Genomic DNA, 113,328 nt, shown 5'->3' with positions numbered 1-113,328 from the left:
TGACTTGGTGGTTGCTGAGCGAGAATATACTCATTGGATAAAATTAAAGTCATAAACTTACTGATTTGGAAGTTATTGAGTGAGAATATACTTGTGGGTGAAGCCAAAATTAGAGAGTTCACTGACTTGACAATAGCATGGGCGAGACAAGTCTCTTTAAGTGACTTTTGGGAGAATTTAAGTCTGTGAGTTTTAGTGATAATTTTCTCTAGACGAACTATTTGGTCATTAGGCGAATGGGCCTTTACGCACTACTTGCTGAGAGAGTAGATGTTTTCGCTAAGGGAAATTAACATAGTCTGATACCATTTTATATTTACTCTTATGGTATGTTTAATGTAGGATTTTGAGATGTTAAAATGATGCTTGATTTAAGATGCTTTTTTGATAATGATTGATACTGATCCAAGGAGGATTAGTTGTGGTTTAGTTAGTAGTGTGAATTGATGTAAAGAGTTAGTACTTAGGTTTATCCTAGAACTCTAATACCCTTTTAAGACTAAAGTATAGTAGAATGACTTATTTGGTGAGAGGGACAGAAAGTTCTATCATTAAGAATAGCTTTAGGGTTCATATGATAGCTAAAGGGACTAACCTTGTGTGTGGTAGTTTGGGTGAACGAGTTGTTCCACTACCACAAGTGCAAAAACTACCAAAAATCAAACATCAATGTTTAGATCCAGATAATGGAGTTTAGTATGAATGTTTATATGTGATATGATTGTTTTTATGAAAAAGTAATGTATGATAATATTTCTATGTTTGTTTTATGAACATTAATTTATCTTGTTTTTCCTTTTAATGTTTCTTATGTGTTTGTTTGTTTTGTTTTTTGCGATGATTACCTTATTGATATTTGAGAATACGATAAATATATGTGGAATATCTCTAGTGGAAAATGATGATGTTGTAGAGTACTCTTATTGTTTAGTATTTTTTTCTTAGTTGCTTTATACACATTTTATTATCACAATTATTTTGTTTTATAATTATTAATACCATATATTCATAAAGACAATCTACTTTATTTATCCATCTTATAATATTTTATTTTATTATTTGTAAACTGTTAAAATTAAAAAAATTTATATATAACATACAACCATTTTACTATTTTCTTTATATAGTGTAAGCGGTACTTTAATAAAAAAAATGTTATATATTAACTTGTAATCACTCTTCTTAAAATACTCGTTAATAAAAATCATTTTAAAATAATCTCACATAATATGTTTGTTTAAAGATGTTGAAACATAATATTTTTGAACAAATTTTACAATTCAAATAAAGGATGTAGCGTTATCTATACAAGCACCCTTATTCATTTAAACACAAGTAATTTGCTTAATGAAAAAAAACAAACAAACTCTTAACTAATATAAATATAGCTTTTTTATGTAAAGAAAATCTATACTTTTTTTAAGTTGTATTGACAAGTGTCATTAATATTTTGTAAAAACTTAATTAATTACTTAAGAGTTGAAAGTAGATTAACTAAGGTCATGTATGAATATTTTATTATTTAAAAACAAAAACTTATAAATAGAAAAATATATTAAAGTTTCGTTTTATAGTAACCATCATATTTTAAATTACTTTTTAGATTTATGAAAGATTTGTTCAATTTTATACATTATAATTTACTTTAAAGAATTCTAATAAGAATTTATTTTAGAATAAGTCATTATTTATCTTGAGTGTATATTAGGAAGTTTTGCATGTACCGTGATGAGAGATCTTACATATGGTATAAGATAAATATAATTTAGGATCATAAAGATGTATTCAAATTATTAATTAAATCAGAGTATTCTATAGATGAGTTTAGTTTCCCTAAATCAGATGGAAGCTTTCATTTTAGAGTAAATAATAGCTTCATTATAGAAAAATTATTTATAATTTTTATAGTACCTTATTTTAGATTACATGAACGTGAAAACAATATACTTACTATATATTTCTCTATCTATTAAAACTTAAAACTATGATATTTTAATTTCGAAGCTTGAATCCAATATTTTTTTATATCTTTGATGAAAAGCAGATCTTAGAAGTCTTATCCAAATCTTATAAGGATAATCACATTAAATTATCATTAGATTTGCTTTTCTTTATTATTATAAAGCATTTAACACTACCACATAGACAAGAACATGAAAAAAAATTGATATATAAAACAAAGATGGTCTCCCTTTAACAAACTTAACTCTTTCTTTTCTTAAACTTTTAGAATTAAAAAGAAAATTATCTTTATAGTCATAAGTGTGCATCGTCATTACTTTTATCAATACATTTTTTATTCTTATACTTCTAGTTAATACACAAATTATACAATCTAAGCTTGGTAAGACACGACAAACTCACAACCATCAAGTCATCCCGAACTAAGCTTTGATACTATTAATTTAACATCTCATTCTAATAGTATACAACTACTAAAAGAGACATCATACATAAAAGAATGAAGGAAGAAATAACTTAAAGAAAATATATACATAAAACTATAACAATTATCTTTAACATAATTATAACATTAAAATATATATATATATATATATATATATATATATATATATATATATATAATCCTATACTTTGATTTTAGAAGACTAATATAGACGAAAAACCAAATTGTTTATTTCTAAGTTTCGACACCATTTTCATCTTGTACTAGATCTATCAGAACATTTATAATGCTTACATCATTAAAATATCATCGAAAAAGAAAATAAATACCTATTGTTAAAATATTATGATATATGGTGTTTATAAACAAATATTAAAATACTTATTATTTATTATAATAAATACCTAACTAGTATAAATATTGTGTACCTATTATGATACACCAAAAATAACAAACTATTTATTATAAATTTGATTTATAGATACACTAAAACATCAATATTTCTTACATAAAGCCTAGTTCCATTAATTAGAAAGAAAGTCTTCCCAGCACTTAAAAACAGAAAACAATAATTAATTAACGTCTTCCTAAAATTGGTAGTTGCTGTGCATGCTGTGACATTTGGCAAAAAGGACTCAGAGACCGACACGTAGGTACTCAGATATTAATTTTGCATGAGGTTGTAGTTGAAATTGAAGAGGGTTGCAAAAAGGCTCATATTCACATGCACACCACCACTTCATTGACACTTGTACCAACACACTCCACATTGCTGCATCAAAAACAAAAACAAAAACACTTGTGTCACTCTTTTTAATGTTAGATATTTTTTATCACTCTCAAAGTTCGGTGAGACATTAAACAACATTATTATTTTTTCTCTCTGGTTTGGGAATTGCAATTCATTAAAGCCATATTTATTATTTTCTTCATTTCTTTTTCTTATATAATATTTTCAATTTAAAATTCTACTTTTATTCTTTAACTCTTATAATTTTTCTTTTTAATTTTTTAAAATGTTTAACACTTGTTAAAAGTACTTTCCGGAAACTTCTTAAAACTCTTTCATTTCTCTTCCTTTATCAATAACCAAGTTAGATTAAATTTAAATAAATAATCTTATTAAAATTTTAGATTCAAAGAGAGAAAAAATATGACCCTTTTAAATTCATATTTGCATCAGCTCAAAGGTCAATTTCATCAAACAATCTGCTATTAGATTGTAATTTGCATCCTCTCACTTTCATTTTGGAATAGTGTTTTGTGTGTGAATAATACCAACTTCCATGATTTAAATATTGCATCCATCAGGATTATTTTTTATTTTATTTTGAAGGTTGCTCTTCTTATATCTTTAAGAACAGTTAACTTTAAAAAAAATAATAAGAAAGTGTCTTCAACACACTAATTAGCTTTCGTTTAAAATTTATATATGATTTTTATTATTATGTAGCAGTAAAACAAAATATCTATTATTATTTGAATTGTCTAAATATTTAAAATATGAATGTTTTAATTTAGTGTCTAAATTTAAACTTTAAATTAGAAATATTTGATAATGATTTAATATAGTTTATTATCAAAACTTTCATAAACCAAACATACAAATCAAACACAGTTTGATTTGACTTAGTCTTAAATTAATACAAAATAAATTAGATTAGTTTTGTCCTAGACAATTAGATGACAATAAAACAATTTGAAAATGTAACATGTATATTTCACTTTATATCTTTTTTTTTTGTATTTTAAAATTATATATAATACAATAAAAAATCAAATTTAACCTATAAACAAGCAATGAAACAAAAAAAAAAAAATCACTACTATAACTCTACTATAATCTTATGAATCAATTTTATAAAATTATTTTGGTATACATACACACACATTATTTAAAAGCCAGAGACTAATATTAGTTTATACACTCTTTTGTTCTTCAAAATTTAATATATTTTCAATGATAGAATCATAATAAAATTTTAAATTCTTAAGACAAATATTTCAAATACAATACTTGTGATGATATTATCTCAAGAAATAAAAAAATAACCATAAAATCTTACATATGATAAAATATAAACCTTTAAACTATATAAAATAATATTACACTTTTGAAATCAAATAATATATAATTACTAAATTTCTAAGATGGAAGTTAGAATTTTTTTTTTCAAACAGTGGTGGATGTGCTGTGAACTTATAACATGAAAGAAGAATGAATGCATTAAGTCAAAATTACTATTAAAAATCAACTAAATATTAATAAGAGTAGAACATACTTTTAACAATGAAAAAAGTTTATTTTTGATAAATTATAAACTATAAATTGATGTTGATGTCCACCTAAGAATAAAAACAATGAAAGGATTATGGTGAGGAGTGCATTCATGCTCACCAAAAGCACCAACATATGTTATTGGAGTGTGACTCAATGGTCAAAGTATTGTCCTTAGAAGGTCTTGCCGATCACTACTAAATCAGTCATAAATGAAAGTATCATATTAATAAATTTTAAAATGCTTAATGTAACATCCCAAAATATATAGCAATGTATATATGTAGAATACATCGATTATAATAATAGAAAGCAGTTAAGAGTACACAATAGATAGGATTAAGGAGTACAGTTATCCAAGTCTGGCTGGGAAGTTTTAAAACTTAAGTACAAGTTCATAATTCTCCAAAATACATGATTGAATAAAGATTCAATGAGACCTAAAGAGTGTTTCCAAAATACAGATCATGATAAAATGAAGTCTAGAAGTCTTTCAAAATGAAGAGCTATTTAACATAAGAGCTAGTAGAAATCCTAAGCACTAGGTGCTGGGTCTTCCTCAACTTCCAAAGCTTGCTCCAAAGGTACATCCTCACCTACTGCTCACATCCAAAGGATTGGATGATCATCGCAAGAGGGAAAGCAAACACATGCAACACGCACAAATGCAAGGGTGAGCTAGGTCTCAAACAATCATACAATTCATTTTCAATCAATCTAGCATTTCCCAGAATATCCATACACACATAAACACCTTAGTCATCATAAACATAAGCATTTATTTCATAAAAGTCATCAAGACAAGCATCCTATCATGTTAAGACTCTAGACACGTCCGGACATAGAATGTATGTAGAGCTGGGGCGGGTTGTGCACTTGTGATGGCCTCTACTGCTTTGCAAAGCCATTGCCGAGGGGTTCCACCCGACCATACACAAGGCTAGTCCGTTACCGCGGAATAGACCTCCAGTGATAGCGTCTACCCTAGGACCTCCCACTACTCCCACCACACGCATCAATCCTCTCTAAGTGAGAATGAAAGACCGTTGGAGTGTTAGGGATAACCCCCCATATGGAAGCCTCTCACATTCATTCAATACACTAACTGATCCCACCGAGAGATCTTAATTTCATATTCAATCCGACCACTTTAAATCACATGATATTCCTCTTGGATCAATAATGTACCTCATAAACCACTTTGATTCAATCAACATAAAATTTCATAGTCATTCAAGTGCATTCTTACTATATTGTCTCATACCAAACCCATACACCCTCATACAACATTAACCATGTCATAAAACAACTCATACATTACATACTTTCACAAAACCATCACTTATCAACACAAAATTCTTTAGGACTTTTAATTACCAATACTTAAGTAATTCAAACAGCTTGGAGACCCTCACCAATGGCTCCGGAAGGGTCAAAAACCCCCAGAACGAACTAAAGAACGTCCAAAACGGACATCCGGAACTCCCAAAACATCAAAAACAGCAAAAACACTCAACCTGCGACACATAATTCGCTCAGCGCACCCCCCTTGTGCGCTGTGCGAATTTTCCCAGACAAAAGGACCACTAAAATTCGCATAGCGCACCTATTTCGCATGGCGAATTAATTCGCAGCGTACATCACTTCAAACCTCTCGCTATGCACCCCACTCGCTCTTCGAATTAAATAGACAGTGATCCTAAATCACCACCAGTCGCATAGCGACAAGATTCGCCATGGCGAGTCCAAAAACAGTGAGCATCACCCTCTGGAAATTCGCACAGCGCACTAACTCGCACAGCGAATTTCCAAAACAGTGAGCACCCCTTTTCAGGGTCTCGCTATGCGAGAGAACTCGCATAGCGACACTGCATAATCTGCAGTACGTGAATTCTGCATAATCGCTCACTTACACTAACCCTTACCATTTCTAGGACTCTTGGTTAATTTCTAAGACCTCTTATTCGATTATTACTGGTAATTCTTCTTGTCTAGATGATCCAAATCCTCCCTAGTACTAATGTAAAGGGATTAAATTCAGTTTTTCCATCTAAAGCATCAATCCTTGCAACTTATGAACACATTCTTATCTCAACCATTATCTCAGGACTTACTCAGTTCTCTGACCCCTCACCAGTTCTATTAACTCAACTAAACTATCCCAACTGCCCAATTGGTCACCGGAGAAGAATCAGATGTCTGAACGCATCAGTCTCACCTTCGCCGCCAACACATATGACTAGTCACAACGTACTGGACCAGGCCAGGGCTGCTCTATGATCAGGGATGTGCCAACTCAGGTTTTTTAAGATTCTTCTATCCTACCAACACAGTGCTCTCAACAAGTCCTAATTGCCTTATAGTACTCTAGACCCCATTCACCCAATTTTTGTACTCCACTTCCCTCACAGTAACCTAAAGCAATACATGTATCCACTCACCATCCATTTTAATTATTTCCCAGAGATCTGTCTCAAATCCAGAAACCTAGTACAGCCAATATAATGCTCATCCAAGTCAAACAATGTTCAGCACACTATGGTTACACAACTCCCACACATCCAGCAGATACAAATCAACATGCTCATCACAAAACATAACTAAACAGTACATAACAGTTCAAATCAACACACCGATTCAGAACTTAACATGCATATATCTCAAATTAATTTCAAACAAAAGACTAGCTCCCCTTACCTTGAAGTTGAGCAGTACAACCAGTTATAGTGCCCTAACAGTGGCTTCACAGTGAAGACCCAAACAGTGCCCTACAACCACCCGTTCAAATGGAAATTTAATCGGATAGAAGGGAAGCTCTCAACTCCGTGAGCGAAAGGACACTACCTATTTGAAATTTCAACGGTGGAAAGTGGTGGAAAGGTAGAGAGAAGTCAGAGCAAGAAGAAGAAGGAAATGGAGATGAGTCTAGAGAGAGAAAGGGAAAGGCAGAAATGGATTTACTCTAGCTTTTGGGGAATGACCCTGGCTAAGGTAAGGTTCCCTTAGTCTGGGCCTGACTACCTCCAACTAGGGCCCAATGGCCTTATAATTTTCCAAGTCCTCACACTTAAATATGTTTTAATAAATATAAAAAAATTTAAAATATAATATAGGTTAGAATTATGATCATATATATATATATATATATATATATATATATATATATATATATCAAAAAATGGTATTTAGAAAAAAAATGTTATGAAATTCATTGTAATATGAACAACCAACATAGTATTGAAGAAATCAAATTTCTTATTATTACATCTACAAGAAAAACTTATGAGGTTTAGGTATCATCACCTAACACATGAGAAATAAGAATTTAAGAAAATAAATATTTATGAATCAGACTGCACAAAAGATTAAGATTGCAAAAGAGAAGGAGAAGAAATATCTAAGAAAAATAAATGATAAATGGTTGAGGACATTGATGATAAGTGTAAGAGAAATTTAGGAGACTCAACTTGAAAGGGGGAAAAGGTAAGAAAAATATACAGCACAAGATTGTAATGAAAAAATGTTGTGCCCTAATATAAAATTTATAATTTGTAATTGATGTAAAAAAAGTATATACAACACCTATTCCATAAGAAAACATACAATTTCTAACCTATTTGATATGTACAAGAAATTTTCTATCAATATAAAATATAAAAATTAAATTAGTTACTTAAATAAAAAAATGTAGCATTTTCTTTTACATTATTAATATAAAATTTATTTGAAAAATATATACAAATATAATATTAATCTCAAGTTTTTTTATTAGTGAATGTAATTAAAATGTACATTTCTCTGTATATTATTATTCCTTCACAAATTTTAATAAATATTTTATAAAAAAATTCATTTATTTATCCTTTATATTCATTTAATACATTAAAAATAAGAGTAATTAAATAAAAAAAATCTATTTAAGTTTAAAGACAATTAATGGATCTTCCATGTTTTAAAAAAAAACATAATTATATTTATATTAATTAATAAAAATAAATGTAAATATGTTTTTTTTTTCATAATTAAATTTTCTTATTAATTTATAAAAATATAATTTAAAATTTGATTTAGAAAATATATTTTCAAATATTTTAATAATATATTTCTATCTTTCCTTTTTATAAAATAATTATTTTTTAAAATACATTACCTTTGATAGTATATTTTAAGAAATAAATTGAAATATTGTTAATTCTTAAAGAGTGTTGACTAAAAATTATACCAGTAAATAAATGTATTTATCTTTGAGTTTTATAAATTTTCCAATTACACACCCATATCAACCATCAAATACTACATCTATCAATCTCATTAACCTAATAAGATAAAAATCATTCAATTAAAATGAAGTGAATCTAGATTTTAACACTCCCAACACAATAATTTCTAGAAGGCTAGTTGTAAACAACCCTAATTCTAATCTTGCAGAAGAAATGTCACATATTAAAGCTTAGTGATTCTTTTTAAATTCTTATACTTAGGAATTTAGAATTTCTAAGTAAGTATATTCCTTAAAAAAGTATTACTTTGTAACATCATAGGTTTTGCATCACTCCATTACTAATACATTCATGAGGTAAGCGCACTTAATTCGAAACCCATAAAGGAACAAACATTTTAAAAGACAAGTAAAAACCTAAAACATCACTGTCTCATAGTAAAAAGGAAATGATTTGGGATTAGTTTGAAATATCTACACTAACATCTAATAATAATAATCTATTAGTGAAAAAAAAAATTCAACAAATTTTATCCAACAATTAAGAACAACAAAAACACAAAAGAATTAAAAGAATGATACAATATAAATTACTCATGGTTGATAAATGGTTATAAGATTCATTGATTCCACTAATGCAATAATTTAGTTTAATTTAACATGTTATTTTATAATAGTTTGTTTGTTAATATTATAAGTTTATTAATAATATTTTTGTAATTAACATTACAAATATTACTATAATCATTTCTTTTTAACTTAATATATATATATAATACACTTGTATGAAATACTTTTGTTTTCCTGATTTTTTTTTTCTGTTTTTCTTTGGTCGTTTTTCATGATTGTCTTATTCTACCGTTACTGTGTAACCTCTTCAAAAGATTCAGGGTGACAGTGTAATATGCATTGTGTTTTTTGGTTATATAATTATTATATATAACCTTTTTTTTTAAGAATACATTTAATTTAAAAAAATATTTTATATCTTCCTCTTTTAGTGTATTGAATTTGTGTCATTTTTACAGTGTTTTCATTAGGTTATGTTTATTAAAATCATCACTATAAGAATTTAGCTGGTGGTTGAAACACTTTTCAATAGTATTTTTTAGTTTTGTTTTAGCTATCTTCTTTGTCTAAGATTGATAATTTCTTATACTTAATCATTATATTATATTGTTTATAATAAGATAAAATGATGAAATCAATTTTATTGAATATACTAACAAAAACCATTTTATTTGATTTTAATAAATTAAATATAAATAATAAAAACTGTATATCATCTAGGCAGACGAAGGCTCTAACCTGAGAGTACTCCCTTCCTCAGTTGAACACTGTCCAGTCACATCCAAATACTCGATCGATCGGGAAAATAAAAATAAAAATCCAGTAAAATATATAAATATAATTATAAAAATAATATACCTTTTTATTAATTATAATAATCATATAAGAAAAAACACTTTCAGTATTTCTTTTATTATAGACAATTTATTGAGTGATATTCAACCGTGTAAAAATATAATTATAAATGGCCAAATTAAAGTATATCCATTTTCAAAATTTGATTTTATAGAACTTGCATTTAAATATTGAATGCAGATGAAATTGTATAAGATAGTTTTTAATAGAATATGTATTTATTAGATTTCTCAATTTCTAGGCGATTTATAAGGTAGTGGTCCTATGATTCAGCGCAATAAATTTCAGCACAAAAATTTATAAAGTACATAAATAATGTTTTAAAACAATAAATAAATATTTTTTTTAATGCAAATCAACTTAAATGTTTTTTCTTTTATTTTTTTTTTGGATAAATTGAAGTGCATTTGTGTATCTTCATTTGTTATATATAACTTAAATAATATTTTTTATCCAATATCTTTATTTTTCTGAAATATGATTTTAAAAAAGAGAGTCATATTTATCCATTTTTCTCACTTTCACTATAACATTAAATATTTATTTCGAATTTTACCTTTATTTTCCTCTTAACTTTTAGTTAATTTACACATTTTGATAAAAATAAAAATAATTAATATATAATTTTTTATAGAATATGATAAAAAAGAAATAGATAAAGAAAAGAAAAAAATTCAAAACTATTTTATAAAATAAAAAAAATATTTTCTTTATTTTACTTAGAAAAACAATGACAGAACTTTTAAAACAAGTATGCATAACTCACCACTTAAACAAACAAGTTTCGTCTCAAAATTTCTTTGATTATCTAAAATTTGCTTGAAAAGTATAATGTAACTCGAAATCAAATTACTTATAGTTTTATTGCTTGTACATTATTTAATAAATTAGATAAATAAATGGTAAAAACTTTTAATGTATTTTTTCATGTAAGAGCTGAGTTTAATTATTGAGTTTTCTGAGGTTAAATATAATTTACATAAATTAAAATTTGTTTAAAATGTGAACTACATAAACATGTTTTGCAAGAATGAGTGAAAAATTAAATAAACAAATTAGTTCCTATATACATATACATACACATATATATACATATACATATATATATATATATATATATATATATATATATATATATATATATATATATATATATATATATATATATATATGTATGGATCAAAAGTGTTGAAGAATCATTAAGGTTAGGTGAAATTTTGACATGGGACTTGATGCCCTCAAATAGCTTGAAGAATAAAGTGTTAAAGAACATTGAAATGCATTGTCATTGTTAGAGTTTAAAGAATTTTCATCTAATTCTCTCAACCATTAGCATTGACATGAGATAATAAGAGTGTGATTCTGATGCTATGTTGAATCTAATGTTATTTCAATCTACAATTAAAATCAAATTCACTTGCTTTCAGAAATGCCACAATTAGATATCAATAATATTAGCATTTACTTCATTTAAAGAATTCAATCTATAATATATATATATATATATATATATATATATATATATATATATATATATTCTCTATAAAATTCTATTAAGTATTATTTATAAGTTTTGAGATCTCAGTTATGCTGATATCTTAAGATTTATTAATTATTTATTATCATGTAAAAATTTATTAAATAGAATATGAAAACAAAGAATAAGTATATTATCTTAATAAAGTTATAATTACGAGTAAGTAGATATTAACATTATTCATATCTAATTGTGGCATCTTTGGATTTGATGTTATACTTTAGATTCAACATATCATCATAATACTTTATAAATGAATATCTATACATATTACAATTTTGAAGTTTACTTTTTTTAATTAGAATATCTGAGTTTAGTATTTTAATATATAGGTATACTGAGATTGAAAAAATAGCTTATATTATAGAATTTAATTTTGAAACACGAGCGAAGATGGTTAAGTTTATGTGTTTTGGTTATTGTATAATATACTTGTTTTTTACACACTTGAAATTGTGTAGGACAATTAAGATTTGTTGTATTTTGATTGATAATTGAATATAATTGCATTGGATATTGGTTTTTAATGGTCGTTTCTAGATTGGCATGCTTAGAACATTAAACTTGTGCAATCCATGATTGTATTCGTGTATGAATTTGTTAAGAATATTTAAACTAATCAAATAAACTTGTAATGACTTTTTTCACTCGAACAAAAAGAAGATAGAGTGACTTTGTCCATTCTCTAATAATTTTTGCTAAAGCAAGATATTATCATTAAAGAAAAATAAAATAGAGAGATTTAATTTTTGTTTCTTTCGTTTAATCTTGCTCATACTAGAAATTATGATAAAAGTCAAATATTTTCTGTTATTTAATTTTCCCCAAATGAGATTTGCATTGCTCAACAAATTTATATGATAAAATTTAAAACAATTATGTATATATATGCATACAAGAAAATGAAAACATTTAAAGATGTTGATTAGTGATGTAAACATGTATATATGGATTTAAGATGATATATTTGCTTGATTTTATGTGTGATCTTTTGAATTAGATCGATTGAGTCACGTATATATGGAAAATATAAGTTGACCTTCATTATATTAGTATGTACTAATTAGTAAATGAACTTATATACAATTTAAATATTTCTTCTTTTATATTTTTGTTGTTGTTTATATTTAAGTGTTGATATATAAGTAATGAAATGAATCATATTTTGGATTGTAAAAGAAGATATTAATGTGAAAGAAACTTACATATAAAATAAATATTGTTGAAAGTATGGATGAAATAAAAGTCTTAAATTAAATAAAAATAATCCATACAAACAATACAGGAAAAGAAAAACAGGTAAACTTATTTTTCGAGAATAATATGACATTATCTAATGTTACATTATATTTGATTTAAGATGTTATAATTACCATTTTCGTAGTTCTAATGAAAATTAAATCACTTTTTTTTTCATCATTATATTCTTATTCTTATTTTATCGATTAAAGTTATGTGAGACCCTGGATAATTAGCAAAGATAATTCTGACACCTCACCACTTATGCTCGCCACATCATTTCTCAGCCATTAAAACCCACTCTCTAATCTGATCCCATCCCTCTCTGACATACACGGAAAGTCGCGCCCATCATTTCTCTGAAACATTAAAAACGCACTAAACACTGCATGCACACACGCCCCTGTCGCGGGAGAAGCTTCCCATTTCAGTGTTTGGTGTGCAGGTGTCAGCTTGGGAGACGTTCGTTCATACGAACGTGAGTTTAACAAAACCAGGATTTTCGAAAACTTCCTCTCTCTCACCTGCACCATTCATCTTCTACCTCTGAACCCAAACCTGCATTTTCTCCATCTTCTCTCTAAAACTTCCAACTTCTCTCTGCGATAAATCTCACGTTTCTTCTCCAATCACATTTTCAGAACCATAGAAACGCTTCCAGAGACGTGGGCGTTATTTTGGACCGAATAGAAGTAGGATCTAAGCTGGTAAGTCCTCTCCTCCTGTCATTCGTCCTTTAGGTTTCATGCGAACCAATTTCTGGGTTCATGCATGAGTAAGATCTGAGTTATTTTGATTTTTGTGTATAGATTAAGTGGAGTTAGTAAGTGAACTTGGAGTAGAAAGCTATTAGAGGAAGCACCATAACCTTGCATTAGGGCGAACACTGCTATCCAGGTAAGGGAAGCTTAGTAATTTAATTTATACTTGTATGTGGTATGTAAACATGATATGAACTGAATGTATGAGATGTATGTCGGTTGAGTATGCATGGTCGAACGTTGCTGTACTGAATGAATATGATATATGTTGGTTGAAATGTATGATATGGGTGATACGTATGAATACGAAATATACATGCTTAGAAACGAGAGAATGTAAGTGAAATTTGAATATCAACTTCCCTATGATAACGTATGTCCGACATTAAATGGTTCTCGACCGTTTGGTGTTCTAGTAAACTTCTTTGAATTGGAATACTTTCATTTGGGAAGGATTCTGGTCGAGCATGAGCTAGGTAGGTCTTTTACTTAGAGTTCATAATGAGCAGGGTCGAGCATCCTTGGTAATACAGATCATCCATCTGTGTCGACCGACAGTGTCGAGTACCGTGTTAATACATATCCTTCATTTGTGTCGATCAACAGTGTCGAGCACCCTTGTAATGCAGATCATCCATCTGTGTCGACCGACAGTGTCGAGTACCGTGTTAATACATATCCTTCATTTGTGTCGATCAACAATGTCGAGCACCCTTGTAATGCAGATCATCCATCTGTGTCGACCGACAGTGTCGAGTACCGTGTTAATACATATTCTTCATTTGTGTCGACCAACAGTGTCGAGCACCCTTGTAATGCAGATCATCCATCTGTGTCGACCGACAGTGTCGAGTACCGTGTTAATACATATTCTTCAATTGTGTCGACCAACAGTGTCGAGTACCCTTGTAATGCAGATCATCCATCTGTGTCGACCGACAGTGTCGAGTACCGTGTTAATACAGGTTGTTCATCTATCTGGTAGTCGGTATTAATTTATTTTGGAGTGACGAACATTATATGAGATGAATAAACGTTTATGAATTTTGTACGAGCGTTCCAGGGAGGGACGACTCACATATGTTGAATATGGAATTTGGTAAAGTATGAACATGGATAAGCTACGCCAGGCTTGGTCCATCCTGATATTCCGTGATACTCATCTTCACGTAGAAGGGGGTAGTCATGTGTGGGAATGGCAGGAGGTTCTTCGTTCATCGCTTAGTATGGGCGACGGACTAACCTCGAGTGGCAGCTGTTTAGGTATATCCCGGCTACTACACCACTCGGGTGCAAGGACGCCTGTAACTACATGGTTCATACAGTCCGGACGGTCTGTCTTATATACATATTTCTATGTTAAATTATATGATAAAGTTACATGTTGTAGGTGTGAATTGAAGTATTAAATGTATGTGTTAAATTGTATAAATTAAATACTATAAGCTTACCCTTTCGTTTTCCATTGTGTTGTCTCCTGTCTATGTACGTTCGTCTTGTCTTGCAATGATCATCCGTGTGGATGTGAGCAGATGGTGGTGCATCTCTTGAAGAAATGCTGGAAGAAGAAATTTTAGAAGATGCAAATCTGGTCGAAGTTGAGGTTAAGGTCGAGCCCTAGAGTGCTCGACATGTGGTAGTCTTTAGTTTTTCTATTTATCTTTTGAAAGTTCAGTGGCGGGTTGTGTAACCGTTAGTATTAGAACCTTGGGATACTGCTGGCGATCTTAAATTTTGTACTTTAAGCCGTTCGACAATTTTGAACCTCGCATCTTTATGTAAAGACTGCACTGTTTTACTATTAAATGTAATCAATTCTATTATATGGTGTCTACTGTATTTTTGGGATGTTACAAGTTACGTTCTTCTTACTGCATCAATAACTTGTGAGAAACCCCTTTTTTCTTAAAAAAATAATCTCAAAACTAATACATGAACTAGACATTAAACAAACCAACATTTCTAACTTCAATTTTTAAAAAAACTGAAAATTTATCTTTCCTAGATGGAATAGTAGAAGTAACACATTAAGTTATATATGACTAACTCACTGGTATAAAAAATAAAATAATGATAATATGATACATTTTTATATTCATTTAATACATAGTATAAAAATAAAATGATTATAAAAAGATAAATTTTTATATTTAAAAAAAATAAAAAAAATTATGTTTTAAAATATCAATTTTTTTTTAGAAAAGATGGAGAATATGACACAGCAGGTACAACATATATAACTTGGAAGAAATCAATTATCTATCCCCAATTAGATGTCTGTCATTAATATGAGAATAATGAAAAAAAAAAGACAAAATTTTTAGTCTATTAAATAAAACAAAAAAGCATTCCTTTAAAGTTAAAATCTATTAAAAAAAAGGCTTAATATCCTATTTTGTCCCCAGTTTCGCTCGAAAATGTCAAATTAGTCCATCCTTTAACGTCGTTTGTACAAATTTAACGAAAGGGATTTCATTGATGCAAATTTTATTAAGTAAGGACGTAATTGACGCATTTTTTAAAAGATGGACTAATTTGACATTTTCGAACGAAACTATGAACAAAATAGGATATTAAGCAAAAAAGGAAACTCTAGTTTGTAGGTAGTAATGAACTGTATGCTGTGTTATTAACAAAGCTTGATTGAACATAAAGAAACAGCACTCTGGAATCTACAATGAATCTTTGACGAAAGAATTTGTCGTTTTAAGCTGTGACATTAATTGAAACCATAATCTAAATCGTGATTCATGGGACAATGTCTTGACTCACTCAAAAACAACAAGAAGTTGTGGAATGATTATGCAAAAGTGATGGAAGAATTTGACCTGGTAGCAAAACAAAAAACAAGTGGATTCACGATAGTGCCATCTTTCATACGGTGCAATTAAAGTGTGGGAAAAATGGTTGTTGCGAAATTGTAGAGTCCAAAAGGGTTACGACTTAGGAACGAGGATGTAATGGTCACGATGTTGTTTTTTCTTGGTGGGTTTCTCATTTTCCATAACGTATTTAGTGATGTCTCTCATGTTTTAGAATTCAGAAGAGGACTGTGACACTTTAGAGTACAATTCAAGTTTAATTTGCCTTGAAAAAATTGAACTCGTATTTTATTTATATATATAATTATCAGCAAATTGGTTTTTTAATATCAATTCCAATACATATTATTATGAGTACGTTTTGACAGTGTGCAGCTTCAAGGTGGTAACAGTTTTAGATATTTTTTTTTTAATTTTGGTTTTAAATTATTCTAGGTTTCTAGTTATAAAGTTCTCTTGAGATTGTACATTTCACAAGTCACAAGTTATAAGTTAAAATCGTATCTCACATTACTGAATTTTAAAGATATTTCAAATTAGACATGAAATAGAATTAGGTTTTTAATATTAGTTTGAGTATTTTAAGCCTTATTAATTAGTATGGGGTGTATTTAGTAAAAGTGGGGTGCAGAAGTAATAGGAAAAAGTAGGATGCAGATTAAGTCGACCTGGTCCAATTTTTAAAGAGCCCAACATCAAGCTCAATTTTGAAAGCCCAACCCATTTATTCACGCTCGCAGTTACCCGCAGGGTCCCTGGAGTCTGAGTTGGGCATGGAAGGAGAACACAAATCGCAGAAACTTTCGTCGTTTTACGAATCTGGTATATACTCCTTCGATGATTCAAACGCCGTTTTCGTGGACTCCGTCCGCGTTCTCAACCGTTTTTACCACCGCTTCAGCGTTTCTTCTTCAGTCTACTATTCTCGTTTCTTCAAAACCCAAACAACCCCGAACGCCGTCTCCTCCACCGTCACTCCCTCTCTCAGGAAACGGAAACGGAAACGGAGAGAATCTCGACCGTTGAACGAGAGAGAGCTAATCGCTCTACAGCGTCACCAGGTAGCAACGGAGTATATTGTTATTATCATTAGAATTACTATTATTTGTGACTTTTATTAATTAATTAATTGCGTTGGCACGTGTGGGTTTTGTGCAGGAAGCGAGGCCACTGTTGTTGGCGGCGCACAAGTGTTTGCTGAAATCAACTGAAGTGTTGAATGCTTTGAAAACTCTGAAGAGTGAATCGAGTTGCTCAACGAAGGAGTGTGACGGTGGTCAACGCTCTTTCGTTGACCTGGGACACGTGGCGCCTCAGCTTGAGGTAACGCTAAGTTTACGTGTCAGTGACAATGACACTGACCCTCACCCGCTCCCAAAGGATTTAGATGGTGAGTGTTCTAGGTGTTTGTCTGTGGTGGCTATGCCTAAGTATCAGATTGAGTTAGTTCTGTCATTGGCATAATGTTTGAGTCTTTGTTAGTTGGATTGTGTGGAGTTAGCTGTTGAACAAAAGCTTATTGCGTAAATGTAATTCTTTGATTTCTCAGACCTTCCCAGTGGGCAATGCTGTGTAGAGAAGGTTCTCCGTGCTTTTAATAATTTGGTTGCTAATGACACCCAGGATGATGCAGTGGCTCAAATTTTGAGCAATTCCTATATAATGCCTCGGGAAAGTTGCTTTTACATGGTATGTTAGAACCTGCATGGCTGTAGTTGGAATGTGTTTACTTTTCAAAGTTTGTATCTACTGGGGTTTCTTCTTTGGTTCATTTTATTTGTTGAGGTTTCTTAGTTTTTTAGTTGATTAAACTTTTGAATCTTGATCCAATTCTGTTGTATCTTACATTTATAATATTTATTTGTTTTCATATGTGGAAGTCTGATCTGGGACAGATTCGCAATCTAATTCCTGGTAATGGTTGCATATGAAACTCAATTTTATATTTCTTGTTACATGCCTTGGTATCACTTAGCAACTGTCTGGTTCATGATACCACAATGTCAGCGTTTACTTTTATGCCACAATCACCTTCATGAAAAAAGGGAACCCTTTCTAACAACGTGTCATTCTCTTTCTTTCTCGTGTCTTTGAATTAATGTTCAAAACTTCCGTGACATGGTAATGGAGTTATCTTGAATTTAATCCAATTATGCTAGATGGATGGAAGGTATTTCCGGTCTTCCTGTATGATCTTATAAATAAAATTATTTTTGCTGAAATTCTTTATGTGGCCTTTTTAAGGGTACCTTTTGTGTTAAGGTGGTCAAGTAGTGAGGGTATAATATGCAATTGCATGACCTTAACAGCCACAAACCAGTTTGTATCTTTTGTGTTAAGGTGGTCAAGTAATGAGGGTGTAATATTTAATTGCACTTTTGTTTGATTAAATTTGTGCAGCTCATGCTGATTCTGGCTTCAACCTCATAATGGTGGATCCACCTTGGGAAAATGCTAGTGCCCACCAAAAATCAAGGTATGTTAAAAGTCATACTATGTTTCATTGATGTAAACTTTTCGAATTTCCTTTATCATATGATGTCTCATTGAAGTAACTCATCCCTGCATCGACTAAGGATATACCATGCTTCTATTTGATCTTTATTGTTCAGATACATTTCTCTCTAATGAATCGACGAAGAGGGTTCTTTCTAGGAATTTGGGGGAGGGTCCATCATTGAATAATATATATATAATATAATATAAACAGAGATAGCTTTGTGACTCATTGTTGAACTCAATAACTGTCACTCATTTTAAATTGCTTCATAAAATGCAGCTTATTTAAGCGAACTTGATCGCAATGTCATTACTGTAGGTACCAAACCTTGCCCAACAGATATTTTTTATCCCTTCCTATAAAGCAACTCACTCACACTGAAGGAGCACTTGTAGCCTTATGGGTGACCAACAGAGAAAAGCTACGATGTTTCATTGAGGCAGAGCTTTTTCCTACCTGGGGAGTCAGCTATGCTGCTACTTTTTATTGGTTAAAGGTGACTTCTCAACTCAATTACTGTCCCTTTCCTTGGTAATTGGCATATAAGTTTATGGAGTCATTCCAAATGTCTGTTATTATTTGTTGTCAAATGCAGGTGAAAGAAAACGGATCCTTGATTTGTGATTTAGATCTCTTCCATCATAGGCCGTATGAATGCCTGATCTTGGGATATAGTCCTGGGAAGGTCAGATTTTGCAATGTTTATTTATTAAGCCTTCTAACTATTAGACACTCCCTTCTGTTCATAGCACTCAGTTGTGCTCTTTTTGCACCTTTCTAGGTAAATAATACTGATAATCTATCAGAGTTTCAACCTGTGAAGAATGATCGGGTGATTATGAGCATTCCTGGGGATTACTCAAGGAAACCCCAAATTGCAGGTATCCTTGTCTGTCTAATGTGGTGTTTTAAATTTCTAAACAATCAGTTGCACTGAAAGTTAGACATGATTCGAATGCATATTCATCTTCCTCATAATATTGGTCAGATTTATTACTGGAGCACGTTCCTGGACTCAAACCTCCTCGATGTATAGAGCTATTTGCTAGAGAGATTTTGGCAGGATGGGTTGCTTGGGGAAATGAACCCCTCTACTTTCAAGATTCTAAACATTTTGTAAAAAAGATGGTTCAATGATTCTTAAGGAAAAAAGATTCCATCCCTGGTGATGATCTATTCATTTTTTTTATCTTCAGCATATATTTTTACCATATTTATTTTGTGTGACTTGATCTCTTCTGGCTCTAACACTTTTTTTCGCCTTCTTTTCTATGGGTACGGTTAGAAACAAAGACATACTGAAGCTCTGCTTCGACTGTGAGAGATTGGTCTTAAACAATGGTAGGGAACGGGTTCTAATTTCTAAGATAATGTAATGCTTATTGATGGGATTTTGTTTAAAGAGTCCTAATTTAAACATTTCTGCACTATCAATAAGTTGTAGTTCAATGCAATTTCAATTTATTTATGTCATATGCAGCAGCCAGTGTTTTATAGTAATTTTGTCCATTCACTAGAGTGACAAATTTTGTGAAAATGTACAAATTATTTTCTTATCATGCTAGGGTTTGAAATTATCGTGCCTGCAATATGCTGTATGATTTAGTTAGATTCATCTAAATTGAGAAGGATAATAATACTTTAATAATATTATTTTTATAATATTTTAACATTATTTATGTGTTTTATTACGTGATTGGTGCAAAATTATTTCTATCCGTTAAAACGTTGTCAAATATCATTCTGCAATTGAGAACCATGACTTCTTGGCAGCTTTGACCCACACAAAGAGAATATGGAAAAAGAAAAGTTTTCAAACACTCCCAAAAAGAAGGTAAAGAAAAAGCTTTTCGCCGTTCTTGGTCCAAATCGATGACGACATTTGAAGGGTCATCAATTTGACTAATCATAATATCTCTCTTTCCATTCAAAGAATACCACAATTTAATATTCTTTTCATCTTATATTTAATGAGTTAAAACAAAAGCAAAAAAACAAAAAATTTGATTAACTAAAATCAAGTAAGATTTGGGATTCGATCTATATTTAAATTTAAATAAATAATGTAGTAGTTAACAATGTGCAGAGTATTAATTAAATAACTTGCTAATTTTAGCAAAAATAAGGTGAAGTAATGGCCATGATGTGAATTATTAAGTAGGGCCTGGCCTAGGTAAGGTGCCTGTAGGCTCTTAAAAATATTTATAATTATTTAACAGAATAATCGGTATTAAAGAGTAAACCAATTTATTTTGCACAAAAATAAGATTTTCATCATATCTATTATGACTATCTCTCTTTTCATATGAAATCTTTTCTATTTTTTCTTTTTTGTTTTCTTTTCCTTTTGTATTATTTAGAGCTATACTTTTTTTCCCCTCTCTTTGATGGAAAAAGAAGTTACACCTTGTTATCTAGAGCTGAAAACATATTTTAAAAAATTAATATGTTGAAAAGAAACATTATATTTCAATTATAATAATTATAGTAATATGTTTTACTAATTTTAAAATGCTTGATTTTACTTTTCATTTTAAGGCTAACTAAATAATGGGTTAACCCTGAGATTAAGTATGATTTTTCTATTCGTTTATTCCTTTTTAACCATATATATATTTGAACACTATTTTATATATTATTCTATTAGAATGAATTTTTCCATAAAATAAAATAGAATTATGCATTCTAGTTTCAGAGAATTCTTATTTTACACCTATTTTTTTTATTAATTTTGTTGTTAGTTTTCTACACCTAATGCTTTATGTTGCGTTTTGTTTGAGTAGAAAAAAACACTAGAGAAAAATAGAAATATACTGAAAAATGTGTTGCTTAAATTCACAAAGAAGAAAAGAAAAATAATTTTCTCTTATTTGGAAGGGTGAAAGGAGTGAGTAAATGGAAATAAATAATATAAAGACAAACTTATTTAATTTTACTTTGCTGAAGTAACAAGCAAGTAAGAAGTGACAGTAATCTGCACTCTGCAGAGTCCGAATACTTCCACTTTATCTGAAAAAGTCACAAAACAGAAGCTATATCCATTTTTTTATGAATTTTCTTTTCAAATTTTAATCATTTCTCGTACTCTGTCCATTTTAAAACTCCTCAAGGTAATTATTGAACAAAAGAATAGTTGAAAAATATTTTTAGTCTGAAATTAATATAATTAAATGTTATTGATATACATTTACAATATCTTTAATTAATTTACGCATAGTTTTATCAGTTTTTAAAGCTAAAGTAATACAATAATAGTAGTTGGTGTTAATAGTAAGTACATGCACTTATCCTTTTAATATCAATTATTGATTTAATTTTATAATATTCTTAAATGCAATAAAACAAAACAAAAAGAGTTTGATTTGCTTTTTTTTTTTCAAGTTAAAAAATAAAGAATTGTAATAATACATTTGGATTTAAATATAATTCCTTATTTTTCTTACACAGATGAATCATTGTGTTTTGAATCATTGATGATCTTCAGTTGTGGGTCCCACTCCCATTAATAATTAGCTTATCAGAGAAAGCAGTCCACATGGAATGCAATACGTCCACGCGTCACATCGCTGATTCCGCTCGGGCCCACTTCACAACCATCGGCAACGCCGAACAATCCCAACCGTTCAATCTCTCATCAAATATTAAATCTAACAAAGCTCGCACATCGAACCCACAATCTTCACTGAGCCTTTTCCGCACTGGAACATTTTCCCCGCCTGAAATTATCTTTATCAGATTCTTCGTTCTTTCACGCATCCAGCGAAGACAATTGGAGAAAAGCGCGATCCTCGTGACTCGTGAACTCGTTACGTTACACTCCAATCGGGTTTAAATACCCTGCGACGCGCAAACGCTAGTCACCATCGCCGGCAAATGACATCCGACGGAGCTACTTCGGCTGCGGCGGCGGCGGCGGCGGCGAGTAGGAGAAAGCCGTCGTGGAGGGAGAGAGAGAATAACCGTAGGAGAGAACGAAGGCGACGAGCGATCGCGGCGAAAATATACTCTGGACTTCGAGCTCAGGGGAACTATAACTTGCCGAAGCACTGTGACAACAACGAAGTTCTCAAAGCGCTTTGTGCAGAAGCTGGTTGGTGCGTCGAAGAAGACGGAACCACATATCGCAAGGTAATAATTCAAATCGAAACCAATCACGTACATTTTACCTGTTACAGCGTTACCGGATCTTACTTTTGAATCTCAATCAAACGATCGTTTAAATTTCCGTCCATGCTGCATTGCGAATTTGTAATCAAGAAGTGGAAGCGACGAAGTACAATTACTTATCGTTCTGGTTAAACGGAGATTTCTAACTTAATTGTCGGATGTTCTGATCCTTAATACTACTGCGTAAATGCGGAAAATTTTATAAGGAGTGATAAGTCTCGGCTTGTTGATGTACTAAAACTGATCGAACTTTGATGCTCTAGTTGTGTGTAAGATGTTGGAATTAGCAGTAGCTAACTTAATTGTGAATGGAAAAAAATGAATTGTGTGTGCACAGATATTAATGTATGATTTTTTTCATCTCCTGAGATTACTGGAGTTTTGTTCACTTTAGTTTCTTATTATTTATATCTATTTTAATTTATTTGAGATGAAAAATATTCTTTGCAATCTCTGTCATGATGTTGGAAAAATAGTTGAAACTTGTAAAATGTTTCTTTTTATCTGAAGAATAACTTATTATTTTAAGATAAAAATAATTTATTTTTATAATTATGAAAACTTGTTATTTATAATAATTTTTTCAAATGTAATTCACCCCTATAAATGCTTTCCTCTTATGTAACAAGTGATAGCTCCCAGAGAAAATTAATTATCTTTAAGTTAAAATCATTTTTCGGTAATTTTAAAAAAACTTATTCTAAATATTATTGAAATAAATTTATTTCTGCTTCGATTTCATACACACCCGGTGTCAATGTGATTTTTTCATCAACAGCTTAGACTTGTAGAGTTTCTCACTTTGAACACTAAGTTGTTGGTGTTAATCTGAACAATTTGTGACAGAATGATATGAACTTATGATTTTCTCTTCACTCTGCAAACTCTTAATTGTTGGTGTTAATGAGATTGATTTGCAATGATAACGTAGTTTGTGTTTTGGGTGAACAGGGTTCCAAACCACCTCTGGCCAATGGTGCAGGGAGCTCCATGAGAAACATTCTCTTTTCTTCTTCACAGAATCCAAGTCCGTTTTCTTCGTCGCATCCCAGTCCAATTCCTTCATACCAAGTGAGTCCTTCTTCCTCCTCTTTCCCAAGCCCGTTTCGGTTAGATGTGGATAAGGACAATGTATCAAACCTCATTCCATACATTCGCAATGCCTCTCTGTCTCTTCCTCCTCTGAGGATATCAAACAGTGCCCCTGTGACGCCGCCTCTGTCATCACCTACGTCAAGAAATCCAAAACCAATTCCTACATGGGAGTCCATTGCCAAAGAATCTATGACCTCCTTCAACTACCCTCTCTTTGCAGCTTCTGCTCCTGCTAGCCCCACGCACCGTCACCTTTACACCCCTGCCACTATTCCAGAGTGTGACGAGTCTGATACTTCCACCTGTGAATCTAACCAGTGGGTGAAATTTCAAGCATTTGCTCCTTCTGCATCTGTGTTTCCAACTTCTCCAACCTTCAATCTTGTTAAACCTGTGGTTCCTCCCGGTGTGCCTGATAACTCAATCCAAGAGATGAGGACGAGTTCAGAAGAGATTGGAGTACAGGTAATGCCTTGGGTTGGTGAAAGAATTCATGAAGTGGCATTGGATGATTTGGAACTCACTCTTGGAAGCGGGAAGGTGCGGAGTTAGGCTGCTAGCAGAATTATCTCATATGGGTTAAGTGAAAATGAGATCACAGGAGTTTTTTGCTGGTTGGTTATTGCTCAACCTGGTGTTAGAGATGGAGTTAATAGCTACCTCATCCAGAGTCGTTGGTGCAAGCAGTTTATCGGGAAGAGACTGGAGTTATTATTGGGAACTGGATTTATCTGATGCTGTGGGCATTTTATGGAGAAAATGATCTCCTTCCATCCATGGCTTGGGTAAAATGTAGAAATGAGAATTTCACCTCCTCCCTTCGTGGTTAAATCAGCTATTGTTCAAAAAGGCTCATCAAGCCTATGTGCTAAGTGTTAGGTGCTGTGGGTGATTTGAAATTGAAATTTCAGGTTTTATCAAGTTTATTGTCTGTCAAAAGCTCACAAGACCTGCTTATTTGTAATGTTACATTTAAATTTTGTTGTTCTTCTTTATGTTCTTGTTGTTCTTTGTATCAAATAGTTTGTATGTTATTTTTATTTTTGCCGACAGGTTTTGTAGTTAGTGCAAAGTCAACAATTGGCTCTATCGTCCTTCTACCTTATTGACCCCTTTGATAAGTTCATGAGCTCAAAGCGGCATGAACTATGGTATTCAATATGGAATTGACACTAGTCTATGCTAATGAAGTCATGTGGTACTTTGGGGTGTTGTTCCCTGGTTAGCGGATTGTATAATATGTGATGAGTTGTGCAGGAGATGTCTTTGGAAAGAAAGGCAAAGTTCCATTAATGTGCCTTGGGTTTGCTGTAATATTCTCCTTCTGATTTTTCAATTCAGAATGTTCCTAATGTAGTCTTGGGTTATTTATTTGTTACTTTTAAGTTTTATTTTATTATCATATAATTTACGGTGATTCGGGATGTGTTGGTAGTTTGGATCTTTTTTGGTTGGGTCTTTCTTCCTTTGCAGCCTAGTTCCTAGCCCTTGAAGGTGTATAATAGCCAAATATTGGAATTGGCCTTACTTTTCTGCAACAAAGCACATTTGATGAGGAGGATACACCGGAAAATGTTGTTCAAGTTATATATGTTGAGATCATTGATCTTGAATTGGAACCTGCGAATCCTTTTTGGCTAGTATCATATGCAGAGCAGAACCTATTGGATGTCTGCAACGAAGAACAGAAGATGTAGATCCTCATGGTACCTATAAACTATGGCAACTGTCGGAATCTCTTTAAACACTCATGGGTGATGATGCAGCCTGTGCCAGTTCATCGACTGTCTTGTTAAATTTACCGTGATGATAATTGGTATGTGTTTACTTTCCTGTGTTTGCATTGACTCATCTTTTCCCGCAAGGAATTGTTTTTCTTTGTTTATCAGTGATTTAAACTTATAATATTGATTGCAACGGTAGTGTGCAACGACTCTCCCTTATATTTTTTAATAATGAAGATCCTTTGGCTCCGAGATGCATTGGTTTAAACTATTAACTCCTAATCCAAAGGTGTGCATCTTACTTGATATAATATTTTTTTGTTGTCATTTATGGAAGACTGATCTCGTACAGATTGGCAATCTCATTCCAGGAAATGGTTACATATAAAACTTAATACTCAATTTCAATTATTTTTATGTCTTGATAGGCAATCTCATTCACTTAATACTCAATCTCATTCCATGTGCGAACCTTCTCATGTATAATTTGCTAGAGAAATTGTGGCTGGATGGATTGCCTGCGCAAATGAACCAATTAGCTTTCAAGATTCTGGGTTTGTTAGGTGAGACTCAAGAGAGAGAAAAAAACTTATTTTATAAATTAAATTATTTTTTTGCTTACTTCATTTGAATGATTTTTCATTAACTTTAATCAAATTGGATTTTTAATTAAAATATATGCTAATATTAACTTCGAAGAGAAATTATTTTTTTTTTCATTTTACTTTTTAAAAGTTTTTTTAAGAAATTTCTTCGAAATAAATCCTTTGTCAGAAAGGTGCATCAATGATTCTTCAGAAAAGAGATTCCGTGCTTGGTGATCTCTTGTCATTTATGAATTTTCCAGTGTCCATTTCTCTGCCCTACTTTATTCATTTTCTTCTCTGTGCATGAGTAACTTTGGTTTCTTAGCAAGGGAAGAAACCAAAATATACTGAAGCTTGCTTCGACTGTCAGATGGTGCCTTTAAACATTGCCAGTGACTTCTAATTTCTTGGATATGTAATTATTATTATTATTAATATTATTATTATTGTTGTTGTTTTGTTGTTTTTTTTGTCAAATATCTGTTTGCAAGAATTAAACCAGAGTTTTGTTGTAGGAAACAAATTATATAGAAGAAGGAATTTCTAACAATGCATTAAATTATTGTATCTTGTGGCAAACTTCTTACATCTTTTGTGTGTATTACTTTAACTGATATTTTACGATTTGATTTTTTTTTTTGTTGCTGAAATCTCTTATGATTAGATTTCTTTTTTGTCCAAATCTTTTATGATTGAATGGTCTGAGGAATTATCATGTGTTGGAGGTTCTTTACCCATTTGTGTGTCTGTTGTTGGTTCCAGCTTAACTTAAAAATAATTTTGTATTCCCGTATTGATTTAAATTTCCAATAATGCAAAAGGAAAATCCAGCGAAAGCGATTTCCGTACTGTATCATCTTTCAGACAAATTTTGTAAAAATAGTTTGGTTCTTAAACTTACTCAGTTCGATACATTCATAACATAATTTAAATATTACATAAATTACTTATTACAATAAAATAGTTAATAATTAATTAAAAATAAAGCATAATAGCTTAGTTTTTTTTATCATGTATTTAATATATTGTTCGTTTATAACAATGTTATAATGTTTAATATGATCATTAAGTAAAAAGTAAGACTAACAAATATATATATATATATATATATATATATATATATATATATATTATATTATATGCCAAATCATTATTGGTGTTGATTTCATTAGTGTCCATTATTAAATCGGCTTAAAAATCTGTAGATATAAATATAAAAATAAACTTAAATCTATCACTAATAGTCTAATATAAGAATATAAAGTGTCATTTTTGTCGTTGATGAATATAATCAAGTTTTCCTGAGAATTAAATTCTTTTAGGAATTGTCAGAATTCTTGTAAGTGGTATAGTGATAAGAATGACAAAATTCTTCACTTACTTATAATGGATTTTTTTTATAACCCTTTTGAGTAATAATTACTTTTTGTTTATTCCTTCTCTTATAGGGTTTGTTCTTCTTAAATGGTTCAACTATCAACCTCTTGTTGTTTAAATTATGATCCATAATTTGTTAAAAAATGTAGGAAAATAAGACCAGTACACATGCTTAAAAATTGTACCAAAACTTCATTTACAATTTATTACCCTCAACGAAGTATTTTCAATATTTTTATATTTATATTTTATCCTCTATTATCACCAAGTAATTAGTTTAAGATTTGAATTTCTCAAGATTTTTTTCGCTAGTAAGAAGAAAGTTGAGAAGTACTATTTGAGTAGCAAAACAATACGTTTATTTTATGACACTTGAAATTTGACTTATCTATTTTTTAAACTCTTGAAAGCAATGGTATAAATTGAGAAAATACCCCGAATATAGTACTATTAAGAGAAATTCATTTGTTCTTAATATCATGTTTCAATTGGTAAAAATACATAATTTATTATTTGTATGGGTGATATGAAGTTAATGATATAGACTCACATATCGCTCATAAATGACAGTATTATCATGATTATACAGTAAATCATTATTGCACGAGTTCGAATAAAAGAGTTTAATATCAATCATCTCAAAATTAATATCACACTAAATGTATCATCAAGCTTAAGTATTGTATTGATTTATATTTTAATTACTCAAAAAGCTAGTCAAAGTTTTATTATCTTTGTCAAAAATATCAATTCAAATATATAATCAACTTACAAAAATGACATTATATTTATCCTATGCCCCACACGTCAACATAACATATCTTTTTTAGCTTCAATCTTTGACCCACTAAAGAGAATATGGAAAAAGAAAAAGTTCCAAACACTTCCAAAAAGAAAGAAGATAAAGGAAAACCTTTTCGCCGTTTTTAGTCCAAAACGATGACCACACTTTCAAGGGTCATCAAAATTTTACAACATAATATCTATTTTCAATCAAATAACAATATACTCACTTTCACTCTTTTACTTTTTATTCACAATGTTAAAATCTTAGCTAGACTAAATATAATATAGATTTACAGTGCATAGGTGAATATAGACCACATTTTATAAATAGATTTTATAGAATTAAGTTCAGTTTAAAATTTATTAATTAAAATGGAATTATAATTTTTTAAAATTTATCTTAATAAAAATTATTATTTAATAGATCTATTATATTATTTATTTTTAAATTACTATCAAATTATTCTTAAATCACTTATTAATATATATTCTAACTTTTAAGATGTATAGTGAAAAATATATTAAAAATTTATATCAATTAAAGATAAAATATATTTACAGTATATAAATAAGTGTACATTCAAAATATATACACTTTAACGAGAGTAGTGTCTTAAAATTTCAACTTCAACTAAACATAAAATAAATTTATATTATATAAATGAGTAAATTTCATTTTATAATAAAATTAAATAAAATATCAATTTACAAGAATTTATATAAATATTAGCTTTACAAAAGAAGTTAAAATAACTTTACTCCTTATAATAAATTAAGAGAGTTGGGTTAGGAGCTTTATTTAAACTAATAATAAAGTAATTAACATCATATGAGATATTGATAAAATAACCAGTAAATATTATACAAAATGTGACGTAAAGTAATGGTTATGATGTGAATTATTTGTTAAGCAAGGTATGTAAGGTGTTCGTTGGCTCTTAAAAAATGCTTTTACTAATTGGTAATATTTTAAAATAAATTAAGAATTGTAAGTATTTAATAAGTAAATGATATTGGGTTATAAAGTGTAACGAAATATGTCTTTTAAACCATAAAAATAACATAAAACTTCTACTTTTATCGAGCATTACTATCCTAACTTATAATATTATTTATTCTAGTAATATATATTAAATTTGTCTTTTTTTTAAACAACAAAATTTACATAAAACTTCTATCTCTATCGAAAATTATTATCCTAATTCAAAAGACATTTAGATGAAATTTCTCAAAATCAAGAATATAATAAATATGTTATCTAATAAGATGATTTAACAAATACTGACCACTACAAAACAACTTTCTTATAGTGGAGGTTATTTTCTAGTTATAAAAACCTCTGCAAATTAACATATTTTAGAAGAATTTTAGTAGATTGTCTAAATGACAATAATTGTAGGAGTGAGAAAGAAATAAAGGTCTGAGAGAGAAAAACTGAAGAAAATAGAGAAGAAAAACGCAGAAAGAATGTACTAAAAAAAGAAGAAAAGAAATATAAAATTAATTTAAAAAAAAACAAAAAAAAAAACTTACTTATATATAAACTTCTTCGTATAGTCTTTAATGTCTTTTTAATTGTGTAGTTCAATACTAATGAGATGAATGACAATACCGATTTTTAAAAATATGGAAAAAAAATGAAATATATAGAAAAAATAAAAATAACAATAAATGAAGAATTTTCTTCTTAGAAAATATATTTATTGATGGATTTTTTAAAAAATAGATACTTACAACATTCACGTCTTAAAAAAAATATTACACGTAATAGTTCGATTAATTGAAATTTAATATTTTAATTATTATTATTTTATTAATTGTAAAAGGAATGACTCTAATGTTTATTTTTTAAACACGAATTTGTTATAACTCGTCCTTATAATATAAATTATTGATTTAATTTTATAATATTCTTAAATGTAAAGAAAAAAAAAGCAGTTTCATTTGTTTTTTTTTTCAAGTTGAAAGAATAAATAATTCTACAATACCTTTGGGATTGAAATGTGATTGTTCATTTTTCTCACACAGATGAATCATTGCGTTTTGAATCATTGCGTTTTGAATCATTGATGATCTTCAGCTATGGGTCCCACTCCCATTAATAATTAGCTTATCAGAGAAAGATCTCAAACATGGAACGCGACGCGCCCACGCGTCGAATCGCTCACTCTCCGAAAGATCTCAAACGTCAATTTCTTATCTCACCCTAAATCCTGCAACGCACAGACGTCGATCTCACAGTCACAGATGCGACTCATACCACAAGAATATTCCTCCCAGTCTCTCTCCAGCAGCATTTCTGACCCTTGGATACATCTCACGGTTGAAAAATGTGTTCTCTCTTTGAAACTGGTATAAAAGGCAGAAATTATTACATACAAATATATTAAGAATATATTATAAAATAGTGTACATTAAATTTTGTTTACATGTTAAAAAGTTGTGTTAAGGATATCTAATATATTGAAATACACTTTTCTCAACAATTATACAACGAAAACAAGAAAAGTCAGAATTTAAAAGAATTAATAACAAACAACTAATTAAATTACATTTTCTTTCAACGTAAAATTCAAAACTTTTTAATTGAAATGAATCTCCCAACTCAAGAGTTAGTTTCACAGAATGTGTAAATTATAAATAAATTTGATAATGACTAAAACATACATTTTTAATTTGAATAAATAAACAGTACGTGATTAAACATGCAAAAACAAATTGTTTTCATGTTTTTTTTTCAAATTTTCTGAATAAGAGAAGACAATGTATTTTATTTGTAGAATAAACAAGAAAAAATAAGAAGGATTTAGAAGTTAATTTACTAAAAAAGCGAGCAACCTAAATTATAAATTTACAATATAAATCGGATGAGATTAATTTTAAAATCTCAATTCATAAAATTCAATATGTTATAAAACAGAGAATCTTATGTAGTAACTCTGAATTATAAATATAACTAGTACCGAAAACACATGATAAAAAAAAATTAATGTTGTTTTGGATTGAGCTATTTTGGATTGGACGAAATCTGAGTCTAAAAACTTGTGTGTGCGGAGATATCCACTGAAGTAAGGTTTTACAAGCCTATAAAAAGAGATTGGACTTTCGAGTAACTATTTTATTGGTTATTCTATGATATTTAGAGACTGAATTTTATTATTTCAAAACAAAGAATATTTTCGAACAAGAACTATCACGTTCTTTGAGGATATTGAGTTTGGAAGGAAAAATAAGATAAGAAACTTTGTCTTTGAGAATGAATCGATGACAATTCCAGACCTGATTCATATGGTTGTTTTTGAGGTAGCAAATTCAACACCTCTATGTTCTGAACCTCTACAAGAACAAACTCAAGATCCTCAAAACCATGTGCTTCATGAGTCAGTATGGTTGTGGAAATCCTCGAGAGAAAGGAGAAGTGCCATTTCAAATGATTATGTGGCATTTCTTCAAGAAAATGAGGAAAATAATAGTATGATGAAAGATGATCATGTCTCCGTCCGTCAAGCTATGCAAGATCCTAATTCAGAAAAATGGATTGAAATAATGAATGACGAGTATAAGTCCATGCAGGATAATAAGGTTTGGGAACTTGTCCCATTACCAGAAGGTGTGAAATCCATTCGTTGTAAGTGGATAGTTAATATCAAGAGGGATTCTAAAGGTAATGTGGAGAAGTATATAACTCGTCTTATAGCAAAAGGCTATACTCAAAATGAATGGATTGATTTTAAAGAGACTATCTCTCTAGTTTCATCAAAAGACTCTTTTAGAAAAATCACGACTCTTGTTGCATATTATGATTTAAAGCTTAAATAAATGGATGTTAAGACGACGTTTCTCAGTGGCAAATTGACAAGACGATTTATATGGTATAACCAGAAAATTTTGTGTCAAACGACCTAAAGAATATGGTTTGCAAATTGACAAAAGTCATTTATGGACTAAAACAGGTATCGTCAAAGGTACCACAAATTTCACCTAGTGATTGTCTCATTTGGTTTCGAGATGAATGTTGTTGATGATTGTCTATATCACAAATTCAATGGGAGCGACTATATCTTCTTGGTCTTGTATGTTGATGACATACTGCATGCTACCAACAATATAGACATGTTGTACGAAACCAAAAGATTTCTATCTAGAAATTTTGAAATGAAAGATCTTGGTGTCGCCTCTTTTGTATTAGGAATTTAGATTCGCCAAGATTGATCTCGAGGTATTCTAGGATTATCACAAAGAAATCATATCGATAAGGTGCTTAAAAGGTTTAGTGTGCAGGATTGTAAAGCAGGAGATACTTCAGTTGTTAAGGGAGAGAAGTTCAGTCTTAATCAATGCCCAAAAGGAAATGTAGAATATTTCCAATGCTTCAGTAGTAGAGTTTGATGTATGTCCAAGTATGCACGTATCCGGGTATAACATACATAGTTGGGGTTTTAAGTGATATTTAAGCAATCCAGGAATGGATTATTGGAAAGTAGCAAAAAAATTTATTTATAGAGAACAAAGGATTATATGCTTATGTACAAGAGATCAAACTAGTTAAAGGTCACTAGATATCCTAACTCAAGATTTGCAGGATGCCAAGATAGTTTGAGATCCACTTTGGTTACATTTTCATGCAGGTTGGTGGCGCGATTTCTTAGTGTAGAGATAAATGTTGGAAGTCACACATTAACTAGAGATAAAACCAATTTATAGTATATAAGTGGGTGAAAACATCACCTTACAAGTCAGTTTTGTGAGGTTGAGTTAGACTTAAAGTCTACTTTATAACATGGTATCAAAGTCATGGGTTAGAGCCTATCCTAGCAAGATTTCATGTTTGTTGGGCATATCATTTCACAAACTATCGAGTTGCGATCGGACCATCCATCAATGTCTAGTCCCACGCTCGAGACATATATACCTCGGCATGAGGGGTGTGTGTTGGAAGTCTCATATCGACTAGAGATAAAATCATTTTATTGTATATATGTGGATGCAAACCTCACATTACAAGTCGATTTTGTGGGTTTGAGTTAGGCTTAAAGTCCATATCTTAACATGGTATCAAAGGCATTGTTAAAGTCTACCCTAGGGAGATTTGTTGTTTGTTAGACATATCATTTCACCTGCTATCGGACCGCTATTAGACCACCCATTAGTGTTTAATCCCACGTTCAACATCTATATATCTCGATGTGAGGGTAGTGTGTAATAAGTCTCACATCGACTAGAGATAAAGCCAATTTAAAGTATATAAGTGGGTGCAAACCTCACTTACAAGTCGATTTTGTGGGGTTAAGTTAGACTTAAAGTATACTTTTTAACATGGTATATGAGTCATGAGTTAAAAGCCTATCCTAGTGAGAGTTGTGTTTGTTGGGCATATCATTCCATCCGCTATCGTGTCACTATAAAACCAACCATTAATGTCTAGTCTCACTCTCAATATGTATATACCTCGACGTGAGGAGGGGGTTGTTGTTGGAAGTCTCACATCGACTAGAGATACGACCAATTTATAGTATATATGCGGGTGCAAACCTCACCCTACTAACTGGTTGTATGAGGTTGAGTTAGGTATAAAGTCCACCTCTTAACACTAAACAAACCCTTACGACTTCATCCACTATGGCTGCAAAATTTGGAGCATGCTATGAGACATTAAATCAATAAATATGGTTGAAGAACTTTGTCACAAAGTTGTGTATTATGGAAGGAATCAAAAGACAACTCAAGTTATACTATGACAACAAATCAATTGTATTGTATTCTAACAACATTAGGAGTTCGTGCAAGTCAAAACACATTGCCATAAAGTTCTTAGTTGTTAAAGAAAGGGTCCAAAGTGGATAAATTTTCATTGAACACTTAGAGACAAACTGCATGATGACATATCCTCTTACTAAGGGACTTACACCCAAGGTCTTTCATGAGCATGTTGCTCATATAGGTGTTTTAATTTTTAAGAAATATTTGGTTTAGTAGAAGTTGGTCGCTTTTGTGTGTGTTTGTTCTATGTTTGTTTTAATGTATGTATACATTGTCTTTTAAACATATTTGGTTTAATAAATATATGGTTTATTATTCTGTCATTATACTCTGTATATTAAGGTTATTATATTGATTTCATTGAGATAAAGTAAGAACCAGTTATAAATAGAAGTGTACATGTCACTTTTATGTAATTTTCATGCTACAAGTTTCATGATGAATCTATGTAATTTGATTATGTCAACATTAGTGATCACTGTCAGGTTTGGTTATGATTGTTGTAATAAAAATTGTTTTGGTTCTACCTGCGAATATAATCAATGGACGAGATCTTATGCATATTCTTTAGGTATAGATTTTATGCATATGCTTTAGGTATAATATATATATATATATATATATATATATATATATATATATATATATATATATATGTCATTAAATATATTAGAATCATTATATTTTATTAGCCAATTTCATAAATTGATTTAATTAATTATTGTGTAGATACCATAAACAATATTTTAATTTGTTAAAAGATGAAATTAAAATATTAAAACTTAAAAAATAACTAACAGAAGTTACATAAAAAAAGTCATGATCGATATTTGAGCATGCTCATTATTTTGTTTTTTCTACGCATCTTTATAAAAAGAGGGTTTTACACTAAACTCTGTATATCAGTCTATTGTTTATTAATTGTTATCATTGAACAATTTAGATACATTTTCCTTTTTAATTATAAAGGATATGAGAAATTACTCTATTTATTAAAAGATTTATTGTTCATTAATTATTTTTCTGTTTATATATATATATATATATATATATATATATATAAAATTTAACATAAAATTGATAAAATAATATTTTTTTATTTAAAAATACTTAAAAAGTAAAATTGAAAAAAAATATTTACACAAAAGAGAATTTTTTTTATGTAATAGGATAGATAAACTAATTGGTAACCCTAACATATTTTTAAAATAAAATAATGAAGTTCATTCTTTATGGGATGGAGTGAGTTTAATTATTTTCAGTCACATTCAGTTGAATTAGTTTCAAATTTTGTTCTCAAATTAAAATAAATTTAATTCAATATCTTTTTCTTTTCTTTTTAAGAATTGGACTAAGTTAGTTTTAGACATTTGTTCTTCAGCACAATTATTATATGTTACACATCTGCAACACAAAAGGTACTAGTCTCCTATCATATCAATTTTTTTTTTCAATATATGAAAATAATAAATTTTTAATATATAATAATACTCATAAAATATAATTAATAGTATCCGTATATATGTATTATTACTGCTACCTTTTTCAGATTCTTCATTTCTTCCACTCATCCAGCGAAGACAATTGGAGAAAAGCGCGATCCTCGTGAATCCGTTTCGTTGCACTATCCTCGGGTTTAAATCGCCTGCAGCGCGCACACCCTAGTCTCCGTCGCCGGAAAATGGCCTCCGACGGAGCTACTTCGGCGGCGGCGGCGGCGAGTAGGAGAAAGCCGTCGTGGAGGGAGAGAGAGAATAACCGAAGGAGAGAACGGAGGAGAAGAGCGATCGCGGCGAAAATATACTCTGGACTTCGAGCTATGGGGAACTATAACTTGCCGAAGCACTGTGACAACAACGAAGTTCTCAAAGCGCTTTGTGCCGAAGCTGGTTGGTGCGTCGAAGAAGACGGCACTACCTATCGTAAGGTAATAAATTAAGTCAAATCACACTTTCAAACCGTTACAGCGTCACTGGATCTTATTTTTGATTTTGCATTTCGATCAAACCGTGCGTTTAGCTTTCCGTTTATGCTGTGCATTGCGCTCAGGAACCAGAAGCGAGACAGTGTAGGCATTGTTCTAGTTAACGTTAAACGAAGATTTCTAACTTAATTATCGGATTTTTTTTCTGATCCTTGTTTCTAATGCGTAATTAGATACGTAAATAATAGGTTGTGATAAGTAGCAATTAATCTCAGCCCTTTGATGTACCGAAAACGGAAGTGAACTTTGATATTCGAGGTGTGGGTTAACTTGATTGATTTATCTCGTAGGTGGAGTAAATAATCCAAATTGTAAATGGAAAAATGTACATTGTGTAACTACGGAGAATATTAATGGACGATTTCTTGTCAATTACTGAGATTTATCAGCGTATCACTTACTTTAGAGTCTAAATTGTTAACGCGATTATCTGTGATATATATAATATGAATTGATGGTTCTCTCATCAACTACTGAGATTATTGTAGTTGCTTACTTTAGACTCTAAATTGTTTGTGTTAATGTGATTAAATTTTTTCGTCACTCACTGGACTCTAAATTGATTGTGTTAAGGTGATTGATTTGAAATGGTAACGTAGTTTTGTGTGTTTTGGGTGAATAGGGTTGCAAGCCACCTCTGGCCAATGGTGCAGGGAACTCAATGAGAAACGTTCCCTTTTGCTCTTCTCAAAGCCCAAGTCCTTTTTCTTCGTCGTACCCCAGTCCAATTCCTTCATACCAAGTGAGTCCTTCTTCCTCCTCTTTCCCAAGCCCGTTTCGGTTAGATGTGGATAAGGATAATGTATCAAACCTCATTCCATACATTCGCAATGCGTCCCTGTCTCTTCCTCCTCTGAGGATATCAAACAGTGCCCCTGTGACGCCGCCTCTTTCATCACCTACATCAAGAAATCCAAAACCAATTCCTACATGGGAGTCTATTGCCAAAGAATCCATGGCTTCCTTTAATTACCCTCTCTTTGCAGCTTCTGCTCCTGCCAGCCCCACTCACCGTCATCTTTACACCCCGGCCACTATTCCAGAATGTGATGAGTCTGATACTTCCACCTGTGAGTCTAACCAGTGGATGAAATTCCAAGCATTTGGTCCTTCTGCATCTACGTTACCAGCTTCTCCAACTTTCAATCTTGTTAAACCTTTGGTTCCACACCGTGTGCCTGGTAACTCAATCCAAGAGATGAGGACGAGTTCAGAAGAGTTTGGGGTACAGGTAAAGCCTTGGGTTGGGGAGAAAATTCATGAAGTGGCATTGGATGATTTGGAACTAACGCTTGGAAGCGGGAAGGTGCGGAGTTAGGCTGCTGACAGAATTGCTTCATCTTGGTGATTTGAAATTGAAGTTTCAAGTTTTGTCAAGTTTCTTGTCTGTCAAAAAGCTCACAAGACCAGATTATTTGTTAATGTCGTACATTTAAATTATATTGTTCTTGTTCTTTGTATCAAATAGTTTGTATGTGATTTTTATTTTTACCAACAGGTTTGTAGTGAGCTCAAAGTGAAATAGTAGTCTCTATTGTTTTCTACCAATTGAACCCATTGATAACTTAATGAGCCCAAAGCGGCGTGAACTATAATATGGAATTATGTTACTAGTCTCTGGTCATGAAGCCATCTGGCACTGTGTATAACATGTGATGTGTTGTGCAGGAGATGGGGTTTCTTTGGAAAGAAGTATAAGATTTGATGTTGTATTTCCCTTCTGGTTTGACAATTTGGTATATTTTTTTATGTGTAATTTATCTGTTTCTAACAGCTTCAGTAATGGCTGCTTGTTTTTAAATTGTGATTTATTTTCGGCATAATTCATGGTTGGGTGAGGATGGTTTGGGTCTCATTTTTGTTCCGTTGCTTCCCTGCGATAATTCATTACAGAACCTTGAGGTTATTCCAAATATTTACTTGCCGAATATTTTCATGGCCACAATCTCCTTCAACTAAGAACATTTGACGAGGGTCACCAGAAAATGTTCAAGTGATATCTGTTGAGATCATTGATCGTGAATTGGAAATTCTGATGAATCCTCTTTGGCTAGTATCATTTCGAGAACACAGGTTATGGGATATCTGTAATGAAGAACAGAAGATGTAGATACTCGCGGTACCTACAGAACTAAGGCAACTTGTGGGAATGTCTTTAAATAGTCATTGGTGATGTTACATGAACAGCCGAAATGAAAAATGATAGAGAAACTGTTTGGAAGGAATACTCCACTTTTATTAAACGAGGAAAGCCTTTTAAATAGACTGCACAGAAAACAGAACCAACTCCTAAATATAGGAAGGCATAACAACTTAAATCAGATACTTAACTACTACTTCTGTGGAATAGGTCATGACAAAACTGAAAATATTTACAGGTGATACAGGGCTCGTGCCAGTTCGTTGATTGTCTATGGTTAAATCTGGCCTGATAACAATTGGTACGTGTTTACTTTCCGGAGTTTGTTAATGTAGATTGTCTTCTTTGGTTCATATTTTTGGGAGAGAAGTTGTTTCCTATGTTTTTAGTTGATTGAACTTCTGCTCCTGATTGCAAGGATAATGCCCCGTACAAATGACTCTCCTCCGTACCTTCATATGGTGAGGAGCTTCTGGCACCAAGGTGCATTAGTTTAAACTTTTACTTCTAATACAACGATGAATTGTACGTGTTATGATATTTATTTATTTATATATGTGGAAGTGTGATCTTCGACAGATTGGCAATCTAATTGCATATGAAAATTTTATTTATTGTTATATGTCTACATGTCTTGATACTTCTTCTCAAATATCTTGGCAGACGTTTATTTGTATACTATCACCTTATGATTAGGAATCCTTTTCACTTGACATTTCTAACTGTGTTTCATTCTCCTCCTTTCTCGTAATTATGAACAATTATTCTCTAAAGTTGAGCCACATTTTAAGGAAGTTATCTTTACTTCCATCAAATTATGTTAGTTATAAGGTATGCCAGTTCCTTTTATCAGTGGCAAACCTATTGCTGAAATTCTGTGGTATTTCTTAAGAGTACTCCTTGTGCTTAGTTAGGCAAGTAACCCGGGTTTTGTCTTTCATATTTTGCGTTTGTTTGATAAATCTATGCCTCTCTTTCTGGTTCTGGTTTCAATTTCATAATTGTGGATCGACCTTGGGATATTCTCGAAATTAGAATGGTAGTCCAAATCACATTAAATAGAAAACTTGAAGTAGCATCTTAAAATTATGAACACTGCACGTATTTTCTTTTTCATTGTGAAACTTCTTTGGAGCGCCATTTTTTTTCTAAGAAAGAAAAAAACTTTCACTTCTTGACTCTTCTTTTTACTACCTGTTTCATGATGAAATGAATTTTTGAGAGAGTATACTATTCTCATTAAGGGGCCTAATTTCTTGTTTAGGAGAATAAACCCTTTAGAATTGTTACTTCCATCAAAATAAAAGTTATAAGCGATCCTTTGAAAAAAATCACTTCTTTGTTTGGTAATGATATGTGGTCATGTCTGAATTTTCAGCGTCTATGTTTAGTCTTACCTAGTATTTTATCTTTGCATGAGTGATGTTAATTTCTTTCTGCTGCCAATACCTTATTTTTAATGAGTGACTGCATTGGCAGGGAATGGTTCCTCATTTCTGGAAATGTTATCTTTATTGTTACTGGTACTTTTGAACCTGGAAAGAGAAACTTTATGTACATTATTTAAATATTTGTTAATTTTTTTCTAATAAAACATGTCCATTAATTTAAAATATTTTAAATAGAAAATGATTAATATCATTCCACTAAAATGAAATCTCATAAAAAGTGATAATAGATATTTTTAAATAGAACATAGCAAATCATTTAATAGTAGAAAAATATAAATATTTTATTAATTATTAAACTTATAGATAGAAAAAATTAACTATTCAAATTATAAATTTTATTTTAGAAAAATTATCATCTTGCTAAAACACTATTTTGGTGGGATTCGTGAAGAATAAAGTAATCTTATTTTATTTGAATGTTTTAAAATATATTTCTTTTTATTTTATTTTTCACACATGAGAATTCAGGATTTTACATGTGGTCCTTTTAACACAAAATCCAAATTATAAGGGTATGTTTAAATCATTTATCAAAATTTCTTTTATTCATGTTTAACTTGTGAAAGCAGTGAAATTGGGAGTACAATAACAAGTAAAGAAAATTAGTTAATTTTTTATAGTAACTTAGGTTTGAAGATTTGAACATGAAAATGACATTATCATAATATTTTATTTTATTTAGGATTTGTGCATTGTTTGGATCTTGAATGTTTGGTGATATGTTGTATAGTTTTTTCAATTGAGTTTAATTGGTTTAAATTCTTTTATTTTAGAACAAAATATGATATGTTAGACATTAGAAAGGAAGAAAATTATCAATTTAAACTAACTAGACCTTTTGTTATATTTTGTAAAATTTCATAATTAGGTAAAGGTGTTGGACGAGTTATTTAAATAAAACTCCTAGTGATTTGGTGGTTTGACAAACTATAACTTTCATTGAGAAAAAATTATTTAATTAAAAAATTGGGAGTTTTGGCTACTAGGTCAATAAGTTCTCAATCAGTGAGTTGTTTTTATAAAATCTCCTAAACCTTTGTTATATTTTGTACAATTTCATAATTACGTAAAGGTGTTGGATGAGTTATTTAAATAAAACTCCTAGTGATTTGGCGGTTGGACAAACTATAACTTTCATTGAAAAAAATTCATTTAATTAAAAAATTGGGAGTTTTGGCTACTAGGTCAATAAGTTCTCAATAAGTCAATTGTTGGGTGAATACTTTAGTCATTGGTGAGCGAATTTTATGTAGAATAACTAAAATTTAATAGTCATCCTTATGCCATTGGCTGAACAACTATAATGGTGGTTGGGAGAATTGGAACATATGTTTAATTCACTAGGTGAGGGAGATCATTTTTTAAACTTTGAAAAATATTTTTTTAAATGTTTCTAAATGCTAAAATTTGTTTATCTTTCGTCAATTTTTATATTGTTGATCAATATATTGAGTTAAATATTATTAAATATGATAAATGATGAATGGATGATAACATTAGTAATTGAATTGAGATAAAACATATATGAATGAAAATGTATGATGTTACGATTTTCATATAACATATGATATTTGGAAACATAGTTATTTTTAGGGAATGAATATTATGTTGAGATGTAGGTACATATTGAAAGTATTAGGTAGTGAAAGTCAAAAAAGATTCCTATAACCTAGTCAACAATATCAAATAAAACTATGGTAGGTCATAGGGATTTACCCGACCATATAAGTGATTTGAGTTCCTATTATCTAATATTGTTGTAGTAACGACTTAGTGAAGATAGTATGATTGATGCAAATATTTAAGTCTAATTCAACTCATGAGTCTTCTGGAAGTAGAGTAAATTATATGTGGTGGTTGATGTCAGTGGATTTTGACATGATATGTAGCTAGTAAGTTGATAGTTAGATACTTGATCATAATGTTAATTAAATTAATAATTGAGGTGCCATAGGGACGAAAACTAAAATCACATGATGAGGGACTAAAAACATACTTAACCCTATATTATATATTATAGTGTTAGTTAATATTTGATTTTCATTTTTTAATTTTTCAAATTACATGGCAAGATATTTCCAAGGTGTCTTCTAAAAAGTCGAAATTAAAAAAGAAAGGCGGGATGGAATATCTATAACACCTGATTCTGTTGAGCTTCAATGTTGGTGCATGCTTGTTTCGTAGAAATCTTACTTTTTATTATTGTATGTTTGCTATCTCTATGTTTGTCATCACATTTATGAAGATAAACGTGTTGTTACATGTGTAATGAACTGGTATTTGTAATTTTTTCTAGGTGCCCACATTCAAAGGTTTTGTGAGCTTTTGGACGATTTATGCAGCAAATCTGAACTAAATAGTGATGACAGAGATGAAGCAGAATGGTTGTCACAACCTCTTTCTGATCTTAGATTACTTGTCAATGAAATAACATCTATTCGTGGAAAAAAACTTCTACATTTGGTTCCCATAGAAGTATTTGTTAGACTATTAAAAGTTCTAGATCACCAGATACAAAAAGCAGAGAGTCTATTAACTGAAGAATGTGATAATAGTGTAAATTCATGTTACACTTCTTCTGTATTACTTTGTATTGAATTTGTTTGACTTGTTTGGATTTAGTTGACATTGGATATGACTTCAAATTTTCCAAAACTTTATTAAAATCTAACTTCTATATACTATTGAGATGTAAGAAAAAGCTTTATATCAAAATAGCTATAAGTTTTTTCCAGTTCCAACAATATCACATAGAATCGAGTTTGGTAGCTGAAACTATTTGAGAGTTCATTCACTTTCAATTTTGTGATATTGTTCAATAGGAACTCTTCAGGTTCTATATTCATCTTACTTATTTTTCCTGTTTCTTCTCATTTTTTTTTCACAAATTTATTGCAAGCATAGACATACTCCTTTGTAGAGATTCATTAGTACTACAGTCTCGACGCGACGGTTGCTCGGTGTCGCATGGTTCGCCGATGGGGGCTCGTTGGTTGACGTTGTCGTGGATTTAGAAGAAATGAAGTAGGAGGGTAAAGGCAGTGCTAGCTTTGCTGATGGAGGCTTTGGGTAGTGGCACGACGGTTGGACCTGGTGTTGGCAATGACTGCGTTGAAGATGGAGAAGGAAAGAGTGTCCTCACGGAGGATGAACCCACGAAAGAAGAAGAAAGGGTTTCCAATCAGTAATAAAATTAAAATTAAAATTAAAATTGATCTTACACATGACATGCGTTAGTCACCTCATAAAAAATTAACCTGATTTGGCCATAAAGGACTAAATATAATATTTTTAAAAGGAGAGAGATGAAAATGGATCAAAGTTTCTGAAAGAAACAAAAATTAAAATCGCACGATAATTCAGAGACTAAACACATATTTAACCATTGACATACTAAAAATATGACCAGACGAGTAATCTGCTACTCCATTTTTTTAATTAAAAGTAATTTAAAATATCTTTTTTATATTATATTTTTTTAAAATATTAATATTTTTTATATTATAAATTAAATTTTAATTATTAACTAAAGTAAAATAATTTAACGTGTGAATATAATAATTATTTTAATTTATTTAATTAAAAGTATTAATTAATCAATTAAAATATTTATATAATTAAATATGATTTTAATATATATATATATATATATATATATATATATATATATATATATATAATTAAAATAAAATCGAAAAACTATTAAAAATTGAAAGAATTAAAAATAGTAGTGAACCCGCCTATCAGCCTAACAACATGTATGTAGCAAACAAATTAAAAAATTTAACCCGCTTTCTGTAATTAATCAGAACCATTCTATCATATATTCTTAGGTTTAATTATATTTATATTATAATTTATTTTTTTTAGTTTAATATCTTTATTGATATTTTTTTTTATCAAATTTCTCACTATATTTTCAAAATTGTTTATAGAAATGACTTGATATTTGACTTTCATAATAAAGTGAATACTACCTTACAAAATAGAACATGGGTGGAAGATGAGTTATACTTCCCGAATCCAAAAAATATTATTTAATTTATATGAAATTCAATATTAATTATAAATTTCATTATGTATAACATTCATTTATTAAATTTTTTTATCACTGATTAGATAGAAGAAGTAGTACTTTTAAAATCAAGATTAAACAAACGAAATTAGAAATAGTATAACTAAAAGTTATTAAACAGTTTTTTTGTTAAAATGTGTGGAATTATGAGGTTCTCCTCACCTATAGATTTCTACTTAATTCCAGCACAGCTTAAAAATAAATAATAAATATAACACTATTAAAATAAAAATAAATATTTTTTTCTTAATTACATCAATTATTTAAATATACTTACCTTCTGGCTAAAGGTGAATGAAAAATTCAAATTTTCAAATCAAATTCATATTATTTAAATAGAGATGTTTTTATTTAAAAATCTAAAGTCAAAATGCTTCTACTTCATTTAAAATTATGAAATACTATATTGAATTGAACTTAAAGTAGAATTAGATAAAATTCATGCAAAATTTGGACCGAATTGATCTAAATCAAAGTAAAGTCAAGTTAATCTAATTGAGATTAAATCAAATTAGTATGAATCTAAGTTAAATCAAATTCTATTTTAAGGTAAATCAGTCCAAATCCAAGTCAAACAAAATATACCTAAATTCAAATCGATTTAAATGATGATTTTAATTTCATTTCAATTATACGATTTTACCAAAATAGATTCTCTTAAAAGAAAAATCGATTTTTTTTTTCTTTTATTGGTTCAATTTAACGTTACTTTTTGTTACTTGTTCTGATCACAACGGAGGCACTTGAAGTTGCAGCACCGCCACCGCCACCGCCACTGCCACCACCACCGCCACCACCACCGCCACCACCTATTTCTTCCGAATCGGCGGCAACACCTTCCACAGCCCCCGAATCGATTGTCATGGATTCCGATCCCAAAACTTCCACATCACCAGCGCCAAACCCTAACCCTAGCAAGCCACCACCCTCGAAGGAACAACACCACCGAGACCTATTGAACCACGTCGAAGCCTACCTCGCGAAGCGCGACGGTGTCGACAAGCTCCTCAAGATTTCCCGTTACGCCACCAAGCTCATCCTCGCCTCTTCGCTCCTTCAATCCTCCAATAACCCCGCCCTCTACCACCGTCTCAAATCCTTCGAATCTAGCGTCGGCGTCAGCCGCAAGGCCTTCCGACTCGGCAAATTCGTCCAAGACCTAAACGCTCTCCGAGCCTCCCACCACCACTCCAACCGTCACCTCCTCTTCACCCTCCTCGCCTACGGCGGCGAAGGCTTCTACTACTTTGTCGAGCAGTTCGTCTGGCTGGCGAAATCTGGCCTCATCGATCCCAAACACGCGCGCGCGTTCCAGAAAGTGAGCGCGTGGGCGGAGCTAGTCGGGTACTTCGGGAGCGTGGCGCTCAAACTCACCGATTTAAACATTATTGCTGAGGAGGAGTCGTGTTTGGCGTCGAGCGTGGAAATCTCGCACTTGAGAGGCATTGGGTGCGTGGAAGAAGAATCTAGGTTGCGGAAGTTGAGAGAGAAGAAAACGATGAAGAGGCTTTCGGTTGTTCAGGATTTGGCCGATGCGGTTATGGCTTTGGACGATATTTTGGATGGGAATGGACCGTTTTCGAAACCGGTTTTCATGGCTTCCGCTGGGCTTTTGTCTGCGCTCATTAGCACTCACAAGAATTGGGTCTCTTGCTGAATTTCTCACAACTTCTTTTCATTCATAAAAAGTCATGTAGGTACGTATACTGTGTAGATAGAAAAATTGGTGCTTTGTTCTTTGTTAATTTCTCATGCTTATAGTTTTGGATTTGCCAATTAATATCAATTAATTGAATTAAAATGGCCATGATTCTATTTGTTTGTTCTACTTCTTTGTCTTCTTGTGGTTGTGGCAGTTCTGCTGCTTGCTGACTGAATTTGTTTCGTTTGGTGAGGTTTTGATAGAAGAAAAGAGAGAAATGTTTTTGATAGAAGAAACTGTGTTACGTAGAATTGTGTGTTAGAATCCATGGTTGAACCAGAAGAGAGAAATGGAGAAAATGTTATCAACTGGAAAAAGAAAATTGCATTAGAATGAGTATTGTGAGTGTTCACATAGGATTAGGAGGCTTGTATGACAACTAATCACTTGACTGGTTTTGTAATTGATTCAACTTATCTATACAGCAAAATTGAATGACTCCTTGTTGTTTAATGAAGTTCATTCATAATTTTGTAGCTTTCAATCAATTTTACTCGATAGAATGTTCTGTCCTGTTGGTTGGGAAGAGTGTGTTGGACAGTTTCTTGCTAGCACTTTTTTACATAACTAGTGTGGCATATAAAAGGAAAAAATAAATGGATTACGCGTATGTGATGCATGATTTGTTTTAGGAATGCATTTTCATGGTCACTTTATCCCTGTTGAGAGGCATTGGCTATATAGCACTCTAGGATCGGTCTAGTGCTGATGAATTTAGACAGTTTGCAGGAAATCTCTGGTATATGCATCATTGCCACCATTGTATACACACACAAAACTAGATGAAATTGCAATATTCGTCCCTTTTCACAAATTTTTTGAAAATGCTTCAGAATTTGGAAGGGTATTTCTCCTTCATTCTTCCTTATACTGCAAATAGGAGGAAAATTTGACTAGTTAAAAAATTTATGTGTGTAACCAAAAAATGAGATTTGCGGAATAAATTTAGAGAAACAATATGTCCATAGGTTTAATATAATGTAATAAGACTTGAAAATTAATTCTGTTATCGAAATAAAAAAAGTACATCAGAATAAAAAACAATAATAGAGTGAAATAAAGTACAAAACTATTCAATACTGACTTTAAGTTCATAAATATTGTCTTCAACTTCATCACTCTTTTGATGGACATATTTTAGACCATGGCGAAGATTCAAGTATAAAGTATTCAAACTTAATTGGAGTAAGTGCATACCTTATTGCAGTCCCTCAATTTCGTCTTATATTTCATTTACTAATATTACCATCCTCGGAAAGATGGGATTGTTGTCATTGAACTCCCACATCTTCTCTACTTCTTGGGTTTTCTTCGTTATTTGTCATGGTTACATTTGCCATGTTGTCATGCATTATTTATATTGATCACATTTAATTTGTTGAAAGATCTCTCATTTACGAAATTTGACTACCGTACAATTGTCTTACTTTCTAAACACACCGTATTCGGTATACCAAAAGAATACGAGTTATTTCAAGACTATAACGCAGAGTATGTCATTGCTTTTGGCATTTTTGCATATGTGCAATGATATGAAGTGATCAATTAATGAAATATTCTGTTTCATGACTCACATGAAGATATCATCTTGCAATACTTGTGTATAGCATGAACATGAACATAATATAATAATTTGTCCTCAAATAGTTAAATTATTTACATTCTTACAAGAAGGATGTCCATGAAGCCCCAATTTGACCATTTCAGCCAAAGTGATATGGTATCTCTGTCATCGTTAAGGTTTTGAGGAATATATATAAGATCAAACTTTTGTTCCTCCTGTTCCATGTTGGCCACATTGATCCAATTATAAGTTTGATATTGATTTTTTTTTCTTCAACATTTTTGTCACTGACCATCTGTGTCAAGAAGTTTTAAGATTTCTACATAATACTTTTATGAGATCCTCATAGTAATTATCTCTCCATGATAAAAATGTATCTAAGGACTGAAAGATCAGATGTAAATGCAAATCCAGTTATAACAAAGAAAGGAAAAACTGTTACTTTCGACTGGACAATGAGTCTGTGCTCATTATCATTATAATATTTTTTTTATCTGTTTTTCAGTTATGAAATAAGGAGCATAATGAAACAAATATGGAAGATGATGAAATGGGCGAGACAGGTTTGCACGAGGGTATAGGTTTTGAGGATGACGAAGACATTACTTATAGCCTGTGTCAAACATTGAAAAATTCACACACATACGTATACACACACATACATAATATATATATATATATCATTTAATAAATTTAAATGTAAATAAAAAATAAGAATATCATTACTTTAATTTATAATTTAATCATAAATTATCTAATTAACTTTTCTTAAAACAGTAAATGAAAATACCAAAATTGATTTTTATATAATTTTTTAAGGGTTAAATATGATTATAATTCTTAAATTTTGACATAATTTTTTTAAATTAATACATTTTTATTTTTCAATTTTGAAAAATAATCGATAGATCATTTTAGTCCAATGATTATAATTTTTTTTAAGTGTAGCACGAATTATTTACATACATTCCAATTCAATTATTACATACATTCCAATTAAAAAAGTAATAATGTTAATTTTAATTTTTTCTTAAGTTTAGAAATTACAAAAATATTCAATATATTTTTAACATGGTTTGAAATTATGAAAAAAGTGTTTTATGATCTTCTTCTTTTTTTTTTATAATTACAGGAGCTTTAACACGAACTATTTATGTGCTAATTTTCTCAAACCTTAAAAGTATAATTTAATAGCAACAGTTAATGTGTATTATTACATAGGTTTAGGGATTATGTACGCCAATCAATCTTTACATTGTGTTGAAACTTTATTTATCCTGCCTAAAGAATTAACAAATATTCTTTTTCATAATTTCTAAACTAACATGTCAAAAAGCTAGTCATATTAAAAAATTATCTTAAAACCAATTTATATATTTATCTATTAATATTTATGATACATTATAAATTAAAGATGTAATGATATTATTTTAACAATATTAAATTTAAATTAAGATATATTTGAAATTTTAAGAGATAAAGAACTCACAATAATGATGATGACTCAATTTCTCTTACAAACCTATATTAACATTACAATTACTAAAAGAGGCATTGTCTACAAATGAATGTGTTATAAATTTTTCAAAAAGAATATATACAAAAGCTTATTAAAGTTATCTCTTACATAATTATAGTAGTAATTAAAGATATTCATACATAGATTCTATACTTATAAGAATACTATTACACTAAAAAGTAATATTTATGTATAAACAAACTTTAATTAAACCTAATAGACTAATTAGTAGCATCCATAGTCTACAATAACAATATATCAACACCTAATTCATCTTCTACTCACACCTATCATGACTCATCTTTTGCTCATATCCATAGGTAATCATTGTAAAAGATAAAACAACAAACAAAAATAACAATAAAATAGGATAAGCTAGAATTTTAAAAATGACTTTCATATACATAAGCAATCATATCATATATTTACTCACCAACTATAATATTATAACAATCATATAAAACAGAAAATCAGTTGACTCTAGACTTAATTATTGGAATACATGCTTTGATATATGTATTCAATATAGACATGCATCCGTAATAGTTTATAAATGAAAGGATTATCATCCTACTACTCACAGGTTAATCTTTTATACCTAAAACAAAATTTTAGGACAAAACCTTGTGTTATTCTTTTTCCGTCCTTTTATCTTTGAGTTTAATGGTTGGTAGTACACCAGAATATCTTACTTTCGTAATTTCATATGTCAAAGCACACATTACAACACATTATCACCAATTCTTATTAGATTGATTCCAACATTATTAATTTCATATCACACATTACCAATTATAATATCATTCATAAACTAACTTATCACAACATAATTTATAAGAAAAAACATATATGAAAAGTTGTATTAAACTGTGTTACTTTAAGCTCGTCAAGCAAGATTATGCTCGCAGAGCGGATCTGCATAATTATGCATGACAACAATTATGCAAAATTATGACTTGCCGGTCTTTGCAACACAATCTAATACTCATTCTAAAGGCACAATCAATCAAAATTCTCAACTTATATACAATCAAATTATAAAATTCTATCATTTACAAAGATTCCAAAGACATATAATCCAAAGATCAATTCCAACATTTACAATCCAACTGAACAGGTCAAAAATCATTTGACAATTGCAGCATAAAATTTAATCACCATACAAGCATATAAACTTAAATTAAAATTTATTCATCAACTAAAATTAGACTAACTAACTTTCCTTACTTGTTTGATTGTCAGACCACTCTAAAAAGCTTAAAACAGTATCAAAAGCACATAATCTCTGTCGGCTCTTTATCTAAGAAACTAATTAGTCCAAATTGAAGAGCTCACCGTAATAATCAATCTTACTATCTTGGTTATTCAATTAGATGAAAAGAAGTAAAAAAACTCTAAAAAAAGGTTTATAGAGATGATATATTTTAAAATTATAAGACTCGTTTCTTAGAAAACTATTCGTATTAAAATCTTTTAATAATAAAATAATTGAGTCTCATTGTTTTAAACTATTACTTCTTTTAAAATGTAATTTTTTAGGTCTTTATAAAGACTAATTTAGAGGAAAATACAAATAAAATTTATTCAACACATTTAAAATACGAATTTATTATAGTATAATTAGTAATCAGTAATATGGTAACCAAAATATTATTTGAAACGGTTAGACAATATATTCATTGTATAATACTTTGTTTTCTATATTTGATTTACTTTCTAAAAAATTAAAACGAGATATTATACTGAGGAGATAAAGAAGATTGTTTTTCCTTTTCATGAATATCAAATTAGAAAAATATGTTTTCTATATTTGATTTACTTTCTAAAAAACTAAGTTTATCAGCGGACAAGGTTTTTAAAAAAGGTAAGGTTTTCTAATATTGATTTTCAACTAACTTCTCCACAAAAGACATTTTACTAAAAAGGGAAATTTTACTTAAATTATTTATAGTAAAAATATATTATGTTGATAAAATAAAACTTTACTTTTAAAGAACTAGAATAAATATTTTTCACCCAGCAAAGAAGATTTAGTTATTATTGGGTACGAAATATCTTTTCTGGAATTATATTTCTTATATTTAGCTTACCTTTTAAAATAAGTATTTCGTAAAATTAGTTTTTAACCAAATTTCCTGTAAAAACATTTTCGAAAGTGAGAATTAGGTCTCCCAAATTATAAAATTTATTGTTCCAACTAAATATTTATTATGACAGTAAAATGAAAATTTTGATAAAAATTACCTTTTTTATATATATTTATCAAATTTATGTAAACATTTTTAACAATATTTTTAATAAAGTATTTTCTGTTTCTGCCCTTATCTCTGTTTGATGAGATAACATGATAAATTAATAATATATTTAGAAGCCGTAGAAAATTCGAGATTCCTGAAATTGTGACAAATTTCGATCTTCTTCTTCTTCTTCTTGCTCTCGAAGGTCTTCATCTTGTTGCGGCTATTGCAGGTTCTTCTTCTCCCAAGCTTCAAAGGTTACGGAGAAAAACCCTAAGGCTCCCTCGTGGCACGTGTCTAAATTCATTCACTTAACAGAAATTCCTTTTCCCTTCAATATTTAACCACCCAGTAACCCTTTTGGTTACGTTTCAACCTTTTACGGTTAGGGTTTTTCTTCCCTCCAATTTTGAATTTCTTCAGTTCTCCTTTTCTTTTCGATTTTTTTTTTAGTTTTAATTACTACCGTGATTGATTTCTTCAATGAATGATTTGTTGGGTTTTGAGTTTAATTGTGGAATAATGTAACCCAGGTGTCTGAATTTTTGAAGGTTCGCTGAAGGTGTTTGTTTGTGTGCTTTGTTGAAAGTGGATTAGGGGTTAATGTTTTTGGAGCTATGAGATTGTGTTGTTTAGCTTGTTGTGGTGGTGGTAACCCTCTTGTTGTGTTTGGTGAACCTTGATCATTGGGTTGGTGAAGAATAAAATGCCATCTAATTACTTATCGAGGCTTGGAGCTTCAATTCAGAGATCGGTTTTGGGGAAAGAAAGGGGAATACTGGACTCCGCTGAAATTCTGATTGGGCAAGGAAAATTGTGGTTTGGTAGTTCCAAGTTTTTTCATTCTGTGCATAGTTCATATTGTGTGGAACTTAGCCTGCTCGTGCGCCCTGGCGTTGCCTTAGCTTCCAGCTCTGAATTGGTTGGAAAAAGAAGAACTTTGTCTGTGGTTGACACACTGTCTCGGACATTTTCGGTTCCCTCTGTGTCGGGGCCGTCGTTTCAGGTCTGTGGATACCACATTGGTTCAGCCCTTGCCGGCCCTGATCAGTTTTGTAGTGGTGGAACTGGATTTCGTATTAGGGCAATGGCTGCTCACTTGCCCGGGGTAGTGGTTGGTGAATCTTATGTAGACAACCCGAGTTTGAAGGGTGTTCGCCGATCAGTGTCAACCAAGAGGATTGGTAGTATATGTTTAAACACGAGTTTGAGGAATGGTGGAAAAGTGAGCATGAGTTTGAAAAAGCATCAGCAGCCAGATAACAGTGCGATTTATGGATATTTTATTTATAATGCTGCCAAGACCTTGTATAATTCTCACCCTTACATGCAGTCAGGATCTGGAGCTTTCCATAGCTTGTCAAACTCGTGTTACTCAGTTGGGCCTGCTCATGACGTACCTTTTGACACTTCTGTCCGTGAGGAACAGTCAAGCAGTTCTGCAGATTCATCTGAACAGTATGTTATTCTCTCTTATTTATTTTACTCCATATGATATTTTGGTCCAGTGATTTTGACACCATGGTGATATCACTGTACAGGAAAAAACTCGTAAATTTAATTTGTGTTTGCCTTTTGGATCAACTGACATGTATAAGCTATATAATAAAAAATTTGGAAGCTATATATGGTGGTTAAAAGTATATTTTTAACGTGCAATCTCATGGCTTATATTACATGATTCGAGATGTTGACTGCAGGAAAACTCCTTCAGGGAAGACCCTTAAGTTAATATCAGGATCATGCTACTTGCCTCATCCTGATAAAGAAGAAACTGGTGGAGAAGATGCTCACTTTATATGTTCTGAGGAACAAGCAATAGGGGTGGCAGATGGTGTTGGTGGATGGGCAGATCTTGGTGTTAATGCTGGATATTACTCTCGTGAGCTCATGTCCAAATCAGTGGATGCTATTCAGGAGGAGCCCAAAGGTTCAATTGATCCAGCTAGGGTGCTGGAAAAAGCACACTCAAGTACAAAAGCCAAGGGTTCCTCTACCGCATGCATCATTGCACTTACTGATCAGGTTAACTTCTCCTTTATGCTCTTCTGTTTGGAATATTATAGCAGCTTATGCGCCATAACTTTGACATATATTACTGTAGTACTGAATTTAACTTCCTTAGTTTTTGCTTCCTTTTTCATTGATATTTTGAGTATCTTTTTTCTACTGTCCAATGTTCTTCCGGTGATTAATTTAACCCTTTCAGCTTATTTTCTTCATTCCACAGCATTCATTTGTGGAAAACCCATATATAGTCTTAGATCTTTATGGTAAAAGCCTTTCAGCTTATTTTGTTCTGGTAACTTAATTATGTGGAGAATTTTCAAAGCAATAATCTTAGATCTTTATAGATCTTGTGACCTAGTGCATTTTAACATACGTTAGTGAATTATGATGCAAAAGTTCCAGTTTACATAGCCAAATGCTGTCTTAAATAATTTATGGTAAAAGTAGTCCTCAGTGTGCTTGTAATAGTTAAAAATCACTTTTAAAAGGCTTTTTATGTGCTTGTAAGTTGTGACAGTTAATTTTCTGAAATATAATTTTGTTAGCATTAGCATTGGATACATCTAAGCATAAGATTCCCTAATATGAAGCTCCATGGTCGAGATTGTTGAGTAATTTACTACGGTAGCATACTAGCATCAGGGGTAGACTACTTCAAATAGGGTCAAATATTATGAGTTGTTACATTTTGGAAAGAAAATAGAACTGGACATAAAAATGGTGCATTTTTGTTAAAGGGTGGAACAAGAAAGAATAAAGCAACACACACTCCACTCCATTCTATTTGCATATAAAACATTGCCTAGTAATTTCCAAACGATGTTCCTTCCTGAACCTGGACTCTTTTTTTCCTGCTTTTCTTCATTTTATATTTTACTTGAGGGCTTGTGATTTTTCTTGTTTACAAATATTCTATTCTAAATTTGTAAGTAAATAATTTTGCTATGTTATTATGCAATTATGAAAGAGTTGTTTTTGTTTCATTCTTAACATATATTCATTATTGTGTGTTTCTTGCTCAGGGCCTTAATGCTATCAATTTAGGAGACAGTGGATTTATGGTAGTCCGGGATGGGTGCACCGTATTCCGGTCCCCAGTGCAGCAACATGATTTCAATTTCACCTATCAGCTGGAATGTGGTAGGAATGGTGATTTACCTAGTTCTGGTCAGGTATTTTCCTATTTTTGGACTTCATCTTTGGGAGAATCAGATTAAATTGGTCAATGAAGAGTATATTTTCTGCACACACACTGAATAGTAGTGCGCTTATCTGATTTATGAAAAAATGTTTGCTACTGCATCTGCTACTCGTTTATATCTTCTAATATGGTCATTGTATATATAATTAATATAACAAATGTATACAAAGGTTTATGGTATTTTTTCTCTATATTTAATTTCTAATTCGTAAAAATCTAACATTCCCTTCTGTATATCTACTGTAAGATTTAAACCTTGTCTCAGAATAGTTCTTTTATATATATAAAAATATATATTATTTATGTTAATGAAGTTTATAAACACTGTTTTTTACGACTATTCAATTTAGTCCAGTGTTTTTAAATTTTTTCAATTTAGTCTTTTAATGTTACATTTGTATTCAATTAATTGTTACAGACTAGAGACTGTTCATTACTTTACATTTGATCTACAACTGAATTTGTAATCACCAAGTCAGGCTGAACCAATAATCTAATGTTAGTAGTAATCCGATTTATGCAACAGTGGATTTAGGCAACAGTGAACTTCGGTGACTGCATTAATACATATCTTAAATATTGGGACTTAGATGAAAAAAAAGAGAGAACATTGTCTAAAAACATCAAACATAGTCGATCAAGGCATTACTCATGATTTGTACTGCAAAGGAAGAAAAATTTAATCAGAATTCATCTAGATCCGATGGTGGTTATTAGAGGGACAAAACTCACATGTCTGGATAATAAATAAGCATGCATGCGAAAAAGAAAGAGTCTAGATTCTAACAGTTCCATTCAATTTATTGTTGTGGAGTCAAGCTTATTATGTATGCCAATTTTGTTTAATAGCCATTATAGGGGGTTTTATGACTCCATTTCGTAGTAGAATTTCCCAGACAAGCAAATGTGACTCGGTGCACTATTGCATCCACTATAGTTGCAGCATGCGTCCTGGATCCTCCTCCTGCGGTTTCAACTATTGTCTTCCATTATATGCCCATGATGCTGTTAGCTATATGGCATATCTAATTATTGGCTTTCTGCCATATTTTGCAATCCCCAACTGGTTGCACCAATATTCGCATTTTATTTTTCATGAATCAATATTCGGCTGCTGATATAATTGTTAGTGGCTGGCTTGTATTTGAAGTCTCAGTTCTTCTTTGTTTCTGGGAGAGACTGCTTGTTTCTTCTATAGAACTTTACTACATGATTTTCTGCCCTATTTTGTCTCGTTTATGCACTATGGTATTCTTTTTCCTGCCGATATACCTGTCTCTACATTAAGAATTCAACTTTGAACTTGTAGTCAAACTTGATTTTAGATTATTCTTGATGATGATTGGAGAATAAACTCATTCAGTTTTTTGTGAGGGTTGATTTTCTGCATCTAAGTTTTTTCTACTAGTAGGATGCTTAGATGGTTTACTTTATTTATGTTAGGTTTTTACCATTCCTGTTGCACCTGGGGATGTCATAGTTGCTGGTACAGATGGGCTGTTTGATAACTTGTACAATAATGAGATTACGGCAGTGGTGGTTCACGCCATGAGAGCGGGATTAGGTCCTCAAGTTACAGCCCAGAAGATAGCTGCATTGGCACGTCAACGAGCACTTGATAAAGACAGACAGACTCCTTTCTCAACCGCTGCTCAAGATGCTGGTTTCCGTTACTACGGTGGCAAGCTTGATGATACCACAGTTGTAGTTTCATACGTTACTGGCTCAGCAGATGCATAATCCCGTTTTGTTGTGCCCTCTGTATATAATTACTTTTGTAACGGTTGTGACATGTTTTTAAGTTAACATTTTTAGGTCACAGGCGTCCTTATTATGCTTGGTTTGTTAGTCCAGTTAGGGCAGAAATATATTTGTTCGAGGTGGAGGAGTTAAGTACCGAGTCTATTGACTTCTATGAGGTTAATTCTTGCTGTCAATGTTGTGAACATAGCAAATAATGGAGTGTTATCTCAGTTCCCTATCACGAATTAGGGTTACATTTTTGTTGATTTTGATGGTCTTGTCATTTACTATTTCTGCTATCTTATTTGTACTAAAGAAAAGAATGTGCAAGCAGAAAAATGCATATTCGATAAGCATTTCTTCAAGTTTTCAGTGATATGTATGTTTCAATTCATTTCTTTTCAGAAACATGGGGTTGAGTAGTGTTACTTGTTGCTTCTGATCATAATCTTATATATACACGTTCCATGAATCAACTTGTACATCACACCATCTCAACCTAGACTTATCTGAAACATTTCTTCAAATCCTTTAACAAACCACAACCACCCCCAAAGGTTTTTATGGTCAAGCTACATTATATTATCTGCTAATTATATATATAAAGAACATTTCAAGCCAGGAGATTTTCACCAGAGTAAAATGAAGTGATCAACTAAAAGTTGTTGGTTTGACCACATGGTTCCTGGTGCACTGGTGGCTCAACACTACAGAAGGTAAAATTGCAAATTGGCCAAAATATCGTGCATGTGAAGTTCCAATCATCCCTGTAAGTCTAAACAATAGAAGTATTCAGTGAAGGATCTGTTGAATTCCTGATTTCTAGTCTCAAAAAGCGCTAGCACCCAATATATATATATAAAAGTAAGAAGTTAATTTTTTACACATATATTGTTTTTTTATATGTATAATAATGGGAGAATATGGTTGGTTATAATAATGAGAGACTAATAGTAACAATAAGAATTGAAAGTGTCATGGATTACATTAATAACAATTGAAAGTGTCAAAGTCAGAGAAAGAAATACTTAACACTTCTTTTCCACTCTCTGCCAGCTGCCACAGCTCCTTCAACCTTGGGAGTTGACATCTGAATTTCTTTTCGTTCCGTTTAGGGTTTCGAATTGGATCTGATAGAGACGCAGCATGGTGGGTCGGAGAGACGCATTGCTCACCAGAGATAAAGCCCAATCATCCGTCGGATCTCGAATCGTCGCCGCCGTCGTCGTCGGTGTTCTCATCGGCTGCATCTTCGCCTTCTTGTCTCCCAATGGCCTCTTCACCGCCGCTCCCACAACTCTCATTCGCCATCCCAAGGTTTTCATTCATCTTCCTCTTTCTCTTTTTTATCCCTTCATTTCTTTTACGAGTCAATGGCTATTTTGTTACCGGAATTCGCACATGCTATTATATTAGTCCTTGAACTGAAGGAAATTAGCAATGATGATCAAATTAGTTCAAAATTCAAATGATCTAGTGTCACTAAATTTATAGTATTAACATATATTTAGGATTAAAATCACAGTACGTAATGAAATTTCGAAATTTGCTAGACATTTCTGGGACTTGTTTAACATATTTTGAATTTCGGAAGTTAATATGACATGACATGACCTACCAGTTCCAGTGATTAAAGTGATTCTTTACTCTTTGCAGGATTAGGACTGATGTTATATGGTTCAAATTTATTTTTTATTAAATTACCCACTCAGCTCTCAATTTACAATTTTTTTTTTAAAGTTTAGATTCTGTGCTCTTACACTGTGAACTAATCACTCTTGGACTTTTAAAGTAATTACTGGGATGAAACATCTTTTGAGTTCCTGAAAACTAAGTGTTATGATATTGGTCTCTAAAATAAGAAAATTCTAACAAGGTTCCAAAAAGTGTAATTTATCGAACATATTTTTAAGTGAGAAAGTGTTAAAAATGTTTGGGGCTTATTACATTGTTAGGATAGGATATAACCAATAATTCTGATACAATGTGAACTTTTACGTTTAACTCAACCTTACAGAAACAGTTTGAAAAAATAAACTTATATCAGTTTATATATAATAAATTGACCTTATTTCTATTTAATTTGGAACTTTCAAGAGACACTAATATGAGAATACTTACAATTTTCCAAGGACTAAAAAATGGTATTTTACTGTAATAGTTAACAATCTTATCATGCATGACAATTTATAATTGATTAATTAGTGTATACACCATTTTGATAATTAGTCGTCTTAGTTATTAGTATCAATGATCTCTCAATTTAATTCTTAACTTTGGTAACTGTGTTATGTTGGCTCTTCACTTTCATTGTGCATCAATCAATTTAGTCCCTTCTTTATGCTACATCAACCAATTTGATTCCCAGTACTTGATTTTGTTGTGCTTCAGTTTTGGTGTCTCTAACACAAGGGGCCAAATGGATGTGCGGTTATCAAATTCAAGAAGAACTAAATTGATTGATTTTGTATAGTTGGCGACCAAATTCACTGGTTGTATTAATTTTAGAGACTAGATTGAACAATAATTTCAAAAGTCTGATTAAATTTCCTTATTTTTAATATCTGGAATTAAGTTAATCTGTCCTTGTCATTTTGGTGTATTACTCATTTATTCTCGTAATACTACTAAGTAAAGGAAACATTAATAACAAACTAAATGCAATTAATGTCTTAAAATATATCAAGTAGAACGCTTACTATGTAGAAGGATGTGTATGAAGAATATTGATTGTTACTGTTGATTTTAGACGGTTTCATCTGCGTGCGAATCTCCAGAACAAGTTAATGCGCTTAAAGTTGATATTCTATCAGCAAAAGAGAAAAATTCCGAGCTGAAGAAGCAGGTGAAGGATCTTATGGAGAAGCTGCGTTTGGCTGAGCAAGGAAAGGGCCATGCACAGGAACAGTTTCTTGTTCTTGGTGAAAGACACAAGGCTGGGCCCTTTGGAACCGTCAAGGCTCTCAGAACCAATCCACCCGTCATTCCTGATGAATCTGTGAACCCCAGATTAGCCAAAATCTTGGGGGAAGTTGCTATTTATAAAGAGATAATCGTTGGCCTTGCTAACTCTAATGTGAAGGAGATGTTGCAGCTATGGTTCACCAACATCAAGAAGGCTGGCATTCCTAATTATTTGGTTGTTGCCTTAGATGATAACATTGAAGAGTTCTGCAAATCCAATGATGTTCCTGTGTATAGAAGAGATCCTGATCAAGGTGTTGATGCAGTCGGTAAGATTGGTGGTAACCATGCTGTTTCGGGATTGAAATTTCGTATTTTGAGAGAATTTCTGCAACTGGGTTACAGTGTTCTCCTCTCGGATGTAGACATTGTGTACTTGCAGAACCCGTTCGATTATCTCTATAGGGATTCAGATGTGGAGTCTATGTCTGATGGTCACAATAACATGACAGCTTACGGGTATAATGATGTCTTTGATGAACCCTCAATGGGTTGGGCTCGGTACGCTCATACCATGAGAATATGGGTTTATAACTCTGGTTTCTTTTACATAAGGCCAACTATTCCTTCAATTGAGCTCTTGGATCGTGTTGCTAACCGGCTCTCCAATGACCCAAAAGCGTGGGATCAGGCAGTTTTCAACGAGGAGCTCTTTTTCCCTTCTCATCCTGGTTACGAAGGACTTCATGCTGCAAAAAGGACGATGGATATGTACCTTTTTATGAACAGTAAAGTTCTCTTTAAGACTGTCAGAAAAGATGCTAAACTCAAGAAGCTGAAGCCTGTGATTATACATGTTAATTACCATCCTAACAAGTTTGAGAGGATGAAGGCAATAGTTGAATTCTATGCTAATGGGAAGCAGGATGCGCTGGACCATTTCCCAGATGGTTCCGATTGATAGGAACATCAGAATGAACATATTTCTAATACGGAGAAGGATTTGTATGCTCGAATTGATGTGATACAGAGGCAACCATTGCAATTCACCTCCCAGGATCAGTTCTATCTCAATTTACTTTCTGTTAAGTTTTACAATTTGTTGCTTTTGATAATTAAACAGGTTTTTTGTGTACCTTACGCTCTTCTCTTTGTATATATTTCTTATCTCTAATGCGTTAAAATTCAACTTGTCTACTATGAACATGGCCGTTTCGTTCTTGTTGTTTAATGCAAAAAAATTAACTTTTTGTATTACAGTGTTATGGATATGAAATTGCATGAGATGGCTGCTAGTGATTGTTGTCGGGATCTTTAAACTCCGAGTACCTCCATATTGATTTCTGAATTAACCTGGAAAACTTGCAACCAGTTGGAAGGGGAAATAATATGCTTGATCTTGTGTAATTTATTAGTGTGTTTTGGCAATTCTTGAATTTTTTTTAAGATTAAACATATAATTTAGGGTTTACTGTCTGTGAGTTTGATCTGTTTTCTTAACGTTAAGGATATTAAATAAACCTTTATATTATAAAGTTAATATTTCAGTTTTGTCGTCATACAATGGTTAAGTCTTCTTAATTTGACTTTTTTTTTATGGATATCACATTTTTATTATAGTTATTTTATGTTTAACAGTATTATGAATTGGTCTTTTCTTTTTCCACAGTTTCATGTCTCTCGGAAATTTGTCATTTTCAATGTATCTCTGTTCCTTCCAGTCAATATTTTCCTGACTTCACATGGCAGGTTATTGTTTATTTGGTAGATCACATGACAGCCATGCAGAAGAAATGAGTTTTGGGTAGGCTGAAAACATTTTTGTGTGAGAATAATACAACCTGTCACCTACGCCAAAGCTTTTGGTTTCTTCTTTGGGTTACTGTCTTATCTGGGATTGGAAATGCTGCGATGAGCCATTCCACAACCAATAAAATATTTGAGGGAGAACAGAGAGGTATTTCTTTAGTATTTCCTTCACTTTTACGTTTTAGCAATTTTACCTTTTCTTTTTTTCTTTTTTGTATGAAGTCACTGTACAAAATAACTAAGCATTAGTCTTCTTTTATCCATCATGTTTAGTTACTCCACACATCACCATACCAATTTCTCTTCTCTAATATTCATATATCAACAACTACTAATACATATTAAAGAATATTTGAAAAAAAAGTGTTAGAAAAACTACTTATAATTTATGATGAGAAATAGAGAGAATGAAAAAACAAAAAATTATTCTGCACGTGATTAGGTAGAGTATGGGGTCATCAGTGTCACTTTCCTTCATTTACCCTTTAGAATTTTCTTCTTCTTTTGGCACATTCGTTCATATGCTTTTGTGACTTCGCCATCTACGATTATTGCCTGTAAACGAAATTCCCTTGTCCCTTCGTGTCTAAGATCTCTTTCCTCTGCATGAGAAAGAGCTGTTTTGGGAGGTGTAAAACTCAAACTTATAAGATATTGAGGTCAACATTAAAATTGAGTTAAATTAAAAACTCTAAAATTATAAAGATTTTTTTTCAATATTATTTTAATAATAAAGTTTAAGTGAACGGGAAATTGAATCTATCAATAGGAGTTGGATAATCATTTTAATTTATTTTACAATTTATAGTTTTAAAAAAAACTTTTCTTATTTGGTATACTCTGAACAATAAGATAACCAAATCTTTTATGATATTAAAGTTTTTTATGAGATGAAGGAGTATATGTCTTATTTTAAACTTGATTTTGATAGATACAATCACTTTTGATTTTTTAAAAGTTGGATATATATATTTTTAATCTTTTAACTATGACTAAAAAATTAGAATTCGTCGTGTTGTCGCAATATAATTTAATCTTAAAATTTAAAAAATGAATAAATATAGTTGTTGTAACTTAGTTGTATTATATTTTTTTATGTGTCAACCAACATTTTAGACTAATATTTAAATTGTTTTCACTGTTCGATGCTCAACTCAAATGCTAATATAGAATATTATTTAATAAAAAGAATAACAAATTAAGATGATCATATTTATTTATTTTTAAAGTTTAGGATTAAAATGTATTAGTTTAGGACAGATGAATTTTAATTTTATATTCAAATTTTGGATAATACAAGTGTATTTGAGTTTTTAAAAGTTTGTTTTATTCGATTAAGTTGTTAGAAGGGATTATGTAGTAGTTTTTATGTAAAACACTCTTTAATATAGTAGAAAAAACTAAGTCTGATGAGATTGTTATTTCGATGTATAACTTACATGGAACTTTAAAATAAATAAATCATATATTGAGATTGTTGGATTGCAATGGTTTAAATGCATAAGAATATTGGTTTTGATGATATTAGAAAGCATAGAGTTGAGATGCATGAAATGGTGTATGCATGATATACACATGTTTTGTGGGTGGTGAATCGTAGTTGAATAGTTTAATGTACATGTGTGTGTATATATATATATATATATATATATATATATATATATATATATATATATATATATATATATATATATATATATATATATATATATATATATATATATATATATATATATATATATATAATAGATTCTAACCATAGCTCTGATTTCATGTTAAAAAGTGGATTTTAAGTCTAACTTAGCCCCAAATAATCGACTTATAAGATGAGGTTTATACTCACTTATATATTATAAATTGGCTTTATCTCTAGTCGATGTGAGACTTCCAACACTTTGGATAATGGTAATAAACATAACACTTATATTAAGAAAAGTATTATGGTTTTACTACTGATTTAGTCAAGTAAACAAAAATTCATGTATTTTGGTTTTAGTGTTGACCCTTCCAACCCCATGCAATCACTATGTTGAGGCAAAAGTTGACAGCTTTTATTCTTTGAAAATTCAAATGTCCCATTGAAACATTTAATTTTTTTTTATTTTCTAAACTTTTAATGAAAGAGCATATCTAAAGTAGGCTAAGCCATAAACATCGAGAATGTGGGGATTTTCAATAGCAAGACCAATAATGGTCGTGAAAAGAAAATAGACTCGATTTTGATGGATCATGTACATCTTATCTTGTGTGAGATTGCACGAGAGTGAAAGATAGAGTCAAAAGAATGCAAGAACGAAAACAAAAAAGGATGGGGAAGTAAATGATGAGGAAGTGAGTTTGGGGATGGTCGAGACAAGAATGGGTGTGATGGAGGAGGGAGGAGTTGGTAGTAAGAAGGGAAACAATGTCATTTTGGGATGAAGAGGGAGAAGAGAACAAAGAAGGAAAGACACATCATACATATATTCATGTGGTATAACTACTCTTGAAAATCGTTTGTTATATCATTAATAGTTTTTTTATGTCTAGGTAGGATGATTATATCAAATAAATTAATAAAAGTTTAAGGAAAAAATTGATTCAAAAGTTTGAGATATAAAAAATATACAACTTTACATAAAAGTTTAAATATTACAGTTATATTTAACCCAAAATAATATTAGATAATATATTTTCATGTATTTATTATGTAAATCAATACAGACTTTCTTTCCTCCTATTTTGTCAAGTACAGTCTTTTATTCTTTTAATTAATATAATAAAAAAATTATAAAAAAAACTCAATATTAAATTGAATCTTCTAAATTATATCACATATGTGTAATGATAAATGATGGTACAATATTTATTTACATTAGCTTGTCCTTTCATAATTACTTATATATTGACTGCGATGATCATATTTGTATAAGAACTTATTTTTAAATGTTTTTATCATAAGTGAAAGTTTGATGAGTTGCTAGCTATATTATACTAAGAAATTGATGTTTTATATTTTTATAGTACTTTTGATTTCTGGGATATGTTTGCTTTGGAGGAATGATTTGAAGAATAGTGAGTGGATGGATCTGAAGAGATTTGAAGTTAATTAATTATTGTTTATTTAAATGGATCTGAAAGTAAATGAGAGTAGATTTAGAAATAAAATTTGTGAAGAATTTAACCAATTTATTAAATAAAAAAATGTTTTAATTGATAGAAAAGAAATATCCTTAATGATAAAAATAATATAAATTATATTTATTAATAATATATTTATTGGTATAAAATATTATAAAAAAGAAAACAAATTAAAATTAATTTTGAAAATAATTAGTCATGGTTATTTGTCTTTTCTTTGTGAAGAAAGAGACGTTAGAGTCTTGAGTTTGCATTTAATTTGATTGTCTTGTAATTCGGTTTTAATGGCGATGTTCAGTTTTTGTCTTTTGACTTTGTTTGAATGACTGAAAGAATTTAGGTGAAGAATATGGTGGCAAGTGTCTTTTGAATGAATGAAATCTGAATAGCAAATTAACTGTCTATAATGGAAAGTCATGAATTATTCACAGTTTTTGTTCTTCATTTCATTTATTTAAAGTGTCTTTTTTATTTTCCTTAAGCACATAATTATTTAGAAGGAAAATAGTAGTAAGAAATGGAAGGGTCGAAAGAGGAAGAGGTCCTACAACTGTTGATGTTTAGGTTTTGGTTCTGACTAATGTCATGTCTGCAATCACCCCACGTGCTCTCTCTCAGACCTGCCATTTCTGTCACCCCAACCCCATTCTTCTTTCACTTCTCCTCTATCTCCATTCTTCTCGAAACATTATTATTATTTTTCCTTAGAGATTACTTACGAGAATTTCGTTTTAGTACTCGATTTAAAAAAATAAGACTTTGAGTCTCTATGTTATAAAAAAATATATGAATAAGATTCACAAAAAAGAATAAATTCATCAAATCATCAAAAAAAACTAAACAATAGAAAAAAAAAAGCTGAACAGAAAAAGAGAAAAAAGAAAAAGTATGACCACATCAGTATAGACTTAACGACGTTGCTGTCAACTTAACGGACATGACCTTATTCATACATTTTTCATTACATAGAGATTCAATATCTTTATTTTTAAAATCGAATACTAAACAAAAATTTACATTTTAATACGAGGACGAAGTAAACATTTAAACCTATTTTTTTTTTATCAATCAACTAAATAACCACTTTGAGTGAAGGTATTGTTGAAGTTTCTGAGAATAAAGGGTTTTGAAAACCTATTTTGGATTTGAGAATATTTTTTATTTTTTATTTTACTTATAAAGTTATATATAATCTTACTTTTCCATGCTCGTAGCCAAGTCTCTTCGCAAGTCAATCTTAACACATTTTTCTTCTTCTCATCAATAATAATATCATTTTTAGATATTTTTGTGTACCATAAATTTACATAACCTTGTTTTGTGAACAATTATTTTTTATTAAAATATTAAAATAAATCGAATTACACACAATGATTTTAACTTTATTAATGAATTTAAAATTATATCCTTTTATATTTAAAAAAATAAGGAAAACTTTTTAAATACGATTTATAAACATTATTTATGTTTGACACACTCAAACATATTTTTAATAAAAAACTATGAGCATTTCACAAGAAAGAAGTGTTTATTACTGTATTTATTTTATTATTACAGAGTATCTTCCGAATAATTTTTATTGAAAGATATTGAATATGTTAACATCTTTTCTCTCTTTAAGACATTGAAATTATAACCACTTAATTATATTTGTGACTTCTAATCACTCACATCAACCCAAATTGAAAACTATACTTTTGAAATACAAAAGAGAGATGCAAACAGGAGAGTAGACTTTATGATCGTTAGAATTCATTTGCTTACAAGAATATTTTGTATTACTTTATAAAATGTAGGAATGAAATTAGTACTTATTTTAAACATGAAGAAAATAAAATTTTAATAAATAATTTGAAGACAAAAACATATTTAAATTGAAATAAAAGAATATGAATTTCTTTTATCAGTAACTTTAATTATCAAAAGTAAATATCGATTACAAATAATAAGTGAATATTAATTATAAGTAATAAAAAAATCACTATATTGAAATACTAAGGGTTTTTGCATGATTATTTTAAAAATTATACTTCTATTCTTTAATTTTGTTCTTTAAATAAAGTATATTGAACGAAGTAAAAAAATGTAAGATTTTAGATTTTGGTTCATACCTAAATTTATTTTCTTTTTTATGTTTTGGTTTCTTTTTGAACCAAAATCTATTATTATATTATTCTTTTAAGAAAAAACTATTGTTTTAATTTTTTTTCCATCTTCACATATTTCACATCCTTAAACCACTATCATGTTCCCCACCAATAAACACAGTCACCGTCACATTTCTCACTCCCACACTAAATAAAAGACATTAAAAAATACTTATATTAAGAAAAAAAATTATAAAATAGAAAAAAAAACAGAAACAAGAAAACTGCTTTTGAAATGGAAAGAAAATAAAGACTCATAATGATAATGTGATGACACACTTCAAGTTAGCTCTAAGGAAGGAAAAGAAAAAATGTAAGGAAGTTACAGCGTCGTTCGTATTAGACGACAAAGAAGGAAATATAATAACTCTTGCAATAGAAAAGTTATGCAAATGAAAAAACTTTGATGAAAATATAATTTTAATTTTAAGACATGCATATGCTTAATTATTTAAAAAACTAAAACCTATAATTGTAAAAAACTTTCAAAAATATTATTACATTTTTGAAAGACTTAATTTTTCACCAAAAACATATTAAGTGATTTTGAAAACGTTTTTGGACCAATGAGATGCATTGTTAAGATTGTAATGTTGGCATTGCTACCAATAAATGTGATAGTGTCATGAAGGGAAGAGAAGTGGTTCATTTGCATTATGATTATAATGCAATACTTAATGAAAAGAAGATTATGGTTATATGATAAAGTTTTTAGTTGAATATTAAGGCATAATTTTAGTTGGCTATCATTAATGCAACCGACGAATGATACATATATACACATAAAGCAATATTAATGTTATGAATACGTTTTGTGGAATTATGAACTTTAATTAGAACCTCACTTGCATTCATTGGACCTTTTAGTAATGTTCATTTTTTTAGGGTTTTTCAACAGCTGCCAACACGAGAATCAGACTCAAATACTCAAAAGAAAAATAATTAAGAGAAAAAGAAAGTTAGAGTGATGATGCCCGTGGAATCTAAGGTATGAAGTAATTACATACAAAACTGCTTTATCACGAAAATGAAGAGAAAAAAAAAACAGATAAAAGAAAGAGTCATAATTAAGTTTTAATCTTTTTCTAAACCTATGTATTTTTTAATAAAATTTTATTAACTTTTCTATTTAGTGGATAGTAAAAAATTTTAATTGAGTTTCTCTTGTTTAAGTTTTTCGTTATTTTGATGATATAACTTTTATTTTGTTTTGTTATCTTACTTTCATGTTTTTATTTATTGAAAAAAATGTGAGATTTAATTAGTTGTTTTGGTCACAAAATTTTATATTTTTAGAGACGAAAAAAGCAAAATATCGAGAAAAAATAAACAGAATTTTTTATATTAATTTTAAATATAACAGAATTTAAAATAGTATAAATTTAATTAAAAACTTGAGTAATTAATAAACAGAAAAATTTCAATAAAAAACTCAATTAAAAGTACATAAATTTATGAATGATTTTAAATTTAATTAATCCGATAATTAAATATAATTTTACTCATTCTGATTCACTTAAAGGTTTAAATATTTTTTATTTTTATAAATTTAACTATTTTTTAGTACTTGCAACAGATATTGGTAATTCTAAATACTTAACATTTCATAATCATTCCTTTCATCCCTTGATACTAGTTATAGAGTTAGTTTAATATTAAAAACAAAAAAAAAGAATTAATATAGTTAAGAATAAAAAAAAATGGTAAATAGATTGTAATAAAAACACAAATTGTAATTATTTGTGATAATGTTATTGAGTAAATAATCAATTTTCCGTGATATAAATCAGTAATTATTTGGTTTCGAAATTATACAACTTTTATCTAGTTGATCTTTAAATATTATAACTTAATAATAAAATAATTTCAAAAAACATAACAAAAAGACATAATCTTTACCGTGTTTATATATGTAAGAATATAAATAAAATTTCCATTCATACAAGTTATATTGACTGAACATTTTCTTTATTTCTTCCAAAGCGTCATATTTTAAAATATTTACATTTTTATTAACTACTTTTTTGAAAAATTCAAAGAATTATTAATTACTATTTTATTCTTTATATTTTATCCTCCAATAATATTTAATTATTTTATACATGTAATATTATGATGGATAAGTAAAATTTAAGATATATAATTTATTAGTGTAAACAATTATTATATAATATATATAATAATTAGACACTGATTGGCAAATCCTATGTGGCACTATTGGCATGCGTAGTTTCTGGCGTTCGCACGAACATTTCATAAAATTATTATTATTTTTTGTTTTCGTACACCTAAGAGGAAAAGAGTTATTTTTAATTTACCATAAAAATAAAATGCTTGCGTTTTCGCATCGGAGTAAGAACAACACACTAAAATTTGCATATTTTTTCCTGTTTAACTTAAATGAAGAAAAAAAAGTGATAGCCACTTAAATTCTATAAAAAAAATTTACAACACTTTTTTTTGTGCATATATTTTTTTTATTACTATGGCATATAATAAATATTAAGTAAGAGAAAGACAGACACAAAAGGGTATTATTTTTACAAAATGTTATTTAAACTTTGGTATGGATAAAATTTCTTTAAATGACAAATATTAGATAGAATAAAGTTATTTATTTGAATAATTGACAGAATTATATACTGAGCCTGGTGATTGATTAAATTGAAAGAGTTGATTTGATGAAAGTAATTAATTAGTGAATTTACATTAATTTTAAGTAATAAGAAAATGTCTGAAGGAGAATGAATGTATAAAGCTTTAAATTCGTTTTTCACAATGATTTGGAGTTGCTAACGTTATAAACAATTTTTGTTCAGACCTCACTCACTCCTTTGCAACTCTCAATCTCAGTTTTCACTTCATCGTTTTGTGATTCTCTCTCTCTCTCTGTAATGGCGGCACGCTTTCAATCTGCGGCTGTAAGTTTTTTTTTTTTTTTATTCTCTCTCTGTAAACACTGAAGAATTTGTAATGATACTATTGGGCTCTTGTTTTTGAGGCCACTGTTCTTGCTTCTGCTGCATTAGCAATCTGGGACCGTTTTTTTTTTCAGTACCCTCTCCAACCAAAGTTCAAAAACCTTTTTTTTTAAGGAAGCCATTGTTGTTTTATAGTCTTGCTTGTGGTAGATCTGAAGCTGTGAGGCCAAACTCTGTTCTTTCATTTCCTTCTTGTGCTTAAATTGCAAGTCTGGAATAGTTTATGCTCTGGTCGATTTGGTTGCTTTCGACAGTTTTCAGGAATTGAAACACTTGCAAGCTTTATTTTTTTTTCTTTCCAGTTTTCAATCTGTATTTGCTGTTGTGATTTGGTGCTCATTCTGCTAAGTTCCTAATTTCTAATTCTTCTTCATCGTATGTTCGTGCCCAAGAGGATATTTGCACTGAAAATTAAGAATTTTTTTTTGGCTTTTTCAATCTGGGAAGTCTATGCAAGATCTTGTAAACCATTGAAGGGGCAAAACTGAAAGTGCCATTGTCGTTTCAAGTTATCATGTCTTGGATAAGTTTGTTGGATTTTTCCTTTTGCTATAATTTGACGACATGGTTTGAATTTTAGTTTACTAACAAAAGAGAGGGGTTAGCTTGGTTGACTTGTAAGACTAATAGGTGAAGTTAAATTGTATGCTAAATTTGTTCTGCAATCAACTAAATTTCTTGTAAGAAGGAAACTTCTGCTTATTAATTTATTCAATAAAAGTAGGTGTTAAATTATGAGGAAAGGGAGAAGAAATGGTTAGACCTTATTAACAGGGGATTTAGTGTGAATTTTCATGTTCAGATGGAAGCTAGTAGTTGAAACCTTAGCATCTTTTATGTGTTTCACGTTATTTGTTTCCTTCATAATGCAATGTATCCCCAAAGACTGTAAATGTTTGGTGGATTCAGGTACCATGCTGTTGTTCCCAATAGGGAAAGATGAAATTGAAGTCTAAGAAAGGATGGAAGTCCGTTGTGGCTGTTCATTTGAAAGGAAAATCATCAACCCGTTTTTCTTTATTTCGCAAAGTGAATTCAGGTGGCTATGGACAGGGGAAAACACCAGTTTATCTGAATGTTTATGACTTGACACCCGTGAATGGTTATGTGTACTGGGCTGGTCTTGGTATATATCACTCTGGTGTAGAAGGTGCAGTTTAAAGCGTTGATGTTGAATTTTGATTCTGAAATGTATTATTTCTAGATTTCGTCCCTCTTGGTTTGTCTCTAAATGTAGGTAAAAACACTTACATTATCTGATAAATTTGACTTACCTGCACTTTACAGTTCATGGTGTAGAATATGCATTTGGAGCTCATGACTACCCAACAAGTGGTGTTTTTGAGGTTGAGCCTCGACAATGCCCTGGCTTCAAATTCAGGAAGTCAATACTCATAGGAACCACAACTTTGGATTCTACTCGGGTCAGGGAGTTCATGGAACGCCAGTCAGCAAACTACAATGGTGACACATATCACTTGATTGTTAAGAATTGCAACCACTTCTGCAAAGACATCTGTTACAAGCTGACTGGGAAATCCATTCCAACATGGGTAAATCGATTGGCCAGGCTAGGTATTTTCATTCAGATGCTGCTTCACTTTTGTTTTGGTAAAGTCAAAGTGTAGTATGTGATTGTGTGTTGTTGTTGATTGGTTGTGACAGGTTCAATTTGCAATTGCATACTCCCTGAAGCACTGAGGATTTCTGGTGTGGGGCATGATCCTAATTATGAGGCTGAAGACAATGAAAAGAGAAGGCTTCGAAGTGGCTTGAACTGCTTGTCCTCAATCTCCATGCGTCAGAAGCACCTCTCCACTTCTTCACTGTTTCTACAGTCACCATTAAGAGGCTGCTTGTCATCGTCATGGCCCTCCTGGGAATTGAGAAAATCCATTAACCGTTCCTTGAAGGAACGATAACTCAAACTTTGAGAATTCTATCAATCTTGGTTATGTTAGTCTTCTGTAAGTAGTATTTCTGTTTCGCCACTTGTAACTTCATTTTCTTTTCCTGTCTTTTCCCATAAACCTCTCCTGCTTTTTTTATTAATGGTGGTGCTACATCTGCCATTCATATGTTCATTTTCTCAATTTGAAACTAAGAACGATCCTTTCCAAGATGCCCCGAAACTTGTACTCTTTTTTCTTTTTTAATTTATTTATACATTATCATGTAATAATGTGCACCACAAGTTCAAGATCATTTGAAAAACACGTGTGCATAATTTGAGTTCAATAGTTTAACATAAATCCTCAATAAATAAGTTATCGTTAGTTTTAATATAACCACTGTAAGTGAACGAATTAACTAAGATAAGGTGTTTGTGGTTATTTTTTTTACAGACTGCTTTGTCATGATTTTACAAATGTTAGTATACGCAATGCGCCATGCACTTTTTCCAAACGATATACCACCTATATATAAAAAGGGAACATTTGAACAACGTAGTGCAACATTTTACATATTTACAATGAAATTTAAACGTATGAAAAAATCAATGTAAATATTTTTACATATTTACGATCTTCTCTGCACCCCTAATTCCTGTACCGAGCTCAAGCACTATAGCCCAGTACTGGATTTCCTAAACTAGCTTTTCCTTCCTTAACACATACAACCATAACAGCTAATACACTGACCATGAAGCCATGTTAGCATTGGGAAAACAAACCTGTAGGAACATAAAACAAATAATTAAGATCCAAGTTGCATGGCCTTTCTAAAAGAGTATCCCTCACGTGTTACTAAATTTTAATACAATTAAGTGATCTAACAAGATGATTCTCAAGAAAAATAACTTGGACATTGTTCTGATTCTACGCACTAGGGTGTAAATTTTCCTTTTTTTGCAATCTGATCTACCCTTTATATACACCCCACTGTATTTCACAGGAATAGGAAATTGATTGTCTGATTCACACTTTTCTGCTCTTTACTCTTTCTGATATCCATTTTGCAATTCTACATTTATGTTAATTTTCTTAAGAGTTAATGTTTGAAAGAGAAGTCATAAAATAATTAAAAACTATAGACTCGTAAAAGTAGTAGTACCCCCACTACCATATTCACAATCATAGCTTGAATGCACTATAAAAACATTAACTCTTGCGTTGACGCTTCAGAAGCACAGAAGCAGTTCACTCACAAGCAATTAATTTAAAATCGCTGCTGACCTTTCATTATTTACAATCAAGTTACAAAAGAACATATTAGCATTGAAAATATAAATATAAATACCCCTCAAATTCATTTGCAGATACTCAAAATATGTTTTTGTTTGGATGAAGAAAGAAAACACGAATAATATTAATTTTCTTCAGTCTGGCTAAAAATTATGAAAACAAAATAATCATTTATAGAAACAAAAAATCAAACTTTTCTTTCCTTCTATTTTTCATGGATTAAAATTTAAGAGTTTTTCCTTTTTCCTTCCCCTTATTTTTCTCCACTCTAGCAAACATAGGGCAAGTGTCAATGAGACTACTGACCTAGTGGAAATAAATAACATTTGAGATTGCGGCCATGAAATTATCAATTGTTGATGCAAAACACTATTTACCGTTGAGGGCTGCATGATACATTCGTTTTTCAGCTAAACCAATATCTGAAAGTATCAAATTTCCCTGCAAGCAAAAACATATAAACAATATGAATCTCGTATCCACTACCAGCTTCCGATTAAACAATACAAAGTCCATTTTACTCCCCTTCTATCTATAAGTAACCACTGCATAGTGAATGCATAACATTGGATGAAGTAAATTTGCAGGAATGGATTTGGAAATAAAGAATGCAAAGAGGAATGGAGATTTTTATTTTAATCAACTGGTGAAGTGAAAATTAAAAGGAACATAAATAGATATTATACCTAACTGTTATAATTTAATCTGTACCAAAAAGTTGGTGCCCCTACCAAAATAACTACTATCATTCAATCTTGTATACATTTTTCAAAATAAGATGTACGAAAGTATTCCTACTTTACAACATTATTACACTACAATTACTCAAAATATCAGGTAATACAATTGATAATAACATTTCATTCGCTGTGTTCCAAGCCCTGTTTACACGCACTGCTTTATTCACTCACTTTCAATAATGAACTCACCCCAACAATGTATAAAGAGGTCACACAGACAAATGTCAAACAAAAAAAATACGGATCACTCAATCATCATGTACAAACTATAGTTTCTAAGAATTGGAACGCAAGATCAACATGATAAAAGCTTTCAATTTTGATGAAGTAACCAAAATCATTTTCTAAAGAATGATTGAGCGGCATTAGCCTGAAATACTCCATTGGTGTCAGTTTAATAGTTTACATATGCACACACAAAGACTCAACAGTGTATGTGAAGGGTGGTGATTGAAAGAGTCGTATGAGCCAGAGAAATGAGGTATAAGGCAATATAGTTGGTAGGTTTTCTTTCAACCGTCACGACTCACTCATAGATTATTCACTGCAGGAGGGGAAAGAGGAGTGAGGAAGGTGTGTATTTTGTTAGGGAAAATGATTATGAGCAGAGAAGGCTATGGGAAATCGGGCAGTCAATGAGAAAGGAATTGGGTCATTTGGGCATGAAGGATATAAGACCCGTCCAAGACCATGCATTGTCTACCATATCCATCTTTTCTTTTCATTTATGTTATCATGTTTCTGTTTCCGTGAATGACAAAGGTCTTCCTCTGTTGTAAGGAGTTAATCTCAAAGAAATTCAAATTATATCTCTCAAACGAATTTGGATTCTCAGTTACATAAACATCGATTCCATCTAATAGAATAAAGTCCTGTTAGGATGTAATTTTTCATGTTATGCATTTAAATTATTTTAAGGGAGTTAGATACCTCGCTTGCCATCAACCTTCTAACATTATTAGCATATAGTTTGGGATCATCCTGCTCCTGCTGCGAGGGATAGTAAGTAGGCAACTGAATCACCTCCATATAATTTACAAACTGACAGAGAATAAAAATCACATGACGTACCTGCCAAAAACATATGTATATCAAACTTTTAAGAATGCAAGATAGAGATAGGGGAATCATTCAAAAATAAATAACCGGCTAGATTCAATGAAAGACATTATTAGCTCAGTATTAGCAATGTGAAGAAAACATTAATTTTAAAAGAAAAAATGATTGCAGACAAGAACATTTTGTTTCTCCTAGTCGGTTAGCACAACATCTTGAAGTTTAATTTAAAGCACAAGAGCTGGTCTCTATTGGACCTGAATGAACTAATTATATTACATAAGTAGAAAACAGTTTAAACAAATAATTTAGTGAAAACAGGAAAGTCTAATAATATTCAAATGCTTACGCCAGATATGGATTCCCAGGCAGGGCTAAATCTCTGGTAACGATAAGTTAAAATTACAGGAAGTACTGGTGCTTTTGCTAAAAAACCGCCAGTCTTGAACGGAAGGAGAAATTCCCCATTTGTGGTTGTACCTTCTGCAGAATATACAATACAATTAATTAAATGATTATAAGTACACACAAAGACATGTATGAACAATTAAGATTGTCCTGGTCAATTGTAATAGTTACTGATAAACGCAAACTTATTATATACCAGGAATTATACATTGAGTGCAAAGTTTAATATTGGCTACAATATAACATATGAAACTGACAAAATATTAAAATTAATAAAAGTATACCACTAAAGAAATATGTAAGGTATAGATATAAAGAGCTATATTTTAATACAAAAAATGAGAGATAAATGGTCTTTGGGTTCAACAAAGAAAGAAGTTAAATGTTGAAAACATGGCCAAAACACTTTTGAACAATAAATTAACATAAACTTCCACCTACATTAACAGGGTTAGAGCATGGATGCCACATTCAATTGATTACGTATGTGTGTGACCGGAGAAATTATTTTCAATAAAAACAATATACAAGACCCATAATGAAAATAAGTTTCAAGCAAAAATGACATTTATAACTAACAAAATCAACAGAGGATCATTTTTAACCCTCCACCCTCCTGCCCAAAAAAAGAAAACATAAAATTAAGATGATAACCTGGGAATAACATCATTGTTGGAGCAGATGGATTTTGGTGAGCTTCCCGAATTCTCTCAGTGACAACAGCTACAGCAAGAAAGGTCAAAGTTCAATTTTACCAGACATTTAACAGACCTAAATATGTCATAGTTGCAACACTAGAATTTATATTTAAACAAAGCATTAAGAACTAAGATTCCCGTTTGACTTGTTAATCACATGAATACGCAGAATCGGAAGACAATTGGGACACCCCTACACAAGCCAAACAGCCACAATATATCCAGAAGCCTAGAGAGAAATTCAAAATCTACACCAAGCAACCAATTAAAATTAAGCATAATAAAAAATTACTTAATTTTGATATACTGTTACTATACAAGAATTATGATGTCAGTAAACCACATATGACGCCACCTAAAAAAGAATGAAGAAACTTTTTTATATATAAATGAAACCTTACACATTAATACGATTTAGAACTTTATCGTGTATAATCAGTATGAAGTGCTTTACTTGATCAAATCAAGTCATAAGTGTTCTACAGCAGAAAAGGAACACCTTTACAACATCTGAATTTTTAAATAGCACAATGATTATTCTTTCACATTCCTGGAACAGCAAATAGTTAAATAATTTAATTTCAACATTTAAAAAATAACTATTTGTCTTCACATGTTTTAATTTAAAAATAATTTAATGAAGGATTGAGACAAACAGAAAAGTTAGGTAACAAACTTCAAGCGTCGCCGGTTTTCTACGGCAGGGATGTTCATACGAATTTAAACAGTTTCCATTTTTCATCTCACCAATTTCAGGAACTTGCTATCTTCCCATACGAATATCAGTTTATCTACCCAAATTACTTCCAGTCATCATACATTTTCAAAACCATCTATTAACAGGTTCATCCTTTTGGCTAAAATAGAGTTCTAACACATGATATATTCAAGATAATCCAGTTGGAGGTTCTTGAATCAAAATTCATCAATCTCTGAGCAAGTATAGGCCAAAGTACAAAATTCAAGATCAAATACCTCAAAAAATACGAAAGAACCAAAATAGTGGAAGAAATATGTTTTCTTCAATAATTTAAAAATTCAAAATCAAATGATTCAACGCAATTTTCATGTCATAAAGTATCAAGTGAAGAATCACACAAAAGGGAAAGAAGGGCAAGGATGGGATTTACATCATTGAAATTGCGCACATTTTAATAATTATAACAAAGTACATACACACCTGAAACACCCTTAAAGTCCGATGACTTTGATTCCCGTTGAACCAGGACGCAACCAAGGCACTTACTGTTACAACTCGCACAACATACAATCATATGTAAGCACAGGATTCTGAAAAGTCTATGAAAAAGGGATACTGAATATTTAAGCAGATAAAATGTAACATTATATGTCACTGAGAAAAATAAAGAGGGAAGCACCCAAGGATCTAAAGATGAAGAAATTGATACATGACACGGACCTGATGAGACCAAGAAGAGGAAGTTTAGCCACTGATCTCTTCATCGATGAGATCCAAGATTGAAATAAATGATTTGAAATTTAGAAAAGAAACGTCAGTTACAAAACTATATGCCAACAATGAAACATGCGCTTAAGATAACGGGAAGGGAAGAAGGACATGCCACATCACAAACCTTAGCAACAAAACTCGGGAACGAGGCATACATGTGATACAAAATATCCAAATATGACACATGATTAGATATTATAACACCGGGTCTTGTGTCTTCGGACTGAGCATTGTTTTCCTTCGTACATTAAAAAAGACAGAAGAAACAAAGTAAGTAGAAAGAATTCCCAAACGGAGAAACAGCTTCTCGTTAGTTACATTGGAAACAAAAAGGTATAGAAAATCAGATAATGAACAACTTCCAATCCAGGTATGTGTGTGTTCGAATGAGCGCTTGCAAAATTAGTACTCATTGATTTTGATTAAAATTGGTTTTGAAGTGAAGAAATTAAATTAGTGTTCTGGATGTTTTTATTTTAAAAGAAAGTTACTAGTAAATTTCAGTATAAAGCTTTCTATTCAATACAAAAACTATCCAAGTTTGTTTCAACTGGATCTTGAATCAATTTCACAATCTGAAACCAAACATGTGAACATTGTTATCTAAAATTACGCTGAAAATGATCTTGGAAAATTAACATGAATCCAACATGCACTTCGTTCCTGTTTGAAACAATTATGAGTGTGTGCACTGAAACAAGAAACCACATCAAAATGTTAAAAAAAAACGTGGAAGTTACGCTTTTTTTCTTCAATCTGAACAAAGTTCGACATAACTGACGTTTATTTCAACCAGACAAAAGACTTGTTTCTCAGTATTGTGAATTGGAAAATTTGTTTCTCCGATCGACAAGTTTCAAACTGCAATCCAAACACTTCTCTAGACGTGCATCATGCGGGGATATAGATGTGCATCCAAACGGGCTATTGATAAAGTATTTCCACCTTTTTAATTGATAGTAACGAGATACAAGAAAACGAGTAACATCACGGATGCAGTTATCATCAATCTATATCTGGAAAGAGATTATCAAAGCAGAACAGTTTTGCTGCGATTTAGCAAGCACCTGCTCGTTGGTGGTGGTAGAATCTTCAACGTGAGCCGGTGGAATCCGATACGTGTGTGTTATCCAATAAAACCCGAACACGAAGAGCATGAGCCTGGAGAGGGCTCTTCCACTCTGCACAATGACGATCCTCCTCCACCCTACAATGTGCGCGTAATCCTCCTGATGCTCCTCCACGCGATTCGGGACAGAGCACATCGTGCAAACCCTACAAATAAAGTAATAGAGCAACAGGATGGTGGTTACCGCCACCACCCTCACCGGAACCAGCGTCACAAACGCCACACCAAGCAGCACCTTCTCCCGCGTCGGTAACTCACCGCGTCCCATGGAACCGTAAACATCGTGCCGCACGAACGCAGCGAATTTCTTCTCGAGCTCGCCGGAGGAGTCGGCGGCGGAAGGCTTGAGGAGAGGACGCCCGTCATTGTTCGGGTCGGGTTGTTTCGGCGGTTTCGGATTGAGGTCTTGGAGTTCGGACTCCATTGATGAGAGTTGGAACGTTAATCATGTGAACGGTTTTCCATCTGATTTTTGGATTTTTTGGGAGAAAGGAAACGGAAATCGTTTTCTTCTTCTGCAGAAACCGGAGAAGACGAAGGCTTCAAGAAGAAAAGAAATAAGTTTTTCTTTTTTCTCTTTATTGTTCGAAAACGAAAAGAAGAACGGAAGACAATTGTGAGCCAATAATTTAAATAAATAATATTAATATCAAATAACAGTTTTTAAAACTACTACAATAAAAATAACCGTTTTCATATGAAAAAAAAAACAGTTATTAAAATATAGTAGAAAAAAGAACAAAATTGTGAAAAATTTGTAAAAAAAAAAACATGTATCTCAATGTACATTATTATTATTTCACTTTTTATTTTAATTAAAAAATGTAATGTAAAAATATTTTTCTCAGCTGTAATTTTCAAGTAAGCGGAATTCTTGTAATAACATTTTAGATTTAAAAGTTATATAAATATGATGGAAAAGAAAAGGGTTAAATATATTTTTAGTCCCTAAATTATTGGTCGTTTTTTGTTTTCGTCCCTCTTTTAAAATAAGGTATAATTTGGTTCTCATTCTTTTCGAAACTCTAGTTTTAGTTCTGGAAACTTTGGTTCTAGTCCTCGAAAACTAACTTCGAAAACTACCACATTTCTAATGGTGTTAGTTTTCGAGGACTAAAACTAAAATTTTGAAAAGAATGAAGACCAAATTGTACATTATTTTGAAAGAGGAAAGAGGAACGAAAACCAGAAACCACAAATAGTTGAGGGACTAAAAACATATTTAACCCAAAAAAAATATATGGTAAAATTAATCTGATAAATAGAATATTATATAAACGTGAAATCATTAATTAATTGTCTTAAAATTTTGAATAAAAAATAATGTTAATTTTTAATATAATTGGACTCGTATAATAATGAAATTAGAAATTTGTAAATAATTTGTGAAATGGCATTTAACATGAATAAGCATTTTCACAGTTTCCTAAAGATAATTTGCATGCCATATTGAGGTGTCATAGTCATCAACAACATGGGAGCATGAGCATATGAAGGGGATACAAAAAAAGAATACCTCTGCAACAGCATGGCAAGTACAATTTTCATTTCAAAGACAGCTAAATTTTGTCCCACACAATAGTTAGGACCTAATCCAAAGGGAAGATATGGAGCTAAATGCTTCCTAGGCTCTGCAAATCTCATAGGATTGAATTCAAGAGCATCTTCTCCCCAAAACTCAGTATCATGATGAGCCGAAGTGATAGACAAATAGAGTTGTGTACCAGCTGGAATATCAATCTTCCCCAACTTAACTCTTCTGCTTGCTTCCCTCACCAATGCCCCTGGATTTGGGTACAGTCTTAGTGTTTCTTGAAGTATCAAGTTAACCTATTCAGCCAAAAACTCAACCAATATCACTATTTTCAGAGATACAATATTTATTGTTCAAAATTAAACATATTTATTGTTCAAAATTAAAAAATTTTAAGATTAGTTTTTGAATTAAACATGTTTATAGTCTTTAAATTTCAATATCAAAATGAAATATGTAGTTATCCTAAACTTTTCATATATTTTTGTATTCAAATTTTAAAAATAAATAAATGTGATTAGTTATTTTATTTTAAAATTCTTTTTATATGTTAAAAAAGGAAATTTGAGTTGAAACATGTTAAATAATATAAACTGTGTAAATCTCTAAAATATCATTTAACATATCAAATAAATTTAATGATTTAGAATCAAACTTTATCACAATTTAAAATAAAGATGAATTTCAATTTTTCGTCGGAATTTAGAAAACAAAATCATACTTAATCCTTGCTTATTTAATTACATAATCTCATTCATAATTACCTTATTTTTTCAATAATTTTAATCGACAATAAAAATGAATTAGGTATACACTTACAAGTTTGAGTTCACTTAATGTTTCTGAAGTTGGGAGAGAATTGGGTCCAAGAACATTCAACACCTCTTCACGTGCCTTGCTTTGCCATTCTTGATTTAACCCTAAAAGGAAGAGTGCCCAGCTTAATGAAGTGGCACTTGTTTCCTTTCCAGCCATGTAAAAATTCTTGCAATCATCCACTATTTCATCCAACCTTAACTTATGTGTCTCGTTGTTGATGAATTTGTGAGAAGACATCAACAGAGAAAGCAAGTTTTCTGAATCATGTTCTGCTTTTTGATTCTCCTCAATCAGTACCTTAATTGCTTCGTATGTTTTCTTCTCCAACCTCTTTCTTTCTCTGTTCTTCTTGGTTGGTAGAAATCTGCATGCATAAATTAGTATTGTTGCTATTAAGGAACACAATCACACAAGGTTGTGTTTTTCATATATATGTACCTGAATCCATGAATATAAACACTTCTGATGGCTAAAGAGATCAAATGATAATGTTCTTCTAGTAACTCAAAAATCCCCTTCCCTTCTTCATAGTTACTTCCAAAAGCAACTTTGGATATAATATCAGATGTAAGATCATGCAGATCTTTACACACTTCAATCTCAAATTCATCACTGCCTCTGTTCTTATCTTCCCACTTGTAAAACATTGTTTTTGTGCAATCAGTGATTTCAGGAACCCATAACTGCATAAATATATACACAAATCTAACTTAGTTAAAGAATTTAGGAATTCTAACACTTTCTCATATACACTGCACTGTATACATATCGAACATGGGACTAGACAATAATGAATAGTTTGATAATAGTTTAGGTAAAATAATATGTTCAACAAACAATAAATATAATTACAATAGATTTTAACCTAGCTCTAATACTATATTAAGAATTAAGTTTTAAATCTAATTCAACTCCACAAACTTAATTTATAAAGTGAAATTCATATGAATTAAATTAACTTTATTTCTAGTTAATGTAGAACTTGTAATAATCCTCGACCAAAATCTTAAAAGATGATAAATTTATAATTTTTTTCTTTATATTTATATTTTTTTTCCTTTGAAATAGATAAATTTTTGAATTTAGACTCACGTTTAAATTTTAGATAAAAAAAAAATCATTATACAAAATTATATTATGATAATAAAAATGTGATTAAGCTAAACTGATGATGCAATAATTGAAAGGATTACCTTAACACGTTCTATTTTAAAAGCCTGGTTAGCGATTGCTCTATGCACAGCCCATCTCTCTCCTTTCAACACCAAAATCCCTTCTCCAAAGAACTGTTTCACCGACGGGTTCGGATCTATCCTCTCAAACCATTCACCCGTTTTCAAAAGAATCTCTTTGAGCATATCCGGGTCGGATAGTACCAGTCTGGGCTTCGACCCGTGCCAGTACAAAACAGTTTTCCCATACATGCGTGACCACATGTGATAGAATGGACACACGCGCTCCAAGATGTCGTGGCACAAAGCCATCGGCTTGGATTGAACCTCCCTGTACATGCGGTGGATCTCATCTGTGTTTCCTTTGATCAGACGATAAGGAGGTCCCGTGATGCCTTGCAGACGAAAGTGACGTGCAATGATCCATGGAACCCAAATGATAGAATATGCAACTCTTACTACAAACACTGTAAGAAGAAGAAGAACGAAAACAAGTAGAAGATGATGCATGATTAGGGTTGCAAGCTAGATTAATGAGGATTGATATAAGGTTTTTTAAGGTTGTTTATATATAAAACAAGACATGAGAAGAAGCATGTTTGTGTCTATGTTTTTTTATTATGGTTGCATCTTGCATTGGTATGATTAGCCCCATATATGAAATGTTGAACTCTGGTGAAACCAAGTAATTATTGGTTTGCTTTCGATAATTTAATAACAAAAATAAGAGTTAAGGTACATGTCACATGAAATACGACCTAGATTAATGGAAAGTAGTAAAAGATAAAGGATGATGATGATGTAACCAGTGACGTACATGTCACTTTGATATTATTGTATTAAATTAGCTTTTTTACTATATATCAAGATTAATTCATTTTAAATATTTTAAAAGTAAGAATATATATGTTGATAAGAAAAAGAAAGAGAAAGAGCTGCGGATACTTTAATTTGGATGTTTGATATGTATTTGTATATAATACTTTAGTATATTTTATTATACTGAACGGCTTAATCTATAAAGTAGTTTATAATTAATTATTTATAAATTGAAGCAAACTTTTCAATGTTAAAAGATATCTAAACTTTATAGATTTATGTTAAAAAAAATATTAATATTTTTTAAAATTTTATAATGGAGCATAAAAATGTTATCAAATAATAGATTTGTTTTTCTTTTCTAATTTTGAAAAAAAAAAATTGCCAGGAGTCTAAATGATCTTTCAATGTGTTCAAAATGTTCCTTCAATTTGTATAATACTAATAAATTTGTATAGTAGATAAATTCTAGTTTGTTTCCATTTGAATGATATCAACATGTCAATAAAAATAAATTTTTAAGAGAAAAATTGTAAGGAATAAAACAATGTTTTATGTTAAAAAAAATAAATAGAGAGAATTTGAGTAAAAAACTTGATAAAATTTACACATATATGTGTGCATATGGGAAATTACATATCACTCAACATTATTTTGAATTACAATAATTCAATAAATTATCTATACCTATGGGAAGAGATTTCCATTTTCATAGTCTATATTTATTTTTTAAATAATTATTTTACTAATTTTACGGTTTCTTTAAATTTAACTGTTTTTTTTTTCAGTTTAACCGATTTTTTAAACTTAATTTTTTTTAATTATAAAACTATTTATAAAATAAATAAAACTTATTTACAAAAAATTTATAAAAATATTTATATTTAATTTATAATAATAATAATTAATTTATTTTTTATTATCATACAACACTTTTTCGATAATACAAAATTCAAACTAATAATAAACTTGTTCTAAGTAGATAGATATAACTCAACATACTTGATTTTATACTAATATGGCACAAAACTAAGCAAATGTGATTGGTTTTGTACTGATGAATGGTCGCTTCTGCATCATTTTGGCCATTTGGTGTCAGAATTAATCCCTAAACCAAATGATAGAACAAAAGTTCATACAGTAAGTAGAAATTATTACATAATTCAAAATAGTTTGATTTTAGTTAATCTTCATATGACATATAATTTACATTCTTCCGTTTATGATACCACATATGGTTAAAAGCTAATCTACAACTTCAGATATAGTAGGTAACAATTGTTATGGTTTCTGATCTCTTCTTTTCAAATGGTCACAAACTTCTGCAGATTTCTTTTGCAGTCATGTTTTCTACTTCATCTCTAACATGAAAAAAGGAAATCTATAATGTTTATTCGAGTCTTATTCTACCCATGAGTTGACTAATTTACTTCATTACAACTTTTTTTTCTTTAATTTCAAAAATATAATAAACTTTCTTTTGATTAAAATCAAAATAATAAGAAACAAATTTGGTCAAACCAACTTCTGTATCTTAAAATAGTCTTGGGACTTTACATTTCTGTTCATGGACTTCTCAAGAAATGTAGAACTCAGAATACGTGGAATCCAGATTTTCTGGTAGATTTGTTGTGTTGTCCTCCGTTAAACATTAAAAATACGTTGATATTTATATGTTAAAATATCTTTTTAACATATTTGAAAACATTAAAATCAGACATAACAGAGAAACAACACAGAAAAACCAAACACAGAGAATCCAAATTGGAACATGTTGAAGTAAAAAAGATGAGCAAGTTTCTCAATATAATTTATTTCCCTCTTTTGTGCAACAACTTGAAAGTTAAAAAGGCAGAAAACCAAATAGCAAAGTGATGCTGAAGGATATGATAAGATGTAAAAACTAAGGTAAGGAAAGTTGAAACTGGTTAGAAAAAAGCTCATGCAATTAACTCTGCCACTCAACTGCGCTCATTTACAACTTGGTTTGATACAAACATGCCATCTCTTCTCTTGGGAAAACCCGGAGGATCCATGGTGGTGGCCCTATATTTCAGCTCAGAGGCTCCACGAAAATCTGGATCAACCGAGGCTGGTCTAGCATTGTGATCTGTGGAAGCACCAAGTCTATAGGAACTTGCAGCAGCAGCAGCAGCAGCAGAAGCAGCACCAGGATACCTTGAAGGAGAGCCATACCTTCTTGGAGGAGCTCTGAGAGCTCCACCTCTAAGATCCATGACTTCAGTGGTTCTTGAGCTAGAATCTCCAAAAGATCTGTCTGCAGATGAAGATGCCAAAGGTGCATTGGTGGTGGCTGAAGTGGAAGTGAAAGGGTCATCTGGTCCCCATGATGTAAGTGCTTCCTTCTTCTTGGCGAAAAAGTGCCAAGCACCAAACAAGAAAAGTACAAAGAACAACACAGGACTAGTCCATAGCATGGTGTTGAATTCCCCTTTGAAGATAGGTAGATTAGAATGATACATTCCAACATAGCCTCCTCCAAGTCCAACAATAACAAGTTTTTCCCGGTCAGTGCCTATCAAAGGTATCACTTTTGTTTCAGCATCCAAACCCGGGATTGGACTATTCAAGAATGATGATCTGAGCTCATCAAGACTTGGAGAAAAAACAAGCCTGGGCACACCAACTCTCACATAGTGTGGAGATGAAACATTGTACACATAAACCTTCTCCGGGTTAACAATCAGCAGATACCCTTTGATTGCCTGCAGAGCAAGAGGCTCATCCATGTCAAACTTTTTCTTGTATCTGACCCTGCATTTGAAGTTCATCACATCTCCAAGCAACAACACATAAATCATTTCCCCATCTGAGGTAAAGCCATAAGCTTTGGAACGCTCCATGGCATCAAAAACGTATGTTCTGGCAACAGAATGGTTCAACCCTTCACACTCAGATTCCCTGATTTTCATACCTCTTAGATCCAATGAACCTGCCCCAGTTTCTGTCAAGAACATAAGCCTTTGCTTTAAGAAAGCCAGTGGCCTACTAGAAGCCATGACAGAACCATACAAGGAACCGTTTTCCTTAAAAACCTTGATCTTCCCACTTGTATCAGCAGACAGAATGTACTTCATTCTTCCCACATAATGAACTTCCAAGAGAGTCACACGCCTACCTTCTTCACGGTTTTCAGGTGACACAAACTTACCAACATTCTCCATGAAAAGAGAACTATAATCCTCTCCACCAGACCCTCCCTCCCAAACCCTGTGCAACAAAATTTCCCCGTTTTCATGACCAGTTACTACAAAACTCTCATTCTTATAAACCGAAGTATACGAAACCATTGCAGTAACAGAGGACTCCACCGAGGTATCAAACTCAACCAACACATCTCCATTCCTCAAGAATACATACACTCTACCCCTCTCATCACTAACTGCCACATACTTACTCAACCCCTCGTGATCCCTAAAAGGCAAAACATTTATACAAGTGACCTCAGAATCCAACTTCACAGCAGATGCAAACTGGAACCTCTCAGACCAAAAGGGTGTGTACTTTGTTACAGACATTCCCTTTGCTCTCTCCCCATCACGGATTTTTCCCTCAAATTCCCCATCTTCAACTCGCTTACTGCTTGATATTGTACCACCGTCACCGTCATCACCACCCTTTCCTTGAGCTGACCTGCCCTTTTCTTGAGCCGGGTCAGGTAGCTTTGATTCTAATCTTGCAACTAAATCACTGAGATTTCTCACTAATTCCTCAAGTTTATCCAAAAAAACTTGCTGATTCAAATAATTAGTTGTTTGGGGCGGTTCAGGAACAGGTTCCTGACATGAATCGGGGTCCAGCTTCGATTCTACTGAACATGATTCGTGGTCTGAAGGGGTGCTGGAAACATGAAGAGAAGAGGAAAATAAGAGCAAAAGGAAGATAAAAAACTTGCCTTTTTCCAAGGACGCCATTGATTTTGAGGAAGAAAATTGAAGGGTGTGTCGGAAGTTGATGGATCTGGTAATAGGAAATTTAGCAAATATCCATGTAAGATACAGGACAGTGTATTGACTGGGGTTGAATTAGGGCTAACATGTGAATGAAGTAACAGAAAACAAGACAAAAAACTAAATTGAGATGAGTTCAATTGTTCTGTAACTGAGGATATGTGATCTGGTCAGATAGCTTTGTTTGGACTATATCTACATCAGATAATCCTTAGATATTAACTAATTAAAGCTCTACGTTAATTCTCTTACAAAAATTTATAATCCCACATTTTTTTTAAGGTAAAAAATTATTTTTTTATTATAGAAGTATCTTCATGTTCTGTACATTTTAAAATAAATATTATAAATATGCCCTACTCTTCTACGTGGATGTTTTTCTAAACTCATAATAAGTGGTGAATACCTATACCATTTTCATGCATATATATATATATATATATATATATATATATATATATATATATATATATATATATATAGAAATGATGAGGATATAACGTTCTATTTTGGAAATTATATATAATAAACTTAACAATTTTTATAGAAACTAATTAAAAATTATATTTGTTATAACATCTTGTTTATTGTCGGATTAAAAGGTAAATTATATAATAAATAATCATGTCACCAAGTTTGGTACATAATTCAAGATTCACTGTTGGTGAAGGTACAATTATAACAATCAGATTCAAAATTTATATTTGAAAGTTTTGTTATACACATAGAAATATCATGTCACTTAGCCTTTCTTTCTACTTAAAATACAACTCAACGACAAATAAAGACGTGAATTTTTATTGTTTGATTTTGTTTATTTGCGATGATAGAAAAGTGGGAAAATGGATTAAGAAAGTAGTTTATTGAGAGATTTAAGTGAGTTTATATTGAGTAAAAAATAAAAATGTTGTTATACGAAGATGAATCATTCATAAACTCGTGATATTAAGGTTTTAGGTTGAGACGATGTCAATATCTTATATATGCATTAATTTATCTTATTAGTATTATATTTCTTGGGTGATTCTTTTTTAAAATACATTTTTGTAGTATCAGAATCAAAGGTTCGTTTTGATAACTGGTTCGAACGAGTCTTTATATCAAAAGTCTTCCTAGTGAAGAGTCAGACAAACGTGTCTCTTTATATAAATTACAGTACAAATAAGGGAAAGCTTGAGAGAAAGTGTCAATACGAAGGAGGAACTCACACTTTAATGAAAAATTGTTAGAAAATTCGAGTGTGGAGTTTAAATCCATGTTAAGTGAAAAATGAGAAAGATGATAACCATATAAGAATAAATACCCATAGACTAAGGATGAGCAACAAGTGCAAACTTGACTACATCTTCCTAAATCGTTCATGCATAGTTTCAAATAAAAGTGGATAAATTAAAACGAGTAAAATAAATTTAAATACTAGGATATACTTATGAGAAAAAATATTTGTGGATACTCTACTCATGTTGGTATGTCTAGAATGATTGAAAAACTTTTAAAAGTTACCTAGTTTCATTTTAAGCATATATTAAGATGTGTTTTGATTGAAAAGTGAATTTGAAACCGCAAAAGTGAATATATTTAAAAGGAAAAAACACATGGTTGGGATTAAGAAAAAGATTATAAAAAGTGAAAGAATTTGAAATAAAAATTTATAGAAGTTAATGAGTAATGTGATAAATTTAATAGATTAAAAAATGTTTTAATTGATATTAATGAAATATTTGTTATTATTTATATTTATATTACTGTTATTTATAATTATTTTATATTATTAATGTATTTTTTATTATTTATTTTAATATTATTATTATTATTTGATTTATTATATTTTATTTGATTTTAATCAATTAAATTTATTTTTAATAATTCTGAAAAAAATTTCAATATATGTTAATAAAATATACTTTCCCTGCAACTCATGGCATGTGATAGGAGAAAAACAATTTCTTGTTTTTCCTGATGTGGTGTTTTTATTAGTTTCATCACAGTCAATCTCTTACCATGTTTCAATCGTTAGAAACAAATTCGGCATTATTCTGGCATCTGTTAAATCAGACCACCAACTCATTAGTATATAAAAGTTACTTGCATCATTTAATTTATTAACTATGAATAATAAATTTCTAATTCAATGAAATCAAATCAATATTGACAATACATAATTTCATCTTCTCTTCACGTGCTAATTTTAATGTCACAAATAAATAATAATTAAATATAGACAAAGACTTAATTATTATTTATTATTATTAAGGTCACCAGTAGTTAGATGCATACCATCTTCCAAAATATCAATATATCCATTAAGCTAAATTTTATCCAAATTTTCGGATTATCTCTTAGACATTTATATAATAAAAATATTTATAAAATAAATAGACATTTTGTAATGATATGAGATGTGAAGTTTATGCTATTGTTTTCATACCGGCATTAATTAGAAGATAAAACTTTACTCGCTCCACAATTTAAAGGAGAAGAAAAAAAAAGTTCTTAATTCGATTTCCAACAATATAAAAGGTTTATGAACAAAACAAGTTTATCTAAATGTATTTATAAAATAAGAATTATCTCATGAATAGTTATGAAATTATAAAGTATGAATGTGGTTATTGTTTAGCTGTCGTTTATCCTGATATTCTGTGATTACTCATTCTCACGTAAAGAGGAGTAACTCGTGTGTGAGAATGGCAAGAGGTCCTAGTCCATAAGGGTAACTTGAGCGAGGTATGACGGACTAACCCCGGTGGCGACTGTTGAGGGCATCCCAGTTACTACACCATCCGGGTGCACAAACGTCGTAGCTACATAATTCATACATGCGTGTATGATCACCCTGTAGGTGTGAGCAGAGTGCGAAGAGGATTCTCTGGAACAAGTGCTAAGCAAGGAGTCTTCAACCCCTTAGGATGGCACCATTTTAATTTTATTTCTTGTAACTGTTCTATGAACAAAACAAGTTTATCTAAATGTATTTAGTGTATAGCAAACATGATTTTATGAGCAACAAAAATATAAGAAAATATTACATGTTGTTTAAGGTGTATATGATTAGGAAATATTCTCTTCAATAAAATAAATAATATGCAATCCAAGCTGTTGTATAAATGGTCATATTTGAAAATATTTTCATAATTTTGCACTCTGATCTATTCAAGAAAAGTTATTTACATTTATTATCATTCCTTCTAATCCTTAACTAATGTCTTGTTCTCTTGAGTGGATTTGAAGAGTAAATTTGAGAAGATTTGAAGATAAATTTTTTTGTCGTTTATTTGAGTCAATTTGGAGGTAAATGAAAATAGATTTGAAAGTAAATTTTTTTAATTTGTCACGTCAATAAAATTCTATACTAATTCTCACAAACTTTACTTCTAAATTCACTCTCATTTACCTTCAAATTCACTCAAATAAACAACAAAAAAATTTATCTTCAAATCCACTCAAAAGATCAAGGCCTTAAGTAAAAAAAGGCGTTACCACAAAAATGTTTCATTGCATCCATGAACAATGTCTTATAAAGCTATAACTACAGTTTGAGTTCCACAATCATGTTCAACCACTCCCAATTATGATTTTTCCCAACATTTTATCAGCAATAAAACTGTCAATCATGTTCTGCCAATCATGTTCTGCATCAGTGACTGATACAAACCACTCTGCAGTTTGCTTGCTGTACACAAACTATAATTCAACTAGCTATAAAATATATTTATATTGTCCCACAAAAGCTTTTTTCAAACGCCAAGATGGTTTAGATGTTTTGATATGAAAAATAAAGTGTTTCAAATATGTTGTAAACTTCGAACTTACATTGAAAAATACCAGCTCCACAAGTCCTGATAGAACAAGATATCCTTCAAACATTAAAGTAAGAACGGAAAAAGGATAGATCAAACAGAAAAGCTACATAAAATAACTTCTATGAAAATAAAAGTGCCCATATTTTATTGGCAAGCAATTATAGGATGTTGTAATGTGGGGAAAATTCAGGAATAGTTTAAAAATCAAATGCGAAGTTGAAGGTGGACAATTAATGCCAGATTGCTCATAACATGATCAAAATACTTTCAAGCATGTAATATAATATTCAGAGGCAAAATATGCCCAATGGTGTGATCGAAAAAGCCTTCAAAACTTGACAGTAAACCTATCAAGCAATTGAAACAATATATTGGAATCAAGCTACATCTCAAAATTCCATGTGGTCTCAGCAATAAGTTTGGGCGCTTTCAACTCCTCAGCCAAGTTAACAGATGCTATAATCTGTAAGACAAAGCTTAAAGTTAGAAAATATGTCTGAGAAACAACAAGATGATACTCAGGAACTACTTAATTATATTGGGGAGGGGGAGTCAACCCATTTAACCAAATTTTATGCAGAAAATAGATTATAGCAGAATCCTAAAAGGGTCAAACCTACACTGATTAATTTATTAATAGAAAAACACACAAGGCATCTATAAGTCATGTACGAACGGTTCTAACTTCTAACATTTCCAAGACTAAAATATATTTTAAAGAAACGGAAAGCAAGAAAGATCACAACCCTGACCGGTATCTTGTTGTATGTATGCCGCCACATATTTAAGTATCTAATTAAGGCTAACAAATTTAAGGAAAAAATCAAGACTACAGTGAAGCATTGGCAACAAAATCAAATGAGAATGAAGATAGATAATCAATCAGTACACATTGCATCCCTTCTTTGACCAATTACTGTCCATTTAGGCGGCTGTATCGGATTATTTACGGCTCACAATATTTATAGCTCATGATGTATATATAATACGATACAGCCTTTACACTGATTGTTAGCACCCAAGAAAGGTGAAATTTCCAGTCTCCCTTATCCCATTTCCCCGCAGCAAAATTGTGCCTCCTCACACAACCAATTTCACGATAAGTACTGGCTTCATTATATTCAAAACATCACAAGATGAACGACTACATCCTCAGCCTAACAGTCTTCATTCATAAGCTTAATCATCAGTCAACTAATAAACCTTCCCTTGGTAAATTAACCCTTGAGGTTTCTACTACTAAAAATCAACCATGAGTGAATGCTCTAGCAATATTCAATATAAAAGCATATAACAAGACTCGTTCAACCAATGACCAAAATTTGTAATAATTTGCAGAAAGAAATTAAATTTACACAACACACTAACATGCAAATTTCATCCAAAATCGACTCAAGCAAAACACAAACACAAGAAAAAGAAAATCTTAGATTTTGGATTACATCTAACTCAATGTCAAATTTGGGATGACCGTTACACTTCCCTCGCGCTGAAGACTAAACATTACAATTAAGTTATCTTTCACATATATTCATTCACTAATTTTAGTCCTATCATTACTCAATCTAAGATCACTAATACCTCATCCCAAAGACAGAACATATCAAACGTGGCATTATCATAACTAACCCTCTCCAAACGGTCCAAACGGAGTAGCCTCATTGACCGAACAACAAGATTCTAAAACCATATTAGAATTTGGATTTTCCTTTAAACCTCAAAAGCTAACACATGGCGTGACTAGTTTGAATTTGTTAGTAAATCCCCAGTCAAATATGAGATCCACTCCACATATCTATAAACTCTACCAGAAACATTAAAACTCAAGCAAACAAAAATTATCACAAAAAAACAAAACCACAACTACCATCCAAATATGGATATTCATTTGCGAATCGCCTCACCTTGAATCCAGCATTGTGTTTAGGATTCCGCGCCCACTCAACTCCCAAAACCTTGCTGGATGTCTGGTATGAAGCCCTCAACGAGTCATCACCGTAAACCTTCCTCGAAACGGCGAAATCCCATGTGTTCTTCGCCACATCATAGGTGGGTTCAATAGTGGTCAACCCCTTGTGAACATAACTATACTTCAACTTGCAGTTCCCCGAGTCCAGCGCGTAATTCGCCGAAACCTTGTTCGCGGGATCCACCACAAAGGTGCCGTCCAGTACAGTCCGGTTATCCCCCCTGCTGTGCACGTAGGTCAAATTCAACGCCCTGTCTCCAACCCTAACCGTGTTCATGAAGTGGAACCGAAAGTCCTGCAAGAAACAGTTTCAGAAACAGCTATTATTGAAGTAGTGGAAGTGGCTAGAGCATGCAATGAAACCTTTTTGGGAACGTTGTAGTCGACGATGAAGGAGCCGGGTTTCTCGACGGCGAGAGCCAAGCCGGTGAGGCTGGGGCCGTTGATGAAAGTGGCTTCTGTTACGGAGGCGCGGAACCTGACGTCGGCGGCGTTGACGGCGACCGTGGCGAAAGCAGCGCCGTTTTTGTCGACGTCGTACTTGCCTTTGAGCGTGGCCTTCATCGTAAACAACGGAAGGGAAGTGCGAAGAGACAAGAGAAAAATGGTTGCGCCAAACACAGCCTGATGTCTCCAAACGCGGAATAATAAATCGTTAAAATCCTCACGCTTTTTAGCGCCCACATTCTTTTACTTCCTTTTCGTGGGCCTCACTACTGGGTTTTCTGCTGTGAACAATTGGCCCGTTCAAAGTCAATCTGGGTTTTCTACTTTTCATTTCTCTTAAACTCCTATTTCTTTAAATTATATATTTCACTTAATTATGTCACAATTTTTTTTATAAATTTAAATATTTTTAATTAAATTTTATTTAAAATTTTATATTTTAAATTAAATTTTGTTAATTAAATATTCTTTTTTATTTTTTTAGTATTTCTTATCAAAAAACAAATTTATTATTACATAACATGATATTGTAATTTATTTAAAATAGTTAATAACTTTTATTCGTTTGATCGGATAATCTCATCAATTATGATAAGGGATAGTTCTTAGTCAAAGAAAAAAATGGTAATGTTGAAAATATTGGGAACATAATATTCTCGTTGTTAACACAATTTTAATAAAAATTACTCCTTCATTTACATTAATCATAATATTATTTTATATTGATTATAATTTGTAAAACAAGTAATTAAAATAACATGATAAAATAACAATTTAATCAACTAAAAAATTAAATAGAAAACTTAATTAAAAATATGAAAATTTTGAGTATTTATTACGCTATATAAATTTAATAGAAATTCATTTGAAAACATTCAAATTTATGTACAACTTAAACTTATTTAACCTTTGTATTTTTATCCACAAAAATATAGATTAAGACTTTAGGTTATAATGTTTTTCTCAAACTCTTTAATTAGTTGTTTTATTTAAAGTGATTATAACGTCTTCTAGTTTTTTTGCATATTTCTGTTTTGAATTGTCATAAAATAAAACATTTTCTCTAGAATGCATAATATAAAAAAAAATAACTACGACTTTTCAGATTAGGGTGAAGTCACTTTTGAACTTCTAGCGAGCCTCTATATTTCTAAAACAATTTCAAATTTAGACTAAAATAATTATTTATAAAAAAAATGTTCAATTTCCCTTACAAGTTTTTCAAAATATGTAGATCAAAATTGAAATACAATCTTTATTTAAAATTATTGAAGATGAAATTAAAGAAAGGGCAAAAGAATGTAAATGGATGATGGAGATAGAAAAAAAATGTTCTGAATACATATTTTAAAATCTTTTCATTATTAGCCTTTGTTTAATTATATAAAAAAAAGAAAAAGATTGATTTTCATTTTGTTAATTTAATGAAAATATTCGTGCTAAAACAAAGGTGAACAAAACGACACCGTATCGCAAAACGGCATGTATGAGTGCAAACCCTAATCTTCACGCAACCTTTATTTAAAGTCTTTGAGTTCAGCCTCTCTTTGCCGTCTCTCACAACAGCGTTGTAATTCTCTGATTTCGAATCTGTACACATTTTTTCTTTCTATTCGATTTCGAATTCTTTATTTTGTTGAATCTCTGCATTGTATTGTTTGATTCCAAAGGAATTCAATTGGTTTTGTGCATTTTTTTTAAATTTGTTTTCTCCGTTGTTGATCGACTGCATCTGTTTTACCCTCTCCTTTTTGTATCCAATTTCAATGGCGATGGAGATATAACTGATGCGCATATTTTAATGGTTGGCTTACCAGCCCATTGCACAGATTTTGAAATTGCCATGGGTCAAATGGATCTACCGAAATGCCCTAGCAGAAAAAAAAAACGATTCTTTTATGCATTTATGTTTTCTTTGCATCTGTAAAGAGAGATTTGGCAGTGATGATTCAAATCTTAAACCGCTTATTGATATACTGATAAGTTTTGATGACCACAATAATTTATCTGATGCCATTAAACTTGTATTTTAGATATTTGTTTTGTTTTTCTTGCTTCTTATTCCCTGTTTTTTCAGTAAATCTAATGTTGTGACATAGGGTTGGCAAGTGATGCTATAATTTCTTATCCTACACACTGAATTACTCTGTGAAGATCAAAAACTCCGCTTATTATCTGATGCCTTCCTTGTCATAACTTTGTAGTGTAGAGTTTATTGCTAACTTTGATTGTCTGTGTGTTTTATTGTATGAAAAACTGTTTGATTTGGTTTTAAAGTATTATTTATATCATCAATGATGAAGAAATGCAGACGGGCGGACTGAACTGATGCCGTGTTGATTGTCTGCCACTTCCACACTTGGAATTTCTCTGAGATTAACTGTCGTATGTTTTTTTTAAATTGATTGTGCAATCGGTTGTTTTGTCTGATGTTTTTGTTATTTTCTTTCTGGGAAGTATGGCTTCTTTTTGGTAAAGAGTAATCTTTCTGCTATGATGAGGTTGCATAAATATGTCTGGACATATGAAAATTCTGTGATATGATAATTGCTTCTTCTGAGCGGAGAGTTATTAATACATAGTTTTTGTAAGCTGAATTAGTTGGTTGAACTGATTTTATGGATCTGGCTGGTCTTGAAATCTGCCTATTTTTTTTTTGTGGATTCTGAACTGCATGAGTTATTTTTTTGGAAAAATAATTTGATTTTAGGATTCAATATAATTCCATTTCAACTATTGTTTTTTGTGATAGAGATACTGTTTATCAAATTCTTTTATTCAAACGAATATGCAAAATTGTCACAGAAAACAAATATGTGTAGTTAGAAATTTGATGTGAAACCATTACCATATCTCCAACATTTGAACATTTAGAACAACTCAATTAAGTATTTCTAAACCATATGCAATGAATAAAAGTTACATTTTCTATAAAAATCAAAGAGAACAAATGTACGAATGAGATAAGAAAAATAGGTATAAAAAATGACAAAAAGATATATTTAATGGTTGTAGAAGAACTTATGTGATTTAAAGTTGTCAATTTAATATTTTGTACTTACATTAAAAGAAGTAAATGATAATAAATTTTAGAAAACTATGTTAAAATATATTTTTATTTTTGAACAAAAATATTGGTAAAGATATTGTCACGAAGTCTTGTTAGTTATTTTATAATGAATATTTCCGGTCTATTGGGTGTGGAAAAATAACCAGGCAAAGAAAAAAAATATCAAATTGCAAATTCCATGTTTTGGAAGTTAAGAAACTATGAAAAGAAATTTAAAAACTGTCTAGAATTACACTCTCAAACATCAATTATATAAAACAATATGATTGATTATGCTTTCTTTTTTCAGAAAAAAAAGTTCATAATAGTTCATTATATGTAATTAATTATTTAATGATTATTTATAAAATGTTTATTTTTTATTCTTTTTTAAATTTTGATTCTCACTTTTATTTTATTTGCTTTTTACCAAAAACATATATTTATTTTCTATTTCTTACCCATTACATTATTTTTCTTTATTTTTGTTCTCATTTTTCAAATAGAATGTAAACATACATACATCTAATAAATTTTATTCTTTATATAAATATCTTGATTTTGATATGTTGCTCAAAACTCTAATGTTATTTTTTAAATTAACTGAAATGCAAGGTTAGTGTAGTCTAGTTAATCGTGGTCTAAAAAATGTTAAATAATAATAAAAAGACTACAATTATGTGTGAAATGTTTTACAATAATGAATAAGAACATAATGAAAAAAGGTACTATAAAATGTTAAAGGTTACATATTTCATCATTTATCTAAGACGAACTTATCAAATAAAAATTCTAAAAATACATTACACATTCTTTTTAAATCATTTACTATACCATAAATTCGTCAAAAGGCTTCAAAGCTTATAATAATAAATAATCAACTTAAAAAACATAAAACATACATATTTATAAAAGTCAATATTATATATATATTTTCAAAATGTTCTTCTTTACACTTAAAACTATATTTACTTGTATACATAAAATATAATTATTACAGTTCACAAAACATATAACACATCCAAAATTAAGTTACTGTAATAAATTTTTAACTTAAAAGAAAATATGTACTAATGACTAACATAATATTACATGCAAGATATAGATTTGCAAGTGAAACTAAGATAAAAGATCAAGACAAGTTTTTTACATCCAAGTTGTACATTTACACTTGTCATAGTGTGAGAAAACTTTGGTCTCAACTTTTCACCATTTAATATCTTAAATCACCATTTAAGGAAATATTTATTACAATACAAATGTAAATACTTAATACATCAAGACATAATTCACCAATCATCCTAAACATGTGATTACCTACAAATCTTATCATTCTCAATAATAATTTAGATTCAATACAATTCATCAAATCAATTAAAAAAATTTATTCTTTTTAACTTGTGTGAAAATATTTTAGCTTGAGTAAAAATATGTTCACTATTAATTTTGCTTAAGCAACAAATCCTTTATTTGAATGAAAATATGGTTAAGAGTAAAGTTATTTTGGATTCTATTTTTGTTTAAGTGAAAATATTCTTTCAATTGAGGAAAAAATAAAACCAGAAACAAGATTTAGATCCCTCTTTTATTTTCACTTAAGCAAAAATATAATAAAATTCATTATCAACACAAAAATCAATTGGTTTTCAAATATATTTTCAAAAACACTTTAATAATACATATTTTCTAAGCAATTCAAATGATGTATCCAATTGAATACATCACCTGAAATCAAATCCAATAACTCTCAAGTTTAAATAGTCAAACAAATATTCAACCAAAGACAATCCCTTTATAAAATCAATATATTATGATTATGACACATTCAATATTCAAATCACTTATCATAAGATTTTACATTAAAAAAACATAAATAATTTAAACATAACAAAATTTTAATATATTATCAAGTAAATTGAAAATTATTTTTCTTAACCGATCATACAAAAATTGATTATAAAATTATAAGAAAATAAAAGAAGAAAAAATGTATAAAATAAATAAAAATTATTCTATCTAAAAATTTGATCAGTAAAAAAGTTCTCTTGCTTCTTAGCTATTGCGAGATGTAAAAAAGAGATAAAATATAGAGAAAGAAGGTTAGAGAGAAGCATAAAAAGGGTTTTAGAGTTGAAAAAGATGAAAAAAGAAGTGGGGATGGAGAAATACGGGTCTGTGACTGTTTGTTGCAGAATACTTAATCAAAATCACTTAAATTAATATAAATTAATGCTAGAATTTTAAAGCTAGTTTATTTTCAAATTTTACAATAGATTAAATATAGAAAACCGGGTTTCTTCAATTCGGGTTATCATTGACGATAAATCGTTATTTTCAATTTTAATTTATTGAATACGAAAGCCTTTTTTTCAAAAAGAAATTAGAAACTTTAAAACTTGTTTAATTTTCATATGATGGGCTAATTTTGATTTTCACATTTTGTAAAAAATCTAATTTTGCAATTATAATTGTTTAAATTTAACTTATGAATTTAAACTTTTTTTCTTAGATGACATTTTTCTTCAGTTTTTTTTTTCAAAAATTAAAAAAAAATTAAATAAATATTCTTATTAATTTCAAACATATACGACTTGAACATCACAACGTAGGCTCGAAGTATTACTAAAAAATGCCATTTGATTCAATCATAATTAAAATTCAGTTGCTTCATGAAAAACATAAGAATGCAAATATTTTTTTTTAATTTCCCTAAATCCTTTATAAGAATAACGGAGGTTCGTCACATTTGAATGAATATGATAAACCAATTGCAATATAGACGATAAAATACAATTCGCCCTATATTCTTGCGTTTCCGTATTCTTTCACAAATCAAACTCTTTCTTACTGTTAGATACTGTTTTTGGATTTAAATGTATTTCGGGAATAACAATCAAACCAAACTCATTGCATTGTAATCCAATCACAAATATCATAAAGATGATAATTTTTATAATAATGGTCATACATATATAATAATTTGAAAAATAATTCTGCACCTTTTTCCAGGGAATGAGAAATCAAAAGTATAAGTAAAAAGTAGGGCAGGGAATTCTGAAATAAATGAAAAGAGGATTGAAGTTGAAATCATTAGGAAATGGATTTGAAAGACGGTAATATTAAGATAAAATGAAGGTCACCGCGAAGTGTCAAAACAACTCCTAAGATTAGATAACAAAATTGGTTAAGCAGATCCAATAAATGCTGCTACTGTTCTGTATAAAAAAGAAAAAAACATAAAACACCTAAAACGGGAAAAACCATTTACAAAGTACGACCAAAATGTATTTACATCTACCGACACAACCTCTCTCCAATTAATCTTCTACAGTCTGGATCTCACCCATCATGATACGGTTACTCACAACGTTAAATCCCAAAACTGAAGGGCTCACCTTTTTCCCCTTCTTACCTTTCTTCTTTCCACCACCTTTAGAGGATCCTTCAGTGAAGTCAACATCCTGTATATCTGCATTAGCTGAAGCTGTCCATACCGCACCTTGTCCACCAACTTTCTTGTCACTCCTACTCTGAAAAGCTATGTCCAAAACATCCGATGGTAACAACTCCTTGTAATTCAGGAACTTATCAATGAATTCATGGTCAGGATCATATGATCCAAGGTTTTCTATGAGGAGCAGTTCAGCTTCCGATCTGGATTGCTTCAAGCAAAATTCAAGGAAACTTGTATCTGCAATAATCACCATCACCCCCACCAAAAATATTTAGTTAAAAAAAAGAATTTATGGTGTTTAAAAAATCAAATACTTTCTATCAGAAACGCAAGATTCAAGCAAAATGGCTACATTAGCAGAGTCCAATCCATGGTGTCATTTAAAATGTTCAATTCAAAACCGACAAGCCTTAACGATTGACATACCTTTTGACCCTATAAGCCTAACACACTCATTCTCACACCAATCTCTGAAATCCGTGGCCTCTGAAAATGTGACAAATAATTTGATCATTTAGAAGATTGTCAAAAGACCCAGGCAGGACATTATGCAATTAGCAAGTACAATAAACAAATAATAAAGTATCTTTGTTTTACCAGAATGCTTTGTCATGGCATCTTTTTTCAATTTCAGCATTGATTGAGAAGAAGCCGGTGATGATGCCAGAGACCGTTCAGCTTGTTTACCACTCACTGATTTCTGTCTTGTCAACAGTCCGGGGGAATTACCTTTCGAGCTTACATTTTTTGAACCCCAACTCCCTTGGCTAGCAAGCTGAGGGAAATCAGACCTGCTCAAAGGGACAAGTAAATCAGCCACAGCTCACCAACTATGTTACCAAAACTAGATGTTTCAAGACCTAATACATATTCATCTACTATCACTTCAGACTACTAAAGTTTTAAATCGAACTCTACACTAGTTTAGGCGCAATGATCAAAGTAGTCCAAGTGGGAACGGGGGCAACACACCATTTTCCAATCAAACAAGGTGAAATGACAAAAGGAACGGTAACAGATTTACTACAGTATATAAAAGTTAAAGATGAGTAATTAATTTCTTCACTTTTTACCAGCAGTCAAATTTCATGTTTAGTACAGACGGAAATTTTTTTACAGATGCCAAACCAGAAGTTTCATAACAAGAACAAGAACACTTTCAATTTTCAACACCATAAATAATATACAGGGACTAAATTAGCAAATCATCTAACAAGAGAAACAAAAAATGGATGTTTATCACATTCTTCCGTCGTGTGTAATATTTAAGACGTATAGATGTGTTAATTAGTTGCAATGCTACTGCAAACATTTCTAAACAAAAATGTGTTACAAGGCAAAAAAAGCTTATAATAAAAAATATGAATGAAAGTTCTAGATAGAAAGTTTGAGTAAATTTTTCAAACGCAAATACAAAGAGATAGAGATCATACTGCTTAGCATCTTGCTTAGATTGCTCCATTGGACCCCAGAACAAATCATCTTCTCCTTTGTATTTTGATTGAGAAGCTTGGGTATTTATCTGAATTGGAGAAGCAGTTTTAGATGGAGAGGATGCTGAAACTGACCATGAAGAAGCACTATTCCGTGTAGACTGGGTAGGCTGAGATTTTGGAGGCAGAGGCACTGGGCTAACAGGAATTGCAGAAGAGGACTTTTTCTCCTGTTCCTTTAGAATGTCCCTCAATGAAGTTGGTTTTGGAACCCTACCGGAATCAGTAGACCATGCTGGAGAAGGAGACGAGCTTGGTGGTTCTCGCTCTCCTTTCCAAAGAACATAATCACTGAAAGAGGGTCCTGCAGGGATGACAGGCAACTCTTCCTTTTCCTGCTGTGCCAAGCGGGAGTTTTTTCCCTTTTCATTGGGGCTTGAAGCTATAGGTACATCAGATGATGCAGTGGGCAATGAAGCTTTAGTTCCTGAACCCTTCGATTTTGTGGACTTTTTTCGGCTTCTTTTAGTATCTTTCGCCTCAATAAAATGGCCGTCATCCAATGATTCTGATTGTACAACTATATTATGTGAGGGCAATATACTATCTGGAACCTCAGCATCTATTTCATTAGATTTCTTTAGAACTTCTTCTGCTAATAGATCGTGTAGAGGGCTTTTCTTGCTCTTGACATTTTGAGAAGTTTCAGATTTAACATGATTCTCAGTATTGCCTCCTTCTTTGACACTGTCACTAGATACCTTCAAGGAGTCAGGACTGACCACAATCCCAGCCCAAGGAGTTGCTAGGCTCATTGAATTGACAGAAACAGCAACATCAGATACAAGTGTTTCAGTCTCTGCCTTCCTTTTTTCTTCCTGTTGAATTTCTAAGAAAGATTTTGGTTTGACACCTGGAGCAGGTTTCCAAGCTCGTCCGGCAGGTACCTCAGTTTTCTGTGTCAAAAAAGTAGTCGAATTGGTCTCACCTACACCAACTGTTTCAGTTATCTTTCCAGTAATAATACCAGACCAGCCACCAGCATGTTGGTGATCACCAGTCTCTGAGACAGCACTTCCAGTCCGAGTTCCCTTAACTCTTGTTTGTTGCATATTTGTATCATTTAACGATTCGTCAATCTTAGCTTCCGTAAAATCACTTAACTTTGCCATTTCAGTTTCTGACTGCTTTGATGGCTGCAAAGTCAAATTTTTTACCACTCCCTTTGTTTGATCAAAAGACTGAGATTTGGTTGATTTTTGCTTCTTAGATTTCTTCTCACTAGCCTTTTTAGGTTCTTGAGCTTCAATCTTTCTTATGTCTCCCAGAGATGGCTCGGATACAGTGCTGTCCTTCCCAGGATGTTGCTCTTGATGCACAATATCCAATTTGGTCTTCACCTCCGTACCAGGACCACTCACTGGTGGTGACACATTAGATACAGTTGTAGATAAGGCAATGCTGGATGCAAAAGACTCCACATTTCCAGAACTTTCCCCAGGCTTAGAAGTTGAGGTCACAACCACACCATCAGGCCTAAAATTGCTGGGTGGCACCTGTTCCACTGACTTGGTGGCGTAATCAGAAGGAGAAAGAGATGCAATGAGGGGTTCCTCTTTGAATCTGTTCTGTTCAAGCAATGCAGAACCATCAGCCTGAGTTGATGATACTGGAAATGATTCCTTCTGATGCTGATCGACAATTTGTTCAGTAAAATTAGGGCCCCAATTTTCTGGATGACCGTCGCCAAATAAGTGGTGTGGAAGACGTACAGAAGCTTGGCTGCTTACATTACTACTTGTATCTTGACTAACTTTAGGTGGTAGATTCAAAGAATTAGAATTATGCTCATTATGCACATTGGGGATTGGTGTCTGAGAGCTCATGGGAAAAACCTCTTGTTGTGGTTGAACTAGAGAAGGATCCACACGCAAATTACCTATTGGTAATACACCTTGCAACTGTCCATAAGATAAATTGCTGAAGAGCTGGCTAGACGGTTGGTCTTGCAACACTTGAGAAAGCAGTTGTTGTTGTTGTCGTAGCAGCTGCTGCTGCTCCTCCTGCTTCTGTTGTTGCTTCAGCAATAGGAGTTTATCAATCAAGGGGATCTGCTGGGATTGAGCAGCCGCTTGAGAATGCAGTTGCAACAAGTACTGCTGTTGCAACATATTTAATATCTGAGGATCTTGTGATAAACCTGAAGAAAGTAGCTTCTCCGCTGTCAAAGGGTTATTTGGGTTATCAGCAGCAGCCTGAGACAGTAAATTGCTTAAAGACAAGTGGTTTTGTCCCGGCAGCCTTTGGTGCTGAATTCCAAATGGCATTTGAGGAAAATTTGGATCATGAAGCATGTCAATTTTATTCTGTAAGGGATCCAATGCACCTTGTAAGGGATAATTAGGCCAGCCAGCACCACCATTATTTAGGCCTGCAGATGTCCTATCAGATAAACCTTGGATGATTGACATTAACTCGGAATTTTGGGATTGTGGTTGCCGAGAGTTATCACTCACTGAAGACAATAGTTTAGAATGCAAGGAGGCATCTGGGACAACCTCCGGCTTTGGAGCAAACGAAGCTGCATCACGCCCTGGCCAGTAAGGGTAGGGACTAGGCAAGGACCGTTGTCGTTCTAGTGCCATCCTCTTAGCAAGCAAGTAAAGATTTCCATTATCAACTGCTGATGGACCCATATTACCAGGATTATTTCCAACAAACCCTTGTAAACCTGAATTGAATATATCAACATCAATGTCAAGCCTAAACATCTCAAAACATGGTAGGGTACAAAAATGAAAAAGATTTGAAGAGAAAAATATCAATGCAGGGAAAATTATTATAGCTTAATTATCCAAAAATGAATACCAAAATAACCAAGTATTAACAGGTAAGAACCTTCTGACAATGCCAGGCCATCAAGGGGAGGACTATTCTTGCTACCAGACATGAGTGACTCCAGAAACCTATTTTCAGCTTCGGTATCAGGACTTGGACGATGCCTAGAATCACTTCGCAAAATGTCAAGCTCATTCAAACCAGTAAGAGTATTCCCAAATGTACTGGAAATTTGTCTGCCAGGAATATCTGTGAAGTCATTTGGCTTTGGTGTAGAAAACCCCGGTGGAGGTCTAGCTTTAGCTCGTAAATGGGGCATGGCATCACCAAGAGACAACCACGGTGAGTCAGCTGCTGAATTTTCCAGACGAACAGGTAAATCGATACCAAAATACCCAGCCTCAAACCATCCAATAATATCAATTCCTTTAAATGGACCTTGGATTAGACCCTTAGGATCTTTATACAAAAGGGATAACTCCTCTGGAGCAGTCTGTTGAACTCTTCTGATTTCAAGTTCACTATCCAAAATGCCAGACAACTGCCTCTTAATAACAGGATCTTCACTAGCTTGCCACTTACCTACTTCTTTGGAGTCAGACAAATAACCCAAATTATTTTCCCACTGATTATGAGGATCTTTTGGCTGGAGTGAGTTCAGATCTGTTTTTCTCAATCTAACATCATTAGTTACATCTCTACCATCGTGAAACTGGGCAGCATGATCACCAAGTGGCATTGTTCGCCATGAAGCACCAGGATGAACAGAAGTATTTCCTTCAAATGATGAATCTTTATTACTGGAAACCTCTTCAGGCACTTTGTAAGAACCTCCATCTTCACCTCTATCTGTTCATTAAATATATTATGACAATCTTAGTGGAAAGTAGAGACAGAAAATTATACTCATGAAAAGCCAGAGACCATAGGGTGACATATATAAGTAAGTAGAACAGCATTTAAGTTGAAAGAGGAATCCATAAAATGTGAAATTTGACATTGTTCACATAGTTGAAATTGAATACATAAATGGGAGGGGGAATTAGTAGTCAAATTTGTTTGAGGCCATGCAAACCCACTTATTAGACCAGTGAATCTTCAGAATTGAGGGTTTATAAACAAGTTGCTTCATGGAAATATGGGTCAAAACCTTACTCTGTTTAAGGGTCAAATCCTCATTCTACAATTCCCTCTACAAGGGTAAGAAAAAACCTAGTTCCAAAGTTACCAGCATCCAAACCTATCTAGAAGTACATAAAGATATCTGCAGAGTTTACCTTGGAAAGGTGCACTTCCAGGCTTCATTCTTCTTGTGTGAGTAAAATCTGTTGACCTTCCATCTTTTGGAACCTGAGGAGCAGTGCTGCTAATTATCTCCCCTTTGTCAATTCCATTCAAGACAACCTGTTCAAGAAAAAAAAGCTCACACCAAACCACTAGAAAAGACAATTGCATTCAGTAACTAAAAAACAAACCAAAGAAGCCAATTACCACTTCCTCAGGATTTGGTGCCAGAATAGCTAGAGGCTCCAAGGGTTCATCCTGAGTAAGATTAGGTACCTGCACAAAATCATCAACTAGTTTTCTATTTGTACCCATACCAGTCACTCTGTACACATCAAGCAATTTTGTCCTGTTATATCTAAAGGGGTTCAATTCTTCAAGTCCACTTTGAACCTTTTCCAATGCAGTTCCAGAGTATGTGCTACTCAAAGAGCTAGCAAGAGAACCAGTACGTCCATGTCCAATACTAGAAACTGGGGGTGTATTCTCCCCACGACCACGCCCATAGGAAAATGTAGAGACTGGTTTGTTTGGGGTTGTATGGGAAGGATCTACCCTTGCACGGCCTTGTGAGTAGTTAGGTCTCCATGGCCGATAGTGTTCTCCCTCCTTCTCATCCTTTCCCTGACTGGAAATGTTAGTCACACCTTTTTCCAAATGTATATCACCATCCTTTCCAGAGTCGCTCCATTTTTCACGGATGCCTTCTGGCTCCTTGTCATCAGGACCCCAGCGGGTGTTCCACTTACTTTCACGCCGCTGGTCAAAGTTAGTTTCTCTGTTTCCTGAATCATTCCATCTGTGATTATCAGATGCACCACGCCGTGCTTCTGCAAAGTTCCTTGCAGACATATTATCTGTCCATCGATCCACTCTGCGAGAATCACCTAGGTCTTTGTCCCCATCTCTCCAACGATCCTTCCGAATGGAGGACTTGGTGTCTCTCTCCTCATCACGCCAGCGATCGCGACGTCCACTTTCTGAGTCAAACATGGATGGCCTAAAGACATCCTTTTTCTTATGGTCATCATGCACATCCTCTCCGTTTCCAGATGTCTTGAGAGTCTCTGAGCGATGGCCATAAGGTGGGTTTGAGACCACATGGTTCTCCTGAATAGTTAGAAAAGGAAAATGCAAAAAAAAAAACATTAGCAATTAAAAATTATTCCTGGAAGGTTAAGGCTGCCCTTATGTCTGATTTAGAGACAACATCCAGAAATTATCCACAGACAACGATACAAAAATATGCAGAACTAGTTAAGCACACACCACAGATCCTGTTCCAAGTTTATTCTCCCCTGGCTTTGGCAGAAGCCACTGTGGTGAGAGTGGAATGGAATTGTCAGATCCTTGGGCATCTGTACAAAACGGTAAAAGCATCAGTCAATGAAAAGAAAATGAAGATTCTAACCATTAAGTTCAAAAACTATAAAGCATGTTGTAGAGAAAACTGATTAAAAATATATAACAAGCACGTATGCAGTCCTCAACCAAATAAGAAGTTTAAAAATAAATAAAAGAAATATATAATCGCGATCAAAGGGCTAAATAGGAGGAAAGTGTATCAAGTAAAAGGAAACAGAATAACATGGCAGCAACATAAATCTGAAACTATGTTTCTTTACCTATTCTGGTAAAAAAAATTGTGGACAGGAAGTGGAAATAGTGAAGGGAAAAAAAAATTCCGCTTCAACCGTAACGAAACTAACATAATATCCCTCGCTGTAAACCCCAATAGCCAATTCCAGCATTCACAACGACGAACTCAAACTTCAAAAACCGGCTACCTTTGCTGCAGTGTAAAGCTCCAAACTTCTAAACCAAAGTTTAGAAGAAAAAGGGCACACACAAGATAATATTGAAGAAAATCAAAATCCAAAAAAAATTCCAATGTAGTTCAGAAAATAGCAAAAATGAAAAACCATCGGTAGTAAAAACAAAAGATTATTGAATGTCGTTTCCGTTTCGGAAGCATTGAAGCCGTTCTGTCATCCTACACGAACAAAAAATAAAAACCCTAAACTCTAACCCGTAAACGAAGTGCATTTTGGTTGTTCACAAAAATGAAAGGAAGAAAAAAAATAAAGGTTTGGGGAAACTAGGGTTTAGAGAAGCAAGTGATAAACCACAACTGAATAAAATAAAAGAAAAAGAGAACGCAAGCGACGAAGGAGAAGAGACAAAACAATGGAAGCTAAGACACATAAATCGCTGGATTCCAATCCAAAGCAAAAACGAAATTACAAATGAAAGGAAGAGAGAGATGGAGAGAAATGAAACCTTTGGAGATCTGCAATGGCGGTGCGACGGAGAGCTGGTGGCGATTGTCGGAGGTGGCGCGTTGTTCAGCCATGGATGATCAACGAGAGTTGGAAGGAACGAATGAAACGAGCGAGTGAGCACTGTGCGAACGAAAACCCTTCTTTGCGAGAAAAACCAAACTGGGAGGCCAAGGGGAATATAGGTTAACCCTTTCAACACACTTCATAATGTGTGCTAGGGTGCACGATAAGACCCTGCGACCCACGCGCGCACATTAGTGCTAATCTCTGTGATTCTCGGAAGAAATAGCCACGCGCCTTGGACCCATCCGTGTCCGACCCGCCGCGGGTTTTCAAGGACGTGTGGCTCACGCGCCTCTTGATTTATGAAAGATTTTCGTAATGTTAAAATGAAATTTCCCTCGTATTTTTTTTTTTTCATTAGCACCATTGGTGCGCATTTCTCCATGACCCGATTTTTACGAAACGACTTTCGTTTCGTTGTGCATGGTAGATAATTATCAAATAAAATTCAAAAATTATATTATTTTTTCTTTTCGATTAATATTTTTATTCTTTACATATTATCCTATTTAATAGAAATTTATAAATGTTTCTATTGTATAACTATCACATAATGACAATAATTTTTTTTATTTTCTATCATCATGAAAGATTAGTTAGATACACGTACTATAAATATAGATACACTCTGTTCTGAAATTTCATTTTTATTTATTTTTCATTGTTAAATAAAGCTGTAATTAATGTAAAATTAATTACTTTTATTTATATTTAAGTTTGAGTGGAATATCTTAATAGTGTTTGACTGAAAAATACAAGGAGTGAAAAGGACTTTTGTTTTTCTAAAATTTTAATTTATTTTTAGGGATAATTCAGGCATATAGATATTTTTGCAAAGAGGGCCTAGCATGGCACATGCAGTGTAGGGTAAAATCACACGAAATTATTTTTTCAAATTTTGATTTTTCAAATTTTCGTGTTGCTCCTTCACTCGAACTTCCTTTAGGGTGTTATTACGATTTTGTACTTTCAGGCTTTATGTTGAATTTTGAATAATTAAATTAATTTTTATTAACTAATGTCTCTAACTATTATTTTAGCTTCGTCATTTTCTTAATGTTATATTTACAATAACCATTTTTAGATTAGTTGTTTCAATTTTGTTTAGCCATTTGAAAGATAAAACTAAAGGGGCATTATTTTTCAAACACCAATATGATAACAATTAATATTATTGTTACTGTATTACTTTTATTAAATAATATATTAGTATAATTTTATATTCCTCTTTCTAATTTCTCAAAATTTTATATAAACATTTGTTAGTAGATATATATGTATGTATATCAACTTAAATATTTTTAAAAATTCAAATAAGTTTATATTCCGCATATTATCCTCGTTTTTTGATTAATAAAAATGTGTTTGAAAGTATAAGTTTGATAGAAAATCTCAATCACTGTTATATTTTAAATTTTAAATCTTAATTAAAATTTTGCAAAAACGTGAAAAGTTATTCTTCAAAGATGTAATCTATAATACATGTAACATTAATTTTTGTAATAGTCTTTCTCAAATAATATATATTATATATTATATAATATATCATATATCATATATAATATATAATATATCATATATCATATATAATATATCATATATCATATATCATATATAATATAGAATATTTATAAAATATAAAATATAAAATATATAAGATATATATAATATAATATATATATATATACACACACACACGTGTGTGTGTGAAATCTCAAAAAATGGTATTTTAGAAGTTGTGGTAATCTAAAACGGCTGAGACTCGATTATTTTAATGTTAAATGATTTTATTGTTATAAACGAATTTCATTATTTTAAAACGTATCATCTGTCTATAAGCCATTTTTATAGAGTTCTCTACCTTATCTTAAGAGTTTTAACTCATGAGTCATCTCTTTTACGATTAGGATGTACCTAATCGATCACAGCAACGAGGTCTATGTTTCTATCTGATCAGTTTCTTCAACAGAGCAAGTAAATTTCGATTCTTTTTTTCCCTTCCATTCCCAAATTTGTTTTAGAGGAATCTAGTACTTTTGCATGTGTAATCATGTCTCTCCTACTCGTTCTTGGTCCATCTATAGTTCTAAGGACTCTGTTCGTTTAGAATTTGGTGTTTCATAGGTTTGTCTAGATATTCCTTGCAGTTCAAGTATTCGGTGGAGTGTTCTTAGAGTTGGGCAATTTCTTTGAGAGGTAAGGAAAGTTAGTGACATTTCTTGATGTTATTGCAATTGATGATTTTAATTATGTTGTGTTGAATGTTGTTAAAATTAGAAGTTTATCTACCTTTCTATGAATTGGGATTTGAATGCTTTAAAATGGTTAATTGATGTTTGGTGTAATGATGAATGTTTTAGAATGTGATGAATCTGTTTGGATAAGTTCTTGATTTTGAATTTTGTGTTTGTAAAGTTAGTTATGTTAATTGAATTGGAATTACTAGGAAGGAATGGTTAGTCTTGGTCACTTTTGGTCTAAAATGAAGGTTATAATGGGTGAGTCTTAGACAAACTGGTCTAAGTGGGAAAATAATGTTTTAGGCTTTGTGGTATGGTCATTTGAAACTTATTTGAGTGGTGAATTAACAGAATAATCGCAAAAGCACCCAAATCACAAAACTCCTCCGTATTCATCACACATATTGCGCAATCTTCTTTGCACAAAAGCCTCAGCCTTTCATCTTCTTCAAACGTGCATCGTGAGTTGTTCCTTCGTCAACCACCACGAGGTCACTGTCACGCCTTCATCTTGAACCAAAACCTACAAGGAAAGCCAAACACATAACCAACCAAAATCCATTCAAATCGCGCTTCCAAACCCAATCACAAACTTGCGGAATCAATCCCCTTCATCGCGAACTTCATCTCCTTCCCTAAGCATCAAGTCTGCAAAAAGAAACCAAGAAAGCGAAACATAATTACTAGAATTGCTAGAGTTTCTAATTTGGGGAAGGGTTGAAGATGATGATGAACCATAATTTTTTTTTCATGAACCCTAATTTTTTTATCTATAATTTCAATTTTCATAAACCTTTTTTTTAATTATACATATTTCACGTAACATGCTCTGTATCTGTCATGTCAATTAATGATTCCACTCGACAGTGACAACTCAATTTAATTTTAACTGGTTAACACATTTTAACGGCAGACACTCAATTACTTTGATATTTCACTTTTACATACATATTTGAAAAAGAAAATAAAAAATAATCTTATTTGAGAAAGCGCACGCGACTATCAAAATTATTAAACCTTAAAAAATTAATTACCAAAAAATAAAACTGGAAAGTAGCATTTTATTATAAGTAATTTATTTAAATTTAAAAAATAGTTATAAAAAGGTAAAATTAAAGATATATAGATACCGAAGGAGAAAATCTTTAATTAAATTTAAAAAATAAGGTTAACAAGGTGAATCCCTTCATTAATCATAAGTATCGATAGTATAGATAATGAAATTCATGTACATTTTCTTTTATCAATCAAATTAATACTGCGTATATAAAAGTTTCTGTTAACTAATTTGAAATCAATATTTATTAGATAAAACTTATATTAGGAATCAATTGCACATTTTTTCTCTCTATATATATGTAATTCATAAATCTTTCTAATATTATAATATTTATATTTTTTCTCGAAGAAAAAAAAGGGTAGTAAATATTTAATATTTCTAGAATATTAAATTTTGAGGTTATTTAATTAAAGAAATATTTACAATGCAATTTCAAAATGAATATAATATTTCTAATCAATATTCAATATTTAATATTTGTAGTAGATCATAATTAAAACAATAAATAAGATTTAATATAAACAATGTTTTACATTTTATCATTAGTTACTTTTACATATGTAATACGTTGAAGCTATCGTTGTTTTGTGAAGTGCGAATAGGACTAATCTTATGAGTAGTAGGATGATAAATTCTTTATTTATGATTCTCCAGAGTATAAATGGTACTACAAGTGTACAGTGAAATTCAATGTCAAAAGCATATATCTGGATAATTAAGTTTAATGTCAACTCTTTATGTGTGTTGATATGAGTTATTGTATGTCATAAATGTTTAATTTATATATATGATATGATTTAATTGCATTTTATAATTTTTTTTACATTACCTTATCTCTTGCTTTCTTTTGGTGTTTGTTTGATTTTTTCTTTTTATGATAATCATTTTATTAGTGTAAAAAAAAAAATAAGTATGGATGCTTCTTTGACAAGAGATGGTGATATGTCATTGTTTTATTTTGCATTGTGTTAGTTATCTTTAGTACTTTCAAATATATATTATTATAATTATTTTTGTTTAGATAACTATATTATTGTTATATCTATAAGTTTAGAACATGTTTGTTTTGTTTATCAATTTTATAACGTTTAAGCAATGTTACATATTTATAATAATTTAATAACAAAATGATATTTATTTTTATAAATGTAATGATAATTATATTGTATTTTATTACAAAAAAATTAATATTATCATTTTTTATTAATACCAACTAGTGAAAACATGTGCATTGACTTTTTTTATTTTAGTAAATTTTTTATTAAATTATAAAATATTTTTTATAAAATGATAATTACAAAATAAATATTTTTATAATTTTATTATAGAAAATTTGTGTAGATGATTTATTTATCATGATTAATTATTTGAATTAAAAAATTAATTACCAAAAAAAGTAAAACTGGAAAGTATTTATTTAGTAAATATTTAGTATTTCTAGGATGTTAAATTTGGAGGTTATTTAATAAAAGAAATATTTACAATGTAATTTCAAGATGAAGATAGTATTTCCTAATCAATATTCAATATTTAATATTTGAATTACTATCATAATTAAAAACATTAAATGAGATTTAATATTTATTGAAAACGTCTTTTCACTAAACAATGTTTTACATTTTATTATGGATTCATTACTTTTATATTAAATGATAAATTAATACTGATGTTGTTTGAAGAATAGTATCGAATCAAAGTTTCAAATTTAATTTAATTTATAGTTTGGGTTTTATTGTGTTTTATTTTTCTCCAATAGCGAGGTTTGAACATTGTTGAAATGACTGGTGCTGTAGGCGATAATATAAACGAATGTAATTCATTTAGAAAAATGTGTAAAATTAATATATATTTAAGTTTTGATTTATTTAATTATGTTAATTATTTTACTAATACACTATTTACAAGAATAAAAAATGGAAAGTAATTGATTTTAGATTATGATATACATACACATTATTAGTAAGCATTAAATTTTATAATTAGGACAATTCTAATTTTCTTTAAAATAGAAAATTGAAAGGATTTGTAATTGAGAACAATTAATAAATTGGAACAATTAATGACCAATCTCTGGTTTTTCATTTGTAGAGTATCTTAGGTTTTCTCTAGGTTTTCTCTTAGTTTTCTCCTAGTTTTCTCCTTTAGGATAAAGAGAAAAAAATAAGAATAATGTACATACTCACATAGAGACCACTATCCATTTATGTAACATTTGACAATTACTTCTTCTAAGTTTGAATTATTTTAATTTTGTCCTTGAACAAATTGAAATTATTACTAATTTCTATAAATCTTTCTTAAAAAATATGGTTAAACACATATATTTGATTAGATCATTTAAAATTGGTTAATAAAATACAATAGTCCTAACATATTTAATAATTTGTTATATATATATATATATATATGAATGACAAAAAAATGATAATAGTTGAAAAAAAATGAAAATATATTTATTTTCACTGATAAAACATGAAAATACAAAAGAGTAGGAATATTTATATTCTCTAATAATTTTTCATCAATTATTGTTGCTATAAATTGTAATATTTATTTACACTTTTGGAGGCAAGTATCATCGTTCACAAGATCAAGAGCACTTGGTAATAATGTAAAATTAATGGTCAAAATCATAAACAAACAAATAAATGATAAAATCATGAGAGAAAAAATAGTAAAATAAAACATGGAAAAAAAATAAAAACCATGAAAGAAGAAAATATTTCAAAATACATACCGTTGTTAATGGCGGCAGACTTTATTAATTGACAATTACTGATACAATTATGAAAAGTATGATCGGATAATTTGCTACAACGTGACTCACAATGAGTGACACAATTCTCAAACATTTCTTGAGTAAATCCATGAAACACACATTGGGCTCTACACTTCACAATGCAAAAAATATCATGACTTAATACAGGTTGTGCAAAGTTTAATAAAATCATAATCGTAATCATAACACCAATACATTTTATCTCAATTTTTCCCATAACTCTTTTGTAAATTCTCTCTAAGAATGAAATTGCACAAAAGTTGAATCTCACCTGTGGTGTTTCATCAAAACTAAACATTAATTTATAGAAAAACAATTTATGTACATTTGACCCTTGAAAATATTTAGCAATAA

The 113,328-nt window shown here is 31.1% G+C and overlaps 12 protein-coding genes and 1 non-coding gene across 18 annotated transcripts; 8 read left to right on the top strand and 5 right to left on the bottom strand.

The window, feature by feature from the left end:
* Positions 1-17,434: 17,434 nt before the first annotated feature.
* Positions 17,435-20,661, top strand: LOC124834406 (Methyltransferase MT-A70 family protein). Of its 2 annotated transcripts, XM_047309085.2 has the most exons (10): positions 17,435-17,749; positions 17,847-18,078; positions 18,238-18,377; positions 18,569-18,602; positions 19,089-19,164; positions 19,507-19,684; positions 19,784-19,873; positions 19,970-20,069; positions 20,177-20,353; positions 20,474-20,661. In XM_047309085.2, exons 1-9 carry the CDS (start codon positions 17,462-17,464, stop codon positions 20,323-20,325), a joined length of 1,287 nt encoding a protein of 428 aa, XP_047165041.2. In that variant the 5' UTR covers positions 17,435-17,461; the 3' UTR covers positions 20,326-20,353; positions 20,474-20,661. The 2 variants fall into 2 exon arrangements, with proteins under 2 accessions (XP_047165041.2, XP_087954416.1); XM_088098290.1 differs by lacking the exons at positions 18,238-18,377; positions 18,569-18,602.
* Positions 20,662-22,919: 2,258 nt separating this feature from the next.
* On the top strand, positions 22,920-25,828 carry LOC124834423 (protein BRASSINAZOLE-RESISTANT 2-like). Its single transcript, XM_047309107.2, has 2 exons — positions 22,920-23,316; positions 24,307-25,828. The coding sequence occupies exons 1-2, from the start codon at positions 23,062-23,064 to the stop codon at positions 25,000-25,002; spliced, it is 951 nt and encodes a 316-aa protein (XP_047165063.2). The 5' UTR covers positions 22,920-23,061; the 3' UTR covers positions 25,003-25,828.
* Positions 25,829-36,231: 10,403 nt separating this feature from the next.
* On the top strand, positions 36,232-38,384 carry LOC124834448 (protein BRASSINAZOLE-RESISTANT 1-like). The gene is made up of 2 exons (XM_047309143.2): positions 36,232-36,611; positions 37,291-38,384. The coding sequence occupies exons 1-2, from the start codon at positions 36,366-36,368 to the stop codon at positions 37,984-37,986; spliced, it is 942 nt and encodes a 313-aa protein (XP_047165099.2). The 5' UTR covers positions 36,232-36,365; the 3' UTR covers positions 37,987-38,384.
* Positions 38,385-45,001: 6,617 nt separating this feature from the next.
* PEX11A (peroxin 11A) lies at positions 45,002-48,281 on the top strand. 3 transcript variants are annotated; one of them, XM_088098269.1, is made up of 2 exons: positions 45,002-46,031; positions 46,240-46,489. In XM_088098269.1, the coding sequence occupies exon 1, from the start codon at positions 45,197-45,199 to the stop codon at positions 45,989-45,991; it is 795 nt and encodes a 264-aa protein (XP_087954395.1). In that variant the 5' UTR covers positions 45,002-45,196; the 3' UTR covers positions 45,992-46,031; positions 46,240-46,489. The 3 variants fall into 3 exon arrangements, with proteins under 3 accessions (XP_087954395.1, XP_087954391.1, XP_087954384.1); XM_088098265.1 differs by having other exon boundaries at positions 46,191-46,489; XM_088098258.1 differs by lacking the exon at positions 46,240-46,489 and adding an exon at positions 48,106-48,281 and having other exon boundaries at positions 45,003-46,031.
* Positions 48,282-51,494: 3,213 nt separating this feature from the next.
* Positions 51,495-56,576, top strand: LOC124844442 (putative protein phosphatase 2C 55). Of its 2 annotated transcripts, none has more exons than XM_088098241.1 (5): positions 51,495-51,740; positions 51,908-52,814; positions 53,057-53,381; positions 54,389-54,538; positions 56,011-56,576. In XM_088098241.1, exons 2-5 carry the CDS (start codon positions 52,063-52,065, stop codon positions 56,305-56,307), a joined length of 1,524 nt encoding a protein of 507 aa, XP_087954367.1. In that variant the 5' UTR covers positions 51,495-51,740; positions 51,908-52,062; the 3' UTR covers positions 56,308-56,576. The 2 variants fall into 2 exon arrangements, with proteins under 2 accessions (XP_087954367.1, XP_087954362.1); XM_088098236.1 differs by having other exon boundaries at positions 51,890-52,814.
* Positions 56,577-57,278: 702 nt separating this feature from the next.
* Positions 57,279-60,468, top strand: LOC124844439 (arabinosyltransferase RRA3-like). The gene is made up of 2 exons (XM_047321387.2): positions 57,279-57,627; positions 59,060-60,468. The coding sequence occupies exons 1-2, from the start codon at positions 57,457-57,459 to the stop codon at positions 60,173-60,175; spliced, it is 1,287 nt and encodes a 428-aa protein (XP_047177343.2). The 5' UTR covers positions 57,279-57,456; the 3' UTR covers positions 60,176-60,468.
* Positions 60,469-69,052: 8,584 nt separating this feature from the next.
* Positions 69,053-71,393, top strand: LOC124844437 (PPPDE putative thiol peptidase family protein). Its single transcript, XM_047321385.2, has 4 exons — positions 69,053-69,211; positions 70,181-70,421; positions 70,559-70,846; positions 70,937-71,393. Exons 2-4 carry the CDS (start codon positions 70,211-70,213, stop codon positions 71,191-71,193), a joined length of 756 nt encoding a protein of 251 aa, XP_047177341.1. The 5' UTR covers positions 69,053-69,211; positions 70,181-70,210; the 3' UTR covers positions 71,194-71,393.
* Positions 71,394-71,693: 300 nt separating this feature from the next.
* Positions 71,694-78,556, bottom strand: LOC124844436 (lysophospholipid acyltransferase LPEAT1-like). 2 transcript variants are annotated; one of them, XR_007029366.2, is made up of 9 exons: positions 77,897-78,556; positions 76,954-77,067; positions 76,779-76,816; positions 76,539-76,603; positions 75,315-75,383; positions 74,602-74,735; positions 74,127-74,267; positions 72,763-72,897; positions 71,694-71,945 (listed from the first exon to the last, which is right to left on the bottom strand). XR_007029366.2 is itself a non-coding variant. In XM_047321383.2 (9 exons), the coding sequence occupies exons 1-9, from the start codon at positions 78,380-78,382 to the stop codon at positions 71,926-71,928; spliced, it is 1,131 nt and encodes a 376-aa protein (XP_047177339.1). In that variant the 5' UTR covers positions 78,383-78,556; the 3' UTR covers positions 71,694-71,925. The 2 variants fall into 2 exon arrangements, 1 of the variants encoding a protein (XP_047177339.1); XM_047321383.2 differs by having other exon boundaries at positions 72,834-72,897.
* A 793-nt stretch (positions 78,557-79,349) lies between these two features.
* On the bottom strand, positions 79,350-82,121 carry LOC124844434 (cytochrome P450 734A1-like). The gene is made up of 4 exons (XM_047321380.2): positions 81,505-82,121; positions 80,750-80,994; positions 80,312-80,675; positions 79,350-79,788 (listed from the first exon to the last, which is right to left on the bottom strand). The coding sequence occupies exons 1-4, from the start codon at positions 81,991-81,993 to the stop codon at positions 79,375-79,377; spliced, it is 1,512 nt and encodes a 503-aa protein (XP_047177336.1). The 5' UTR covers positions 81,994-82,121; the 3' UTR covers positions 79,350-79,374.
* A 1,955-nt stretch (positions 82,122-84,076) lies between these two features.
* On the bottom strand, positions 84,077-86,440 carry LOC124844438 (putative membrane protein At1g75140). Its single transcript, XM_047321386.2, has one exon. The coding sequence runs from the start codon at positions 86,235-86,237 to the stop codon at positions 84,264-84,266; it is 1,974 nt and encodes a 657-aa protein (XP_047177342.1). The 5' UTR covers positions 86,238-86,440; the 3' UTR covers positions 84,077-84,263.
* A 3,852-nt stretch (positions 86,441-90,292) lies between these two features.
* Positions 90,293-92,704, bottom strand: LOC124844441 (outer envelope pore protein 24, chloroplastic-like). The gene is made up of 3 exons (XM_047321389.2): positions 92,409-92,704; positions 91,981-92,340; positions 90,293-90,539 (listed from the first exon to the last, which is right to left on the bottom strand). The coding sequence occupies exons 1-3, from the start codon at positions 92,607-92,609 to the stop codon at positions 90,459-90,461; spliced, it is 642 nt and encodes a 213-aa protein (XP_047177345.1). The 5' UTR covers positions 92,610-92,704; the 3' UTR covers positions 90,293-90,458.
* Positions 92,705-94,592: 1,888 nt separating this feature from the next.
* On the top strand, positions 94,593-94,678 carry LOC124844445 (small nucleolar RNA R16). The gene has a single exon (XR_007029367.1). It is a non-coding gene; the product is annotated as a small nucleolar RNA R16 (small nucleolar RNA).
* A 3,961-nt stretch (positions 94,679-98,639) lies between these two features.
* On the bottom strand, positions 98,640-107,017 carry LOC124844440 (GYF domain-containing protein). The gene is made up of 9 exons (XM_047321388.2): positions 106,831-107,017; positions 105,820-105,908; positions 104,758-105,660; positions 104,544-104,670; positions 103,327-104,115; positions 100,429-103,159; positions 99,593-99,786; positions 99,422-99,481; positions 98,640-99,232 (listed from the first exon to the last, which is right to left on the bottom strand). Exons 1-9 carry the CDS (start codon positions 106,901-106,903, stop codon positions 98,859-98,861), a joined length of 5,340 nt encoding a protein of 1,779 aa, XP_047177344.1. The 5' UTR covers positions 106,904-107,017; the 3' UTR covers positions 98,640-98,858.
* Positions 107,018-113,328: the final 6,311 nt, after the last annotated feature.

Source organism: Vigna umbellata, chromosome 1 (genome assembly GCF_029865625.1).
Source record: "Vigna umbellata cultivar VRB3 chromosome 1, Vumbellata_1.0, whole genome shotgun sequence".
Classification (NCBI taxonomy): domain Eukaryota; kingdom Viridiplantae; phylum Streptophyta; class Magnoliopsida; order Fabales; family Fabaceae; genus Vigna; species Vigna umbellata.
The sequence above is the reverse complement of the archived record's forward strand: the minus strand, read 5'-3'. Positions and strand labels throughout refer to the sequence as shown.

Bases quoted from the DNA above. Each gene is read 5' to 3' on its own strand.
- LOC124834406 (XM_047309085.2), top strand. From the start codon at position 17,462: ATGGAAGGAGAACACAAATCGCAGAAACTTTCGTCGTTTTACGAATCT. The intron at 17,750-17,846 runs GTAGCAACGGAG...GGTTTTGTGCAG, and splicing joins TCGCTCTACAGCGTCACCAG to GAAGCGAGGCCACTGTTGTT. The intron at 19,165-19,506 runs GTATGTTAAAAG...TCATTACTGTAG, and splicing joins AGTGCCCACCAAAAATCAAG to GTACCAAACCTTGCCCAACA.
- LOC124834423 (XM_047309107.2), top strand. From the start codon at position 23,062: ATGACATCCGACGGAGCTACTTCGGCTGCGGCGGCGGCGGCGGCGGCG. The intron at 23,317-24,306 runs GTAATAATTCAA...TTGGGTGAACAG, and splicing joins ACGGAACCACATATCGCAAG to GGTTCCAAACCACCTCTGGC.
- LOC124834448 (XM_047309143.2), top strand. From the start codon at position 36,366: ATGGCCTCCGACGGAGCTACTTCGGCGGCGGCGGCGGCGAGTAGGAGA. The intron at 36,612-37,290 runs GTAATAAATTAA...TTGGGTGAATAG, and splicing joins ACGGCACTACCTATCGTAAG to GGTTGCAAGCCACCTCTGGC.
- PEX11A (XM_088098258.1), top strand. From the start codon at position 45,197: ATGGATTCCGATCCCAAAACTTCCACATCACCAGCGCCAAACCCTAAC.
- LOC124844442 (XM_088098241.1), top strand. From the start codon at position 52,063: ATGCCATCTAATTACTTATCGAGGCTTGGAGCTTCAATTCAGAGATCG. The intron at 52,815-53,056 runs GTATGTTATTCT...TGTTGACTGCAG, and splicing joins TCTGCAGATTCATCTGAACA to GAAAACTCCTTCAGGGAAGA. The intron at 53,382-54,388 runs GTTAACTTCTCC...TTTCTTGCTCAG, and splicing joins TCATTGCACTTACTGATCAG to GGCCTTAATGCTATCAATTT.
- LOC124844439 (XM_047321387.2), top strand. From the start codon at position 57,457: ATGGTGGGTCGGAGAGACGCATTGCTCACCAGAGATAAAGCCCAATCA. The intron at 57,628-59,059 runs GTTTTCATTCAT...TGTTGATTTTAG, and splicing joins CTCTCATTCGCCATCCCAAG to ACGGTTTCATCTGCGTGCGA.
- LOC124844437 (XM_047321385.2), top strand. From the start codon at position 70,211: ATGAAATTGAAGTCTAAGAAAGGATGGAAGTCCGTTGTGGCTGTTCAT. The intron at 70,422-70,558 runs GTGCAGTTTAAA...TGCACTTTACAG, and splicing joins ATATCACTCTGGTGTAGAAG to TTCATGGTGTAGAATATGCA. The intron at 70,847-70,936 runs GTATTTTCATTC...TGGTTGTGACAG, and splicing joins AAATCGATTGGCCAGGCTAG to GTTCAATTTGCAATTGCATA.
- LOC124844436 (XM_047321383.2), bottom strand. From the start codon at position 78,382: ATGGAGTCCGAACTCCAAGACCTCAATCCGAAACCGCCGAAACAACCC. The intron at 76,604-76,778 runs GTCCGTGTCATG...GAGTTGTAACAG, and splicing joins CCTCTTCTTGGTCTCATCAG to TAAGTGCCTTGGTTGCGTCC. The intron at 74,736-75,314 runs GTTATCATCTTA...TATATTCTGCAG, and splicing joins AACAATGATGTTATTCCCAG to AAGGTACAACCACAAATGGG.
- LOC124844434 (XM_047321380.2), bottom strand. From the start codon at position 81,993: ATGCATCATCTTCTACTTGTTTTCGTTCTTCTTCTTCTTACAGTGTTT. The intron at 80,995-81,504 runs GTAATCCTTTCA...ATATTTATGCAG, and splicing joins TTAAAATAGAACGTGTTAAG to TTATGGGTTCCTGAAATCAC. The intron at 79,789-80,311 runs GTAAGTGTATAC...TTGGCTGAATAG, and splicing joins CATTAAGTGAACTCAAACTT to GTTAACTTGATACTTCAAGA.
- LOC124844438 (XM_047321386.2), bottom strand. From the start codon at position 86,237: ATGGCGTCCTTGGAAAAAGGCAAGTTTTTTATCTTCCTTTTGCTCTTA.
- LOC124844441 (XM_047321389.2), bottom strand. From the start codon at position 92,609: ATGAAGGCCACGCTCAAAGGCAAGTACGACGTCGACAAAAACGGCGCT. The intron at 92,341-92,408 runs GTTTCATTGCAT...TGTTTCTTGCAG, and splicing joins ACTACAACGTTCCCAAAAAG to GACTTTCGGTTCCACTTCAT. The intron at 90,540-91,980 runs GTGAGGCGATTC...TTTGTCTTACAG, and splicing joins AACACAATGCTGGATTCAAG to ATTATAGCATCTGTTAACTT.
- LOC124844440 (XM_047321388.2), bottom strand. From the start codon at position 106,903: ATGGCTGAACAACGCGCCACCTCCGACAATCGCCACCAGCTCTCCGTC. The intron at 105,661-105,819 runs GTGTGTGCTTAA...CTAACTATTCAG, and splicing joins AACTTGGAACAGGATCTGTG to GAGAACCATGTGGTCTCAAA. The intron at 103,160-103,326 runs GTTCTTACCTGT...TATTCAATTCAG, and splicing joins TGGCCTGGCATTGTCAGAAG to GTTTACAAGGGTTTGTTGGA.